Consider the following 142,867-nt stretch of genomic DNA (forward strand, 5'->3'; position numbering starts at 1 on the left):
GCCATGGCATAGTTGAGCGAAGGAGAACACCACAGGGTTTACTCGGGAGTCCAACACAAAGCCAATCCAAGAAAAAAACAAGCAATCAAAGATGTGGGTTACATTACAGTCTCATAAATGAACATGTTATCAAAATTATCTTGAAAAGAACCAGCAAGTAAATACATAATTCTAGTTTACAAAGTAACCTATGTATTGAACCAGACAATGGTTCACTTATATATCAAACCGTTCTTGAGAAACCTTCCAACAAACATCCAACAAAACATTCATAATATTAGTAAGTATAGATAACACCATATAAAAAATGTTAACTGTACCTTTTATATAAGATAATATTATAAAGCACTAGAAATGCACTAAGACCATTAGACTCAACCTTGTACGACCTTTGCACAAATAAAATTACCATCAAGATCAATCATATAGAGAAGGAGAAGATTTTTATTGCCGACATAAAGATTTAATGTAGAACATGAAAAAGGTGCAAGCGGTCACTTGATTTAGTTAAAATACCATCCGACCACTGCCTATTCACACAAACAACACTTTAAAACTTTATCGACAAAGAAGGGGACTCACAGAAAATGACTATTTATTGTCCCTATGAACTCCTTTCAAAAAAATCTCAGGGGATGTAACGCGAAAATATCTCAAATTGATGCATATTTCTGTGTAATTTTGTTGCACTGAGCGAGTGTGACATGTGGCCTTCATACCTCACAATTACAAGGATTAAAAAATATTTCACATTTTCCAAAAAAAACCATCAAAAGACATTTTTATCTCCTGACACCTTCAGTAAACTAAAAAACAATATATTTAATATATAAGGCAAAAAAAAACCAAAACAATTGTCGGAAAAACGTGAAATCAAAGTGAAAATGGAGATTACAGAACAAATTATTTTAACCTGTAACGAAAAAGAAACGAATCAAAACTAAAAATAACACACCTCTTCCTTCTTTTAACAATTCGATTAAGACCTTTTATAAATAGTTGTCAGATAATGCTAACGTGTGCTTAAACCAGTGTTGCCAATGCCATTGTGTGAAAAAGCAATGTTTGTATGAAAGTTGCTTGAAAGAAGTAAATTTTTTTTTTATATTTGTTAAATAAAGCTGTTTTAACATATTAAAAATTATTGAAATATTTGGAAATTTTCATTCTTTATTAAAAAAAGATAACAATTTAAGGCCTTTAAATTAAGAAAAACAATTTATAATTCCCGGTAAAAATCATTGATAAATATTAACCAGTTTAAAAGTGAAAATTACTGTGGATAATCGAAAATCCGTAGATTTTGCTACGGCCTTATGTTTTGTAATTGCATTGGCAACACTGGTTTTAACTAACAATTGATTGACAATGTTAAATAGGGATGTGCGTTAATTCAACGAACTAGTGGAAACAACTGTTGACCGTTTTTCATTAAACTAGTTGAATTCAACGCAAACTTAGAAATCACTGGTTGTCTTTATTTACTCTGTCAGTCTTCGGATCTTGGTTATCAAATGTATGATTATCTAGTTGAACAAAATTAACAAGTTAATAAAAGTAAATTAATCGGTTCATTTCATTGACGCCAAAACGCCAGAACGCCTAATTGTTTATATAATTTTCAGTATTTGTTGATTCAATGAACTAATAAAGAAAGAAAAAGTTATCTGAACCTGTGGGCTAACTCAAACTTTATGATGCCTCTCTATCAAAGACAAAAAAGTGTCATTAGATCGTTGTCGTACTTATTATATCATGTCATATTTTTTTTGGTAATTTTCATGTCAAGTCATTATGTGACAGAACCCAGCATATCAGCTTAGATAATCTTCTCGCACTATAAAATCAACCGTTGACCGCTTTTCATGCAAGCAATTGAATTTTGTTTTTTGTATCAAAATATACTAGTTAATCATCTACTAGTTATATTTCGTTGTCGCCAAAACCCTCAACGACCATCTCTAGCTGACAGCGTCACAAGTTGACCAAAAAAAAAAAAACGGAATGTTGCCATTTTTAAATTCTCTAAAAATATCAATTGGTAAGAATTAATAAAAGGTAATAAACTGCCCACTAGATGGCGATGCCATTAGACAAAAGTACCAAAAGTAGGACATATACATTTTTTTTCAATTAAAAAAAAAAACAAGGTACTACTATTGTTAAAATAAATTATTACAAAATGTTTTTTTTTTCTCTTTATTTACATAACATTTCTTAGCTTCACCCTTTAATATTAAATTATCCCCGTTACAACAACTGTGCAATCAACGATACATATGAAGTGTGAACATAATCGAATTATCGAACTTATATTCTCTTGTTCGCATTGGTAGATGCTATACTAACCAATAAGAAAGCGTGTACAGCAGGCGCTGGATAAAGTTACAGTATTGGCAGTGGTGAAACTTAGTAGAGCGGATCGTAAGGACCAATAGGAATAAAGAACTTGTATTTCCCGGTATTTTCTCAAGATTTTATTGGACAAAATAAAATCATGCTACTGCGGTTTAGACTATCAACGCATGAGTGAAATAATATAAATTCTCAAATTTTGCATCATGATAGAAATTATCGTACAATCTGCGTACGATAATAGCAGAGTTTTACCTACCATTAAAACTCATATTATGTCCGGAGCCTTATTCGAGGCCTTGTAAACAATATTGAGATGACATAGTCTGTCTTCCGGCCGCCATTTTAGTCGTTGTAGTCCTCTTTACCGCTGAAATATGTTTTACCGCCTTCCGCCAAGTTCACCAGGTGCCGAACCTTGGAGTTCGTTTCATTGGTGTCTCAATAATCTGTAAAAGAGTAACTACCAGGCAGAATTTACTCAAGGCCTCGAATAAGGCTCCGGACATAATATGAGTTTTAATGGTAGGTAAAACTCTGCTATTATGTCCTTCCGCCGTTATTCGAGGCCTTGTAAACAATATTGAGACATTGTTTGTTTTCGCCTGGTGAACAAGACGCCAATGTGATTTATTATTTTTTTTTTTTTTAATTTTTTTTTCTCCTTCTTTTTTATTTTTTTATTATTATCCTTCTTTTTTTTATTTTTTTTTATTTATTTAATCTATATATTAGGTCCTTACATATGAAATTGGCGTTTTGTATGGGAGGAACAAAAAGTCGAATATTTTTTAATTTAATATATTTAATTAATCAAAGTATGAACCATTATTTTCTATGCACTTTTGCCATCTCATAGGTAGTTCATTGATCCCTTTACTAAAAAAACCAGTCGGACGGGAATCAATAAAATCTTTGAAGGCTATTTGGACTGCCCCATCGGAGTTGAATTTTTTCCCTTGCAAGAATTTATCCAAATTTCGAAAAAAATGGTAATCTGTTGGAGCAAGGTCCGGGGAGTACGGAGGATGTCTTAGACTTTCCAATTGAAGCTCTTCTAATTTAGTAGCCGTCTGTTGCGCAGTGTGTGGTCTAGCGTTGTCGTGAAGCAGCAGTGGCGTGGAGCGATTGACCAGCCTAGGTTGTTTAGCCGCTAGCTTTTCCATCATGGTTTGCAATTGCTGACAATAGACATCAGCCGTAATAGTCTGGCCAGATTTGAGAAAACTGTAATGAACAATACCGGCACTAGTCCACCAAACGCTTACAAATAACTTTTTTGGGGTTAATTTTCGCTTGGGGCAGGATTTGGCTGGCTGGCCAGGATCCAACAATTGCGCTGAGCGCTTCCGATTATCGTAAAGAACCCATTTTTCATCACAGGTAATGATTCGGTTTAAAATACCTTCATTATTGTGCCGGTTTAGTAATGTAACGCAACAGTCGACGCGCGTTTGCCGGTTTGCTTCAGTCAATTCGTGAGGTACCCACCTTTCAAGCTTTTTAATCTTCCCAATTTGCTTCAAGTGAATTAAAACAGTTTTATCACTAACATCGCAGCCTGCAGCTAACTCGGACGTGGTTTGCAATGGATCCGCTTCCACAATAGCCTTCAACTCTTCATTATCATCTTGAGTCTCCGGCCGTCCACGGGGCTTGTTCTGCAGATCGAAATTTCCAGAACGAAAACGTTGGAACCAAAAACGAACTGTGTTTTCTTTTGCAACACGACCGCCATACACATCATTCACCCTTCGAGTCGTTTTCGCAGCATTAGTGCCACGGCGGAACTCGTACTCGTAAATAATGCGATATTTTAAGTTTTCCATTATGTAAAATGAGTGACGCAAACAGAAAAAAACAGAAGAAAAAAAACAAATGAATGACGGTCATCGAACCACAAATACATGAGTCTATAGCTGTACAAATTTGAATTTGGAATTCCTTACCAAAGAGGAGAAATTCGTGATTAAAGTGGCCAGTACGAAAAACGCCAATTTCATATGTAAGGACCTAATATATATATATATATACATTTCATCATTACATATACATGGCGATCGGCGACATTGTTGTACATTCCAGGGATGTGATGCGGAATCAGGTAAATGTCGAATCTGGCAACTATTTTGAAAATTTTGTAGGTTAAGCTCATCAGCTTCATTGAACGACACCCCCCTTCGTTCCTCAGATATGCTACGACGGATTTGTTGTCGCATTGCAGCAGTACTGATGAATGACTCAGATAAAGGGCAAATCGCTCTAGACACCTTAGAATGGTTAGCATCTCTTTCAAATTCGAATGAACTGGTTCTTCTTCGTTTGTCCAATCGCCTCGCACTTGTACACCATCCAGTTCGGCTCCCCAGCCTACGTCCGCTGCGTCGGTTGTCAGGAAATGGGTCAACAGCGGTGGATGAAGGCGGGCAGACTTGTCGCAGTTTTGATTCCACCACTTTAACTCCTCTATTGCGTGATTGGGGAGAGGAGCACTTCCCTCTAACATTCTTCGCAGCATGCCGTTGCAATGTGTGAGAAGACAACGATAGTTTAGTCTTCCGAGGGGTACCGCTAGTCTGGCAAAGTTCAGGGTCCCCAATAATTTCTGGAGGTCCTTTATTGATGCGTGTTGTTTCCTCAACAACTTTGTAATCATAGTTCTTATGCCTTCTACTTTCTTTGGTGGCAAGCGTTTTGTGTTTTTCCACGTATCCCATTCTAAACCTAAATATTCTATGGACTTCTGAGGACTTAGGATTGATTTTTCGGTATTCACTACCCAGCCCAGCTCCCGTAGGGTCTCAAGTACAACTAGAGTTTGTTTCTCGAGTTTCAACTTGTCCTGACTCGCGACTAAGAAATCGTCTAGGAATACAACTATCCGGATTCCGTGCTGTCGTAAGACTTCCGCAGTCCAGTTTGTTAGAGTCGCAAACGCTTTGGGTGCTGTCGACAGACCGAAAGGTAAAGAGGTCATTTGTAACAATTGTCCTCTGTAAGCTAGTCTTAGGAAACGGCGATGTGAGAGTGCCACAGGTACATGATAATAAGCTTGTGTCAAGTCTATTTTTATTAACCAGTCGTTCGGTTGTAAAAACTCTGGGATTCGATGAACTGAAATCAGTCTGAATTTGGATAGTTTTAGAAACTGATTCAGTCTTTTCAGGTTGAAAATAGGGCGCATAGTGCCGTCGTTTTTCGGGGTTAAAAATAGGGTAGACAGAAAACTGGGCGTTTCGGGGCAAAACTCTAAAATTCCTTCCATCAATAAGTTTCTTATAGTTCGATCCATTTCCCGAGAGGGGGTAGTTTGATAGGAAACTTTGTTGAGGCACGGCAACACAAGAGGCGGACGTGCTTGGAAAGGAATTTTGTATCCCTTTATTATTTTGAGTAGGGGGCTTGGAGCGCCTAATTTCGCCCAAGTTTCCACAAACGTCTGCAATCTGCCCCCTTGAAACGGTTGGGTTATGTCAAAATCTCCTATTGAATTTTGCCCCGCTTCGGGGAGCACTGGTTTGAGTAGCTGGCTTTCTCGTATTAGGGGTGGCTTGAACTGAGGTAAAACGCTGTTGTTTAAATTGGGGTCGAAAAAATCTTTGGGTTCCAGCATAGCCTGGGAACTGATAATTATAAGGAAAAGGTTGTGATGGAGCGTACGAGTGCATTTGAATATATGGCTCAACTCCCTGAGGAGGTTGAGAGCGTGGAGCAAACGGTGCCGTGGGGCGACCGGTCTGTTTATAGTTGCTGGGTCCAGGTTGCGCAGCCCGGGGACCAGATATAACTCTCTTCTCTTGCGCAGAGAAAGAGGGACGTGAAAATATTTTATTAATACCTCCATTGTTCTTTAAAAACTCTGTGAATTCATCTTTACTAAACGAAAAGTCGCTAGACGGAGGTATCTTTTTAAGACACGATTTTAAAAATTTATCTCTTACTAAATTTAAAATTGATTCACGCCTTTGTTCGATTACGTCAGCTCTTCGACCACAAAGTAATTGTAAACAGCCGAGAGAAATCTTTTGGAAATCACCCGAAAAAATGTCTTTAATTTTCATAAGTAAAGTCTCTTTATCGATACTCTCGCTATTGTTTACCCATTGTAACAATTGAGAAACACCTGTTTTTAGAGCATCACTTTGCATAATTATCGCATGAGTAATCGCACCGAATGACCTATCTGTTCCCGCTAATGAGTTTACTTTGTCAAATTGTTTAATCTCGTCATTTACTTCCAGTTTAATGAACCCTGGACGAGAGATGTAAGATTTCTGTATTTCGGAGTACCGCACATTATTCCAATTTTCCGATTTAAAATGTTGTAATGAATTTAAAAGTTCTAAATGGTCTATAGATGTTTTAGGAATCGAAGACTCTTTTACGTTAGTCGATAAATTAAATTCGAATTCGAGGGGCGACTCGGCAGGAGCCTCGGTAATGGATTGACTTTGAAACATGTCTTGACCGAGAGACGGGTCATCGATGTTCGTAACTACTGGCGGTTGTTGCTGTAGGTCGTACGAGTACCAGTTACGTGAAGGGAACGCCCCGCATGATAAATAATTTTGTATTTGACTTACTTGTTCGGCAAGGTGTTCTAATACCTTACTCTTTTTGTGTTTTCTTCCCTCTCTGCGCGGCGCTTTCCTCTTACGGCTCCTTCGCAGATCTTCGTCGATGCTTGTAGTTGAGGACGAAGACGCCTGGCCCACATTTTCTTCACTTTCAGACATAATTCCTTTCTTGAAAAGAACGACTATCAAAACGGGACTACAACTTCTAAGACTTATTTAAAACTTTAATTAGAAAATATACACGAACGCTAGCAGCGTTAGTAGTCTTCGCGGCACGAAAGTCAAGACGCCAATGAAACGAACTCCAAGGTTCGGCACCTGGTGAACTTGGCGGAAGGCGGTAAAACATATTTCAGCGGTAAAGAGGACTACAACGACTAAAATGGCGGCCGGAAGACAGACTATGTCATCTCAATATTGTTTACAAGGCCTCGAATAACGGCGGAAGGACATAATAATATGCTATCGTACATCGTATGTAGGCACAAAATTATCGTATGTGTACGATAATTATCGTACGGTTCCGAACGCTGCTGTTATCGAGGCGCCACAATCTTCATGGATATTGCAACATGTTGAACAAATCAAATCTAGTATTTTAGACTCATTCAATGTTAATTTCTTTTATGTATTTTTTACCCACGGCTATAAATACTTTCGGCATATTCATATAAAGGATTTATTACATCAAATTATTACAAATTCAAAAATTACGCCAAGATTACAATAAAATACTTAGACATCTCAACGACAATCAACAATGTCAATGCAGCAAACATGGCAACGATTATTTTTTTAAGTTTTTTTTAATAAAATTTTGCCGTAAAATTACGAGGTCTTCGATTTTTATAGGCACTCTATAAATTGAAGTTTGCATTTCAAAAATTCAATTTGCTTAAGTTGACGTAGGAATCGGAACAGACAAGTTTCGTGATTTTTGCGACTATATTATAGTAAGGATTAGCCATTACCACCATGACCATATGTAGATCCAATAAAAAAAATAGTTGCTGATGCATTTATTTTTTGATGCACCTTTAAATTTGTCAAATTTCTATAAATCACTTTCACAGTCTATATTGTACCCCGACCTTCTCTTACAGAGGGCGAAGCACGTTATTGACGATGACGTTATGAAGGCGCTTGTTGCAAATATTCGTGCTAGACCCAAAGATACGTCGCCAACTTGTAGAACTAACAAGGGGAATAGTATCGGAAAGGGAGCTTTCGGCAACTTATAATGAATTTGGTAGTGTAAGTCCCATCAACTTCACACTTGTATTTGTAAAAAAAGTAAAGACATGAATATATTAAAAAGAATTTTATTACAGAAATGAGTAACATACATAGTCTCATTAACAATACAAACATTTGGTTCACAGTTAACAAAATTATTAGTTTTTGTGAGATTGTTCATTATTCGAGTTAATTGGTCCGAACACATACGAAGCCCAACCACGGTGTACATATACTCGTAGTTGTCTCCGTAAAAGCATCTTGTCACTTCTTCGTAGGACGTCTCATAAGTTTGCTCTGGACCAAATATAATTTATTATAATCAAGCAAATTAGACATTGGGATACCATTAGACTGTTCAATATTGAATTGAATAACAAGAGATGATTTTTGAGTGTTATAGACATTAAACTAAACAAATTGTTTGTTTTGTTCTTGGTTCTTACAAAAGTATAATTGTAATATAATATTCACCTTGGCTAAGTTAAGTCCAATCTCGCTGAGCCGTATGTGTTGGTATGTGAGTGGTTCGTGCAACTTGGCGTCACCGCGTTTGTAAAAATCGCTATAGTCGAGTCTGAATGCCAACGTTTGTAGAGATATTTCTGCATGCAATGCTAACTTCAGAATCAAAGTCGTCACATGACCCCTGAAAATAAATATAATTATCTGCCAGTGTACTGCTATTGGATTGTAGTTTTTGTCTATTTCTTACAAAACAGGTATTTCCAATTTAAATAACCCCTTAGGATAATAGCGTGAAAAAATATGGCCTAAGGCAGTGTTTCCCAACCTTTTTGGATCCATGTCCCATTTTTCAGGATGAACAGGACTATTGCCTCTTATAAATTTTGTTTAGAAATAAACTTCTCTCGAGGCCTAAATTTACAATGTTAGAGAAATAATTAAATACTACTTTTGGCTGACTAGATGATCAATTTCATATAAATTTTTTAAACACGAAAACACATATAAATAGTTTAAATGCAACAGATTTTTGTCTCTAAAACGTTTTTATGTACTTTTTAGCACTGGCTATCATTGTAAGGCTTTTGTTAAGGCTACATAAGTTTTTAAATCTCCGAATTGCCCCCTTCTAAATCCAAATGTGAAACACTGGCCTAAGGCGTGTCGTAAGTGTAGGGATTTTTATTAAAAAGAAACAATTATTAAAAAAATATGCTGTGATTGTTGACATCCTGCGTTACAGAGAAGTGTGTGTTTATGCTTTATTACATTATATGTATATATTAAAGAATAAGAACGTTTTCTCCTTACAATAAATTTTTCGTTATAATATAATTTTATGTGAGTTTTTAAACCTGTAATTGTTTCTTTGAAAATTTTTTTAGCATTTCTTTTATCTTGATATTTTCAGTTTTACCTGTATGTTCGTGTCCAAACATTTAAATCGGCTTTTCTGTTTGCCAGGAACTGCAGAAATATTTTCCTTTTTTCTTTGCCTCGCACTTCATCCGCTGCAGTAAATGCATATTTTCCTAAAAAATTAATATTACGTTATTTACTTTTTGCTTTTGGGCCTAACGATACAGATTTTATTAATTCTCATTTACCTCTCGAGAGTTTCTCCGCCTTGAGTTGTTCGATGCGGTCGCGGCGGTCGAGTTCTGCGCGGATGCCGGCGTGCAGCGTCGTTTCGAAGCTGCGAAGCGCCAGCGTCTCGTTCAACACGTTGCCCAGGTATGACTGCAGCTCCTATTGTATTAATATAATAACTTATAACTTATCAAAGATGTAGTGATACAGCAATCCGGGTTTTATAGACGCATCTCCACTCTGCTACTCTAACTAACACTGACAGTATGTGAAAAGGGCCGGTGTGTGTTTGACGGTGTAGTACCTGTGTGGTGTGGTGTATCATGGCGTGTATGGAGTGCCTTTCGAGTGCGTTGTGGTGCAGATGTAGCAGCGAGTCGAGGTGGTGTCCGCTCGCAGCGGCGGCCAGCAGCTCCGCCCACGCGGGCTCCGCGCCCACGCAGCTCGCCTCCTGCAGCGCGCCACACAGCCGCAGCGCCTCCGCACGGAGGCACGACACCCGACGCATTAGACCCCACACCTCTGCGTTCATTATACAGTTAACGTGTATGTCAGATTGCAGGCTCCGTGTAGATGTGTGCGGTGGGTGCACTGACCGGGCATGTACTTGAGTCGCTTGTGCAGTATGATGTGGTCGCGCCAGGCGCGGTGCAGCGCGTACTCGATGCGCTTGACGCGCCACAGCTGCGCGAACAGCGCCCTGTATCGCGCCGCACACGTCGCCGGGAACAGCGTACCCAGCGGCCCGTCCACGCGGTACTGCAGCGCGAACACATCCCACCCGCTGTCCTCGCGACCGTCGCCTTACAGTGATAACATCCTAATTAGTGATGCAACGGATGTCTGTTTCCGTTTCCGCAAATGCGGAAGTTCCGCGTGCTTTTCAACATCCGTTTCTGCTTCTGTTTCCGCAACTTTATGACGGCTGAGAGATCGCGCAGTCCGTGCGCGGCCTTTCGGCACTTGTCGCATTTGTTTGTTTACGTACTTTTTCGTGAATTTAAGCGCGTAATATTTTCTGCTGCTGTTTGAAACAATCAGTTTCTCTTGCTGGAGTAAACTGTCTAGTTGTTGTCCATATAAAATTTGACAACTGGCAAAATGTGACTATTTCATACTTACGAGTTATTAAATGTACTTTTGAATAAGTGATAATCATGTAATATATCATCATCATTATTATCATTAGCTCACTCTACATCCCCACTGAGGGGCTCGGAGCCTACCCCAAATTAGGGGTGACTAGGCCATAGTCAACCACGCTGGCCCAGAGCGGGTTGACTTCACACATATCATTAAATTTTTTCTCAGATACATATGTGCAGGCAGCATCACTATGTTTTCCTTCACCGTAGGAACGTCGGAAAAATGTAAATATCTAAATCGAAATACACATTGGTACATAGCGGGATTCGAACCAAGTCAAGTGCCTAATAATTATATCTATTTCTAATCTAGATTTGGTGTTTTTGATACTTAACACATTCACTGTTTACAAAATAAAAAATAAGGTAACAGCTGGGAGCCAAAACTTTTTATGCTGAATTTTTATTTAGTATATCTGGGAGTGTTTGAACATATAGATAAATTAATAATGTTTTTTGTATTTGAGCGCTAGGGATCATCATTTTGAGCGCTAGGGATGGCAATGGTTTAGTTTACTAATATGTAGATATTTGTTCCACGATTGCATTCCTGTGTACTAATATGTTACAAGATTTTGACAAAGTCAAGTTTTTCATCAAATTCCAGAATATTGAGTAAAACATGTAAGGATACTAATCAAAACCAGCTTTTATCTTCTCGGTTCAAGATCTTGTAAAATTTCATACACACCCACACACATAAACATAAACGTATACACACGTACATACACATACAGGACATATATATATATATATATAATATATATATATATATATATATATATATATATATATATATATATATATATATATATATATATATATATATATATATTTAAAAAATATACATACATAACATTAAATTCAGCCTTAGCTTCATGTGATACAAGATATTTGTATGTCCGCCTCCGTACGAACGTGGTACTAATCACTACAACACTGTAAGAATGAAACTAATACTGTTTTTAGTTAGTTGACTATATTGCCAGAGTGGCCACACAAAGCAACATGGACTCGCTTCAAACGCCGGCGGCTTACTGGCTACTACAAAGTAAACGGGCCCCTCGCTCGGGTCCGAGGGGGAGGCGCCGCTACTAATAGCTCTGCCCACTCGGATCCGAGTGGTCAGCAGTGAATGTATTAATAAAGAAATATATTTGTCGTTTATCAACACCAGTGGTTTGGCGAACATTAATTTGTAAATAGTGTAATTTTGTTTCCTGAAAATAAATTAAAAAAAAACGTATTTTAACTTATTGCAGCACAGTAAAATACATATATTGAAGGCTGAAGGACACCGATATCCAATGCCTTAATAAATTAAAAACGAATACAAACTGTTCTTACCAAAAAAAAAATTTGTAAATATGTTTTTTTTTATTATTTACACTTCTGTTTCCGCTTCCGTTTCCGTTTCTGCTAAAATTTATTTTTGACATCTGTTTCCGTTTCTGGTTCCGGTAAGACACTTCCGTTGCATCACTAATCCTCATAGGTGGGCACAGTTAATCAAAAAGTTAACTTCGTTAATCGTTAATTCGTTAAATAAAAATTTAACTTCGTTAATCGTTAAAGCGTTTAATTTAAGAAAATTTAACGCAAGTTAAAGTTAACAGTTAAAGTTAATTTTGGTTTATATTACGAATATAGGGCGCAAGCGGGAAATGGCCATACGAATAATCTCCGAATCATATGGACTGATTTTGTCAAGACTTTCTATAGAACTTAGGCTATTTTTTTACTGCGCTTACGAAATCTCGGGCGAGCGCTAATCCTATCTATAGTTTAGTTATATAATATACTCAAATAAAATGTTGACGATTGGGGTGATGTACTACTGCCTGTACGATATTAATGACATAACATGCACTAGTTACACACACTTATATACTTCACTGACAATGATGGACACTTGACCTTTTCAGTCATTTTTTTATCGACCATCCAACTTCACGGAATTAGAGAACTAACTAAATTTAGACAACACAAGTTTTCTATTAAACAGTGAGACATACTCGTATTATGGTAATATTCAAAAGAATATCAATCTCAAATAAAATGCAGTAAGAAGAGACATAAACGTAAGTATGTTTAATACATCTCAAATATAAAATGTCACCTATTTACTTCGGCCGACACCGACTGCGAAATAACAATAATTATACAATAAATGTTACAAGAAAGAAGAGAACTTTCTTTAGAGTTTAGAGGGTTTTCATGACATTATTTTGTTACTTTTCAGTGCTTTTTGTTTGAGATTGTTTTTTATGTTATTGTAAAGGTCACTTGTGCCGACGACATTTCATATATTAATTTTAGTATAACACAATTTAACATTATTTCACTAACATAATTATTTTATCTTTTTCCTCATTCTTTCTCGTTTTATCGTATACTTTTTTTTTTGTAAACAAACAAATTATCTTCGCTATTGTCTTTGTGCAGCGCACGTGCATCGCCGACCATTAGAAGGGTTGGGGCCATAAATCCATCGAGTTCGTTATCGCATTCTGTGTGCGGGCTGTCCACTTAATCCTTTGTTCATATTTTTAAAATGCAAAATTATTTTTCGTTGACTATGAAGAAGCCCCAAAAAAAACAAACGACGGTAATAAACACCTTAATCCCTTTTGTTTTTGAGGAACGTTTATTGCGTGCACATTTCGTCTTTCGTGTTTTTAAATTTATTTTTCATTGTTTGTTTCTTATCTACGCAATGACAAAAAAATCCTATTTGTACGCTTTTTCAAATGAACCATAAACGATTTTTTTTTATATTTTTTGCTGTCTTTAAACTTCAATATTAAAATAAACATATTCGTCGCCAACAAAGTTTAGTTGTAATTTAGTTACGACGTTGAAGAGTTATGCACACTTGATTATTTTGATTGCAATTCAACACAGTGTTTATCTATATATATAAGTGCACAATTATTGTATTTAGAATAAAGTACTTTCGTACCTTATGTTGGTTTTATAACAAAATCATGTTCTAAAAAAAAGTGATGTTAAATAAATGAAAACCAGTTTTAATGTGAATAAAATGTAATATAGACTTTTCGAGATATTTGTGTAAATGTGAAATAATTAAAAAACTTTGAAGGTGTCTAGCGCCTAAACTTCGCAATATTTGATAGAGGTAAGTTTGGTTAAATCGTAACTATTTTCTAACAAGGATTCTGCGGTACTCTTTTGATCACGTCTTTCCCGGCCGCTTGGTGTATTGTATAACATGCATCACACTCGCTCGTTCTCGTTCTCTCTCGTTCTCGTTCACCATTCGACTCGCCGACGGTCCCCGAACATAGCCGAACTTACGAATGTAGCCTGATGCATAATTTAAATAAAATGACAACACGTCAATAAGTGTCTATTGTAACAATTAACGGACTAAATTAACGGAAGTGAAATTTAACGGAAGTTAACAAGAGCGTTAACACTTTTTGAATTTAACTTAAAAGTTAATCCGTTAAGGAAAATGTTAACTTCGTTAATTAACGATTAACGGATTAACGAGTTAATGCCCAGCTCTGCTAATCCTAATATTACATGCCTTACTCTCAAGATATAAAACATTAGAAATGAAGTTTCGTCATTTATCGAATGACATAAAAGCACAACGTACGCTATATTAGTGTATGTAGCGTAATAGTTTTGTTATACATACAATTAGGATACAAATGGACATGGAGACGCGAGAGGACGTGCGGCGGCTCGAACTGTGCATTAGTGGCGCGCACGGCGGCCTCCAGCGTGCACGTCAGGTTGTGTACATACAGTGAGCTCGCTGGCTTGTTTAACTCCTCCCTGACATAACAAAACGATTGTGATCCTTTACCATTACCGAGAAAACCTTCAACAAAACTACCAACATTTGCGACCCAAAAAAAGATACGAATACCTTGTGCAGATTTCTTTGATCATACTTTCAGTGAACAAGGTACAGTTCGCAAAGATAGATGCAAAAAAAAAAACTTACTGCAGTAGGGTCATGAGATGGTGCACGAAGTCGCCCTGCGCCAGCAGCAGGTAGCGGCGATGCGCGGCGAGGTGGTCCAGCAAGTGATGGTGCGAGATGAGCGCGCTGAGCAGACGCCGAGATGCCGCCGCGTGCGCCGCCGCCACGCCCGCGCGCAGCCCCTCCGCTTCCCACCACGCACCCTCCGTACCCATACCTACAAGTTATCTATAATATGTAACACTGCTAACAGAAAAACAAGTATAAATAAGTTAGAATAGAATGTGTAATGTATACCATTGTGCTGTTTGAGCAGCGCTTGCAGATGGTGGGCGTGGTCGCTGGGCCCCAGCTCGTCGGCGCACGCCTCGCGCATGAACACCACGCTCTTGCCCGTCGCCAGGATCTGCGCCGCCTGCTCGCGCGCCATGAACGACGGCACCATCCACTCTCTGAACTCAATAATAAACCACTTTTACTCCTTACAAAGTATCACAAACATTTCTAGTCAAGAAAATACAATCCAACCAAGTGCAATAATACGTTCACTTTTAATTACCTTACTCTATATTTATCATGCCACATTCCGTCTATCGGTACGCCATTCCTGCTCTCGATAAAGAATTCGTTAAAATTATCTTCGATTTCCCCTAAAATATCAAATTCAAGTATTTAGGTAAGAGTATAGTTTACGCGCAATAAGAAATAAAAATATATATTCGTATATACCGTGAAGTAGCCATCTTGTGAGCATGAGCAAAAGTGGATATGTCAGTGCAGTTAAAAGACGTCTTGCAAGAGTCGCAACGCGCTCGTCTCCATGACCCACAAACCGATGAATACACGATGCTAATTCACCACCTTTAAATATTTCACGGTCTAGAAGTTTATCCAGCTTGAGGGACCAAAACTAATGTATGTTTAAATTGGATGAATTAAAAAAAAAAACAATAATAAGTATCGGATCTTTTTAATACAATTTACCTTTCTTGTGATGAGCGGTATGAACCATGTTAGCTAACCAGGTGAGTCGATGCAAGGGCTCCTGTACCCACACGCACACGCGACGCAAAGTACCACCACCGCCTTCACCTTCACATACCTGTTTGCATAATAATATTACTGTGTGTACATCTTATTTTATTGTATACACACAATAATATTTAACAAATATTTTTCAGGCAATAACATATAATTAACCTGCGATTGTAACAACGCAATGCTACGATAGTATTCTGTAAGTTCATCTCGTATAGATGAAACTAATCCTTCGCCCATTAAACCTGAAAACAGACATTAGTAATCAACAAATATAACATAAAAAATGGAAACTCGAATTATAAATAAGTTAATTGTTATTATTACCCTGAGGCATTAATCCAGAAGAAGGATCAATGAATTCTTTAAGACGGTCATGGAGAAATCCTAACTGTGCAATGCGAGAATACAACATTTGTACTGGTCGAGACACCCCGACTGCACTGCGCGTTCGCACGCCCGTCGCAGCTAACAGAGCGTCACGGACACAGGCGCGCTCATTTGGTCGTGCTGTACAAAAATATTTATATTCTATATTTATAAAAAATATAAACTCGCAAAAGAACTTTTAAAATTGATTCAGTCGTTTTTCAGTTTATTTGTCATATACAAAAACAAGTAATTTTGTTTAATATTAGTTTAGATCAGGAAATTAATCAACCGGATGAAAAGAGTTACAGTTATAGCACTTATGAGATCCCTCAACAGATTTATTTATTTTCCAATACTAAAATGTTTTTCAAATAATTTTCTAGTATGGATTTATTCATTACCATTAGACTGCAATACAATTGCGGCATTACTGTAGTCTTCAGGAAGGCTTTGGTTTGATCCTTGTTTCAACACATTACTGCTCCAACTGACCGATCCAATTGTACTTTTACTATTACTTGATCCACTACAGATGTTCTAAAATATGAAATAAACAGGTTGTTGAAATTTCTTTTAACAAAAATATTGCAGTACTTAGAAAATCTGTGAAAACTGAACTACAAAAGATGAAAATTTACTAGTCCTCTAGAAATATTCAAATAAGTGCACAAAGCACAACTATAGCATATAGAATAATACTTACAGCTACAGCAAGATTAGGCACAGGAAACAGTTGTTGAGTAGATTCGTTTTGATGAGAAGTGTCTGAGAGAGACATTAGGAGTGACAAAATTGATACTCGCTGCTTCAAAATAAGCTAAAAAGTAATTCAAAACCATGAAAATGAGGACCATTTTTCTGAGGGTAATTAAAGAAAAAAATGTTATAATTTTGCTTACAGAGTTTTTGAGCTTTGCATAAGACTCGGTGAATTTATCTGCATCTTGTGCAGAGATGCTTGCAAGACGATTGTATATTTTCTGACACAACAACCTCTCATCTTGGACTGTTCTTCCTTTATCATTTGTTGAGGTCAAATAAGAGAGTGCTAATTCATAAGCAGCATCTATAACATATTTATTTTGAATATATTATTTTGAATAATAATTTACTCGTCATATTATATTGTAATTATTATGTTTATAGAAATGGTGGTTAAAAAGGTAGTCTATCAGTAACCAATTACGACTGAAATCAAATAACAGCTGTACTGTAAGCTAACGTGCTTACGAACTTAAATACGTTTTCAAAAATAATATATTGCAAACAATCTAGTAAAATTATACTAAGCCTCTTTTATATACGAAGTCTTTAAAATAATCGCTTATAATGTTCATAAATATGAATAAACTTGCACCAAAAATAAAGAAAATTTTAACTATTTTAGAAATATTTGAAAAAAGAATCAAACCTGGTGCGGGTGACAATTCTTCGCACAATTGTCTCAGAAGAATTGTTAAATTACTTGAAATTGAATCCATCGTTGATATTTATATAACTAAATCTATTCATTGCCTTAGAAGCATTCAAACATTAAATTTAGTACAATAAGACAAATACTACACCGACCAATTGTCTAATTTAAACCATTTAAAAAACGGTAATATTAATACCGTGAGTGAGAGAGATACAGTTATACCCAATTCCTGTGACGTGACAAAGACAGGGATAACTATCTTCTGTCCCTTTCTGCGTACCAGGCTTTGGAGTTTGTTTGGAACAAAGGTTGTCCCCTACAAACAACCTAGGTTGTCCCTAACAAAGTTTGACATTCGTGCTATTTTTCGAAAATTGTGAGTACTTAGTCGCTGTAATTGTGTAAAAATATTTTGATATTTCAGTTTTAGTTAGGTAAAGTTTATAAAACATGGTATACTGCTGTATTGTTGGATGTAAAAGCCGTAGTGAGCGAAAAGAGGAAAACATAACCTTTCACTCGTAAGTACTGAAACTACGCACCTATTCACATGTATTCATACAAAATAAGGAAGAAAATACAAACTAGTTGTTCTTTACAGTCTTTGTAATAACTAATATGTTAAAATACGTGTAAAATCAGCTAAAATAAAATCGTATTTTTCGAACATTATGCGCCCAAACGCAGATGTCATTTGTGTCAAATAATATACTGTAGATATGGGAAACAAGCGGCCATATTAAACTTCTTTTCAAATTGGTTGGTTATTACCCGTAAAAATAATACCACCATCTTGTTGTAAAAATTACCCTGAATTTAGGGGAAATAAATTATAGTATGTATAATGTATATAAATGAAACAATTCACATTTTTATACTATTTTCAACAGATTTCAAAAGGAGTTTTTAATACTAGTATTGCTGCTGTGTTTTTAAATATTTGATACTTTCTTATCCCGTTGATTTTAAAGAGTATGCTTTTTAATTTGTCCCATGTAAATTTTTATTTCTTAGAAATTACAATCAAAATAGTTAAATATTAAGTAGTTTTACATGTAGTGTTCACTGTAATGATTTACAGAGTAATTTAAAATTATATGATTATAATATTGGTATGTTTTTTGTAGCTTTTTATGAAGACTTAGGGCTTCGTGCATATCGAAGAAAAACAGGACATCGTTTGAATGCTCGTCTAATGGACCTAAGACTGAAGAGATGCCGCGCTTTGTTGAAGCGGTACGCGGGAAAAAAATATCGGGAAATTCTTTTTTTGGAGTCACTCAAGACATCCTTGATTAAGGCAGCCGCCGATATTGACATGGACCTCGTTCGTGCTGCGATAGACGACTGGCCGAGCAGATTGAAGGCCTGTATTCAAAATCACGGAGGTCATTTTGAATAAACTTTAGTGTCATAAGAATCTATGTTTTGTTAAGTTCATTTTGGTATATAAATGGTCACATAATGAATAAATTTGTTTCAATTATTTTATATTAAACATACTAAGTACATACATATTGACTAAGTATTACCAAAAAATCTGTTTACCTAATCTTAGTCACATAAACAAAAATTACGCATTGTTTGTTATATTTATTACATTTATTAATTACAATTTAATTGGGAATATATAAATTGGTATATATTAAATTATATCGTAATTATTCATTTTCGGGACAAAACAAATAACTGGTAACCCCAATCCTCTTACTTATATATAGGTATAGTCTATAGTACTCTCTATCTGTCCCTTACGGGTGAACGCGCATGTCATATTTATATAATTCTTAATCTGAGGAACGCTGATAGGCAACGAAGTACGGAGCTGAGACGTAAAGATAGTTATTCTGTCAATCTGTCATATGACTCGATTTAGTCAAACATCGGAATAATTTAGTTGTTTCAAAAGTCGATGTACATATTTAATAAGAAACTTCTTAAGATTATTAAAAATTATAAAGTACATTAAATTAATAGAATGTAAATGTGAAAATTTCATGAATTAAAACAAACAATTTATCAAATTCGATTCGACAAACCGATTAAACCAAATCGATTTGAATTGCATCGAGTTGTGTTAAAAAAATTTAATCCAAAAAGTAAGACAGTGTTGCCAATGCTATGGCAATTACCGTATTCAGGTGTTTTGTGCCTTTCAGACAAAATATGTAACATATTTATATACTGTATTTTTTTTTTTGTTGACGCGGGGAATGCATTTACGCACTTCGCCGTCCGTGCTGCGGGGGCAGCAGGGACGGTTTCGTGTGGGACTCGCCGGCCGCAGAAGGCGACCGGAATACCCACTAAACCCCGCGGTGTTCTCCTTCGCCTGACCGGGCCGTGGCATCTACGTTAGTTTATCCACGACCCGGCTAGGGGAGCCCCTTGGTAGGGGCTCGACACGTGTAGGGAGGGGCTGTTTTTAACACCCCCTCCCATCACCCTATGATGCCCTCCCTCGGAACACAGGAGAGAGGGCATCCGCCACATTCGGCGCAGCAGGCCCCCCGGCCTGCCGCGCGTGGCCACCTCAAATTGGTTGAAGGGCCGCGGCGTACCTCGTACGTCGGCGGCCCCTCGCTGGGGCCCTGCGGGGCATATTTATATACTGTAGAATAAGACTCAGATGTGTCTTGATCAACATATATCTACTTTAAAGTCAAGACACGACACTACTTAAGTATATAAAATGTTATTTGATAATTCATATTTTGCACAATATTGCAAAGAGATAATAGGCGATTCGATAAAAAAATACTTTTATTATTATTAAAAAGGTAATGCATGGTTTATGTATACCAGTACAGCAGAACACTTGCGCTTAAAATCATCGCTGGCATACAACTGGCTTAATGTAAACAGTAACTGGCGCGAGTTGGACCATACAGTTCATACCAAGCCAGCGCTACTGTACTACTGTACTGGCATACTGTGTGCAGGCACAATATTAAAAATTATTTTTAACATCTGATTTACATTTATTTGAAAAAATTAAGAAAAAATCATACTGTGACAATCTAGATTAGCTAAATTGACTATTGCAATAGTCTGTTTATCACAAAAATCCGGAATGCACACTATTCTTGTAACTTGGCCATCAGCTCCTAAAATAAAATATAGGTGTTTGTAAATATTTAAATTTCTGAAAACTTAAATGAAAAATAAATATGTTTTACCTTTATGTAAATCTGTTGCAAATTCTCTACAATTACCACTGAAATAGATTGCAGGACAGTTGTAAATAGTAAATGGATCAGTTTCTATGCAAGGTGTACAAGGGACAGTATCAGGACATGTAGGTGCAAGATGGCGCCACTGTAATGTCCTTCTCATCTATATATATAAAAGAAAGTTGTGTTAGTTACACCATTTATAACTCAAGAACGGCTGAATCGATTTGACTGAAAATTGGTGGGCAGGTAGCTTAGAACCAGGAAAAGGACATAGGATAAGTTTTACCCCGTTTTCTATTTTTTTTTATTCCGCGCGGACGGAGTCGCGGGTAAAAGCTAGTAATTTCTAATTAATTATCAAGTTTACTGTATTTCATTATATCTTTAATTGGTTCCCCAGATGAACCCAAACACAAGAAACCTGGAAGAAATTAATACAATTAATCATAATATTGAGTTGTTAATCATAAATTAAGAAAAAGTATTTACCCCCAATCTCACATTCATATGGATTAGATACTCGGTTAAATGATTTATACTCCACAGACTTTGGGAACAGACCTGAAATACAACATCTTATTAGTGTATTATAAGTAGTGATTATCAAAATAATTTTATGCATTGTTAACTTACAGTAGTGGAATGGCTTCCGAGGTAACATGATACCTGAAGGATCTTTGCATCCAGGCATTAAATCCACCGGAGCCACTGCACTTAATGCCGCAGAAAAAGCATCAACTGAATCAGCAGATGCAATAACATCTGATTCATTTAAAGTTGCCTCATTTGAATGATTTGCGAAAACGCCACCTACAAGTATATAAATATTAATTTACTACATCATTATCAATGGAAATCACCATCATAGAAAAGATCAGGTTTACCTGCAATAATAACTCTTACGATCTTAGAGATTTCTTCTTGATATACTGTTGTACCACAAAATCCAGATATCCATTCAGGGAATAGATTCAATGAAAATAAATGTTCAGCTGATTTGGATGCCATATTGAGACCAGACATTAGTACTACATATCTGTAACAACATGAATCCTATAAGTCCATTGCAATAATTATATTGCAGTTAAGAGGCAATCGCACACAACTTCGAGAGTGCAGAATTTTTTTAGCACATAAGTCCACATGTATAACCTACATTCCCTTTAACATTTAAAAAATTGGTTATATATGTGAAAAAGATACAAAATAAATCAATATTTTGTCATCCCCCTCATTCCTACCAAAAATACTGAGATAACAATATTATGTTTTGACAGTAAAAATTTAAATATGGTTAGTATAATTAAGAATGTCAACTCCAAATCAAATCTATGCCAACTTGGGAAGTGTTGTAGACTAAAATAGAATTACATTTATGAAGTGAGGTGCATGAGAATATTACCTATCAGTATTAAGCTTTGGTAAAGGTTTTTGTATATTGCATTCCGGCCAACAAATATCTTTGATTGTAAAAATCCCATCTTCATCTTCAGACCCTGAAAGTTATGGGCATTAAAAAGGTAGAGATATCATATTTCTTCATACATACTTAGCATACATTTTCCACACACTAACCAAGTATTGCAACAACTACACCAGTAACCACCTTATGTACATCAATACAATTACTAGATAATTTGATCCTTTGAAGTTCATCTTCTAAAACAAGACTATCTGAGTCATGAACAAAATGAGTTCTGAAAAAAAAATCACATGTAACATGCATGTCCTAATAAAAGTAATGAGAGTAGGCTGAGGAATAATCTCCAACTGATCTGAAAGTTCTTTCAGAATACTGGGTTTTAATTGTTGTAGTTTGAAAAGTGTACCAATAATAACACATTGGGTGCCTTTCTCACGTAATTCACACAATTTTAAAACTTTATATTTATTCGACCATTTCTTATTAATAATTGGCCCTAAAATATTTCTGAAAGTATTCAATCTTGCAGAATATATATGAGCATACTGTTTGGAAAAGTCGCGGGATACTTGATAAAACCGTCTTGAACAATCCGTGTATTTTATGTTTTGTCTTTCTAATTCGGATGGTGAAAATTGATCTCGTTTGTTAGAATCTGGTTTAGACTTGAACAACATGATGATAGTAACTATATCATAGAAACGAAATATAGATGTACAAACTATTATTTCACCGAATTGAGTTATTTCTATTTGATTTTATATTATTTAATAGCAGTTGCCGCTATATTTTGACATTGACTTTAAGTTATCAATTATCATATCCGCTCCGTTATGCAACGAAATTTGCAAACCATGTATATCTGTCAGGATAAAAGAACTTTTACTTTAAATTCTTGTAATAATTTATAAATGTCTTGTAATATTATTAAATAGGTACTAACTTCAGCACTAATATAATTAGATCCATTTTTTTAACTAGGATGATACATCATTAATGACAAATAATCTCAACTAATATTCCATTGCATAAAAAAAATGAAATTGGCGGGAACCGAAGTTTTTTAACATTCTGTTATTTCTGTTACTTTCTGTTTGGTTTTCGATTTCTTACCATGACGGGAGTACAAAAAGTTTGTTTAAATAATTTAAACATAAACATTAAGAATGCTTTTGTGATTGGCATAATTATAGCTAAAAAATGTCCAAGAACCTTTAGTCCCAAAGAGAAAAGTAGCGAATTACGAGGTGTGATGTCTTTCACTATAAGGGATTCCCAAATTGATACAATAAATGTCGATGTGTGGGGTTCAGATAACTTTGTAACGACTTTTTATAATAGATTCATCGTTGGAGATGTCGGTAATAACCTTAACAATTTCAAAATATTCCTTTTTTATTTATACAAAAGTGTTGAAACGAAAGTTTGTTGCAGTTGAAATTTATTCGCCAAAAATTTGCGTCAAAAGTGTGGCAGATGATTTATTTAAACCACAGGTAAAAATCCTCTTACAACCTTATCTTAAAAAGTTTAGATCACTCAATTTGTTATTTCAAACCGTATCAGAATTTGTCTAATTAATAAAATGAAAGTACGTCTTAGATCTTAATATAAGAGAGAAAAAACGAAATATTTTTATTACATATCATTTTATTCCTCGAGGTATCATCTCCATTTTACCTATCTATCAACGAAGGATCCTCCGTCGTGAGTACTTTCAGTGGCGATACAGGTGCGTATTTACCGCTTCTCCATATTCCGAGTAAATCATCAGCGGGCTGTGGTCTCGCTGAAGTAATGACATTTACTGGTAAGATATTTTGCTTTCTTTTTTGTTGTTTTCTTTTACTACTAGAGGATGTGGGTCGGTATGCCGAGGAAAACCACTTCTATCGTATCATAGTTATGACCAATGAACTTGTCAATCTAATCTATCTTTTATATAGATTGTATACTCCATATATATTTTTTTAATTTAATGTATCTTTAATTACAGAAGGAAATGGAAATATTTATGTAGACTTGTTAGTTGTTGTGAAATCTGTGCAACCTGTGAAGATGATAAAAACTAAACTCGGTATCATTGTTTGCATATTATTATTAAATCTTTTTTTTTTTAATTCTTTTGCTACATAAAAAACAATTTCGTAATAAACATAATTTATTGTATTGCATAAGGTGTGGAAATGCCGGTACGTGCTGTAGAAATAGTGGACAACACAACGCCCGCTTCTCTCTATTTGGAGATGTTTGATACCGATACTATTCAAAGGTGAATGTTGCGTCATGAAAAGGAATTTTGTGTAATTGTTTTATAAGCAAAGCACGTTTCCTGAGTGTTTGAATTGAAATTAAAATGTAATAATAATAGTTGTCTGTAAGAAGCGGCGTAAAGTACATGTTTAGTATGTGTTATTTATGTTTAAATGTTTCGTCTGTTTAATTATATTTGACGAAGTCTTCACATTTAACTTTCTATCCCTGCTATAAAGCACATAAAATTTTTGTTATAAGTACAACGGATGACCACTAAAACCGTCTTTTAAATGTTTTTAAAATGTACTAGGGCGGAGGAATGGCGTCCATTAGGAAGCGTGTTGTTTATCGCGGACGCGCGCGTGTCGTGGCGCGGTCGTGGCGCGCGGACGCAGGTGTGCGGGCGCAGCGTCGTCACGCATCAGCCGCACACTTCTAACGCTGAGGCGCTCAGACTCTATATACAAGACCGAGCTGGTACATGATACAGTATCTTCGTACAAGCCGATAAACTGGTTTTTATGAATGCTGGATTTCATACAGAGAATTGCGGTCGTACTGTCATGATATTGTTATATTTTTGGAGCTGCATGTAAGTACTTTCAGCGGGTGGTGAGGCGGCCGCGTGGTCGGAGTGGAGCGGGCAGCGCGCGTGCGCCGCAACCGTGGAGCAGGTGCGCGACCGCCTCGCTGACGGCGCGCCCTTCTGTGCCTCGCTTCATGCTCTACTCACACATCTCGACTTAGACGATCTGATTAACTCTACGTAATTTTATTTTTTATTCTCCGTATTGTCGTTACAAAAATATTTTCAAATAATTAACTGAACCGAACTGAGCCGATGGTTATACAAAGAATTTAGACGTCAACGGTATTTTTATTAGACGAACATACTCGTAGCAGGAGTATTACCCGTTATTCGAGCGTATGTAAATATAAGTCCGCTTCATTGTACCCAATTTCGAGTCAGTTTTGTATTATTTAAAATTTTCGTCAATCAATTTAGGGACAATAACTGTGAAGAGTTAAGAGTGCGCTTCGCCGATCACACCGGGGAACTGACCGCTCGTCTTCCAGCAAATATTTTACAGAACACGTTAGGTTACACGGTGAGTATTGGGAAATCAATTATACTTTAATAAGAATCTGGAAATTTATATAACAGCTTTAGTCTGTTGCTAAGATTATTATTTCAAGCAAAGTGTAAATAGCAGGTGAATAAACGGATACTTTGTAGTTTTATAACTTTAACACAAGGTTTAATCACTGATCTCTATACAAATGAAAATGATCGCCGCTTGAAAATAAATTCTTTAACTTTCTTCCGCCTTAAATGATACCGTTAATGTTATTGACAGATAATACATAGAACCTCTATGATCAGTGCCAAAATGGCGAAAATCAACAAGCACAAAATACCACGGCTTGTAGCCTGTCCATGTAATTATAGAGATCTGTGGATATAATAAAGTTGTAAGTTCCTTTAATAGACGCAACAGTTAAAAGCGATGTCGTCAGAAGAACGGGCAGCTGTCCGCTGGCGCCTGCTGCTGGAGCAGTGCTGCGCCAAGTTGGCCGCCACGCCGCATCGCCTCATCGTGCTCTCTCTGCGCAAAGCCAACCCTGCCGACCCTATACCACTTTACTAAGTTTAATGTTGCCATTCATTGATTCCTTAATAAACTCTAATGTAGGCTAATTAATGACGAAAACCTTTTCGTTATTGTCTAAACATAGACGTAAATAAAAAAATTACTTACTAAAGTTATTTTATTGCTCCTTTTCAAAGATTCATACATTCATAAAAGTGAACATATTTAGCTTTTGCAAAAACACATACATTTTTATTCTATTCGTACAAACCAATTTAATGATCAGAATAAAGAAGGAGTAAGAAATATAAAGGTAGTACCTACTAGTGATGTAACGAATATTCGCATTCGCATTCGCCAATATTCGCATATTTTTCGATATTCGCATTCGCATTCCTATTCGCAAAAAACGATGCGAATATTTAGCGAATGTATTTAACAAACAAAAAGGAAATTATTATATGGTTGCATATGAAATGATAACACAACTGATAAGATTTATATATTTTTATTTAACCATACTTGAATTAAAAAAAAATATTATGGAACAGTCTTGGTAAGCAACTAAATTAGAAACACTTTCTCTTTTGTTCTTGTTAGTCTAATTAAAATATTAACAAAATCACAACTTAACTCCACCACAGAAAAAATAATGAATGTCCATGCCTTACATATATTTTGAAAAAAATCTAATTCTAAATTCAAGTATCTTTTGTGAAAACAGAACTTCAGAGATCCAATCAAATCTAAGTATAATATTAATTTATAACCTTTTTGGCTTTAATTATATATTTTTCCATCCCACTATATATTTTCTAAGAATTAAATATGATAATGAAATATAAACTTAAAAAATCAAATAATGAATACTTGACTATTTGTAAATAAGCTTTTTACAAAAACAAAAAATATTTATTTCTATTTAAAATTGGGTTAAATTTGGGAAATGCAATAACACCAAACTAACCTCAAATCAAAACAATACTTTTCGAATGAACTTTCTGTGACTAACTTCGTTCATTCAACCTGTATCGGCTCGGCTATGTTCAATTTAAACATGGCCGACACGAAATGTCAAACATTTTGCGCGCGCTTTATTTGAAATTTAACATTCGCATTCGCATTCGCATTCGCGAATATTGAAGATGAATATTCGCATTCGCATTCGCATTCGCGAATGTGAAAAATCCAACATTCGTTACATCACTAGTACCTACAGTAGCAACGGTATTGATTAAATAACATCGAAAATTATGGAGAAACCAGAAAAAAATGAAATCACTTATGAATATACAAGGAAGAGAAAAGAGTTTGGAAAACAAACTTTATTCGAAGATTATGGCCCTTGTAACTAACATTATTAATTAATTAAAGAATTAATTAATAATAAAAGTACTTAATTAAAAGTTTAATTTTTAATGGCTTTAAAAGTCTTTTATAATATATTAATATAATATATTATTCAATATTTAGATACTTAATTAATGGATGAAATATATTAAAAGAAAATATAAAAATATAATGGGGAGTTCATGTAATGAAAATTGGAAAAAAGAGTTAAAGTCCCATAGAGAGTTCGCGTAATGAAAATTTTCAAAATTTTTCTGTTGAAAAATTATTGAGTGTTCACGTATTGAACTTTTATTTTTTTCCATTGATAAAAAGTACATGTTTGGACTTGGAATTGAAAGGGGAATATGAATTAATAATTAAAAATTTAGGGGATAAAAGTGGATTTTAATGCATGAATACTAGGGTGTTTCAATAAAAAAACTTTTTTTTTTTTTTTAATGGTGTCGAAAAGTTGAAAGTACACATAAAAACAAAAATTTTAGCGCCTAGTAAAGCCCTTAATATTAATATTAAGGTTTGCCTTTATTCATTCGTAATTTTTCTATTTAAATAAAATAAAATTTATTAGTATTCGGTGGAAAATTAAATAAATTTGTCATAAAATAAACCCAAAAATCATTTATTTGATATTTTTAACCTTTATATTTATATGTATTTGTGCTTTTTGTGAGTTACGTATTGAGTAAATAAGCAAAAAAAAAAAATTAACCGTCTCAAGCAAACAAAATTCAAGTGATTTTACAGAAAAAAATAAGATAAATATAGGGTATGATATTTTTTTGCAGTTTTATTGGAAAATATTTGAAATTTTTGATTAGTGTTATTTTTGATCGCAGATATCTTTGAAACGGTTGATCTGAGGAACTTTGACCATCAGACGTTTTTTGTAGAGCGTGAAATTTCCTATGGACCGTTGCTTTGAGATGTAGCGCAAACAAGCCAATCCAAAGTAATTAAAATTTTAAAATAAAAAAAAGGTTTTCCCGTGTTATTTAAATAGAAAAATTACGAATGAATAGAGGCAAACCTTAATATTAATATTAAGGGCTTTACTAGGCGCTAAAATTTTTGTTTTTATGTGTACTTTCAACTTTTCGACACCATTAACAAAAAAAAAAAAAAGTTTTTTTATTGAAACACCCTAATGAATACCCTCGTAGGTAAATGGCTCGTGTTATACATTTTGAGTGCATAGCTATACATGTGGGTGTGTGGTGTGACCAAAGTGGAAAAATGAGAAATTCCAAAAAGGTCAAAATTGAATGTAAATATGTTAATATATCAATAATAGATATAAATTGATATAACTTTGTATATTTTAAGAGGGGGTATACAGAGTTAATAAAGAAATATTTACATAATAATAATAATAAATTATTATTATTATAACACTAGATGCATCAATATTAAAATAATTATATGAGTGAAAGGTCTCAAAGAAAGTGCTCTGATAGAGACGTATACATAATTGCATGAATGATAATGATTTCACATAAGTTGAAGGTCTCGTATTTTTTTTTTCATATTTATATATATATATATCTGATACCAACTGAATATAGTGGTGATCTAATCATTCGCTATATATATCAGTATGGGAGGAGTATGTGCTAGCGCTTCGGTGTTGGAATATACTCAGAACCATATTTTAGAGCTTCGGCTTTAAGATAAGGGAATTTAATGTCTTAGAGGCTTGCTTCTATGATACATTGAATTACAAAACTTTCCGAAGTTGACTTAGACTAAATATATGGACTAAGAGGCTATGAAGCTTGGTGTCTGGGAGTGGATTATATCGATCTAGCAAATATGTGAATACATACTTGCAGCAGTAATGCGTTGTGTATAAGTGCTGAGATTGTATACAATTTTAGTGCTGTACATTGATGCTTATTGCGAGACGATATGACGACTTGTGATGGTTATGAGAGATGTTGTCTAAGACATATTGGAATTGATTTTCCATGAGTTGGTGATAGCACTCTAAACCGGAACTTGTTGTTTATTGCCTACCGATGGTACATCTCTGATGCGACTATCACCGGATTGATTATTTTCCATGGAGTGGATTACTGAGTACTTCATAGTAGTATGAATACATTATATTGGTCTGAGTTGATGGAGGTATTTGCTAAGATATTGTTGTTTTCTGCGATATCTGGTATGCGTCTTGAATGAAGTACATTGGAGATCTTATGATGACCTTGTGCAAATTCAATGATAGCGCCTAATATTGTAGTATGACGCTTATCTTAATTAGATTTGCCCAAGTCGGATCTCTTGCTTCGAGATTGCAGACTGTCTGACCTCCCATGTTTAACAGAATTAATATGGCCAGTAAATTGTCCACATTTTGAAATATTAATGACGAGTTGTCATTGAGTGATGCAAATTTGATCGATGTCTATGCTTTGCAATAAGACACAAAAATCTCACCTACTGAATAATTGAATATACTGATATATAAAATTGTGGCAAATAGCTTTCTTGATCATAGTTGGTGGAGCATATGCATTTGTCTCATGCGTGGTGGTAGCTGGAGGGAACAAGGTTCTCAAGGCTGCGAAAGCATTCGCTCAACGTTGGACCCCACCCCTTGAGGCGAGCAGTAGACTCACAATGCGCTCTGCAGGCTGAGACCTGTGCTGACTATGACCTGAGAGTCTTGCCTTATATTATTAACACCTGTCGGTGTACAACACGCATTGATATGCGATATCGATTGAATTTGTGCTTACGCACTGACAATGAGTTGATACTCACTTGCTGGTTCGCCAGTATTTATTGGAATCCAAAGGCCAACTATTGTCCCTACTTCGGGGGGAGTGCAATAGTGGGTCGGCACTCACCGCACACAGCGGGAGATGTTTTTGGAGCTGTGTGCCTCCCCACATTTTTTTTTTTAAGAAATGAGGGGAGCTACTAATACTTGTAATGGGAATTGTAAATATAGCTTGTAAGCCTTTTACAAGTATATTAAAGATAATTTTTATTTTCCTTTAATTTTAATTAATTATTAAGAGATACTAAACTCGGATTCGAGAATGGAAGTGAATAGTCATTACTCCAAATATAACCTAAAAGAATCAGTTACTATAAAACACAACGTAGAACAAAGTCCTAAATTAGACGATCACATATATAAAATATCCCTGGCACAAATAACAAACTCAACCTTTGGAAAGATATACAAATTTTGTGTCCTTAGTCTACTGCAAAATTTTGTATAAACTGAGAGTTTGCATATATTTTAAAAGGATAGTTACAATATGATGGTAATATTTTTACTTTATTTGATTGTAAGCAATATTTTCTCCAAGCAGTGAAATCAAACATCATTTTTACTGTAGAAAACACTTTTACTCTTTAAATGTACAAATGGTAATTAATCGGCTAAACTTACATTTAAATTATAATTTTATATATAAACATATTATTTTCAGATTTGTGATAGCGACTGTCGTATCCTTAATGTGAATGCTAAGTATGGTGGAGCTACACATGATGCATTTTTGGATTTGGGAAAATAGTGAAGGAAATAAATTCATGCAAGAGCTACATAGAAACAATGAACAAGTGTGGTTATTAGGTAAAAATAAAATATGTATTAACTATAAGTGATTAAGAATATAATGTTTAAAGTACATAAATATATATTAGTAAAATACTATTTTTTCAGGTGATTCTGGATATCCCCAAAGGCCTCGGTTGATGTTACCACCTGTTACCGATGCTGTTGAAGGGAGTCCCGAAGCAGTTTACACAACTGTTCATGGAAAAGCACGGGTGGTCATTGAAAATACATTTGGGTGACTTAAGAATAGATGGCGTTGCCTAAGTAAGGATCGCACCCTCCATTATAATCCTGAGAGGTGTGCTGCTATAATCATGGCATGTTGTGTTTTACACAACCTCGCAATTGACTTTTCGGTGCCAGATACAGAAGTTGAAGTTGTTGAGCAAAGTACAAATACATCTGAGGTAGCTCTACAAGAATGTGATGGAGATGATTTACTTCGGGGTAGAACTTTTAGAAATATTCTTATAGATAAAATTAGTAGACTCCGTAATGTTTAATTTTTTAATTTTATGTCTTCAGTTACATAGTATAACTTAATCCTAAATTTTTAAACTATTATTAGATGTAATTAATTAATTATAAATTTATGTAATACTAATAAATACTTTTTGTATTCAGTTCATCAAAGAGATCACCTTTCAAAACATTTATGAACATCCATTCCTATCATCATTTATTTCTGACATCCACAAATTTATTCAACACTTTTAAAATCTCTTTCATTACCTCCAACAATTGACCTTGCAACTGAAGCTCTACATCACGCTGTCGTATCCTTTCTCTCTCAAGCTCTAACACTAAACTAACTCGTTCATTCTCAGATTCTCTTGCTTTCGCCTCATTCTCACGTAACATTTTCACTAACAATGCAGTCTTGTCCATTTTTTATTTTTTTTTTGGTGGGTTGCTGACTCGTCCCAGGAACATTCCAGTCTAGTCTTCTGGAAATATTAATTATGTAAAATATATGTGTTAAGAAATTATAAACATGAGATATTTTTATACATAAATCTAGAGAATGTAATTTACCATTTGTAACATCAATTGGAGTGTATTGTAACTGCTCATTGTCCGTCGAGCTACAGATCTTTAAATCCGAAGATATCACATTTTTTTCCTTTTCTGTTTCATTTTTTTCCTCTGAAAAAAGACTACTTTTTTCTCTTTCTACCTGGGTGTCCTGTGAATTATAGGAATAATTTAAAAAGCATAAAAAGGTGTACATGTGTTAATCCTGAATATAAGCTATATACATTTCAAATTACACTCAAATTAATACAAACATACAAAACCACAAAAATTCACATTTATATTGTTAGTATGATTAATGGGTTAAGTAGTAGAAGAAGTATTGAATCCAAATCCAGCTTCATTTACTGCCATCCCTGTAGCTGCCTGAACTCCAATTATCTGCATTATTCGATTTTCTAAATCTGTTAATGATAATTGAAGTGCAGGCCCACCACCCGTAGCTTGAGCAGCCCTATTAATTTTGGCCCATTTACTTTTTACATTATTTTTGTAATCACTCCAAACCTTGATGAATAAATATACAAAGAAATAAGCACACAGTTGATTTATAGTAGGCATGCAGAAATATAAACAAAAATACTTAATTAACTAAAAGGCGTCCTAATATTAGAAAATATTAGCAATATACTTGCTTTCCGCCACTTATCATCCGTTCGAGGATCCCCGCTACCATCACTATTTAATTTTTCTGCCAATTCTTTCCATTTTTGCTGTATAAAATGTCGACCACGAGGACCACCACTTGGCTTTGATAAATCACCATTCCTAGCAAATAAAAAATATACATGTTTTTAAATTTTTTAGTTTAGAGAAATTAATTACTCGTATATTCGCACTTCATTTAAAAAAAGTATAAATACTACAAAAGCCACTTACTTTTCCATAAATTCCACCATCATAACATATTGTGCGTGACTCGTTCTCATTTTGTAATGATTATGAGACAAAGAATTATTTAAAAAGTTCTTGTAAAAGTAACAATTTCAAACAAAATGGTTAGTTATTAACTCAAGTGTTTTGAAGTGTTTCAAGTGTCAAGCGTCGGGGGCGTTCATAAACACGATGCCTAATTTTAATAAAATGCGTTTTAACGTTAACTAATAATCTACGTAGTAAAACAACAAAAAAAATATTTTTTTAACCAGAAATTTATATATCTGACATATTAAATTGAAATGTATGTTAAATATTATAAATATATCGTGAGTAGATTGATTATAACGGTTATAGTTATTTTGTACAAGGTTTCAGAACGCCACGGTGTCTCAACACTAATTACATTAGAATGACGTCACTAATGTTTTTATGTCGAGCTCTCGAATACATTACGAATGTGCTTCGTGCTGCGAACTTTGATTTGGTGCGGTATTCGTATCGTCTACTCGATACATTTACATTACCGTACGTCAAAATGTTCGTGCTTGGGGCACAGGTTCCTCTAGTCAGGTATGTTATGATTGTGAATAATATTTATGTATTTTTAATTATTGTATTTAAATGCTCACCTTAAATGTTTTGAAGGATTGAGTATGTTTAAAAATATTTCTAGCTGACTGCCAAAGAAGAGTTGTGTTTCTCAAGTTTATGTCTAACTTTTCGGCACATTTCTTCAGTTGTGGGAGTGACATAAGATATAATATGTAATTAGGTTTTATTTGTTTCATAGAATAAATAATTGATAATAAAAAAAAATAGCCAGATCTTCCACTTATTCAATGTACTGTGATTAGGAGAAGAGGTCAGAATCATAAAAAAATACATTATGTCATATAAATCAAGCCATCTTATAAAACTTTACTATACTATATATTTTAACACATTAACAAAATTTCAGGTTTCACCTACACCAGGACCTTCACATGAGCATATACAGAAGAAACAACAAGTGGAAATGGACCAAAATGCCTTTGTATGTATTTCACTTCTTTTAATAGTATTATTGTTGTTATTATTTTACTATATTTAATTACTTGCTAGAACAAAAACAGTTTTTCAATAACTGACTAAACATCTTAAAATTCAGATTGCCACAATGTTTTAATATTTAATATAATAATTATAATAATCTATATTTTGTTCATTTTTAAAAGTTGAGCGACTGACAAATGCTTATAACTTCAATATAATTTTTTTAAAGATTTGTATGTCTTAACTAAAATCTAGGAATCCCTGTATTCCTAAACTTTAAGTTTACTGAATTACCAGTGTGGCATAAAATAATGTTTTTAAATAAACTAATATAATGTATACAAATTGAAATATACCTTTACTGGGTTAATTAAATACTTTTGTAAATGGAGTTATAATAAATATGTTTTCCAGGTTACTTCACCATCAAATTTGCCTCACAATAATGAGCTGCATGGCATGATTGAAGCTTCTATGGATGAAGCTTCTGTGGAACATACTGCAATACTAAAGTCTATTGCAAGTTCAAAAAAGCAAGTAAGTAAATATTTGCTGTTTGCTTCTGTTGCTGTTATCTAAAACTTTGCAAGAATAACTTTGTACAAAAAATTTAATTTCAATAATTGCAACTTTGATTTTCCTATAACTTGTATCTTTTATAAAACTGACAATATACTAACCCTAAGACTGTCTAGTCATAAATTGTTTTAGTATAGTTATAGTCACAGGTGGGCACAGTTAATCGAAAAGTTAACTTCGTTAATCGTTAATTCGTTAATTAAAAAATTAACTTCGTTAATCGTTAAAGCGTTAAATTCTCGAAGATTTAACGCAAGTTAAAGTTAATCGTTAACAGTTAACCATACCAAAATTATACGTACTAATTTCACACTTATTGTGGCGATACTTGTTTAAAATAGTAATTTGACTATATATTATATAACACATTAGTATTAGAGACAAGTATGAATGCATTATAGTATATTTCATTACGAGTGCGGAAAGCCTGTCATTGCAAAGAGTTCCGACAAATAATGTCTACCCGAGCCGAGGCGCAGCCGAAGGTGAGGGTTGACAGTTGGAACAAGTTCTAATGACAGTTCCGCAAGTGCACTGAACAACTATTTTTAATACGGTTGCGAAAAAATTAAGCAATTTAATAGAATAATAAAAACACAATAAAGCCAACCGTAAAAGAATACAAACAGAGATTTTTTTTTTGTTTTCTTCACCCATTCTGGGTAGGCAAAGGGAACTATGCCCAAACGGCCAAGTCTTCAGTAGATTATTTTTATTGATATGAAATGAAAATGAAATTTAATGAGATGAAATAAAATGAAACCTAACCTAATTGAATAAAATCATTAAATCTGATATTGTAATAAATTAGGAGCTTCTTTTTAGCAATATTTGCATGAATCATTAAAACATCAATGAATTTTTTGTAAAAACTTCGTGGTTGGTTTTTAGCCGACTTCAAAAAGAAGGAGGTTATCAATTCGACTGTATTTTTTTTTTTTTTTTTTTTTATGTGTGTTACCGCGAAACTCGGCCCCTGGTGGTCCGATTTTGATAAAAATTATTTTAATCGAAAGGAAGTGCTTGCAGGTGGGTCCCATTTTTTTGTTTTTTTTTTAAATAACTAGAAGACTAGTAGATTTTGAATATACCTTCAAAATTTGTTGCGGAAATTAGGGACATTTTTGCTTTCAGCGCTTACGTAGGCTAAACTATAGGACCTACATAAAAATGATGTATGGCGAATTGTAGCTCTTTAAATGTGCTAAATAAAAGTCCGCGATAGCATATATCTATCTTTTATAGTTTTCTCACAATAACCATTTTTTTCTTTAGAAACATTAATTAAATTCATGCCCTATTTCCGACGCTATTATTCAAGTTCAGTATTAACCCTTATGTAAATAAATATGTTCATTATCAAGAGAATTTAATGTAGATTATATTTGCAATTGAAACTATATCATTCTGTCTAATAGTTTAGGAGATATCGTAAGAATAAAATTACGCGGAAACGAAAAATGCTACATCGCGTTACAATGAATAGCACAAATTTGCTTTCTGGGCTTACGTAGGTCAAACTATATGACCTACATTAAAATGATGTATCGAGTAATTATAGATCCTTAAATTTGCTAAATAAAAGTCTCAGGTGGCATATATCTATCATCTATGGATGTCTCACAAAAACCATGTTATTGTGAACAAACTTCGATTAAATTGCACACGAAAAACAGCGTCGTAAGCTTACGGCGCTATTATATTATATTCGATATGAATCCTTATCCAAATAAATATGTTTGATGGCTAGAGTATTAAATGCAGATTACATTAGCCTTTAAACTATGTAATTCTGATCAATAGTTTCGAAGATATTAAATTATTAAAAACTACGCGCATTCGAAAAATGCTACTGCGGCGCGCGGCTGGACAAAATTAAAGGCACGCTACGATGTATTAGTTCGTTAATTTTCAATTTGTATACCGATTTTGATAATTATTTCATTGTTTAAAGGATAAGTGGTTATCTGGTGTATTCTAAATTAGTTTTTGAATTGAAGTACACACATATTAAATAGGAAAGTCCTTTTCTTTATTTGTCTTATTTATGTCCTTATACGTATTAAGGAAATTTGTAATTAAACTTCAAATTCACTAAAAATTGAGAAATAAAACAAACATTTTAAGAAAAAAAAATAGCCGACTTCAAAACAAAAAAACTATCTCAAACAAAATGCGCTCAAAAGTAACTTAAAAAAAACAATTTCAAACAAAATGCACTCAAAAGTAACGTAAAAAAATAATTTCAAACAAAATGCACTCAAAAGTAACGTAAAAAATCAATTTCAAACAAAATTCACTCAAAAGTAACATAAAAAAACAATTTCAAACAAAATGCATTCAAAAGTACCATAAAAAACAATCTCAAACAAAATACACTAAAAAGAAACAAAATAATGTCATGAAAACTTCTTTCTTTCTTTCCTCTCTTTCAAAAACCCTCTAAACTCTAAAGAAAGTTCTCTTCTTTCTTGTAACATGTCTATATTGTATAATTATTGTTATTTTGGAGTCGGTTTCGGCCTAAGTAGGGACATAAACGTAAGTATGTCTAATACATCTTAAATATAAAATGTCACCTATTTACTTCGGCCGACACCGACTGCGAAATAACAATAATTATACAATATAGACATGTTACAAGAAAGAAGAGAACTTTCTTTAGAGTTTAGAGGGTTTTTGAAAGAGAGGAAAGAAAGAAAGAAGTTTTCATGACATTATTTTGTTTCTTTTTAGTGTATTTTGTTTGAGATTGTTTTTTATGGTACTTTTGAATGCATTTTGTTTGAAATTGTTTTTTTATGTTACTTTTGAGTGAATTTTGTTTGAAATTGATTTTTTACGTTACTTTTGAGTGCATTTTGTTTGAAATTATTTTTTTACGTTACTTTTGAGTGCATTTTGTTTGAAATTGTTTTTTTTAAGTTACTTTTGAGCGCATTTTGTTTGAGATAGTTTTTTTGTTTTTTTATTTTTAATAGACGTTATTTTGACAGTTGGGAAAGAGAACGCACGAGTTTGGAAAAGCTAAAGAAAAAGCACGAGTAAAAAAATGTTTTAATATAGTTGCTCAAAAAGGGATTGGAGGGTATTGCAGGGACGAAGAACGTTCGGAATGTGGGCTATTACATACTCTTGCTTTTATATACTCGTAATGAAATATACTATTTCGAGCCTTCTTTATATTTTGTCCTGTTGGTCAAGACTTTCCCGGACGTTCTGATGCATCACACTTGCACGCTAACTTCACATATATCAATTATCAACTCGTTCGTTCACCATTCGAGTCGCCGACAGTCGCTCAACATAGTTGAACTTACCAGCGTGGTGTGGCACGTAATTTAAACAAAATGACAGCACGTCTCCAAGTTTCTAATTTAACGATTAACGGACTTTTTTTAACGGAAGTTGAGTTTAACGGAAGTTAACAAAAGCGTTAACACTTTTTGAAGTTAACTTAAAAGTTAATCCGTTAAGCAAAATGTTAACTTCGTTAATTAACGATTAACGGATTAACGAGTTAATGCCCAGCTCTGGTTATAGTTGATGATTTAAGTAATTTTTAAGTTACAGAATCGCAGACCCAGCATTTTGAAACCTTTGGGTGTTGGGAAAGTTAAAGAACTTTCACCAAGGGAACAAAAACTTTATTATACTTGCAGAAGAAGCTTGCAAAAAATAGCAGTTTTGAAACAAAAATTAAAGCAAAAGAAGAAAATCAATCCTATAAATAAATTGGTGAACGATGAACATGTGAGAAAGCTATTTGATAGTAACCTCAGCGATAGTTTCGTACTTCTGCTGCAAAGCCAAATTCAAAATTGTCCCCGAAAGCCTAAAGGGAGACGATATAATTTAAAGCAACAAATTCTTGCTTTAAGATTATACAAAAAACGGCGATTGTTTTCTTTACCATGTCAAAGTACATTAAAGAAACTTTTAAATAGAGTTCCCTTAAAACCTGGCATAAACAGGCAAATGTTTGATGGATTAGCTAACATGGTTGAGACAAACACAGATGAAGAAAATATATGTAGTTTAATATTTGACGAGATGAGCATAAAAAAGCATTTAGCATATAATAAAAAGTTGGATATAGTGGAAGGTTATCAAGACCATGGTAATCAGGGAAGATCAGGCGATGTGGCCGGCAAAGCTCTCGTTTTCATGCTTTCAGGCATTAGAAAACGATGGAAGCCACCAATTGCCTATTACTTGTCAGGGAACTATACAACAGCTACCTATTTATTCAATAATGTATATGAATATAATATTGATATATCATTAAATTAAATTTACTACCTTTAATTCCTTCACTTACAATTATTCTTTAATCGTGTATTAAACTTCAAATATTATTTTAGGTTCTTGAAGAATGTTTTAAAATAGGCCTGAAAGTTGTAACCGCAGTATGTGACTTATCACGGGTAAATATCAGAGCTCTGGAAATTCTTGGCTCAACAAAGGAGAACCCGTGCATTAAAATGGCTGATCATGAAATCTGTACAATCCTCGATCCACCTCACCTTATAAAATGCTTAAGAAATCTTTTCATGAAACACAACATTAAATGTAAAACAGATGTACAATCAAGTGGCCAACAAGTATATGGTATGTATATTGTTTATCATTTTCATTTTGTATTTCACCCGTTTTTTTTTTTTTTTTTTTTTTGTGTTGATCTGCCATCAGTTACTACTTTTATCAGATGTGTTGAAAGTGTGAATTCATTACTTTACGAGTGTGACCTCCACTAAGTAAGTAATTGGTATACGGCAGAATATCTTTTCTCTTCAACGGGTTTTGATAATTTTTATTTATAAGTTGTGCCGCCAGTTCATTAGGATGTTGTTTCAGCCTGTCATGATATTCCTTTCATTTCACCCGCGAGTAAACGAAATTGCGTGTTTTGCTTTCCTGTAACATTTCATTGGTATTCACGATCACTAAAATGTTTAAAAATTAATTAATTTTTATAAAAACAATAGCCACTTTAAAACTTAAAAGCAAAAAATAAATATTTTTTACAACAGAATTCGGTGCCGAGTAAACCATAGGCACATAAGGCACCGACTTCTTTTGTGGAAAATATTAATGTTTCGCTTTTTAGTTTTGAAGTCGGTATTTTTTTTTTTCTAAAAATTATTTACTATGCTTATCATGACTGAGAAATATTATAGATTTAACAATTTAACTTTCAGGTACAGCTAAATGGAGCCATATTGAAACTTTTTATGAATTAGATAAAAATAATCCTAACTTTGTTTATGCTCCTGCTTTGACTGACATCCACATCAAATATGCTGCTCAAATATTTAGCCATTCAGTAGCAGCTGGTATATTGGCTAAAGTAGCATCAAGTAAGCAATAACCATATACATTAACCTAATAGTCTAAAAAACAGACAGACAGAGATAGATTTACTTACTTGCACATGACCAAACAGATAAAACTGTATGTAGGCCTTAACCAAAATATATCACGTGAAAACACATTTTGCTGAACCTTTCTTAATGTGTGTTTAAATTACATGTTGTGTTTTGTGGTGAATAGGTCGTAAATTCTGCATATTTATAATAAATAATGCTGGTATATATCTTATATATACTAGCACTTACCCGCGACTCCGTCCGCGCGGAATATAAAATAGAAAACGGGGTAAAAATTATCCTATGTCCTTTTCCTGGTTCTAAGCTACCTGCCCACCAATTTTCAGTCAAATCGATTCAGCCGTTCTTGAGTTATAAATGGTGTAACTAACACAACTTTCTTTTATATATATAGATAATGCTGGTATATATCTTATATATACTAGCACTTACCCGCGACTCCGTCCGCGCGGAATATAAAATAGAAAACGGGGTAAAAATTATCCTATGTCTTTTTCCTGGTTCTAAGCTACCTGCCCACCAATTTTCAGTCAAATCGATTCAGCCGTTCTTGAGTTATAAATGGTGTAACTAACACAACTTTCTTTTATATATATAGATATACATATATATATATATAAGATTGATGGATTAGGCTACATACTTAATAGGATAAGAAGTCTATGCCCAATGGGATGTTATGTAAAATGATATTAAGGATTTATACAGAAAAATAAATGATCAGCCTACAGATTGCCAGAATCCTATAATAATAATAATAATAATATAAATGTTAAGTTTATATATCTGAGTGTTTGCTACTCAATTACACCAAGAAAGCTAAACAGACTATAAAAATTTGCTATACAGATAGAGATACTTTTAATCTTGGAAAAATGTTATGTTCCATTCCTTGTTCCATATTAAAGAAAAATCTGCCAAAGACGTTTCTATCTGTGTTCTATATTTGTTATAAATGTGTTTTATGAAATAGAGAAATAAATTTATACAAACTATATTCACACAAGCGAGGCAGCGGTCACTGGTAGTAATAGTATTGGTCTATAATTGCATATAACTAATTAAGTTTTTTAATATTTTTCAGATGAACTTCCTGCTGAGTGTGTTGCTACAGCAAATTTATTAAATAAAATGGATATGCTGTTTGATTCTCTAAATGCAGACTCAAAGGATTTGAGGCGAGGAAAAAAGTTATCGACAAATATGAGCAATAATAGTCAACATTTAAATTATTTTAAAGAAATTAAAATTTTCATCGATAGCCTGTCATTTGTAGGATCGCGAACGAATCCACCGTCACAAGATGGATGGATACGCACAATTAATGCCATTGAAAAATTATGGCATTATTTAAAAGAAATCAAGACGCTCTAGAGAACTGCTTCGGCTGTATCAGATTTAGTTGTGGATCAAATTTGTCGCCGGAATCAAAACTGCTGTGATTACAAACCTCAAGCACAGCGGCCATCGTCGTAATTGTGAAGACGATTCGTTTGTACTTGCAAATAATCTAGAGGCATTTTTGATAGCCGGCGATAACCAAATAGAACAGACGTCAGATGACATAGAATGACAATTTGATCCACAACAAGATCAATTTGAAGATATTATTGGTGAAGCAGTTGTTTGTGGATTTATGGTCAAAAAACGAAATATAAATTGTTTTTATCATCAGACCATAAATCCATACACATTTTTACACAATTTAAAGATTATGCTGAAAGCTTAAATTACGCCAGTAAAAAAATTATTCAATGTGTGGAGATAAGTGCTTCAATAATTAATAATGAACTTGAATCAAATGGATACAAAAATTATATAGTTAAAAATTTAAAATTCATCCTTACATGCGCATGGTGGATTTCAGCTTTTTACTTAATTGTGACAGACATTATAATGAAAATTGTGATTTCATAATAAAATCAATAATTTTTATATCTTTAAAGCGATTCTTAATTAAAAAAAATCTGGAACTAAATTTAATTAAATAAATGATGTTAAATTACTCTGTTTCATTTCATTATTCCTTTAACTAATTTAAGTTAATAACTTTTACTAACACAATATATTGGAAATAATGATTATTTCATTTTAAAATTATTCTTTCTTTAAAAAAATCTTACATTTACCAAATTATCAAAATAATCATAATTTCCAATATAAATTTTTAACTATAAATAAATTAAAATACTAAACGTATATTCAAAATTCCCGCATTTTATTTTTTCATATGGGCGACCATTATGGCGCTAGTAGTATAAACCTCCGTGAAGTTGGCCCCTCACTTTAATTTTTTTACGCAAATCGTTTGAGAGGGTTTGAGAGAAAAGAAATATCGTTTGAGAGTTCCTACTTTCTCCGTAAAAACAATTTCAAATTCTAGTGTGAAGTTCGAGTGAATCGTTAGAGAGTCGTTTGAGAGACATTAAGAGAAAAGAAATATCGTTTGAGAGTTTTTACTCTTTCTGTAATAAATATTTTAATTCTGGGCATCGAAAGTTACAAATCGATTTTGCTTTTTTTCCGAACTAAATATGGCAATCATGCACTTGGACGTTTCAAATTTATTGTGTAGGTAGAGAATGGTAAGAGAGTGATTGAGAGAAAAGAGAAATCGTTTGAGAGTTAATACTTTTTCTGAAAAATATATTTCAATGTCGGAATCGAAAGTAACAAATCGATTTTCCTTTTTTCCGAATTAAATATGGCAATCATGCACTTAGACATTTCATATTTATTGTGTAGGTAGAGAATGCTTAGAGAGTGATTGAGAGAAAAGAGAAATCGTTTGAGAGTTAATACTTTTCCTGAAATAAATATTTCAATTTCTGAATCGAAAGTAACAAATCGATTTTCCTTTTTTTTCCGAAATAATTATGGCAATCATGCACTTAGACGTTTCAAATTTATTGTGTAGGTAGAGAATGATTAGAGAGTTATTGAGAGAAAAGAGAAATCGTTTGAGAGTTAATACTTTTCCTGAAATAAATATTTCAATTTCTGAATCGAAAGTAACAAATCGATTTTCCTTTTTTCCGAATTAAATATGGCAATCATGCACTTAGACGATTCAATTTTATTTTGTAGGTAGAGAATGCTTATAGAGTAATTAAAAAAACAGAAATCGTTTGAGAGTTAGTACTTTTTCTGAAAAAAATATTTCACTGTCGTAATCGAAAGCTACAAATCGATTTTCCTTTTTTTCGAATTAAATATGGGAATCATGAGGATAAACGATTCAAATTTATTGTGTAGGTAGAGAATGGCTATAGATTGATTTAAAGAAAAGAGAAATCGTTTGAGAGTTAATACTTTTTCTGAAATAAATATTTCAATTTTTGAGATTTGTAAGTTTTTGAAAATCGATTTGTTACTTACGATTCCGAAATTGAAATATTTATTTCAGGAAAAGTATCTACTCACAAACGATTTCTCTTTTCTCTCAATCACTCTCTAAGCATTCTCTACCTACACAATAAATTTGAAACGTCTTAGTGCATGATTGCCATATTTAATTCGAAATAAAAGGAAAATCGATTTGTAACTTTCGATTCCGACATTGAAATATTTATTTCAAAAAAAGTATTAACTCTCAAACGATTTCTGTTTTCTCTCAATCACTCTATTACCATTCTCTACCTACACCATAAATTTGAATCGTCTAAGTGCATGATTGCCATATTTAATTCGGAAAAAAGGAAAATCGATTTGTTACTTTCGATTCAGAAATTGAAATATTTATTTCAGGAAAATTATTAACTCTCAAACGATTTCTCTTTTCTCTCAATCACTCTCTAATCATTCCCTACCTACACAATAAATTTGAAACGTCTAAGTGCATGATTGCCATAATTATTTCGGAAAAAAAGGCAAATCGATTAGTAACTTTCGATTCCGACATTGAAATATATTTTTCAGAAAAAGTATTAACTCTCAAACGATTTCTCTTTTCTCTCACTCACTCTCTTACCATTATCTACCTACACAATAAATTTGATACGTCCAAGTGCATGATTGCCATATTTAATTCGGAAAAAAAGGAAAATCGATTTGTAACTTTCGATGCCCAGAATTAAAATATTTATTACAGAAAAAGTAAAAACTCTCAAACGATATTTCTTTTCTCTTAATGTATCTCAAACGACTCTCTAACGATTCGCATTGAAAAAAATAAAAAAAAGTAAAGTGAGGGGGCCAACTTCACACTAGAATTTGAAATTGTTTTTACGGAGAAAGTAGGAACTCTCAAACGATATTTATTTTCTCTCAAACCCTCTCAAACGATTCTCAAACGATTTGCGTAAAAAAAAAGTTAAAAAAATTAAAGTGAGGGGGCCAACTTCACGGAGGTTATATTAATCTGTTATTACACATTTTTTTAAAGGAATCTGTGAATCAACAAGTGAAGTCAAATGTCAAAAAAAAAATCAAATGTCAAATTGAGTGTCAAAATTTAAAAATTGAAAATACAAACTGAAAAGTGATACTTTTGAACAAATAAATCCAAAAAGTAAAGGTTAAAAAAATCTACTTTAAGCTTACAGTGTTACAGTTATTTATGACAAAGATTTTTTTTGTGATATATCATTACTTAGTTGCATCTACCACTTAGTCAATTTTGTAAAATGAGCTCGAAAAGACGAACTTCTCAGAGTGATAGGTCTGAAAGTAGCCAAAAGAGAACAAGAAATCTTGAAATAACTTACTTTCAGAAAATCTTAGAGGAAAGTGGGCTTACCTTAAAAGATCCACCCGAAAAAATTATAGCAAAACATGAAACAATTTTTATAAAACGCAACATTAAAAAGAATCTTCAAAAGCATATTGACTACCCCAGAAATGCTTCAGAATTTATTGGAGATTTGACTAAAAAATGTGAAAAACTTGATACTTTTAAACATTACTTATTTCCGAATGTTGTAAAAATTGTAGAAAATGGTTTAAGTGAACATTTGATTCGTGACAGTGTACTAAAAATATTACTTGGCGTGCCAATTCTGCAGCGGAAAATAATTGATTATGTATTTACAAGGGCTGTTGATTTGGTAATTGAATCAAATTGCTTGCCTTGGATACAAATGATTTTAAAATGTGTCTCATCTTTAGATTGCCTAGTTAATAGTGAAGTAATGGCTTCACATCTTATTGACTTACTAGAAATTTCTACAGAAAAAATGGTGCGCCTTGAGATCATAACAGCCATTCCTGATATTTTAGGTGACCAAGAACATAACAATGTAGCAATTGAGTTATGTAGAATATTAAGTCAGGATCATGATCTGATCCCCGCTGTTCTGGATTGTGTTTCAAATCTTTGTCTCTCAGATGAGCAGTATGAACTAATTCAAGAGAAAACTTTGGATATTCTGCTGGGTTTGTCTAAATGTACTTACTTTCCATGTTTTGTAAAAGTTCTTCTTATGAGTGGTAGAATGAATGAAAATGGCTACTTAAAAGCTGTACAAGGATTAAGAAATGCTATAAGTTGGCCAACAACTTTAGCATCTCCCCAAGAGATTGCATCAAGTCAAGTACTTACAGCAAATGCTATTAGAAATTCAATGGTTTCTTGTAAACTGATCTCTAATGCATGGTCAAAGGTCATCGCAAATTGTAAAATGAATACAGACCACAAACCATTTGATTTTATTATTGTGCTTATTTTATATTCAACATCTGAAGAAAGGCAAAAGCAATTGGAAAATCTATTAAAGAAACAAATAAAGTTAAATGTTTTGAAGGAGAATTTATTAGATGATGTATTTGAGAAATACAAACCAATTTTAAAAAGTCATTTGAAAGACTTGATTGCCTTGACAAGTAGTATTCTTCAAAAATCTAAAGCAGATCCTATACTACAGTCATTTGCTTCCCGCATATACATGTTGATGTTATCTAATTTGGATGAATATTGCCAAACTGTTGTTGCTGAACTTCTTCAATTAGGTTTGTACTGTAAACCAGTTCTTGTGAATGTACTTGAAATATTGAACAATGTTGCATCCAAAGATATATCACTGTTAAAGCCTCAGTGCCTTCAAATGCTAACATTGCTGGACAGAATGGATGATATGACATTAGGAGAAATAAGATCAGTGATGAATTTAATTTGTGCCCTTGCATACAAATGTGAAAACTCTCTTATTCGAGATGATATTCACATGATTATAAGAAAAAAACTAAGCAGCTCCAAACCATTAATAAAAACACAAGGAATCCTTGCTGGTATCCATGCAGTGAAATATTTAATGACAAGTAGTAGCAATGAGAATGATACATTAGAAGTACCAGGTAACATTAGTTATTCATCCTTCTCTCATTTATCAGAAGTTGATCTTCGAGAAGCAGCACAAATTATTGAACTAATAAGTCGCAGTACCCAACATTTTCCTGAAATGATAGCTTTGTACTATGATGAATTGTGTTGTATCATCAATTCTGTAGATCAAATTAACAAAAACTTTTTGGCATGGTTGACTGATGCTGTTACTAATGATTTAGAAAAAAACTTTATTGTTGATTCTATAAAATTAGAAAGAATAGGTGAAATAAAGTTATCAATGCAATATGGTTTGTTAGATGAAAGTGATGTTGACCAATTAATAGCTATTAATATTGCTGGGTTGGCACTTAACAATAAAGGAGATGTTAGTGCTGCCATTTTATCTCCACTGTTCAAACTTGTTCAAACATTGCGTTATACACAAGATGAAGGAAAGCTTTCTAGTATAGATGCATTGTTAGGGTGTCCGATTGTTATGCCAAAGGTTAATATTGATGAAGTTAGAGAAATGGAAACTAATACAATATCCTCCATTATAGACTGCTTACTTTACTGTGTAAATTGGTTTAGGGAACTACTCAATGCCTTTGCAACACAAACTGATTCAATTCTTAGAGAACATATGTTTAAGAGAATAGCCAATATTGAAGATTTAGAAGATTTGATTGTTAAGATTTTAACATTATCCAAGATATCTTATAAGCCACCAAAACATATTTTGTGTGCTAATGTTAGTTGCACCGGAAAAACACCTACAACTTTAGAGAATAAAAAACAAAAGTTGAATGACACAGCATTGCCTGAGACATTAAGATCACAATTTACTCGGGATAAACATGCTTCAGTAAAAAATCAACTTCAACTTATGCAAAGTTTACCTGTCAGGAAAATGAACTTGAATCTAATTAATTTACTAAATATTGATCTTCAAGAGGACAGAGAAATGGTAAAAATTTTACAATTCCTATTGAAATCTATTAAACAGTACTTAGAAGAAACATTGGTATCAAAAATTAAAAGACACACTTTTCTGTCAAAACAAGAAACAAGTGAAGTATATGATGCCAAAAAGGCAGAAGAGTGTGCAAACTCAATGAATAAAACTTTACCAAAATTAATGAACCATATTAGTGCCATTACAGATTACTTAAATAAAAATGTTCCCCAAATGAATGAAATTGATTATTGTATGAAAACTATTGAGCACCTTAGTTGTTTAGAGATTATTTATAACATTCTAACTATTTATTTCAAATGGATTGGATTTAAAAATCAACACAACACTTTACTCGAGACTTCTTTAAGAACAGTAGCCAGTGCAGAATGTAAAGATACTGTGTCACTAAAAGATTGTGTTTTAAAAATTGCCGAATATTTACAAAAACATGAGAAGTATTGCGTACAAATATCAATAGCTGCGGCATTATTGGAGTTTCTAATAGTTTTACAGGAGCATTATAATGATGTACAATTATCTAAAATCTTAAGAAATGTTGCCTCGAACTTTTTATCTATACATTGGAAAACACCTGATGGGTCAGTAGAAAAAGGACTTTTGTTCAACCAGAGTGTAGATAGGTTAGCTAGCACATACCTAATTAATAACGAAATTGTGACTCTTAAAGCAATAACAATAGAACTTTCAGCTGATATTCAACATCTTAAAAGTAAAAATGACACACTCAGCAAATTTAAATCCATTAATAAAGGAAATTTTCCCGTTCTGTACAGAAATTTAGGCAGTGCACTATGTGAAGTAACAAAGACTCATTTAAACCAGGGCTTGAGTAATTCTGAACACCTAAACCTTTGGAAAGACGTAACTACCATACTGAAATGTATGTCTGATATTTCTAAAAGTCTTGAAAATAGAAATAATTTATCTGCATTTTTAAAAAAATCTATACCTATTATCAAAATGTTTATATCTCAAGGTCTCCCCATAATAGAAGTGGAATTTAAAAGTAACACCCAAGAAATATTGGAAATATTAAAACTCCTCCAGCAATCAACAAGGTTTTTACAATCTTTGTGCTGTCACTCAAGGTTGAAAAAAGATACAGTATTAATGAGCAAAGTTCCATATATAAGGCAGTTGCTCGAAACTTTAATTTACAAAGTAAAAGCTGTACTAGTGGCTAATAAATGTTCAGAAGCATTCTGGTTGGGTAATTTAAAAAAAAAAAATATTCATGGTGAAGTAATTCAAACACAACAAAGTGTTGAGCGTGAAGACACAGTTGAAGATTGTGATGATCAGCTTCCAGAAGATGTAGACGTAGACGACAGTGATGACGAAATGTTAGACCCAGATTCTAAAAGTGTTAGCGACATAGTTTAACATGTTATTAAATAAAAATATATAAACAAAATGTTTTTCAATATGTAATCCCAACATTTTGCATTGCACTTCGTGGGTTCAGACCTAGCTTCGTACTATAATTTTTTGACAATCGTCGTATCGTGAAAATTAGTATAAGATTTTTAATATACTTGACGCCCGATAGGAGTGCTACACAAATTTTGTTGATAACGATATGATAGCGATTGTCACAAATATAGGCTAGGCCCACTGTTACGGATTTTCTGTTAAATTTTCAGGTAGATGATGGAATTGAAAAACTTAAAAAAGATAAAAGTCAATTTTTATTGAGAAGTACAATTAGTACAGCCTCTGAGGTGGGCCCATGGTAGATTTCATATGCAGTGACCTTACATTTTGCCAGTGCTTTTTCAACAGAGACACAAGGAAGTTGATTGACAAATGGACATTTTGTGCCAATTCATCTGGAGTCATATCTACATGACCCACTGCGACAGAAAGGCAGAGTACCTGTAAACATAACAAATTATATTTGAGCAACTTACAAACATTGAAAACTTCTTTTAAATCATTATTCTTCACTTCTAAATTTATTTTACACAATTTTAACATTACTTTTATGAATATATATGTAACATTGCTTCCTTAGCAATTTTTTTTATTAGTTTAAAATAAAATTTTTGGTTACCTTCTTCATCTGGAATTTGATGGTAGCCTTCACTTCATCAATTTTTTGAGTCATGGACTCTTGGTGAGAGAGAAGACCAGGGAACTTGCCAGCCTTGTTCAAACCGGGACCAAGCAGACGTGGTATCTGCTTAATGAGGGATTCCGATGCAAGGAAAGCATCATACCTGGAAAACACATTATAAGACTTTTTTTATAGTATTATTCGAGAACATTAGATTAGTAATGAATGCTTTAGAAGGAATTCATAAACTAAATATGTTGATAATAAAAAAGCAGGTGGCATTCTTAATTACCCGGGGTACATAATAGGTGTATGTTTTCCGAGCACATATATCTAGATGCATGTGTCAATTACATTTTCCTCCTGTAGCCTAAATGGTTGAACAAATTTTTATGAGTGATTCAACAAACAGGTATAGGTATTGATTTTTTGAGTGAGGTGTCATTTAATTATTCTTCACAAAATGTTATAAAGATAGTTAATCAGGTTTATTGACTTTTTACACTTATTATTTTATAATTGTAAACACAAATAAATAATTTCTAGCAATAGTATATACTTACTTCTTGGCCAATTTCTTGACAAGTTTTTTGTTCTTATTAAGCTTCTTAAGGGCCTCTGCATCCATGCATGGAACTTCCAACTGTTTAGCTTCATCACAGTGCTGTTGGTCTCCAAGAACACAAACTTGCATCTTTGGTCTCGGGATGTACTTGAGCCTAAAAATTGTACATAGTATATAAAACAATCTAGAATACTACTACTTCCGATATTCAGGTGATAACATAATCAGTGTGGTGTTTTGACATCATTGGTCAGGTAATACATGCAAAAACCATCATTTAGGATGTAGCTTTTGACAACTACAAAATATAATTAAACCTAAAATGTATGTTACAAAGATTTGTATAATTAAAATAAATTTTTATTATGTTCCGATATACATTATTTCAAAAATATATGTAGATAACATTATAGGTATAGGATTTTCTAAGCTACCAAAATCTCAATTCATAGCTCATACCTCAGCCACATTCCTGAATAGCATCACTGAACCTTTACTTATTTCGGCAAGCCAGTGGCATACCTACCCAATATTTAAGGACTCAGGGTAAAGTCCCGTCAGATAAGCTGACTCCCTGTCCAGATACATTTTAGTGGACAATTTTTAGCACGTGGATATTGTTGTCGAAGTATATGATAAAACAAATTTTGGATGGATCAAGTCCACGAAAATGCTCTTTCCAGGTAAACATACTTGACAGTGCCGGAGAAACGCTTGTCCTTCTGGGGGTCATAGTTCTTCAGACCGATTTGCAATTCCACTGTCTCCAGGAAGTTACGCTTCTTGTCTTTTGAAGACTGGAGAACGGCATTTACGCATTCGTAGAGTGTATCACGCGACACTTTCGACCTGAAATTATTTTGAGGTTAACAAGTGATCTAAAAATTATTTTTACAAATATATAAATTTTTAGCAATATTTAATGTTCATAAATAACATCAACAAAATTTTAAGTTAGAAGATTATTATGATTTATTAGAATTAGACTTACATTTTGAAAGGAGTAACCTTCCCTCACTTTAGCGTCACAACTCGAAAGAACGCGAAAGAAAAAGAATGTTGACAGTGATAGCCACTTGGTCAACGACATTGATATTTTTTTTTATTAATGTTTTCTGGCCTGGATACTAGTCCTTTTGGCTAATGACGTTGATGAACCGCTGCCCAAAGATATTTAATTAACCGAGAAGAGGACGCACAGAAATAATTTATTTACCCTTCCTATGCGTCCCCTACTCCAACTAATCCCCAGTCCCATCCTCTCTTTTATGCAAAAAGGGTGGGAAGGGGAAGAGGACTAAAATTAGGCCTCCGGCACCACACTCATCAGACGTACCGAACGAAGTGAATATCATGACTAGTCTAGTCATGATATGCCTATTCACTGCCATAAGTTTGTCGTTGTTTCTCGTTAAAAAGTAACATATTATGTCCTTTCTCAGGCTCTAGACTATCTTTGCACCAAACTTAATTTAAATTGGTTCAGAGACAGACAGAGTTGCTTTCTCATTTAATTTAATGTTAGGATGGATAGGGATTAGAATATAAAAACATGTTAAACTGAATTTCGTACATATGTAGAGATGGCGATTTGTCGTAAATTTTAAGGACGTGTTCATTTGCAACAATTTTTAATGAACTTGTTTAACGTATTATGTGTCGCAGGGCGTGAAACATCTTATTGATAGCGTTGTTAGAAAATTGACTAAAACCTTAAATTTATATAATCGATTTTTTAAAATAGACTTTTGTACAAAAAAAGTTCCCTAATAATCGAACAAAATATAAAACAATAGATTTTTTTCAAAATCGATTATTTTTAGGACCCCTACCTATTGCCAACTGTACAACAATAAAAACAGAATATACGCTCTGTGGTAGAAGGTAGAAAAGTTCATACTTCAGTGACCTCCGTGAAGTTGGCCCCTCACTTTAATTTTTTTAACTTTTTTTTACGCAAATCGTTTGAGAATCGTTTGAGAGGGTTTGAGAGAAAATAAATATCGTTTGAGAGTTCCTACTTTCTCCGTAAAAACAATTTCAAATTCTAGTGTGAAGTTGGCCCCCTCACTTTACTTTTTTTTATTTTTTTCAATGCGAATCGTTAGAGAGTCGTTTGAGAGACATTAAGAGAAAAGAAATATCGTTTGAGAGTTTTTACTTTTTCTGTAATAAATATTTTAATTCTGGGCATCGAAAGTTACAAATCGATTTTCCTTTTTTTCCGAATTAAATATGGCAATCATGCACTTAGACATTTCAAATTTATTGTGTAGGTAGAGAATGCTTAGAGAGTGATTGAGAGAAAAGAGAAATCGTTTGAGAGTTAATACTTTTTCTGAAATATATATTTCAATGTCGGAATCGGTCGGAAAATCGATTTGTAACTTTCGATTCCGATATTGAAATATTTATTTCAAAAAAAGCATTAACTCTCAAACGATTTCTGTTTTCTCTCAATCACTCTATTACCATTCTCTACCTACACCATAAATTTGAATCGTCTAAGTGCATGATTGCTATATTTAATTCGGAAAAAAGGAAAATCGATTTGTTACTTTCGATTCCGAAATTGAAATATTTATTTAAGAAAAAGTATTAACTCTCAAACGATTTATCTTTTCTCTCAATCACTCTCTAAGCATTCTCTACCTACACAATAAATTTGAAACGTCTTAGTGCATGATTACCATATTTAATTCGAATTAAAAGGAAAATCGATTTGTAACTTTCGATTCCGACATTGAAATATTTATTTCAAAAAAAGTATTACATCTCAAACGATTTCTGTTTTCTCTCAATCACTCTATTACCATTCTCTGTCTACACCATAAATTTAAATCATCTAAGTGCATGATTGCTATATTTAATTCGGAAAAAAGGAAAATCGATTTGTTACTTTCGATTCCGACATTGAAATATTTATTTCAGGAAAACTATTAACTCTCAAACGATTTCTCTTTTCTCTCAATCACTCTCTAAGCATTCTCTACCTACACAATAAATTTGAAACGTCTTAGTGCATGATTGCCATTTTTAATTCGAAATAAAAGGAAAATCGATTTGTTACTTTCGATTCAGAAATTGAAATATTTATTTCAGGAAAAAAATTAACTCTCAAACGATTTCTCTTTTCTCTCAATCACTCTCTAAGCATTCTCTACCTACACAATAAATTTGATACGTCTTAGTGCATGATTCCCATATTTAATTCGAAATAAAAGGAAAATCGATTTGTAACTTTCGATTCCGATATTGAAATATTTATTTCAAAAAAAGCATTAACTCTCAAACGATTTCTGTTTTCTCTCAATCACTCTATTACCATTCTCTACCTACACCATAAATTTGAATCGTCTAAGTGCATGATTGCTATATTTAATTCGGAAAAAAGGAAAATCGATTTGTTACTTTCGATTCCGAAATTGAAATATTTATTTAAGAAAAAGTATTAACTGTCAAACGATTTCTCTTTTCTCTCAATCACTCTCTTACCATTCTCTACCTACACAATAAATTTGAAACGTCCAAGTGCATGATTGCCATATTTAATTCGGAAAATTAAGAAAATCGATTTGTAACTTTCGATGCCCAGAATTAAAATATTTATTACAGAAAAAGTAAAAACTCTCAAACGATATTTCTTTTCTCTTAATGTCTCTCAAACGACTCTCTAACGATTCGCATTGAAAAAAATAAAAAAAAGTAAAGTGAGGGGGCCAACTTAACACTAGAATTTGAAATTGTTTTTACGGAGAAAGTAGGAACTCTCAAACGATATTTCTTTTCTCTCAAACCCTCTCAAACGATTTGCGTAAAAAAAAGTTAAAAAAATGAAAGTGAGGGGGCCAACTTCACGGAGGTCAAGTGTAGTAACTCTTTGACTAAGACAAATGCGGGAAACGTCAAACCTAAATTCTCTTGATTATTTTCGTTTTGTCAACTTAGTGTTAATTAAATAATATGAAACGATAATGGCAGAACCAGGAATTATTAGAAAATTAGATGAGAATGTTGTGAATCGTATAGCTGCTGGTGAGATTGTTCAAAGACCCGCCAATGCTCTGAAAGAATTAATTGAAAACAGGCGAGTTTAATCTATTCACCCATTAGACAACTTTCTGTTTTGTTATTTATTCATACAAAGTTTACATTGTGTTCTTTTTTACCCTCATTAAGTCTTAAAATTGTTTACGATATAAAGATAGAACTCACAAGTTTATTTGGTTTCGAGCATTAATACCTAATCCAGAACACAAAAGTGAGGCAAGTTAAAAGTCCTATTATGGCCTTTTACATGGAAAATTTTTCTTATGTTGCCGTTTCCATTAGGCAATTAATACATAAAATAAGTTATAATTTTCGTTATCTTATTTTGTTTATTAAGTTTATGAATATATAATATAAAAACAAAAAACATTACAGTAGACCCACAGCTGTCTGGCCTCTCTCCCCTTGTAATCCGACATGACCATTTTCATGCTTCATAAATTAATTGATTCATAATTATGATTTTTATTCATAGTTTTTGATTATTTAATACATATGTACATACATTATATTGATTAATTTTTTTCTTTATTTTCAGTTTAGATGCAAATGCTACAAACATAATAATAACCGTTAAAGCGGGAGGCTTAAAATATTTACGGGTAAATTCAGATGATATTGATTTCATTACAACATTATTTTGAATTTCTATTTTGACACATTAAATCATTCTAAATTTCTATTTCTTTCTTTCAGATCCAAGACAATGGTACTGGCATTAGGCATGATAATTTAGACATTGTTTGTGAGAGGTTCACAACATCCAAACTTCAACAATATGAGGACCTTCAGGAGATCAGTACATATGGCTTCCGAGGCGAAGCCCTGGCTAGTATCGGCTATATCTCACACCTCACTATACTCACGAAGACAGCGGCTGATAAATGTGCTTATAAGTATGATGTAATTTGAGATATAAATAAGTGTGCAATTTCAATATTAAAAAAAACATACTATCACTAAAACTAAAACAGAGATAACAATGAACTTTAATACAATGTTATATGTTATTTCAAGGTTACAAAAGTACATAAATAACTAAAAGGAAAGGTCTTTAACCTGCCATTTCTATTTCCGACTCGCAATTAAATCACCTAATCAAACCGGACCAATGAAGCCGCCGAGTCAATGGACTGAAATATCTTTGATCCATTTTTCAATGTAAACAACATATCTTATGATATCATGGCAACTTTCAATCCTCTTGCACATTGGTCCTTCGAGCTGGAGATAAACTTGAACTATACAATTTTTTGCAGGGCTTCATATGAAATTGGTAAACTGAAAGGTCCAATAAAGGCATGCGCTGGTAACAACGGTACACAAATAACTGTCGAAGACCTCTTCTATAATGTATTAGCTCGTAAGAAGTCTCTCCGAAGTGCAAGAGAAGAATATTCACATATAATGGAGGTTGTAGGCGGATATGCCATACATAACAGTCATGTTGGCTTCACATTGAAGAAATTCGGAGAGAATACAGACATCAAAACGTCTATTAAGTCAACAGTGGTGGAAAATATTAGGATTGTTAGTAATATAGTTTTTTTTTAAATAAAACTAGCTTTTTCCCGCGTCTCCGTCCGCGCGGAATAAAAATAAGAAAACGGGGTAAAAATTATCCTATGTCCTTTTCCTGGTTCTAAGCTACCTGCCCACCAATTTTCAGCTAAATCGATTCAGCCGTTCTTGAGTTATAAATAGTGTAACTAACACAACTTTCTTTTTATATATAAAGATATATAAGTTTTTTTTTTAATTGTATATTTAAAGATTCATGGAAATAATATCGCCAGGGAGTTGTTAGAAATTGAATTAAAGGATGAAACATTGAAAATGTCGCTGCATGGATTTGTTACTAATGTCAATTACTCGCATAAAAGAGGAACCATGCTGTTGTTTATTAATCATCGTTTAGTGGATTCACAGAGTAAGTTTTTATTTCATCATAAGCTCACTATACGTCCAAACTGAGGGGCTCGGAGCCTACCCTAAGTTAGGGGTGACTAGGTCATAGTCAACCTTACTAGCCCAGTGAGGGTTGACTTAACACATATTATTGAATTTCTTCTCAGATATGTGCAGCATCACGATGTTTTCCTTCACCGTAAGAATGTCGGATAAATGTACATATGTAAATCGAAAAACACATTTGTACATGACGGGATAAGAACCCAGGACCTGCAAATTGCAAGTCAAGTACTTAACCCCTGAGCCACCGACACTCTTAGTTTTTATTTGTATTTTAAATTTTGACTACCTGAAAAAATACAATAGAAAAATTCATTAATAAAATAAAAGTATTTTTTTTGCTTAATTTTAAATGTTTTTAATAATAAATGTTTGTATTTAAGTTTTTTTTTTCTTCAGGTATACGAAAAGCGGTGGATTCCGTTTATTCAACATATTTGCCGAAGAATGCACATTCTTATGTCTACCTCAGTATTGAACTAGGTAATATTAATATAGATAAACAAAAATAAGATTAACTGCATCTCTTACAGTGGGTTTCTGAGACCAAAATACCCGTTTAAAAATATTCTTAACTCTGTTTTGTTAAAGATTATGTCAGAGATGACGAGATTTTCACCTCAGAAACCAACGATAAGTTAGTGTAGAAAAAATATGAGTAAAATATCTCCTCTCAAAGTTTGTCTATATAGACAGGGGCGGAGAGTAGAGAAAATTTTTAATACAAATAAAATTCATCTTTTTACAATTAAAACAAGGTTTAATTTTACTTTTTATGTCTTTTTTACTCTTGATCTTGTTAAGATTAATTTTATTTGTAAAAAAAAAATCTGCCCTGCTTTTCTGTTCGATTTTGTCTAAACGGCCTACTTAAAAAAAAAACCTCAAACTATTCTTACTCTATTTCACTTAGAGGTATAAAAATAGTTTTTTTAGTTTTTTTCTTAGTTAAAACTGTTTTTTCTCAAATTAGATCCAAGAAATGTAGATGTGAATGTACATCCAACAAAACATGAAGTTCAATTTTTGTATGAAGAGCAGATAATTGACAAAATTAAATGTTGCATTGAAGCAAAACTGCTCAGTTGTAATTCATCCAAGGTTATGTATACTCAGGTAAATATTTTTTTTCATTATTTTATTACAATTATTATTTTTTTACCAAACAAAGTCCTATATTTTAAGTATAATAGAATAATTTCAGTGCCGGCAATATTGAGAAAAAGTAATATCACAGATATAAAATAAAAACATTTTATTTTACATTCAAAGTATTCTGTGGATTGTTGTCATAGCAACGAGTTTTTTTTACGATACAATTTAAAATTATTTTATAACAAAAAATTAATAATTAAAAAATAAAAAATGATAGCCCACTCTTTACGCCAGCGCCAACTATTTAAGCTTTCAGCTTTTTTTCCCATTCTTTGAAGTTATCCTATTTAACTAACTAAATCGGCTTATGACTGCGTCTCAAACCTCTAGAAAACCCTAATTCTACTAATAGAATAAGCCGTGAGCATTTAATGTTCCATTTTCACTGGCGCGACAGCGATTACTATGATGCAGGGCAGGGCTTAGTGAAAAAAGGGTCTAAGGGGTATAATAGGTAGGCAAGTGATAATATTACAGTTTTACACAGGCACGTCTACCAGGCACAACAATGGTCGATGAAATTATTAAAAAAACAACCGATGGAGTAAAAATGTACGCCAAAGATTTGGTCAGAGTCAGTTCAGATACACAGAAAATTGATAAATTTTTCCAAATCGCTTCCAAACGTAATGAAAACGAAACAAATAATGCAAAAGAGACAGAGAAAATTGTTTCTGAAGAAATAAAAGATAAACCAATCGTACAAATTAATGATGAAGCTTCAGATATTCTAGAAAATTCTCTAATAGAGGAACCAAAAGAAATAAAAGGCAAAGAAAAGTGGAATTTGCATACCGCAGTGGAACAAGCAAATATAACTTATATAGATCCAAAGGAATCATTTAAAACCAGGATATTTAAATATGAGAGGGTAGAAACGAAACTGACAAGTGTTAAACAACTACGTATGGACGTAGAAAATAATTGTAATATGAATTTGAGAGAAATATTAGCGAATCTAATATTCATCGCTTGCATTGATTGTCATCAATCTTTAATACAACATTCTACTAAATTATATTTATGTAATACGACGAAATTAACGTGAGTACTATAGATTATTTTTATAATTCTTAAAAAATAAACTATACTTAACTATATGGTTTGTAAGCATATTAGTATTTTTGAATAGTTATATTTTACATTTTCGATACTCAAGCGGCAACTGAACCCTACTGCCCACCACATTTTGGCAAGGCATGATTCTTATATTAAATATACCGTAATTACTCTTAGTGTTCAATCTTAGGGTTTTTACCTAAGTACGGCTGTAAGTAAGGTTGCCAGTTCGCCAAACCTACTAGCCGGACAGACCAGTCAGTTTGACCGGACATTTGGGTAGAAAGACACCCTGTATTATTTAGGATTATGTCTTAGTATTAATAAATACACTCTCGTTTGGGAAATGTAAAAAGCCTAACAGAAGCCGGAAAACCATTTATTTTGGCCGGACACGCAATCAAAAGCCTACCTACGTCCGGCTTTATCCGGACGCCTGGCAACGCTAGCTGTAAGACGGCAACTAGATACAAGTGGAGTGTTTTAAAAATGCATCAGTTTAGGCAAATTTCGTTACACGAAAAAGATAGACATATATCTATTAAATTGGTGTGAAAGAGTATATACTGACCTTTAGAAATATGTTGCAGGGAGGAACTTTTCTATGAAACGTTGTTGTACGACTTTCAAAACTTGGGTTTGATGAAGTTGTCGAACCCGTTGCCTCTCGAAGAACTGATGATGTTAGGTCTAAAGACGCAGGAAACAGAATGGAACTCACAATATGGTAAAAACAATCTAAATATATAAAATTCTCGTGTCACAATGTTCGTTCCCGTACTCCTCCGAAACGGCTCGACCGATTCTCATGAAATTTTGTGAGCATATTCAGTAGGTCTGAGAATCGGACAACATCTATTTTTCATACCCCCCCCCCCCCATTTTTTAAATGCGCGCGGACGGAGTCGCGGGCGACAGCTAGTAATCACTATAAAAACTATTAATGGAATATCTTAAATATATATATAAAAGAAAGTCGTGTTAGTTACACTATTTATAACTCAAGATCAGTCGAACTGATTTAGCTGAAAATTGATGGGGAGGTAGCTTAGGACTAGGAGACGGACATAGGAACTTTTTTTATCTTGTGTACATTTTTTTTTATTCCGCGCGAACGGAGTCGCGGGTAAAAGCTAGTTTTATATATCTGTCTCTTTCTGTACGCATACGCTTTATGTTCCTTCTCTTTCATGTAACGAAATGTGACATATTCTTGTTTTTTATCTGTCACTTTTTACTTTGCCAATAATAACAGCTATTTGATTCGTTTATAAATCCAGTAATTTGTTCTCTATCAATATATAGTCGAAATAAAAACTACCCTATCTTTTATGTTGGAGCAAATTAGATACAGTCAAGATCGTTTTCCTTCTCGAGAGGATCAAAACTAAGTATACCTGTGATTTTTTTAAAATTTATTGGTATATATCATCTATAAATGGATAGGCTTTAAGACGTAGTATTTTGTGCTTTTTTGATTTTCGCCATTTTATTGCTGATGGCAGCGGTTTTTTAGCGGTGGTGTGGATTAATAATATAGAATTAAATGTCACGTAACATCAATAGGCGCGTTTAAATCGGAACGAAGCAAAACCTGTCATTTTCAAACAATGTCCTATTCATTCAGTGGTATATATATAAAGTTTTTTTTTTTCAGGTGAAATGTGCGAAGTGGCAAAGCAAATGACATTACTTCTGCTCAGTAAGAAGGAAATGTTGTTTGAATACTTCTCATTGGAAATGAATGCAGATGGTGAACTTTTGGCGTTGCCTTTGTTGCTTGGTATATTATTATCTTAATATATATAAATCTCGTGTCACAATGTTTGTCCTCAATGGACTCCTAAACCACTTAACCGATTATAATAAAATTCGCACACCATGTGCAGCTCGATCCAACTTGAGAGATAGGATAGTTTAAATCTCAAATTATAGTCGCAATTTTAATTTATTGCTAATTATTTGTCTGTTATTATTTGACAGTCACAATTATCTGTTAACTCCAAATGATTCTAACAGATGTCGATACCTTTCGACTGGGTTGAGTAAGTAATCAATAGATGGCGCTGCTATGGTAAATCTACGAACGTGTCATATAAGCTTATTAACTGCGCGCGGACGGAGTCGCGGGCGACAGCTAGTTGTATATATATATACTAGTTTTTGACCCCTGCGACTCCTACCGAATTAAAAAAAACTAATAAGTAGTTTTTCCAGACTATGTTCTATGTCTGTGCCAAATTATTTATGATCTGTTCAACCGTTCCGGAGATACCTTCAAACAAACATCCATTCATCTAAACTTTAAGATTTTTTTTTGTATAAAATATTGGAGGTTTAAAAATGAGATATTATTCAGCAATGGACGATTGTTTTATTTATTTTTTTTATTTTTTAGATGGTCACACTCCATTCATGGGAGCTTTACCAACATATCTAGTTCGTTTAATTACCGAAGTGAATTGGGATTCAGAGAAGGAATGCTTCGATACTTTCTGTCGTCAGACCGCCATCTTTTATTCTCAACCGAACCCTGATTCTATACAAGAAACACGAAAATCAGAAGAATGGAAACAAGAACATGTTATATTTCCAGCGATACGAAGAAATTTTCTACCTCCAAATAGATTTGTGACTAACGGTGTGATATTACAAATAGCAAACTTAAGCGATTTATATAAAGTGTTTGAACGGTGTTGAGTATAAATGATATTTTTAATGTGTGTTTTATTTTTTTACAACTTAAGGTCCTTCAAGAAGCAAGCATATATGTCTCTTAAAGGTTGGCAATGCATCTGCAGTTCCTCTAGTGTTGTGGATGTCCATGGGCTTCGATGATCATCTTGGTGTTACCGCCACTCATTTGCCCCATTCTCTTATAAAAAAACACGAAAGTTTGAAGTTACATATATATATATACAGTCAAAACCGTTTATGGCGACATCGTTTAGAACAACATACCGGTTAAATTGACCAAAATCAAAGGTACTGGCTGAATGTTATATACATATCTTTCCTATTAATACCTGTCACCGGTTGTTACAACTATCGGTTTTTACGACTCAATATGAGTAGTCCCTTCGATGTCGTTATAACAGATTTTGACTGTATATATAAAAGAAAGTCATGTTAGTTACACCATTTATAACTCAAGAACGGCTGAATCGAATTGACTGAAAATTGGTGGGCAGGTAGCTTAGGACCAGGAAACGGACATAGGATCATTTTTATCCCGTTTTCTATTTTTTTATTCCGCGCGGACGGAGTCGCGGGTAAAAGCTAGTTACAAATACAATTTGTATTTTTGCCCTAATATAAAATGTATATTGTCATTACCTGGTTACATTAAATGAACACTTATTTGTGTTCTCAGACTTGATACCTAATATTTTGGATTCTTCTGTGGTACTCTTGAATCTACTAACCATTTGATTACACATTTTTGGTAATCACTGTTCACAGGTTCTATTCTAGAAGTTGATATTATAGTCAAAATTTTTTTCTGCAATTTTCTCTTTCAACTGTAAACAATAAACTATAAAAATTGTAGTATTTAATTGTCTTTTAACATTGTCTTAATCTTCAACAGGAAGAGTAACGTAGCAGAAATCTCAGTTCAGTGATTTGAAAATTTTGGAAGGGATTTGCTAATCAGCAAAAAAAAAACACAAAACTTAAAAAAAATCATCATTATTATAATAAGACCAGCATAATAATTAAAAAATAAAAATCAATTATACGTCCACAACGAAGTTTGGGTGGACGACTAATAATGGATCGTCTTCTATCTCTTGTTCTGATGATTTCTGAGTCGCTATTAGACCAGTGGTTGTCAAAGGTATAATAACTTGATCCTGAAATAAAAAGAAAAACTTATAATATACAAATCTTATTTTAAAAAAAGAAGAACACTACCCTCCTTCCAAAAACAACAATAACAACAAAAATAACAATAAAATGAACACCAACAATAAAAAGACGAATAAAAATACACTAAAAATCTGTACCTATAATGTACGGTCCCTATCATCGTTTGAAAGATATCTTGAATTAACCTATGCACTCAAACATATCAAATTCGACATAATAGGTCTATCTGAAGTCAGACGCAATGGTAGCAATATCGAAGAGTACGAGGACTATATCCTTTGCTATGTAGGACAAACTAAAGGCCTATATGGTGTGGGATTTCTCGTTAGAAAAGAGCACAAAAACAAAATAATTAAATTTACGGGAATCTCAGAAAGAGTAGCACTCTTACAACTAGAATTTGAAAACGATCTAATCTCATTAATACAAGCATATGCACCAACAGAAAAATCGGACGAGGACGAAATCTGCCAATTTTATGACGACTTAAATCAGGCCCACTCTTTGACAGATAATATTGTTCTGGTTTTAGGAGACTTCAATGCAAAAATAGGCCACAATAAAAATGATAACAACCAAATCATAGGTCGCTTCAGCTACGGCGAAAGGAATGGAAGAGGAGAAAGACTAATAGAATACGCCTCGGAGTACAAATTATCAATAATGAACACCTTCTTCAAAAAAAAGAACAACAGAAAATGGACATGGATATCCCCGGACAAAAAAACCGCAAATGAAATAGATTTCATAATGACAAACACTCCAAAAATTGTTACGAATATCGAGGTTATATACAATTTAAGATTTCCTTCTGATCACATGCTGGTAAGAGCGACCCTTACCCTAAAACCAGTAAAAACGTCCAGAAAAAACTACAAAAACACGATTAGTAGACCCAAAAATAACGAAGAAAAGAACAACTATTTAAAAAATCTAATAAACAATTTAGAAACTACAGATATACTAAACAAAATTACCGACATGCAGACCTACTACAAACAGCTGGAAAACGTTATACTTAATAGCCTTAAAACTGAACAGAAGACGGAAGTTAAAACACATAAAATATTTAGCAAAGAAACAGAACTTTTAATCAAAAGACGCACAGAATTACTAAGAATAAAAAACAAGAACAAAGAAATGAAAAACGAGCTCAGCAGATTATTCAAAATTACAAACAAAGAAATAAAGAAAAACTATAACAACTACAGACAAAACATTATAGCTAAAAACTTAGAAACATTTACGAGTACAAAAAGAGCATTCAAGGAACTAACTTCACATAAAACATGGATAAATGGACCAGATGGAAGTAGCAATGAAGCTTTAAAAATTGGAGCGCCAATATTACTACACCATCTAACCAAATTATTTAACATGATCCTGGACACAGAGACAGTCCCAAAGGAATGGTGCTCGTCAGATATTATCCTTCTCTTCAAAAAAGGCAACCCGCAGGACACTTGTAGGCAGGCGCGGCTGCGGCGCGCTGCTTGTAGGCAGGCGCGGCTGCGGCGCGCTGCTTGTAGGCAGGCGCGGCTGCGGCGCGCTGCTTGTAGGCAGGCGCGGCTGCGGCGCGCTGCTTGTAGGCAGGCGCGGCTGCGGCGCGCTGCTTGTAGGCAGGCGCGGCTGCGGCGCGCTGCTTGTAGGCAGGCGCGGCTGCGGCGCGCTGCTTGTAGGCAGGCGCGGCTGCGGCGCGCTGCTTGTAGGCAGGCGCGGCTGCGGCGCGCTGCTTGTAGGCAGGCGCGGCTGCGGCGCGCTGCTTGTAGGCAGGCGCGGCTGCGGCGCGCTGCTTGTAGGCAGGCGCGGCTGCGGCGCGCTGCTTGTAGGCAGGCGCGGCTGCGGCGCGCTGCTTGTAGGCAGGCGCGGCTGCGGCGCGCTGCTTGTAGGCAGGCGCGGCTGCGGCGCGCTGCTTGTAGGCAGGCGCGGCTGCGGCGCGCTGCTTGTAGGCAGGCGCGGCTGCGGCGCGCTGCTTGTAGGCAGGCGCGGCTGCGGCGCGCTGCTTGTAGGCAGGCGCGGCTGCGGCGCGCTGCTTGTAGGCAGGCGCGGCTGCGGCGCGCTGCTTGTAGGCAGGCGCGGCTGCGGCGCGCTGCTTGTAGGCAGGCGCGGCTGCGGCGCGCTGCTTGTAGGCAGGCGCGGCTGCGGCGCGCTGCTTGTAGGCAGGCAAAACAGCTACATAGTAGGACATAAGACCCGACCAAATCTGCATCTATATCAATAATGGTGTCCTCGGTTATTTGATCAAAACTCTTTATGGTTTCAAAACATTCGACACATGACCATGCGAGCCATGACATCAGTGACAGCCCGCAGTATGCCAGATACTGAACGTCCCGCAGTCCGTTCAATACCTTACTTCACAAGACCATGTAGGGCAAGCGTCCCGCAGTCCGTCCTCTACATGATATTAATGGCAACACGCAGTTTGTCAGTCCTGAAGATAAAAGTTAAATCGATATCGATATGTATATGAATAAAAAACTTAAGTCTTCACAAGAAGTACATTTTATTTCTATGAATTTTCGTTATATATTGTCACGTCGTTGCCATGGTTACTATAGCAAAAAGTGTCGTGACAACTTTTCGTAAGAATTTTTTCCGTCTAGCCCCCTTTCACAACGCGCGATAAGGAACTTCGTTCCAAAAATTGTATATTTTCTTAACAAACAGGAGCTGATAGTTATACTTACATGATACATGAGCCTTTCAATAACTTTTTCAACCAGAACTTTCCTTTCAACCAACTCGTCTTCATTTTCTATCTGTCCTTGTGTCACCAGTTGCTCTAAATACCAGTTTACTACTGCACTCTTACGCATACCTGCGCTCTCCTCACCTGAAAGAATAATCAGTATACTACCCGGGTACTATAGAACGCCGCACCCTGGTGGCGACAATAGGCGAGGACCTCACTCCCTGGCGTCATACGCGCCATGTTAGGAAGTGAGAGGTCCTGGGACGCCGTTGCCTCCTTCTGCGAAGAGGTGATTTCGCAGAAGGAGGCACAGGAGCGGGAGCGCGAGAACGACCCTCTGGCGCCCCCGCTCCGACGCCGTAGAGTGGGCAGAAGGAGGCGGCAATTCGCCGCCGCCCTTCCCCCCACAAACATGTGAGAGGGCGATAACGCAGGCGGGGTCACGGAAGTAAGCTAAAGCGTTCCCGTGGCGCCCGCCATAATGCGTTAGAGGGCAGTCAGGTTTTAGTGGGTATTCCGGTCGCCTTCTGCGGCCGGCGAGTCCCACACTCCCTACGCCATTGCACAGCCCGGCGTAGGGGTGCGTAAATGCATTTCCTGACGTTAAAAAAAAAAAAAAAAAAAAAGGTACTATAACATGACACCTCAATGACATCAATGTGACAACAGTGCCGAATTGAAATACTTCGACCACACAGAACACACGTGAAGAGAAAGTAATTCAGCGTTTCGTCTGATGAGTGTGGTGCCGGATACCTAATTTAGTCCATGTTCCCTTCCCACCCTTTTCTTATAAGGAAAGGATTGAATATTAGAAAGAGGAATTTAAAAATTTTTAAAAATAAACTCAAAAACTACTGGACCGATTTAAAAATAACTTTTTTCATTAGGAAGCTACATTATCACTGAGTAACAAGCTAAATTTATTACTACTAATATTTTTTTAATTCCGTGCGGACGAAGTCGTGGGCAAAAGCATTAAAAAAATATAACTTACCTCTAGATTCTGCTTCGCTTTCTTCTTTCCTCATAAACACAACAAGCATGACACTTAGAGATTTGTATTCTTCAAATGATAAAGTTAGTTTCTTCTTTCCAGATGACTCTCCGTTTACTGGAAAGAAATTTAAAAAAAAAAAACTAATTTTATTGTACCATTCAGTGAAAAAATAATAGTAGATTATAATGACAGCATGAGAGTTTGATAATATTTTCTCAGTAACATTTTGTAGCATTAAAAAATAACTAATAAGAAATTTATCATCAGCTCACTATACATCCCCACTGAGGGGCTCGGAGCCTACCCTAAGTTAGGGGTGACTAGGACATAGTCAACCACAGCCAAGTGCGGGTTGACTTCACACATATCAATCAAACATTGTTTAAAAAATTGCACTATAATTCTCTTTTTTTGTTATTTAGTTTAGTTACCCTACCACCTAAGTGCATATGTTGTGAGAGCAAAGGGGCCTGCTGAAAACCAGCTCAGGGAAGGCCGATGTCGTCCCTGTATCAGCTGAGCTGGCTACCTTTTGCCACGTTTTTAATCTTTTTGTTTAATTTTAGTTCATAAGTTTCTTTTGTGTGGCAATAAACGCTTATTCTATTCTATTCTATTCTATTCTATCATTGAATTTCTTCTCAGATATGTGCAGCATCACGATGTTTTCCTTCACCGTAAGAATGTCGGATTAATGTACATATGTAAATCGAAAAACACATTGGTACATGGCGGGATAAGAACCTAGGACCTGTAGATTGCAAGTCAAGTGCTTAACCCCTGAGCCACCGACATCCTCTAATGAAAATTAAGCCACAAATAATTTAATATGTTGAAAATTAATAAAATAAACAAAAATATTATATTTCATCAGTTCCAGCTCTTGCCACTGTAAAAAAACAGGATACTCACCAGTGGTGGCTGTAGATGGGTCTTGGTCAACCTCCATCATGGGTTCCCACTGAGGATCATCTTCATCTAAATGTATATCAGGTTGCTCAACTCGGATTATAGATTTGTTTAGTAACCTGTAAGTTTTCTTTACGTTTAATTTGCATAAGAATTTATAATTTTACATATAAAAAGATATATTTAAGAACAAACTTGCTCGCTTTACCTTTGTCTTGGAACTTTTTTTTTCTGGGGGGAAATCTTCAAAAGATACCCTGCTTTCTGGAGAAAAGGCAGGGTTATGTGAGATTTACTAACTAAAGCGACATTTTTAAATTTACAAATTTCAAAGATTTTTTTTTTTATTCACACAACATGTATAGAACAGACTATACCTGTAAGCTTCGTGTACATGATGTTCAGTGACAGCACCGCTGCAGTGCAACTTGGCGACGGCTTCTGAGAGCCTCACGAGTGACTCCAGCTGACGTACTGTGATACGCCACGCCCCCGCCCCCGCCCCCGCCCCGCCCGCGTCTCGCCCCCGCAGCACTGTGTAGTATTCCACTAGTAGCTTCCCTGCTTCCTATAATAAAAAAATCTTGTGAGCCATCATGGGACGCCTGGCAGATGTGAAACATCGTGTGTGTACAAGTAATATGCATAAAATATTAAATATTATAATTAAATAAATAATAATGATAATAACAATAATGTATACCTCAGATAGCGTGGCGACCCGTCGCCACACCGTACACTATACTACACATAGTATATATATATATATATATATATGTATACCTTAATATAGCGTGGCGACCCATCGCCACGGCAAGCGTCGCCACGCCAACAATTCGGTTTACAAGTGATCCTATAGATGTTTCACATCAAAAATTATTGGTCCACAAAATTTTATTACGACTCTGCCTCCTGCAGGTTAATCTAAGTCAGGTACTTATTTATAAAGTATGCTTGTATGTGTGTGCACTTGTGTATATGTATGTTTGTGCTTGGGTATGTGTGTATGTTTTTTATACTAATATACTTAGAGGGTCGGTGGCTCAGAGGTTTAAGCACTTGACTTACAATCTGCAGGTCCTGGGTTCGAACCCTGCCATGTGGTTTTCGAGTTGCGATTGTTGAAGGAAAACATCGTGATGTTGCACATATCTGAGAAAAAATTGAATGATATGTGTGAAGTCAACCCGCACTTGGCTGTGGTTGACTATGTCCTAGTCACCCCTAACTTAGGGTAGGCTCCGAACCCCTCGGAGGAGACATATAGTGAGCTGATAATGAATATAAATATACTCAAGAGTTACTACTTACTTACTAAAAATATACATAAGAGTTGATTTTCACTGCCGTCACAATTCAAAAAACATATAAAACAAAAACTGAGATAACTATGTTTTCACAATTTAATTCACAACTATTTTTAACCACATTGTCTGTGGAGAATTAAAAAAACTTAGTAAGTAGCCTAAGTTCCACATCTGTGCCAAATTAAAAAAAAACAACACTCACTTCAGTGATAAACGGCTTGAATGATCTCGCAAAAGCAATATATCTCAACAGATCTTCTCTAGAGTACGACTATTTTCCTTGCAATGGCATAATCAACCATTTCACTGCTCTCATCTATTAGTATAAAGAATAGATCAAACCGGGACATGATAGGTGCACTGAGAGCTACATTTTGCTGCAGAGACTTCGCACGGTCATATCTACCACCTACAGGATTGGCCGCAGCTAATATTGAAGTTCTAGCATTTAAAGTTGCTCTTACTCCTGCCTGAAATAATTAATATTAGTTATAAATAGAAATTATTAAAAGTAGCCTATAATATGCTCAAAATTAATCCGGACGTTACTCAGATTACCCGGAATAAAAACGGTTTAAGGACAGACAGACATAAATTGTTAATATTGGTTTTTCGTTATGGGTAAATGAAATATCACCGTACACGAAATATTTTTTTTTTTCAATATTACAATATTGGTACTAATATTATAAAATGATTAACATGAGTTAGAGGTTATATTTTTTGGGTACCTAAAATTGTCGCATTTACCCTAATTTTTTTTTTATTCATTCACATTCTTTACCTTTCATTTATTAGTAAGATTTTAAGAGGTTAAGTAAAGTAAACATTAATATCACAGTATCACTAATATTTTCTAAAGCTAGTAATACTTTGGGTACAAAAAGACCACACAAATTTCAAAGTTAACACCAACTGCTTCCGCTAATATCACCATTACCAAGGAAACAATTTTTTTTTATTTGTCAAACATTTGGACTAACCTTAGCAATGGATATGGTCTGCTGTTCCATGGCCTCGTGTATGGCAACCTGGTCTCCGGGGTCCATCTTGTCAAACTCATCAATACAGCACACACCATTATCGGCTAACATCAGTGCGCCCGCTTCTATCACAAAGTCGAATGACTCCTCGTCCTGGAATACCAACTTATATGTTCATTTTTGCCCGACTTACAGAAGGGTAATGATAGTGGGTAAATACAGTCATAAACGGGATTCCAAAGGACGGGCATATTTTTATCGCTTATACCTCTATAATCAGAGATCGGAGAGAATCCTCATTCTCTCTGACTAAAGATTCTTACTTATGGAGATCAGCTGGGACCGGATAATGACTCTCGCTTATAGAGGTTTCTCGCTTATCCAGGTTGGACTGTATTAGGAATATACGAGGGATATTAGTTGTTTTGAAAAATGGATACAATTTCTAATAGAATGTAGAGAGTTGTGGCAGAGTATTTTTAATTCATTCAGTTCACTTAGGTTGGGTTAAGAAATATTAACCACAAAAATGGAAAATACAAACAAACAAGCAATATAAGTTTTATATTTTGTTTACAATATTTACCATGAGTCTCTGTTTTTTCAAAAATATGTTTTAAACGGATATTTTGGTCACAGAAACCCACGCTAAGACTTTTATTTGGAACCAAATATAAAGACATAACTCACCCTAACAACAGCCGCAGTGAGACCGGCTGCAGATGATGCTTTGCCACTAGTATAGACAGCACGGGGTGTCATCTCACTGACTTGTTTCAATAACTGTGACTTAGCAGTGCTCGGATCTCCCACTATACATACATTGATGTCACCACGATGTGTGGTACCTGATAATATTTACGTGTTAATGTTTACACTGACGAAATATGTATTAAAAAAAACCTCTGTAATGTCTAAATAATGTCTTAATGTCGAAAAATTGATAAAATATGTTTTTTTCTAATTTTTTTTTTATATCAAAAGATGGCATACGAGCAAACGGCCACCTGAATTCGCCGAAATAGCGAGGTGACCGTTGTCCATAGACATCCGCAAATGCAGATGCGTTGTCTACCTTTAATCAACGGAGAAGGGGACACACAGAAAGAGGATATTTCACCTTCTTATGCGTCCTCTCTTCCGCTAAATCCACTTCCCATTTTTTCCTAATAGGAAAAGGGTGGGAAGGACAAGAGGACTATTTAGGACATTTCAAGTTACCGCAGTCAAGTAGTAAATTGATCATAAACATTGTCGAGACATTTCTTAATATCAGAAATCTTTTTTATTACATCAAATCATGTACATATCCCTACATAAACATATCCAAAGGAAAATAAATAATTATTAATTAATAAAAATTAATCAATTTTAACATTAATTACAAAAAAATGAAACAGCCAAATTAAATTTAATTCTGTATAGTTAACTAAATAGTGTTAAAGTAATTAGTTTTAAAATTGAATATTGACCTACCTTCAATAGTAGTTTTAGCGACTCCTCCAAATAACATAAGTAATATTCCTCGTTTCACTTCATTGTTCCCGTGTATGCTTGGAAATAAGCTTGTTATTAGATTATTATACAGATTCCTGTCTTTTGTCATCTCATACACCTAGATAGAAAAACATATAAAAAAAAATTAAACACTTGTGAGTTTCCACTGTGGAAACAATCGGGTAAGACTGCAGTGGAAACTTATGTTTACACATTAAAAAAAATTAAAAGATTTCAACAGTAAAGTAAATTTAGACTAACAAAAGGTGTTTCAAGAAACCAATTTTTTTTCTCACAATACCTTATCATATTACATCTTGTTCAGACTGACGCCTGCTCAATATTGCGTCGGGGCACAGTGGCGCGAAAATTGCCGTCGCCCGCATCAGGCGCTTGGGCATTTTTTAATACAAATCGGTCGCGGGTGTGCCACTTGTGCCGAGATCACCGTAACGTTCACATGTATTTTTCAATTATACTATTTTAAAGTATCCGGTTGTTTAACTTAAGGCACCATTCTATTTACTAAAGATAGAACATGGTGGCCCATGAGGGGAACAAAGAAGAATCCGTGAAATAATAACAATTAATACGTAAATACGACGAGACACCGGTTAGCGCGGCGACCTAACGATCTTCAACATCACATCAAATCATTCCTGTGGATGGAGCCTTGCAGTGGATATTTCTAAAACCACGGGCTGTATTGGAAAACAGAAAAACAAAGAAGATTCGAGCAGTGAATCAGCTAAAGTTTCACATCGAACAGTTACGAGTTCGTCCGCTAAGATAAGTGTCCTTCCTTAACTAATTCCTAAAAAACCTAATAACTAACAAAATAATATTCAAAATCGTTCGTCATTTGTGTAAATTAAGTGTTTTAGACAAGTTTTACAGCGTTTAATGCACGTAAATTTGTTATTTAGTGCAAAATTGCATCATTTTTTGTTACCTACCCTTATGTAAAAAAAAAGTGAACAATTCAATTAACTTTAGTTATTTATCGCAATATTATCTAAATGAATACATGAATCATTCAATTTTATGTTCACTATCCCGTAAAATTGTTCAATGGAAGTATATTAAACAATAAAAGGTCACTCAATTGGTATAAAGTTAAATTATTTTACGAAGTAACGTTAGCTTCGTATTTTATGTTTTCTCGTTTCGTATTGTTTATACATACAATATTTAGCGTATTTGCCGAATATTCCAGGCTAATATTCATCATCGCCGTGCGCCGTTCGCAAGTACATACATACTTATCCCGTTGGAATACCTTGGCCGGCCGCGGCTCCTGTACCGGCCGGGAGCGAATTGTTGAGCGTGCGCAGCCGGCTTCCCTGAGCGGCAAGTACCACCAGAACGAGGAACGTGAGCCATTTCAATTTAATAACGTAGGAATTGCATTGCTATTTAAATAAAGAGATTCAATATTTAGTTAACTGACTTCAAAAAAGAATAGTTTAAATTATATTGTTTTGTTGTTTTTTGTTCGTAAGTGTTATATTTAATGACAGAAGAAATGAATAAACAAAGTTTACGTGATTTAATCACTAGGAGAACGTCCGCCAAGGGACAAATTACAAAATTTAAAAATTATTTAAATAGCATTGCTTGTTTAATAGAACTAAACAACGTTCAATTAACGGAGTTAGATTTAAAACTCACTAAATTTGAAGCGTTGTCTATGAAGGTTGATGATTTGCAAAGTGAAATAGAGGTTTTAAATTATGAAAATATTTCGACTGAAATTGAGGAACGCGATAAAATTGAGCAAGATATAATTATGAATATAGCAAAGGCCAAAACTTTAGTCGAAAAATTTTCCAAAAAATTAGAATGCGAAAAAAGGCGCAGTTCGGGTCATAACGCGTCATGTTGCATAGATGATCCTAATCACCCCCACGAATTAGGGTTGAAACTCCCTCAAATTCAAATAGCCAAATTTGATGGCGCATATTTCCGTTGGTTGGAGTTTCGGGATACTTTTGAAAATCTTATACATAAGAATGATCGCATATCAGACATTCATAAATTCCATTACCTCGTTTCTTATTTGCAAGGTGACGCGGCCAGGATCATTTCAAATTTAGAGGTGTCAACCAACAATTATGCTGAAGCGTGGAAGATGATTTGCAATAGATACGACAACAAAAGAATATTGATTAATCATCATTTAACATCATTATTTAATATTAAACAGCTTCCACGGGAATCAGAGCGATCTCTACGATTTTTGGTTGACCACGTGACCAAAAATTTGCGCGCGTTAACAAGCCTAGGACAGCCCACTGACAAATGGGATGTACTAATAATATTTATGTTATCATCTAAGTTAGATAGCAATACGTTGTTAAAATGGGAGGAATATCGCAACAATTTGGAAGGCGACGTACCTACGCTCGAACAATTTTATAAATTTATGATAGACCGTGCTGATGTGCTCGAGTCATTGAATCGTAATAATCGGTCTGACGTTAGTAGCGTGTCAAAGATGACCAGTGCCCCTGTGCGTTCTATAGCTAATAATAATTATATTCAGAGGCAAGGTCAAAATCAAAATAATGTCGTAAAATCGTTTGCGAGCACCAGCAAAAATTGTAGCAAGAAACCAAATACTACATTTATGTGTATTATTTGCAATGAGCGTCATAGGATATATGATTGTCCAACGTTTAAAGCGAAGGGGGTTGACGAGCGAATGATGGACGTGACGAAGTATAAATTGTGTGTTAATTGTTTGAGACAAGGTCACCCCGAAAGCGAGTGTCGCATGGGTCCATGCCGTGAACGCGGCTGCACCGAGCGGCACAATAGTCTGCTCCATCGCCCATCATCCTCCTCAAGCCACCTCGCTCTCATTGATGAACAAGATGAAAATGAAATTATCGTTAACTATTCTAATCACAATACAAATCAGGTGTTATTATCTACTGCTATCATTGAAGTATCGAATCCAGTTGATCATCAAAAGGTCAAAGTTCGTGCTCTTTTAGATTGCGGAAGCCAATCGTCATTTATATCTGAGTCCCTAAAGACCAGACTGTCATTAAAGTCTCGCCACATTGACACACTAAAGGTCATTGGTGTAGGCAATACTTCTTCAATGAATGTAATTGAAAGTTGTAATATTCAATTAAAGGCAACAAATAGTAATTTCAGTGCAATGTTATCGTGTTTTGTGTTAAATGAGCTCACCGGTCGTTTACCAAAGACGCCGGTTGACATCAAGTCAATTAAATTACCAGAAAATATTCAGTTGGCTGACCCCATGTTTTATCAGCCAGCTCCCATAGATGTACTAATAGGTGCTGATCTCTTCTGGGACATTCTAGGCAACGAACAACGTTCTCTAGGACCAAACAATCCTAAATTAAGGAGTTCACAGTTAGGTTGGATAATCTCTGGCCCTATGAATTCAGTAGTATCTAGCAATAGGATACACTGTAATCACGCCATTGTCTCTTCATCCGTTTTTGTCAGTGGGTCTGGACTTCGCGGGACCGTTCACGATCGTAAATCGTAAGGGCCGTGGAAGTCGTTTAATAAAATGTTACATGTGTTTGTTCGTATGTCTGCGTTATAAATGCATCCACCTCGAAGCTGTGAGTGAATTAACAAAGGATGCATTCATAATGACACTTCGGCGTTTCGTAGCGCGCAGAGGCAGGCCAACGGAAATATTTTGTGATAACGGAACTAACTTAGTAGCAGCCGCAAGGGAGTTAGGATCATTTATCAAGCAAAATCAAAACTCTCTATTTGATTTTGCAAGTCAAAATTCTATCCAGTTTAAGTTTATTCCGGCTTACTCGCCTCATTTTGGTGGTATTTGGGAAGCCGGCGTTAAGTCGGCTAAATTCCACTTAAAACGCGTCGTTGGCAATAGCCACCTTACTTTTGAGGAACTTAATACTTTGTTTACACAAGTGGAGGCGATTTTGAACAGCCGTCCCTTGTGTCCCCTATCATCCTCTCCTAATGACCTCCTTTCCCTTTCCCCAGGACACTTCTTGATCGGGAGACCGTTAACTGCTCCACCGTCGCAACATCTGGGTGACTCCAAGGAAAGTACACTCCAACGCTATGAACGCTTAGAAAAAATGCAGCCACACTTCTGGCAAAGATGGCAGCGTGAATATCTGTCTGAGATGCAGCAGAGAACAAAATGGAAAGGCAGTACATCAAAACTGGACATAGGAGATATGGTACTCTTGGCAGATGACAATGCTCCTCCACTATCTTGGAAGCTCGGGAGAGTACTACGCCTCATCACGGGATCCGATGGAACAGCGAGAGTGGCAGACATCACCACTAATAAAGGCTGTGTGCGCCGCTCTCTAGTAAGGCTGTGCGAGCTGCCGACAGCCGAGGAACTTCAAGGTTGAAAGTGATCTTTCAACGGCCGGGAGGATGTTCAGACTGACGCCTGCTCAATATTGCGTCGGGGCACAGTGGCGCGAAAATTGCCGTCGCCCGCATCAGGCGCTTGGGCATTTTTTAATACAAATCGGTCGCGGGTGTGCCACTTGTGCCGAGATCACCGTAACGTTCACATGTATTTTTCAATTATACTATTTTAAAGTATCCGGTTGTTTAACTTAAGGCACCATTCTATTTACTAAAGATAGAACACATCTATATATATATATATATATATATATATATATATATATATATATATATATATATGGCCATAGGGTGGAGTATGGCCACCATCACCGCGGTAAGGGCCCGGCCGCTGCGCTGTTTTAAGTGCATGCAGCTGGGCCACACCCGGGCCCTATGCCCGTCGGAAGCGGAGGATGGTCGCCTCTGCTTCCGATGTGGCCAAGAGGGCCACAAGAGGGCCGCGTGCGAGGCGCCTGTCAATTGCGCCGTGTGTAAAAGGACAGGCTGCCCGCACGCCCACGTCATGGGGGGGGCTAAATGCACCCCCCCCACCATGAGGGGGAAGGCCCGCTCCACCGGCCCTCCCCCTGCGCCAAGAGCGCAGCCGCCGTCCGGGACCCAACAACAGCCCGAAGAGGAACGTATGCAGGTGTCATAAATGCCCAGACACCTGCATACGGAGTTCCTGCAGACCAACGCCAACCACTCCGCCCGCGCACAGGACCTGCTCATGCAGGCCCTGGCGGAGTGGAGAATTGCCGTTGCGGTCGTGGCCGAGCCCTACCTCATCCCTTCCCAGCCTCATTGGGTCGGGGACACGGAGGGCTCGGTCGGAATGGTGGCGCCGCCAACGGGCCCGCAAATCCTCTCTCTCAGGGAGAGGGGCGCGGGTTACGTGGCGGCAAACTGGGGAGAAGTAGTGCTCATCGGAGTCTACTTCTCCCCGAACAGGAGCCTCTCGCAATTTGAGAGGTTCCTGGATGGCCTGGAGCTGGTGGTGCGGAGGGCATTGCCAGCCCAGGTCATCGTGATGGGGGACCTCAATGCTAAGTGCGCGGCTTGGGGATCCCCCATCACCGACGTCAAGGGGGCGCATCTTCGGGATTGGGCCCTCACTATTGGCCTGGTCCCGGAGAACCGGGGCAGCGCCTTCACATGTGTGCGCGCCCGGGGTGGCTCAGTCGTCGACGTGACGTTCGCCACCCCCAGTATCGGCGCGCGCATCTCGTGTTGGCGCGTCCTGGAGGATGTGGAGACCCTGTCAGATCACCTGTACATCAGGTTCAGGGTCTCCACAGCGCCCCCTGGGCGTCAAACCCGCACGGCGGGCGGCAGAGGCGTCTTCCCTAGGTGGCAGCTGTCACGTCTCGACGAAGACCTGGCAGAGGAGGCCGCTATTGTTTCAGCGTGGGCCTCCGACCCCCCTCATTCTCTGGGGGTCGGAGAAAGGGCTGCCAGGTTCCGTCGGGACTTGACGGCTGTTTGTGACGCGGCAATGCCTGGGGCTCGACGCCTCGCGCCCCGAGAAGGGGTGTACTGGTGGTCGCGGGACCTCGCGGCCCTGCGTGCCACCAGCAACGCCGCTCGCCGTGCTCTATCCCGGTGCCGAAGACGTCGGCACCGGGAGCCGGGCGAGCTGGAGCGCCTCCAGGCCGAAACGCGTTCGGCCAAAAAGGCGCTCCAAGCCGCCATAGGGGCCGCCAAGGATGCTGCATATTCGGAATTCTTGGCGGCCCTAGACGCGGACCCGTGGGGGCGCCCGTACCGGATGGTACGGGCCAAATTCAAAACGGCGCCCCCCACGGAGGCCATGGAGCCGGCCGTCCTCAGCGCGGTGGTAGAGGGGCTATTTCCAGACAGCCCCCCATTCGAGCCACCGCGCATGTCGCAGCAGAGGGATGACGACGAGGACGACGCCGCCGTCCCTAATCCTCCTCCGATAACCGGGTCCGATGTCGGGCCCCGCCGTTGACCCTACGGGCCGCGGAGGGGCTGGGTATGCCAGTACCCCTCCGCGGCCCCACCATACACATCCGGCCACGAGGGCTGCAGGGGGCAGGATAAACCAGTACCCACCCGCACCCCCCGCGGCCCCACCTCCAGGCATGCTCCGAAGCGGACCCCACAGTCCGCCTCTGGCAGCCTCCTCCGGGTGGGTCGGCCCTGCACGCTAGACCAGCCCAGTCCGGCCCAAGACAGCCGGTCCTGCACGCTAGGCCGACCCTGGTTCCTCTTAGCTTCACCGTGGGAGGCAGCCACGGTTACTAGAGCCCCACCGCCACGACAAGGCGGGAACCGTTGGTGGGGAACCTAACCTAACCTTTTTTTTTTTTTTTTTTTTTAAAGAGGGGAATGCTTTATGCATACGACATGCCCCGGGGGGGACACGAAGTTATGCGAGATTCTCTCCCCTAGTGGGAGCATACCCGCTAAACCACCTCTGTTCCTCCTGCGCATTGGTGACGGGGCTACGGGCACGCTTTCGCACTCCTCCGCGGCCCCGTCTGCGCTAGCCGCCGAAGCGGCTCCACCACTGGGGTGGGTGAACCCACCATCCATCCTTTAGGGGAGGCGCGCCGGAACGATACGCGCCATCCTCCTTGCCCTTCGAAGCGGGTGGCAGGTCCCCCCGAACCTGCCACCACGGGGCTATGGAAGCCGGAGAGACGAGGTTTTACCCCTGCCTCCCCAGCCACCATCGGCGGGTCCGATGTCGGGCCCCGCCGTTGACCCTACGGGCCGCGGAGGGGCTGGGTATGCCAGTACCCCTCCGCAGCCCCACCATACACATCCGGCCACGAGGGCTGCAGGGGGCAGGATAAACCAGTACCCACCCGCACCCCCCGCGGCCCCACCTCCAGGCATGCTCCGAAGCGGACCCCACAGTCCGCCTCTGGCAGCCTCCTCCGGGTGGGTCGGCCCTGCACGCTAGACCAGCCCAGTCCGGCCCAAGACAGCCGGTCCTGCACGCTATAATTCATAATTCATAATAATTCATAATTCATTTATTTGCCATAAATAGGGTACAGTTATTAAGGTGTTACAGAATCTTTGAGTGCGGCCTATTTGTTAATATCATATTAACATGCAAAAATTTATAATAATATTAGGTACAGAAAAAATAGTGAATACATAATTATAGGATTTCATAATCATTTAAAGTAATCAATGTCGCTTAATTTATTATTAGTAAAGGTCAAAATTTATTTATTGAATAAAATTGTTTACTAGTCAAATATATAGAAACAAAAAAGAAAACACAGATATAAATTCCATATGAAAACAATTTCCAAAAATGATCAGAGAAATGCATAAAATTTAGTCAAGGACTGTATTAGACATTGCTAGTATTTGTATTTAAGAATTCGTCAATTGAATAAAATAAATTTTCCATTAGCCAAGTTCTCAGGGTGGCGCTGAACTTATTTTCAGATACATTTTTTATGGAGTCTGGCAGCTTGTTATAAATTGTTCTACACATTGCATAGCAATTTTTTTGAAAACGAGCGCTTTTAGGCACTACCTCAAGTAGGAGTTTATCAGGGTATCTAAGAGTTCTGTCTCTAAAGTCTTTTGCCTGTTTAAATAAATTGATATTGAATTTCACAAATTTGCAAACCTCAAATATGTAAAGGCAAGGTAGTGGCAGTATATGTAAAGTCTTAAAATGTGGGCGACATGACTCATGCGGCGCTATACCTATAATAGAGCGTATACATCTTTTCTGTGCAACAAATGCTTTATCTTTGTCAGTACTATTGCCCCATAAGAGTAAGCCATATCTTAGTACCGAATCAACATAGGCGAAGTATGCAGTGATAGCAGTTTTTTTATTTGCAACTTTTCTTAATTTATACAAGGCATAAGAAAATCTATTTACTTTATCGCATACTTTTTTAATTTGTTCTTTCCAAGAAAATTGAGAATCCACTATTAAGCCTAAGAAAGTAGTACTTGAAATATCGTTTATAATTTTGTCATCAAAATGAATAGAAATTCTTTCATTGGGTAAGTTATTGAAGTTTATAATGTGAGTCTTGTCTAAGTTTATTTTAAGATTGTTTTCGTTTAGCCATTTTGTTACCATTGTTAATGTTCAGAGCTGGGCATTAACTCGTTAATCCGTTAATCGTTAATTAACGAAGTTAACATTTTGCTTAACGGATTAACTTTTAAGTTAACTTCAAAAAGTGTTAACGCTTTTGTTAACTTCCGTTAAACTCAACTTCCGTTAATAAAAGTCCGTTAATCGTTAAATTAGAAACTTTGAGACGTGCTGTCATTTTGTTTAAATTACGTGCCACGCCACGCTCGTAAGTTCAGCTATGTTGGGCGACTGTCGGCGACTCGAATGGTGAACGAACGAGTTGATAATTGGTATAATATGTGAAGTTCGCGTGCAAGTGTATGCATCAGAGCGTCCGGGAAAGACGTGACCAACAGGACAAAATCAAAAGAAGGTTCGAAGTAGTATATTTAATTACGAGTATATAAAAGCATGAGTATCTAATAGCCCACATTCCGAACGCTCTTCGTCCCTGCAATACGCCACTTTTTGAACAACTGTATTAAAATACTTTTTTTACTCGTGCTTTTTCTTTAGCTTTTCTAAACTTGTCTTTCCCAACTGTCAAAATAATGTCTGTTAAAAAGAATAACCAACCACGAAGTTTTTACAAAAAAAAAAAATCATTGAAGTTTTTATGATTCATGCAAATATTTCTAAAAAGAAGCTTCTAATTTGTTACAATATCAGATTTATTGATTTGATTCAATGAGTTAGGTTAGTTTTCATTTTATTTCATCTCATTAAATTTCATTTTCATTTCATATCAATAAAAATAATCTACTGAAGACTTGGTTGTTTGGGCATAGTTTCCTTTGCCTACCCAGAATGGGTGAAGAAAACAAAAAAAATCTCTGTTTGTATTCTTTTACGGTTGGCGCCATTTTCCAAACATTTTAGTTAGTTGAGTTTATTGTGTTTTTATTATTCTATTAAATTGCTTCATTTTTTTTTGCAACTGTATCAAACATAGTTGTTTAGTACACGTACGAAACTGTCATTATAACTTGTTCCAACTGTCAACCCTCACCTTCGGCTGCGCCTCGGCTCGGGAAGACATTTGTTGGAACTCTTTGCAATGTCAGGCTTTCCGCACTCGTAATGAAATATACTATAATATTTGTCTCTAATACTAATGTGTACATTCTATAAATGTATAGTCAAATTACTATTTTAAACAAGTGTCGCCACATAAGTGTGAAATTAGTATGTATAATTTTGGTATGGTTAACTGTTAACGATTAACTTTAACTTACGTTAAATTTTCGAGAATTTAACGCTTTAACGATTAACGAAGTTAATTTTTTAATTAACGAATTAACGATTAACGAAGTTAACTTTTCGATTAACTGTGCCCACCTGTGTTAATGTTGTAGTTATATCTAATAGATGATTATTTCTTGTACTTTTTTTGTCAGTAGTGACTATTACAGATACATCATCAGCAAACATTATGGTTCTGAATTTCACTTTGTCTGGTAGATCATTAATGTATATTAGAAACAGTAGTGGGCCCAGGACACTACCCTGCGGAACGCCAGATGTATTTATTATATTCTCGGAATAGTAGGTTTGTGTCTCAAATTGTGAGTTAAGTTGGTTTATTTCTACACTTTGATTCCTATTTGAAAGATATGAGTTTACCCAGTTTAATGCTGGGCCTCGGATTCCGTAGGCCTCTAGTTTACTTAAAAGAAGTTTATGTGAGACGAAATCGAAAGCCTTGGACATATCAAGAAATATTACTGAAGTGTAAAGGTTCTCATTGACATTGTGTAGTATATCTTTGACTAGGTGAAATGATGCGTGCGTGGTCGATTTCTTTTTTTGGAAACCAAATTGGCATGATTTTAAGATATGATATTTTTTGAAAAATGACATGAATTTTTCATGGATGACCTTTTCAAATATTTTAGATATAATTGGAATTAAGGTAATGGGCCTGTAGTTACCTATATCTAATTTATTCCCTTTTTTATGGAGAGGCTTAATGATTGATTGTTTTAATTTTTCGGGAAATGTTCCGGTTTCTAAAGATAAGTTTATTAAGTAAGTCAATATAGGGCTTAAAATTTCTTTACACTCATTTATAACTTTAGTTGTTATTGAATCATAACCTTCTGTGTTTGTCTTTTTCAAATTTTTGATAATATTTTCTATATATTTTTCATTTACTGGTGTCAGGAAGATAGAATTATAGTTAGTATTTTGTATGTCAGGTGTATTTTTAGTTGTTTGGTTTATATTATTAGTTAAATTTATGAAGTACTTATTGATTATATTCGCTATGTCCAAGGGGTCTGTTATTTCTCTTTGATCAGATACTATTTTATTTATTAGGTTATTTCTGTTTATTCCCCCTGTTTCATTTTTTATCACTGTCCAAGTGGCTTTAGTAATATTTTTACTACCACTCACAAATTTTGCATTCATGTTTTTCTTTGCTAGGGCAATACATTTTTTAAGGCGTTTATTATAGTTTCTATATTTACATCGATTTGTGTTTGATTTATTTGTGTAGTATTTATAACGTAGTGTTCTATTTGTTAAGCAACTCTTTTTCAGGCCTTTTGTTATCCATTTAAACTTGTTGTGTACACCATTAGTAATTTTGATTCTAATAACTGGAAAGCATAGTTTGTAAAGCAAGCAAAAGTCATCATAGAATTTGTTAAATACTGTGTTAAGATCCGATTGTAAAAAATATTTTTTTGTTGTACAGAAGGTGGAAAGATATTTTTTGAATATACCTAAGTTTTTTTTACTGTAGTCTCTTTTAAAAATGTAATAAAAATCATTTGATTTAGATTTTTTTTCCTGGATGTTGAATTTAAGTACTTGTGCTGTGTCATGGTCTGAAAGCCAGAGTTGTAATACAGATCCAACAGCATCTGCAATGCTACTTATGATTAGATCTAAACAATTGTTTCCCCTTGTTGGTTGTCTTATATGTGCGTGGAGGTTATATTTCTTTATAATATCTTCAAGTTGTATTGTTACTTGATTAGATTCTAAAATATTAATATTCATGTCACCAGCAATAATAATTTTACATTTTTGATATTTTATTAAACATTTATGTATAAATAAGTCTAATTTATTTAAGAAAATGTCAATATTTAATTTTGATTTGGAGGGAATCCTGTATATGCAAGCAATTATTACTCTATAATCAGTCAGATTTATTGTGCAGCATTCAAAATGATGTAATGTAGCCAGATCATCTAAATAGGATAGTTTTGTATATTTTAAACCTTTTTTTACCAGGATACAAGTTCCCCCTCTTTTTATTGACCTAGAATAATTTGTGGCCAGTTCATAATTTTCAAGATTAATATTTTTTTCCTGACCAGATTTAACGAAGGTTTCAGTGAGGCAGAGGATGTCTGGGTCGATACTATCTTTTATCTCATCTAGGGTTATTTCTAGTATTTCTTTCTTAGATAATATGCCGTGTATATTTTGATGTAGGAGCGTGACTGGTTTACCCATATTAGGAACGAAAAAGATCTTTTTTGGGAACGATAGTAGGCGAGGTAACAGTGGATGTCTGTTTATCCATTACGATTAGATCTGTTTGTGTGGCTTGTAATTGATTTGCTGTTAATACTTTTTTTAGTTGCTGCAGTATATTTATTAGTCCCATTCTGTTTAATTTTCCGGTCCTAGGCGCGAACATGTCTAGTGTCAGTGTTTCATTGGAGTCAAGTACATAAGCGTAATTATATGTTTTAGCGTCTAGATATAATAGCGTATTGAAAAATTCTACTCGGCAATTAAAAATCTCTGTACCGCATGTGTATGTTGGTAATAATATTAGGATATTTGTGTTTTTTATACTTTTAAGCACGTCGCGAGTGTAATAGACTAGATCTAGATAGTTTATAGATGTTTCAAAATCAGAGTCACCTATAACAACTACACAATAATCACTAAGAGTGAGCTTTTCAGTTCTCTTGGAAAAATCATGAAGAAGTTGTTTCAGTCCTACATTTGGTGTAACAAAATGACAATAATCGTATTTGAGATCAAAGTCGAGTCTTTTTAAATTTTCAATCATAGAATTATGGTTATTTGTACTCAATATATGTAGTTTCGGTTTTTCAATCTTAGGCTTAGGTTTGGGTTTGGGAGGTTCTTCTTGACGCCGGAAAACCGTACGTTGACTTTTTGCAGGACCATTGCTACAAGACTTTTCTCTTCGTTCTTCAATCCGTCGTGTATGGCTAATTGGGGTTGTTTGTAGGCATTGACTTCTGTTTATTGATGTCTCGTTATTGTTTCCGGGTTTTATTTTATTTAAATTTTTCCGTTTAGGTGTTTTACATATGGATGTAAGAGTCGATATTTTCTTGTTTAGTTTCTCAATTTCCTTTTTTAGGGTAAAGTTTTCAGATAATAGTTTGTCAACTTCTTTCTCTGATTTGAGTAAATTTGTCTGTAAATTTTTATTAACTTCTAGTAACTCAATGTAATTTTGCTCTGTATTTTTTAGGTCTGGACAACTCTTATTTAGATTTAGAATTTCTGTTTCAGATACAGTAGATTCCTCATATTCCGTACACAATGATTCAAATGAGTTATGGGTCGAAACATTAACTACAACTTTTTTACGTTTTGTAATGTTATTTTCTTCTGATCCTAGCGTAATTGGCAGGACCGGACGCGTTGATAATGGTGTGCTGTGGATATTTAATGGTGTAAGGTTGCACTGGCATAGGTAGCATTTCCATTTGACTTTCGTTTCAGTAGTCATAAGATAGAATCTTTTTTCAGAGACGCTTGTACATTTAAGATGAAAAGTTTTCGTACATTCACTGCATATCAGCAGTTGTCTGTTGGTGATTAAATCATTACACTTGCAACAGATTTTATCCATTTCCTTAGTTTATTATTACCCTTTTTTTTTTGTTTGAGATATACAACAAGTCGAGAAAAACGTAGCGGAAAGCGTTGTCAAATATCAGCAAGTAACGATTGTTAATCTATGTTAAATTTCCGAACGTACTTAATTTGTTAATCTGTGCTTGTCAATGTCATAGTTAAATAGAATCAGCTGTTCTATGAGTGGTCAAAAATTACACATTCATATACATTTTTCAAATTTGTTTGACCAATAGTTTCAAAAGTTTTTATGTGTGTGATATATTTTCAAAATAACAGTGATCTTGCAAATTGCTTTCAATGTATTAATATAATTATTAGTAATGTTACCTTCAAGTTCTGTAGCAGATTCATGATTTAGAGGTTATGCCAGTCTTTTTCTTCAGTAATTTTGCTTGGTTAGAGTGTTTTTTCTATTTTTTATTATAATATTTCGTAATAGCAGACAATAACAAAACTATCTCTTGCACACACACATTGACACTTGCTAGGCCGACCCTGGTTCCTCTTAGCTTCACCGTGGGAGGCAGCCACGGTTACTAGAGCCCCACCGCCACGACAAGGCGGGAACCGTTGGTGGGGAACCTAACCTAACCTTTTTTTTTTTTTTTTTTTTTTTTTTTTTTTATACGAGGGGAAATGCAGTTACGCACCCCTGCGCCGGGCCTGTATGTGCAGTGGCGCAGGGAGTGTGGGACTCGCCTAAAGTCGTTCGGCCATACCCACTAAAACCCCTCGGGCCCTCCATTCCGCCTTGTGGCTGGGTCACGGGAACACTTACGCAATCTTCCGCGACCCAACCGGCGTTGTCCACTCGGACTCTCCTCTTGTGGGGACAAAGATGTAAGGAGTCCCCACAACACACGTCTTAAAGGCGCACCCAATGCTAGGGAGCGCCTTACACCCGAAAGTTTGGCGGGCGATAAGGCAATAGGCCGTCCATCGCCCGGAGCTCTTCTGTTACGGAGGCAGACGGCGGGTGTGCGCCTGCCGCCTGCGCCCGTCGCGACGTCGACGAAGAGGGTGCGCGGCTGCGTCCTCCTCCCGCCGACGTTCCGCCGCCTCCTTCAGCGCCATCACCTCTTCGCAGAAGGAGGCGACAGCGTTCCAGGAACTCTCGCTACCCACCATCGCGTTGACGACAGCAGGCAGCGAGAGGTCCGTCCCGATTACTGCCACGAGTGCGGCGCGCTGGGCCGACCAGTGCACACACGACTCCAGGGTGTGCTGGGCCGAGTCCTCAGCGTGGCCGCACTCATGGCACCTCGCACTGGGCTCTCGCCGCGCAATCCGGCACAGATACGCCCCGAAACAACCATGTCCCGAGAGTACCTGCACCAGACGGAACGAGAGAGCCCCGTGCTTCCGACCCGTCCAGAGCTCGAGGACGGGCCGGATCGCCTCAATGGTGCGTTGGCCGGCGGTCGCCGTAAGCAGCCGCTCCCGCCATTCGGTGACGAGCTGCGCCTCCGCCGCCCGCCGCCACGCACTCTCCTGATCCGGGGGAGGGATCTCCCCCCGGGATCGGGCTTCCACCCTCCGCCAGTAGGCGCCGGAGAGCACCTCCGCGTCTAGGTCCCATGGCGGCGTCCCCGCCAGCACACAGGCCGCGTCGCACGACACGGTGCGGTAGCCACGGGTCACTCTGACCGCCATGACCCTCTGCGGTTTTCGCAGCAGGGCTCGAGTCCGGGCGGTCAGAGTATCCGCCCAGATGGGTGCGCCGTAAAGCGCCATCGACCGCACCACGCCTGTGTACAGGCGGCGACACCGCGAGCCCGGTCCGCCCAAGTTTGGCAGGAGCCGGCTAAGGGCCCCAGTCGCCCCCATGAGCTTCGGGACGAGACGCCGGAAGTGCTCTTCGAATTTCCATCGGCTATCGAGGACGAGTCCGAGGTATTTCATAGTGCCCCCGACGCCGATGGAAATTCCGCCCACCATGACCGCGGACTGGGTTGGAGGTGCTCGTCGAGGCCCGTGAAAATACATGGCCTCAGACTTGTGCAATGCAACCTCCAAACCCAGGCGACGAATCCTAGCCACCGTTATGGCCAAGCCAGCCGTGGCCCTGCATCGGGCCTCCCTGTGGGTGCTGCCCCGCGCCGTCACCAAGGTGTCGTCGGCATAACAGACGACTTCGACGCCGCTCGGGAGGGGCAGGCGCAGCACCCAGTCGTACCCGATGTTCCACAGGAGCGGCCCGAGAACCGACCCCTGCGGAACACCGCACGACGTAGCCTTCTGAGACCAGCCGACGCTGGTTGGGTACGCGACCGATCGCTCGGAGAGGTAGGCCGCGACGATCCTCCTGAGGTACGGCGGGAAACCGTGGTATCCCAGCGCCTCCCTGATGGTTTCCCAGGGCAGGGTGTTGAAGGCGTTGGAAATGTCTAAAGACACCGCCAACAGCACCTCACCCCGGGACTCGGCGTCCTCCGCAAGGGTCCTCACCCGCGCAATGGCGTCAAGGGTGGACCTGCCAGTGCGGAAGCCGAATTGGTTGGCGCTGAGATTCGGCCCCACCCTCTCCAGATGCTGGACGAGACGAGCGGCAACGACACGCTCAAAGAGCTTGCTGATCTCGTCCAGCAGAACGATCGGCCGGTACGCCGACGGCTCGTGGGCCGGACGTCCATCCTTTTTGAGCAGGACCAGTTTCCCCTTCTTCCACTCACTCGGGAACTGGCCCCGCTCCAAGCAGGCCTGGAAAAGTGCCCGAATCCACGGTTCGAGCGGCTCCAGCGCTAGAACCCAGGCGCAACCGGGCACACCGTCGGGGCCGGGGGCAGTGTTTTTAGCGCGCATGCGCAACACCGCCGCCCTCAGCTCTTCCTCCGTTACCGGCGGTGCACCTGAATCCGCTCCTCCCTCTACAGTGGGGTCAGCCATTTCCGGCGCCACGAAACCGGCAGCTGCCGGCGGGAACAGGCCAGCGACCACCGTGTTGACTTCATGAGGCTGAAGACTCTGGGTGATGGGGGGACCCCTAGACCGGAGCTTTCGCCGCACGGCCTTGTAGGGCCTCCCGAATGGATCGATATCCAGAGTCTTCAGCATCTCGTCATTCGCCTTGTCCTTCGCAGCGCCGATCGCCACCCGCAGGGCTTGGATCTCACTTCTGTAGAGGGAGTAGAGCCGCTCTTCTTCCGTCGGGTCCCGACGCCTCCGCCGACGGTAGCGGGTGTACCGGCGTCTCGCCGCCACGCAAGAACCGCGCAGCAGCGTGAGCTCGGCGGTCCACCAGTACACCGGCTTCTTGGAGGGGACGGAACGGACCCTAGGCATGGCCCCGTCGCAGATACGCGACATAGCCGCACCCAACCGCGCCGCCTCCTGACCGACCTCGACCACAGACTCTCGGGGCGCAGAGAACCACGCCTCCACGAGAGCGACCTCGACCAGGAAATCCCGGTCCATCTGCGACAGCGACCAGCGTGGGCCCTCCCCGCTCGGGGACCGGCCTGGGACTGGGCTCGGGTTGGACGGGGACGCGGAGATGTCGAACCTCACGTACCGGTGGTCCGATAGCGTCTCCACATCCTCGGCCACCCGCCAGCCACGAACACGGCGTGCCAGGACGGCATCGGCGAAGGTGACGTCAACAATGGAGCCGCCCTGACGCCGCACGCACGTGTTGACCGACCCCTGGTTAAGGACCACGAGTCCGGTCTCCACCGCCCAATCTTCTAACTCCCGGCCTCGCGGATCTGTCGCCGGGCACCCCCAAGCCGAGGATTTGGCGTTGAGGTCCCCCGCGACGAGCACCCGGGCGGAGCGACTTCCGCCTACCAGGACGCCGACCTCAGAAAGAAAAGACTCGAAGTCGGCGAGACTCCGATTCGGCGAGAAGTACACTCCGACCACCATGATGTCGCCGACGAGGGCCGAAACGTATCCCCGGCCTCGGACCACGTCCGCGAAGGCCGGAGAGCCTGCGATGGACCGGGATGTTATGGCCACCAGCCCGTCTGCGTCTCCCACCCAATCGTCCCCAGCTGGGACCCGGTATGGCTCGGCCACCACCGCCACGTGGATGTTCCACTCCGCCATGCTCTGGAACAGAAGGTCCTGAGCTCTGGCGGAGTGATTGATGTTGGCTTGGAGGAGGTTTAGGGCCATTATTCCACGACCATAGCAACCTCCTCGGCCTGCGGCGCTGCCGCCTGTAGGGGTGAGGCAGTGGGCTGTCCGACCGTCGGGTTCTGACCGTCCCCACCTCCCTTCTTACTTCTCTTCCCCTTGGGTGGGGAGACGCAGGCTTTATTGCCGACTCGGTGCTCCGCCGGCATGCCGGCCGCAGCGCAGACCACGCAGTGAGGCGCAGCGGTGCATCCGCGGGCCTTGTGCCCTGGTTGGCCGCACCGGAAACAGAGTCCGGAGCGGTCCACCCCCTGGCACTGGCCGGATAGGTGCCCGGGAGCCAGGCACCTGAAACATCTCATTGGCCGGGCATCCAGCACCCTAGCCTGGGCGGACACCCAGCCCACCAGAAGACGACCAGCGGTCACGATCTTTTTCGCAGCCGCGACGGGACACTGGACAACCACTGATCCCAGTCCGTCGCGGCCGGTGGACATCACGCCGGCCCGCAGTTGCTCGGCGGGGCACTCTCCCGCTGCAGCTATCGCGGCGACCACCTCGGCACTGGTGGTAGAGTCGTCCAGGCCTGACACCCGTAGGGCCACCGACTTAGTAGGCCTGGAGACGCGGACGACTTCACTATCCAGGACCTCCCGCAGCCTTTGGGCCAGGGAGTCCGCCTTCTCGCCACTGGAGGCGCCTGGGAACTCAAAAATGCGACCCCCGTTGGCAGCCTTCCGAAGGCGAACGCCCTGGGCTCCAAGCTCGGCCGGGTTAATTCTCTCCTTTGCCGAGGCAATGACACTAGCGTAGGTGGCTCCCCGCTCTGACGCGCCCGGCTGCAGCGTGATGACCACCGCAGACGACCGGGGCGCGTGGAGTTTGGCGGCACCAGCCTTCTCCTTTTGACGCCTTTTGGGCCCCACCTTTATCCACTCACCAACCGCGGGCTGCGACTGCTGCTGCCCGGGTGGTGAGCTCTTTTTCTTGTTTTTCCTCCTCTTTCTCCTTCTCTTACTCTTCCCCTTTTCCGCAGTAGCGGGTGAGGGGGCGCTCGTGCCCTGTGTCTCGGGCCGGCTCTGGGCGGGGCCCGGCGGGCGCTGCGATGGCGCAGCGGGAGCCTTCCGTTGGGTGCCGCTGGTGCCTGGCTGGGCTGGCACTTTCTGCGCCGCCTGCCTGGCCGCTCCCTGGTCTTTTTCTTTGGCGGGCACCGTCGGCTGCCCCGCCAGCTTGGCAGCGTACGAGCTCCCGTCCCTCTTCTTATCGGCCGCGAGAGGCGGCCGCAGGTTCCTCTCCGGGAGGAGTCTGTCCTCAAGCGAGGCCAGGCGGGCGTTCATCATGCCTCCGACCTGGACCATTACTGCGCGACAGATCTCCTCCACGGAGGACGTCTCGTTAGGTGTTTGTGGGGGCCGTGATGCGGGGACGGCCTTCACTGTCGTATCCGGGTGGGAGGAGACTGCGGAACCCCGTTTCCGCAGATCCTCCTTTATGGCTGCTAACTCTTTATGGAGTGCATCCATCTCGGCCCGCAGGCGAGCGTTGTCCGCCTGGAGCTGGCTTGTCTCCTCCGATAGTGTGCGGGCCCCGAGGACTTCCACGGCTTCCTTGATTGATACCGCAGCGTCCTTCAGGGCTCGCACAAAGTTTCCCTTCAAATTGGAGGACTTGGACGCCACCCTCTCAATAATGGCCAAGTCCTCCTGCACCTGCTCTTGGAGCTGAGCGGCACACCTCTCACCCGTCCTCTCGTCAGATCGGGGAAACAACGCAGACCGCGTCTCGCGCCGGAAGCGAGCGAGCTCAGCTTCTTTTTCCAAGTCTTCTTCCTTTTGTTTGGCGCGAGCCTTGGCCGCGGCCCTCTTCTCTTGTTGGCGCCACCTTGCCATCCCTGGGGACGCCGTCCGTTCATCATCCGTGGACCCCTCACTGAGGCGGGGTCGTTTCGCGCCGAGCATTGCAGCCATGGCGTCCGAAATCGGTCCCCTTTCGGCAGCGACGGTGAGGCTGCAGTCCGAATCGGACGCTGCTCCACCATCGCACTCCATCCTGTCACTTCTTGTCTTTCCCTCCGATGTATCGCTGAGTGCCGCGATCGGCAAGCGTTCCAGCCGCACTCTCGCCTCTTTCATTTTGACGCCGTCCAGCGACGGGCGCCTCGTCACCTCCGAATCCAGATCACGTGCAATCGTTTCCATTATTCTAGCCTGAGTCGTCGTATTGGAAAAGCAGTCCTTGCCCCCCCCAGAATACGCGGGGCAGCCCGCGGCCGAGGCCACGGGGAGGGATTCTCCCCCGGCAGTGCCGGAGGTACCCTCCTGGGGTAGTATGTTTTGTAGGCTTGCCATCTCATACTTTGTCCAGTGTTATCGGACACCGGAAACCGCCTTTGTTAGCAAGGTGAGGTCCCCCTTCCATCAACGCACGACCTATAAGGCCGCCATCCACCGACCAAAGTCCTCTGCAGTTTAGAGTGCTGCCGCACAACGTCGTTTTGCCCAATAGGGAGGCCGGGTTGACCAACCCTATCGCGCCGAGGGCCTTGAAGACCCACCATCCTCCGACCCCTCAGGGTCCACTGGTGTTCCTCGCGGGCCTGTCCGGTATGGGAGGCCCTGTCCGGCATAGCCGCGCGGGAAAAACACCCCTCCACTCCGCACGACGGCACCTCGGTGCACGCCGCGCCTAGCACCGCCCAATGGGCGTGTACTCCTCCTCCGGGTAATTTTTTAGAGAGGTTTTCTTCCTCGCGACCCCACACTCAGTGCGTAGGGCCCCCGGTCCGCTCAGTGCGGATTACGGTTTGCTTGGCGTCCACCGATCATAAAGACCAGTGGACGGCCAAGTGTGGTGTTGCCACCGGGTAATTTTTTAGAGAGGTTTTCTTCCTCGCGGCCCCACGCTCAGTGCGCAGGGCCCCCGGTCCGCTCAGTGCGGATTACGGTTTGCTTGGCGTCCACCGATCATAAAGACCAGTGGACGGCCAAGTGTGGTGTTGCCACCGGGTAATTTTTTAGAGAGGTTTTCTTCCTCGCAGCCCCGCGCTCAGTGCGCAGGGCCCCCGGTCCGCTCAGTGCAGATTACGGGTTATCCGACGGTGGCCGAAGCCCTCGCCCACCGGTCAAAGACCGGCGGACCCGCCATCGGGATAGCGCATCACTGCGCTCCACCCGTCTAGTGTTTGGTTCGCGGGGCGAAAAAAAAGCCCTACCCCAGCAATATGCCGGGGCGTTCCCCTATCCACCACCCGGGGACGCGCCACGTCGGAGTTCACCTCTCCGCCCACTCGGACAACCGAGCAGGTCCGTGGAGGTCCGTGGAACCTAACCTAACCTTTTTTTTTTTTTTTTTTTTATACGAGGGGAAATGCAGTTACGCACCCCTGCGCCGGGCCTGTATGTGCAGTGGCGCAGGGAGTGTGGGACTCGCCTAAAGTCGTTCGGCCATACCCACTAAAACCCCTCGGGCCCTCCATTCCGCCTTGTGGCTGGGTCACGGGAACACTTACGCAATCTTCCGCGACCCAACCGGCGTTGTCCACTCGGACTCTCCTCTTGTGGGGACAAAGATGTAAGGAGTCCCCACAACACACGTCTTAAAGGCGCACCCAATGCTAGGGAGCGCCTTACACCCGAAAGTTTGGCGGGCGATAAGGCAATAGGCCGTCCATCGCCCGGAGCTCTTCTGTTACGGAGGCAGACGGCGGGTGTGCGCCTGCCGCCTGCGCCCGTCGCGACGTCGACGAAGAGGGTGCGCGGCTGCGTCCTCCTCCCGCCGACGTTCCGCCGCCTCCTTCAGCGCCATCACCTCTTCGCAGAAGGAGGCGACAGCGTTCCAGGAACTCTCGCTACCCACCATCGCGTTGACGACAGCAGGCAGCGAGAGGTCCGTCCCGATTACTGCCACGAGTGCGGCGCGCTGGGCCGACCAGTGCACACACGACTCCAGGGTGTGCTGGGCCGAGTCCTCAGCGTGGCCGCACTCATGGCACCTCGCACTGGGCTCTCGCCGCGCAATCCGGCACAGATACGCCCCGAAACAACCATGTCCCGAGAGTACCTGCACCAGACGGAACGAGAGAGCCCCGTGCTTCCGACCCGTCCAGAGCTCGAGGACGGGCCGGATCGCCTCAATGGTGCGTTGGCCGGCGGTCGCCGTAAGCAGCCGCTCCCGCCATTCGGTGACGAGCTGCGCCTCCGCCGCCCGCCGCCACGCACTCTCCTGATCCGGGGGAGGGATCTCCCCCCGGGATCGGGCTTCCACCCTCCGCCAGTAGGCGCCGGAGAGCACCTCCGCGTCTAGGTCCCATGGCGGCGTCCCCGCCAGCACACAGGCCGCGTCGCACGACACGGTGCGGTAGCCACGGGTCACTCTGACCGCCATGACCCTCTGCGGTTTTCGCAGCAGGGCTCGAGTCCGGGCGGTCAGAGTATCCGCCCAGATGGGTGCGCCGTAAAGCGCCATCGACCGCACCACGCCTGTGTACAGGCGGCGACACCGCGAGCCCGGTCCGCCCAAGTTTGGCAGGAGCCGGCTAAGGGCCCCAGTCGCCCCCATGAGCTTCGGGACGAGACGCCGGAAGTGCTCTTCGAATTTCCATCGGCTATCGAGGACGAGTCCGAGGTATTTCATAGTGCCCCCGACGCCGATGGAAATTCCGCCCACCATGACCGCGGACTGGGTTGGAGGTGCTCGTCGAGGCCCGTGAAAATACATGGCCTCAGACTTGTGCAATGCAACCTCCAAACCCAGGCGACGAATCCTAGCCACCGTTATGGCCAAGCCAGCCGTGGCCCTGCATCGGGCCTCCCTGTGGGTGCTGCCCCGCGCCGTCACCAAGGTGTCGTCGGCATAACAGACGACTTCGACGCCGCTCGGGAGGGGCAGGCGCAGCACCCAGTCGTACCCGATGTTCCACAGGAGCGGCCCGAGAACCGACCCCTGCGGAACACCGCACGACGTAGCCTTCTGAGACCAGCCGACGCTGGTTGGGTACGCGACCGATCGCTCGGAGAGGTAGGCCGCGACGATCCTCCTGAGGTACGGCGGGAAACCGTGGTATCCCAGCGCCTCCCTGATGGTTTCCCAGGGCAGGGTGTTGAAGGCGTTGGAAATGTCTAAAGACACCGCCAACAGCACCTCACCCCGGGACTCGGCGTCCTCCGCAAGGGTCCTCACCCGCGCAATGGCGTCAAGGGTGGACCTGCCAGTGCGGAAGCCGAATTGGTTGGCGCTGAGATTCGGCCCCACCCTCTCCAGATGCTGGACGAGACGAGCGGCAACGACACGCTCAAAGAGCTTGCTGATCTCGTCCAGCAGAACGATCGGCCGGTACGCCGACGGCTCGTGGGCCGGACGTCCATCCTTTTTGAGCAGGACCAGTTTCCCCTTCTTCCACTCACTCGGGAACTGGCCCCGCTCCAAGCAGGCCTGGAAAAGTGCCCGAATCCACGGTTCGAGCGGCTCCAGCGCTAGAACCCAGGCGCAACCGGGCACACCGTCGGGGCCGGGGGCAGTGTTTTTAGCGCGCATGCGCAACACCGCCGCCCTCAGCTCTTCCTCCGTTACCGGCGGTGCACCTGAATCCGCTCCTCCCTCTACAGTGGGGTCAGCCATTTCCGGCGCCACGAAACCGGCAGCTGCCGGCGGGAACAGGCCAGCGACCACCGTGTTGACTTCATGAGGCTGAAGACTCTGGGTGATGGGGGGACCCCTAGACCGGAGCTTTCGCCGCACGGCCTTGTAGGGCCTCCCGAATGGATCGATATCCAGAGTCTTCAGCATCTCGTCATTCGCCTTGTAACCTAACCTAACCTAACCTAACCTTTTTTTTTTTTTTTTTTTTTTTAAAGAGGGGAATGCTTTATGCATACGACATGCCCCGGGGGGGACACGAAGTTATGCGAGATTCTCTCCCCTAGTGGGAGCATACCCGCTAAACCACCTCTGTTCCTCCTGCGCATTGGTGACGGGGCTACGGGCACGCTTTCGCACTCCTCCGCGGCCCCGTCTGCGCTAGCCGCCGAAGCGGCTCCACCACTGGGGTGGGTGAACCCACCATCCATCCTTTAGGGGAGGCGCGCCGGAACGATACGCGCCATCCTCCTTGCCCTTCGAAGCGGGTGACAGGTCCCCCCGAACCTGCCACCACGGGGCTATGGAAGCCGGAGAAACGAGGTTTTACCCCCGCCTCCCCAGCCACCATCGGCGGGTCCGATGTCGGGCCCCGCCGTTGACCCTACGGGCCGCGGAGGGGCTGGGTATGCCAGTACCCCTCCGCGGCCCCACCATACACATCCGGCCACGAGGGCTGCAGGGGGCAGGATAAACCAGTACCCACCCGCACCCCCCGCGGCCCCACCTCCAGGCATGCTCCGAAGCGGACCCCACAGTCCGCCTCTGGCAGCCTCCTCCGGGTGGGTCGGCCCTGCACGCTAGACCAGCCCAGTCCGGCCCAAGACAGCCGGTCCTGCACGCTAGGCCGACCCTGGTTCCTCTTAGCTTCACCGTGGGAGGCAGCCACGGTTACTAGAGCCCCACCGCCACGACAAGGCGGGAACCGTTGGTGGGGAACCTAACCTAACCTAACCTAACCTTTTTTTTTTTTTGTTTTTTTTTTTTTTTTTTTTTTTTTTTTTTTTATAGTCAGGAAATGCGTTTACGCACGCCTACGCCGGGCTGTGCAATGGCGTAGGGAGTGTGGGACTCGCCGGCCACAGAAGGTGACCAGAATACCCACTAAAACCTGACTGCCCTCTAACGCATTATGGCGGGCGCCACGGGAACGCTTTAGCTTTCTTCCGTGACCCCGCCTGCGTTATCGCCCTGAAGGGGGCCTCCCTCTCACGCATGGTTTGTGGGGAGAAGTACGGCGGCGAAACCCCGCCTCCTTCTCCCCACTCTCCTGCGTCTGAGCGGGGGCGCGAGGGGGTTATCCTCGCGCTCTCGCTCCCTTTCCTCCTTCTGCGAAATTACTATTTCGCAGAAGGAGGAAACCGCCTCCCATGACCCCTCACTGCCCAGCATGGCGCGAATTACGCCTGGGAGTGAGAGGTCATCACCAATCGCCGCTACCAGAGTGCGGCGCTCTTCGGACCACGCTGTACATACCTGAAGGGTGTGTTGCGCGGTGTCCTCATCAGCGCCGCACTCGTGGCACGACATCCTCTCCTCCCTTCGTATCCGGTGAAGGTACCGCCCGAAGCAGCCGTGACCTGTCAAAATCTGGGAAATTCTGTATGTTATTGCGCCGTGGCGCCTCCCGCACCAGTCCGAGAGCCGTGGGCGTATGGCCTCTATGGTGCGGGCGCCGTATTCGGCGTCCGCTAGGCCAGCAGCCCACAGCTCTATGGTCGCTCGCTTTCTCTCCGCCCGGGACCGGGCAAGCTCCTCTGGAGCCGGGGCTTCGCCCCGAGCTCTCTGCTCGGCCCGCTCCCGGTACGCTTCGGCCAGCACACCCGCTTCTATCTCCCACGGGGGAGTGCCGGCCAAAGCGCAGGCCGCTGCATGGCCAACCGTGCGGTAGGCCATGCATGCGCGCACCGCAACGATGCGCTGCGGCCTGCGGAGGAGGGCCCTGTTTGACGCGTCAAGGGCTTCTGCCCATATCGGCGCGCCGTACAGGGCCATACTGCGAACGACCATGGCGTACAGTCGTCTGACCTGTACGCCCGGACCTCTCAGGTTCGGGAGGAGCCTGGCGAGGGCGGAAGCCGCGCCGACGAGTCGGGGGGTTAGCGTCCGGAAGTGATCTCCGAAACGCCAACCCCCATCGAGGATAAGGCCAAGATATTTGATCCGGGCCTTAACCTCGACCTCGTCCCCGTTGATCCGGAGGGTCGCTCCTGCGGGCACTCTCCACCTCGGCCCTTTGAAGCAAAGGGCTTCGGTTTTGTGGAGTGCCACGCGGAGTCCGAGCGCCTCGATCCTCCGGACCAACAGGGTGGCCCCGGCTTCCGCCCTCCTCTTGACTTTCCTCCAGGTGGTGTCCCGGACGGCTATCATCGTATCATCCGCGTAGCAGATGACAGCCATCCGGGGCAGCACCTCCCCGCGGATGGCCCAGTCAAAGCCGATGTTCCACAGCAGGGGTCCTAGGACGGACCCCTGAGGAACACCGGAGGCCATCCGCCGCTCCTCTCTTCCCTCCCTCCCCATGTAGGACACTACCCGCTCTCGCAGGTAGTGTCCCACAATCCTCCGGAGATAGAGGGGCAGTTCGTGAAACCGAAGTGCCTCCTCTATTACTCCGAAGGGGAGGGAGCCGAAGAACCTTTTTTTTTTTTTTTTTTTTTTTTTTTTTTAAACGTTGGGAAATGTGTTAAGCATACCGCCCGCCCTTCGGGGGGGCGGGCGGTTATGTGAGGCTCCCCCGGCGCCAATAGGGGCGCCGGGTATACTCACCAAAACCCAACGGTGTTCCACCTTCTCCGCTTGTGATGGGGCCGTGGGAACGCGATAGCACACCACCACGGCCCCGTCTGCGGATTGCCCGCCACGTGGAGATGCGGCGGGCCCTGCTTCCGCGACGACGCCTTCAGCAGAAGGCGCCGTCGACCTTCGCCGAGGACTCCCCGGAACACGTGGGGAGTCCTACAGCACGGGACCCTTGCGAGGCAGGCGGCGAACCCCGATTCGCCGCCCGCGGGTCCCTCACGGCGGCGCCCTGTCTAGCGCCACAAGGTGCGCCCGACGGCGCCGCCCCGGTCTCCTGCGGCGGATCGGGAGCGAGTCGACGGCGTCTTCCCGCGCCCGCTCCGCCGCTTCTTTCAGCGTCATAACCTCGACGCTGAAAGAGGAGACCGCCTTCCATACCTCCTCCCTGTCTGCCATAGCAGCTGCCATGACAGGCAGGGAGAGGTCCGTCCCAAGGACCGAGGACACGGCGACGCGTTGCTCCGCCCATGCTGGGCATGCCTCGCGCGTGTGTTGCGCCGTGTCCACCTCTCCGGTGCCGCAGTGGTGGCAGTCCGCGGTGGGCTCCCTTTTCACCACCCCACACAGATATGCCCCGAAGCATCCGTGCCCGGTGAGCATCTGAGTGAGGTGGTAGTTGGGGGCCCTGTGGCGGCACTCTACCCACTCCCGCAGGACGGGTCGGATCGCCGCCACCAACTGCCGGCTCGGTCCCGGGGACTCCAGCTCCTCCGCCCACCTCCGGAAGAGGTCGTCGCGAGCCTCCTCCCTCCACTGCTTGACCTCCGACGGATGCGGGCGGAGGTCACTCTCCTTCACTCGCCGATAGACCGCCGCGAGGACCTCGGCCTCGAGCGCCCACGGCGGGCTACCGGCGATCAGGCACGTCGCCTCGTATGACGCCGTACGGTACGCCCGAGCCACTCTCAGCGCCATCACCCGCTGCGGACGTCGCAGCAGGATGCGGTTACGGGCGCTGAGGGATTCCGACCATATGGGCGCCCCGTACAGCGCCATCGACCTCACCACCCCCATATAGAGGCGGCGGCATGTCCCTCCAGGGCCGCCCAGGTTTGGAAGGACCCTTCCGAGAGCACCAGCGGCGGCTACCAGTTTCGGAGCCAAGCGCCGGAAGTGCTCCCGGAAGGCCCATCGACCATCGAGGATGAGTCCTAGGTACTTCATGGTACCTGCGATGGTGATGGGTGTCCCGGCCACCGTTATTTGGGAGCCTCGAGGCGGCCCACGTCGATGCCCATGGAATGCCAGGGCCTCAGACTTGTTGAGCGCCACCTCGAGCCCCAGCCTCCGAATTCGGTGGACCACCTGGGCGACCCCCGCTGTGGCGAGAACCATCGCCTCGCGGTGTGTGCTGCCACGAGCAGTCACGAGGGTGTCGTCGGCGTAGCATATCAGGCCGACCCCCCGCAACATGTCACCGCGCAGCACCCAGTCGTAACCGATGTTCCACAGGAACGGTCCTAAGACCGATCCCTGTGGAACACCGCACGACATGGCCCGTCGGGCCCAGCCGTCTCTCGTGGGGTACACCACAGCCCTTCCGATAAAATAGTCCCGGATCAGCCTTTGCAGGTGGCCCGGAACACGGAAGTGCTGCAGTGCTTCCATCACCGCCGTCCAGGGCAGCGTGTTGAAGGCGTTTGAAATATCCAACGACACAGCCACCAACACGCCGCCCTGTGCGACTACTTCCTCGGCTAGGCCCTTGAGTCGGGACACCGCGTCGATGGTCGACCGGCCACAGCGGAATCCGAACTGCGCGTCGCTCAGATTTATGTGCTCGGCGAGACGAGCAACGAGCACGCGCTCGAAGAGTTTACTCGGCTCGCCGAGCAACACAATCGGCCGATACGCCGATGCCTGGTCGGGCGGGCGGTCATCCTTCTTTAGAAGGACGAGCCTACCTTCCTTCCACGAGCTGGGGAACCGGCCCTTCTCCAGGCATTTGGTGAAAAGGGCCATAATCCGCCCCCCGAGCTCGGGAAGCGCCAGGTATAGTACCCGACCAGGCACACCGTCCATCCCGGGGGCGGTCTTCTTGAGGCGGAGCTTTACGGCGGCGTCCATCACCTCCTGCTCGGACACCGGCTCCACCTCATCGTTGACCGCCTCTCCTTCCTCCTCCGCCGGCAAGGCAGACCCTACCCGGTGCGGAAAGAGAGCCCCGACCACATCCTCCGCCAACTGTGGCTCCATGGTAGTTGTTATGGGTGGAGCCCAGGGTCGAAGCTTCTTCCGCACTGCTCGGTACGGTCTGCCCCACGGGTCCTCCTCCAGCGTTTGGAGCCACTCCTCCCACGCTCCCTGCTTGGCCTTCGCAATGGCGACCTGGAGAGCGAGGCAGTCGGCTCTGTACGCCTGGTACAGCTCCTCCTCCATACTCTGATCCCGGACTCGACGCCTTCGGCAGCGAGTGTACCGGCGGCGCGACGCCACACACGCCCGTCGTAACTCGCGCAGCTCTGGGCGCCACCAGTACACTCGCCGGCGCGGACGAAACGGTTGGGCCCTCGGCATAGACGAGTCGCAGACGTTGGCCAGCAACTCGCCCAGTCGGTCCGCTTCCGCGTCCACGTTCTCGGCGGAATCGACGGGATCAGAGTCGGCTGTCCAGCTTGCGACTATGGCCGCCTCCTTTGCCATCTCTCGATCCAGGCGCCCTAGCACCCAGCGCGGGCCATCCCCGGCCGTGGTGCGTGGCGAGTTTGTCGTGGCCGAGGCGGAAGTGGAGAGGTCGAATCGAATATAACGATGATCCGACAACGTCTCCACACCCACCTCGACCTTCCATCCACAGATTTTGGGCACCAAGGCCGGGGATGCGAAGGAGAGGTCCACGATGGACCCCCCCTGTTGGCGCACGCAGGTCAGCTCCCTTCCTCTATTGAGGAGCATCAGCCCCGACGCGGCCGCCCAGTCCTCCAGCTCTTCCCCCCTCGGGTTCGTCGCGGGAGATCCCCAAGCCGTTGATTTGGCGTTGAAGTCCCCCGCGACGATCACGGGGAGGTGGGAGACCCGCGCCGTAAGCGCCTGCACCTCTGCGAGGGCGCGTTCGAAGTCGGCGAGGGGCCAGCTGGGTGGGAAGTATACCCCCACTATGGCCACTCCCCCGACGACCACGAGCACGCTTCCCGTGCCTCTCGCTACCTTCCGGAGAGGGGGGGAGCCGCCGCGAGCCGGAGCGGAGATGGCCACCAGGTTGCCGACATCACCCGCCCAGTCGTCCCGAGAGGGGATGACGTACGGGTCGGCAACCACCACTACATTTATCAACCACTGCGCCATGGTTTGGGCCAGCAGGTCCTGTGCTCGGGCGCAGTGGTTGATGTTACATTGTAGGAGTCGGATGGTGTCCATTTACGAACTGGTGTCCATCCGCTCCACTCCGGCCTTCTTGGCCTTGCGCCGAGGCCATCGCTTAGGCGCACCTCTCTCTTTGCGCGCCGACTTCTTTCCGGCGGTGACGCAGCCGTCGCCGCCGATCGAGTGGCCCGCCGGTTTTCCCGCCGCCTCACAGACGGGGCAGTTCGGGTCTGCCGAACAGTCTCGCGCCCGGTGATCCGGCTTTCCGCAGCGGAAACACAACTTGCTGCGGTCCACCTCACACTGGCACTTGGCACCCATGTGCCCCGTCTCGAGGCAGCGGAAGCACCGCGTCGGCCGCGGGGCGAGCAGCACCACCCTGGCTGAGGTCCAGCCGACCCTCACGCGACCAGCGTCGGTCACCTTTTTGGCGGCCGCCACCGGCACGCTCAGCCAGAGGGAGCCATCCCCCCTCGGGCCGAAGGCGAGCTTGCCCGACCTTATAGAGTCGGCCGCGCAGCCTCCCTCTCTGGCCACTGACTCCACGACCTCGGCCGCGGTGACAGAGTCGTCGAGGCCAGTGATGCGCACTTCTGCGCATTTCACCGGCCGGCCGATCCTGACCTTCTCCGGGCCGAGCACCTCCCTGAGTTTAGCGGCCAGAGAGTCGGCCTTTTCCGGGGCTGCATCGCCCCCCACCTCCAACATTCGGGCGCCCGTGGCCGCCCTGCGGAACTTGACGTCGGCGATGCCGAGTTCCGCGAGGTTAATGCGGCTCTTCGCCTCGGCCAAGACCGTGGCATACGTAGCGCCACTCTCTTCTGCTCCCGGAGCGAGAGTGAGGGTGACCGCCGCGGTCTTTGGGGCCCGTAGTTTGACCTTCGGTCTTTCGGGGGGGCGAGTCTTGTCCGGCCCCTTGGACGCCTTCTTGGCCGCTTTCTTAGCCCCGCGGGACACTACCGTAGTCCACGGGGCTTCGGCGGGCGTAGGGGCAGACTTGTCCCTTGCCTGTGCGGCCTCTTTAGCGGCCAGGCTCGGCTGCTTCTTCTTCTTCTTCTTCTTTTTGTTTTTGGGCGGAGCCTCGCCTGGGGCCGCCGCCGAAGTTGTCGCCCGATCCTGGGCCCCGGTGCCCGATGTTGTGGGCAGGGGCTCTTTGGTCGCCCCCTTTTTCGCCTTATGGAGCGAAGCGGGGGCGGCGACATCTTCCTCTCTCCTGTCCGCCGCCAGCGGGGGCCGGCGCCGCGGTTCGGGGAGGAGACGATCCTCTAGTCCTGCCAGCCTGGCGTTTAGTATGGTGCCAAACTTTTCCACGTTGGCACGCGATACTTCATCCAGCAGCTGCCGGATATCTGCTTCGCCAGGCTGGGCAGGTCGGCGCTTGTCGATGTCTTTGAGTTCGCGCCTTAGCTCCTCCATGTCTCTTTGGAGGCGCGCGTTTGCTGCTTCCAGCCGCGACACCTCCTCCGACATCGTCCGCTCTCTTAGCTGAGAGACGGCGGCCTTGATGTTTGCCGCCGCCTCCTTCAGCGCTTTCACCAGTGTCCCCTTTATGTTGGTGGACTTGGTTGCCACGTCCAGTATCGTTTTGAGTGATGCCTCAACGCATTTGTTGAGGGCAACACTCGTCTGGTCCTCCTCGGTTTCCACCAGCGAGAGGTGAGCCGGGCCAGATGTTATGGAGGCCCTTGCCTCTCTCGCTGTGCGCAGCGCTGCGGCCACCTCGTCCTCGGCTGACTTCGTATTGAGGGGCCGGCCCCGTCCTCGTTTTGATTTATGGGCCGCCCCCTTAGCGGGAGCAGCACCATTTGTCTCCTCCGGGTCAGAAGGGCCCCTTCCTCTTTTGAGGTAGGCCCTTCTGTTGGACTCTCCGGACACGACCGACATGTAGCTGGCGGCCGAAGAGTCCGAGTCAAAATCGGTATTGGACGCCGTAGCGCCCCTGTCCAATCCAAACGAGTCGCAGCGCGTCAGCATGACCCTCAGCGTGCGCCCGGTATCTACGAGAGATTCAAGCCACTGACCACTCCCACTCTGCGTCTGTGTGCTCGAGTCTCCGCTAATTTCCTCACTTAAATCTATGTTGTTTCCGCTTGCTTCAATATCCATTTCCGTTTCCAAGGTCGTTGTGAATCCATAGCACTCTTTGCCCCCCCCAGAATACGAGGGGCAGCCCGCGGCCGAGGCCGCGGGGAGGGATTCTCCTCCGGCAATGCCGGAGGTACCCTCCTGGGGTATGTCTGTTTTTAAGGTTGCCATTTCATACCGTTTTCCAGTGTTGTCGGACACCGGAAACCGCCTTTAATACGGGGTGTGGTCCCCATGACGCGCGGCCTACAAGGCCGCCATCCTCCGACCCCTCGGGGTCCACTGGTGTTCCCCGCGGGCCTGTCCGGTATGGGAGGCCCTGTCCGGCATAGCCCCACGGGAAAACACCCCTCCACTCCGCGCGGCGGCACCTCGGTGCACGTCGCGCCCAGCACCGCCCAGTGGGCGTGCTTGGACCCCGTCCAGGGCCTGCGCTAAACGCAGGACCCGGCAAGAGCCCCATAGTGTCCGCGGGCCTTCCCGGTATGGGTAGCCCTGTCCGGTTTAGCCCCGCAGACCCTATCTCCCTCCCGGCCAGTTGTTAGCCTCCCCACATAAGGTGGGGAGTTTCCAGGGTGCACCACGAGGAGGTCACCGGCCACCGCACCCCGAGCCGAAGAACCTTTTTTTTTTTTTTTTTTTTTAACGTTGGGAAATGTGTTAAGCATACCGCCCGCCCTTCGGGGGGGCGGGCGGTTATGTGAGGCTCCCCCGGCGCCAATAGGGGCGCCGGGTATACTCACCAAAACCCAACGGTGTTCCACCTTCTCCGCTTGTGATGGGGCCGTGGGAACGCAATAGCACACCACCACGGCCCCGTCTGCGGATTGCCCGCCACGTGGAGATGCGGCGGGCCCTGCTTCCGCGACGACGCCTTCAGCAGAAGGCGCCGTCGACCTTCGCCGAGGACTCCCCGGAACACGTGGGGAGTCCTACAGCACGGGACCCTTGCGAGGCAGGCGGCGAACCCCGATTCGCCGCCCGCGGGTCCCTCACGGCGGCGCCCTGTCTAGCGCCACAAGGTGCGCCCGACGGCGCCGCCCCGGTCTCCTGCGGCGGATCGGGAGCGAGTCGACGGCGTCTTCCCGCGCCCGCTCCGCCGCTTCTTTCAGCGTCATAACCTCGACGCTGAAAGAGGAGACCGCCTTCCATACCTCCTCCCTGTCTGCCATAGCAGCTGCCATGACAGGCAGGGAGAGGTCCGTCCCAAGGACCGAGGACACGGCGACGCGCTGCTCCGCCCATGCTGGGCATGCCTCGCGCGTGTGTTGCGCCGTGTCCACCTCTCCGGTGCCGCAGTGGTGGCAGTCCGCGGTGGGCTCCCTTTTCACCACCCCACACAGATATGCCCCGAAGCATCCGTGCCCGGTGAGCATCTGAGTGAGGTGGTAGTTGGGGGCCCTGTGGCGGCACTCTACCCACTCCCGCAGGACGGGTCGGATCGCCGCCACCAACTGCCGGCTCGGTCCCGGGGACTCCAGCTCCTCCGCCCACCTCCGGAAGAGGTCGTCGCGAGCCTCCTCCCTCCATTGCTTGACCTCCGACGGATGCGGGCGGAGGTCACTCTCCTTCAATCGCCGATAGACCGCCGCGAGGACCTCGGCCTCGAGCGCCCACGGCGGGCTACCGGCGATCAGGCACGACGCCTCGTATGACGCCGTACGGTACGCCCGAGCCACTCTCAGCGCCATCACCCGCTGCGGACGTCGCAGCAGGATGCGGAGCCGAAGAACCTAACCTAACCTAACCTTTTTTTTTTTTTTTAAAGAGGGGAATGCTTTATGCATACGACATGCCCCGGGGGGGACACGAAGTTATGCGAGATTCTCTCCCCTAGTGGGAGCATACCCGCTAAACCACCTCTGTTCCTCCTGCGCATTGGTGACGGGGCTACGGGCACGCTTTCGCACTCCTCCGCGGCCCCGTCTGCGCTAGCCGCCGAAGCAGCTCCACCACTGGGGTGGGTGAACCCACCATCCATCCTTTAGGGGAGGCGCGCCGGAACGATACGCGCCATCCTCCTTGCCCTTCGAAGCGGGTGACAGGTCCCCCCGAACCTGCCACCACGGGGCTATGGAAGCCGGAGAGACGAGGTTTTACCCCCGCCTCCCCAGCCACCATCGGCGGGTCCGATGTCGGGCCCCGCCGTTGACCCTACGGGCCGCGGAGGGGCTGGGTATGCCAGTACCCCTCCGCGGCCCCACCATACACATCCGGCCACGAGGGCTGCAGGGGGCAGGATAAACCAGTACCCACCCGCACCCCCCGCGGCCCCACCTCCTGGCATGCTCCGAAGCGGACCCCACAGTCCGCCTCTGGCAGCCTCCTCCGGGTGGGTCGGCCCTGCACGCTAGACCAGCCCAGTCCGGCCCAAGACAGCCGGTCCTGCACGCTAGGCCGACCCTGGTTCCTCTTAGCTTCACCGTGGGAGGCAGCCACGGTTACTAGAGCCCCACCGCCACGACAAGGCGGGAACCGTTGGTGGGGAACCTAACCTAACCTTTTTTTTTTTTTTTTTAAAGAGGGGAATGCTTTATGCATACGACATGCCCCGGGGGGGACACGAAGTTATGCGAGATTCTCTCCCCTAGTGGGAGCATACCCGCTAAACCACCTCTGTTCCTCCTGCGCATTGGTGACGGGGCTACGGGCACGCTTTCGCACTTCTCCGCGGCCCCGTCTGCGCTAGCCGCCGAAGCGGCTCCACCACTGGGGTGGGTGAACCCACCATCCATCCTTTAGGGGAGGCGCGCCGGAACGATACGCGCCATCCTCCTTGCCCTTCGAGGCGGGTGACAGGTCCCCCCGAACCTGCCACCACGGGGCTATGGAAGCCGGAGAGACGAGGTTTTACCCCCGCCTCCCCAGCCACCATCGGCGGGTCCGATGTCGGGCCCCGCCGTTGACCCTACGGGCCGCGGAGGGGCTGGGTATGCCAGTACCCCTCCGCGGCCCCACCATACACATCCGGCCACGAGGGCTGCAGGGGGCAGGATAAACCAGTACCCACCCGCACCCCCCGCGGCCCCACCTTCTGGCATGCTCCGAAGCGGACCCCACAGTCCGCCTCTGGCAGCCTCCTCCGGGTGGGTCGGCCCTGCACGCTAGACCAGCCCAGTCCGGCCCAAGACAGCCGGTCCTGCACGCTAGGCCGACCCTGGTTCCTCTTAGCTTCACCGTGGGAGGCAGCCACGGTTACTAGAGCCCCACCGCCACGACAAGGCGGGAACCGTTGGTGGGGAACCTAACCTAACCTAACCTAACCTAACCCAGTCGCGTGCCCCTCCCGGAAGAGATCGTACGCTGGAGGAAGGAAGGACGTGACGATCTCTTCCGGCGATGGGAGGAGAGGTTGGCGGACACCTCGGTGAGCAGGCGGCTCGTCGAGGCTGTCCGCCCTGTCCTGCGCCAGTGGGTGGAGGCGAAGCACCGGGAGCCGACTTACTTCCTGACGCAGCTTCTCACAGGGCACGGCTGTTTTGGCCGTTACCTGTGTGAAGTTGTGGGAATTGAGTCGGATCCCGGTTGCCGACATTGCGCGACCGGCGCCGTGGACACGGCCGAGCATACGCTCGCCGTGTGCACGGCCTGGGACGCTCAACGCGCCACACTCACTGGCGCAATAGGACGCGATCTGTCGCTGCCGGCCGTCGTTAGATCGATGGCCGGCAGCGAGCAGAGCTGGGCCGCCGTCGCCTCGTTTGCACGCGAGGTGATGGCGGCCAAGAGAGAAGCCCTGCGGGAACGGGAACGCGCCAGCGAAACGCTGCCGCCCCGCAGGGCCCCAGCGAGGGGCCGCCGGCGTACGAGGTACGCCGCGGCCCTTCAACCAACTTGAGGTGGCCACGCGCGGCAGGCCGGGGGGCCTGCTGCGCCGAATGTGGCGGATGCCCTCTCTCCTGTGTTCCGAGGGAGGGCATCATAGGGTGATGGGAGGGGGTGTTAAAAACAGCCCCTCCCTACACGTGTCGAGCCCCTACCAAGGGGCTCCCCTAGCCGGGTCGTGGATAAACTAACGTAGATGCCACGGCCCGGTCAGGCGAAGGAGAACACCGCGGGGTTTAGTGGGTATTCCGGTCGCCTTCTGCGGCCGGCGAGTCCCACACGAAACCGTCCCTGCTGCCCCCGCAGCACGGACGGCGAAGTGCGTAAATGCATTCCCCGCGTCAACAAAAAAAAAAAAAAAAAAAAAAAAAAAAAAAAAAAAAAAAAAAAAAAAAAAAACCAGTCGCGTGCCAACCGCCAAAGCGAACGGATCGCTCCGCGCGGCTCTAGAGCAATAAAATCCTGAGTTGTGGAAAAAAAAAAAAAAAAAAAAAAAAAAAAAAAAAAAAAAAAAAAAAAAAAGTTTGAAAACAATAAAGTGTGATATATCACTGGATCCGTCTCGGTGCAGTGAATATAACAGTGCAAAAACGGTGATAATCCAGCATTCCAGCGAAAAGTTATAAGGTAAAAACCAAAAACTGTCACGGTTGAAAATTTCGCAAGAGAATTTCTCGAGATCAAGATCGACGACATATAAGTTTTTATATACCATTTTAAAGAGCAAGAAGAGCCCTTTCTTGACATACATAAATTAGATTTTTCCCATAAATAATAAAAATTTTATAAACATTCTTAACTTCAAACTAGTACAGTTTAAAAAAAAAAAAAAAAAAAAAAAAAAACTAGTTAGTGGAAAGTGAAGTGAAATATACGTACAATTTCATCTCAGTGTAGTGCATCCATATACAATAGTGAAAACATAGTTTACAATAGATAAATACGAAAAAACACCAAAAAACAAAATTTTCATACAACGACCAAGCAGCGACATCTAGCGGCGAGAAGTAGAAGCCACCCATTCCAAGGACACGACATAAAGAAGGTTGCACACGGCAGGAAGAAGACTTTAATTCTTAGTTTTAATTTTTAGTATTTAAATTAGTACATTAATTTCATTTTTATAACATTTCATTCAAACTTATTAGAATATTAATACATTAATAATCAGAATTAGAAAAACTGTATAATCAAATTATTAAGTAGAATTTTAGAATTTAAATAACCAAAAATAAAGATTGATATTAATATTTTCAAGTAAATATAAAATTAGAATAAAAGTTAGAAAATTAACAATTAAGACACTTTAAATATTCAAATTTAGATGAAAATAGATTTTAAAAATTTCTATAAATATTATATTGAATTCAGTTGTGTGTAACCCACTTTAGTTCTCGAAAATTCTACTCGTTCTATAACAACACCTAGCGGCGAGAAGCTGAAACTGATTTCCGTAACCGGAAACTTATAGAAACATAAGGACTATAATACACTATAGTGGTAAAATATTTAATATTATATTCTGTAATAAATACAATTAATCTTTTATTAATATCAAATTCTTTAGAATAAATTAATGATTAAACTAGGATTAAAAATTAAGTACTAATAACCACATAAAACGTAATTGTAAAAACTGTAAATTTAAAATATTAGTAATTTAAAATTAAAACATTGGTACTAAAAATTAGAATATCAAATATATGTAAATATTAATACTAACAACATTAGAATAAGATTAATGCTCTACATTTGCAAATACTATTGTTAATTACGTAAAACAAATTATAATAAAAATAGTAATTCATAAACTTAAGTTCAAAAAAAAAAAAAAAAAAAAAAAAAAAAAAAAAAAAAAAAAAAAAAAAAAAAATACCACTATAGTGTGTCGCATACCGAAGTTTTAAAAGTTCCATCTTATCAGCCTTATCAAATTGGAATTTTGTTAAACTAAATCACGACATCTAGTGTTGAAAGTCAAAACTAGACTAGACCACAGAGAGACACATCTTAGAAGAGCTTCAATTGGAAAGTCTAAGACATCCTCCGTACTCCCCGGACCTTGCTCCAACAGATTACCATTTTTTTTCGAAATTTGGATAACTTCTTGCAAGGGAAAAAATTCAACTCCGATGGGGCAGTCCAAACCGCCTTCAAAGATTTTATTGATTCCCGTCCGACTGTTTTTTTTAGTAAAGGGATCAATGAACTACCTATGAGATGGCAAAAGTGCATAGAAAATAATGGTTCATACTTTGATTAATTAAATATATTATATTAAAAAAAAAAAAAAAAAAAAAAAAAAAAAAAAAATATTCGACTTTTTGTTCCTCCCATACAAAACGCCAATTTCATATGTAAGGACCTAATATATACTTTTTTTTTTTTTTTTTAATATACCAAGTTTCATCGTGATCCCTACAATACAACCGTTCTGGGGATACCTTCTAACATCCATCCATCCAAACATTGGTATGTATTTCTAATATTTGTAAGAAGTAAGATAAATGTTGCTGTAGTTGTTGTTGCTCATCATCATCATCATCGTCATCGTCAATGAAATAAAACAAGAAAAGAAAATAGTACCTATCTTATTTATTTATTTAAATATACGGAAATATGTAACTAGCCTTTGTTGCTAATTTGTGTTTCACAATCTGATGGAGGTCATTATGAAATATTTACAATATTTTCACAAAAATAGTTTTGAGCAATACTGAGGTCTTAAATAATATATTATAACAAGATAATATTGTTGCAACTGTCAACAAATATGTTATTTAATGACAGTGAAACATTGATTGATTTAAATATAATTTTTTGTTGTCACATTGGGTGTCGTCACTCGTCAGTAGCGACGCGCCATCTTTCACTAACATTTCTATGAATACCATGGATGTCGAATGTTTACATATGAATGTGTACACAGTTACAGTTTTGTAAAGAAATGTTTAATGATCTCATAAACGTCTTTGTGGTTTGGAGTTTGGGCATGTTATACAAATATGTTATATCATCAGCTGAAAAAAAAAAAAAAAAAAAAACTTTTTTGAGACTTTGGCTTCGACTTTCAGGGTTCACATATAATGATGTCCTATGCGAATTATTGTACTTTCAGTTGACCTCTATGGAGGCCACACTCGAAAACCAATCACTATAACATATATCACTGTGGATTAATACAAAATATATATATATTATATACATAATACAATAATAAAACTACTCATCTTGGAGTTAAGTTTGACAACTGATTGACCAGTGGTTAATAAATTATATAATATGTAAATGTGAATGTCTTGTCTTACATCACAGTTAGTTTTAATATGTGACATTTTATACATATTTTTTTTTTATGCACGAAAAAAAAAAAAAAAAAAAAAAAAATGCTAGAGCGCCTATTGCATTTTCATGGTTGCAACGAGCGAGGTGGTGTCGTGCAACACCTGAGCGCCTCGCTACGTTCGCTCCAGCGCTCCCGCCGACAGTACAGCGCTGGCCAGCAGGGCATACAGCAGGACAGAAACGGGAGGGCCTTGCGCGACGGCTGCGTTGCGGCTTAACGTCGCCGCCATCTTGTCACCTAAAACGTATTTATTGTAACATGTTAACTGTGCTCTGATCCCCTATTGTGATCATTGCATAAGTACTAATAAAAGGTATATTGATGGTAGTGCCGCGAGACGGAAACATACTGCCTTCGGAGACGTAGACGTAGATATGGGCGGGGTCGGCGCCGGGCGCGCGGCAGGAGTAGTTCCCGGCGTGCGAGGGGCGCGCGGCGTGCACTCGCAGCGCCGACTGTGTGCGGGCGCCCGGAGCCGTACTCACGGTCACGCCTTGCGCCTCATCGTAGTTGATCATACGCGCGTTGTGGTACCAGAACACGTACTGCGGCGGCGCCGGACTCTGCAATATTTAGTCACACCTTGACATATTGAAATATTATTAACTAGCGACCGCCTCGGCTTCGCCCGGGTGGCAAAGTATATACATCTGATCTGTCATATCAATAGTACTCTAGTAAAGGGCGTCTCGTCCCTTCCCGTAAAAGTTTTACGGGACGGGACGGTAAAACCCTTGTAAACACGAAGGCATCCGGTTCGTGAGCTGGTTTTTCGGTTACGCTTATTGTTTGTGTTCGCTATATGTTCTAAACTAAACGTCACATTTTTTTTTTTTTATCTTAAGGTGGCAAACGACCTAGCGGCCATTAAATGCGTCTAAATAGCGAAGCGACCGCTGCCCACAGACATCCGCAATTGCAGATGGCTTTAATCGACAGAGGAGGAGACGCACAGAAAGAGGATATGTCCCCTTCCTATGCGCTTAAAAAGTAAACCACGTAAACCTACGTTTTCAATTATGCAGACGAGGTTGATGGCGGATCCGGCGTCCACGTGATACTCTTCAGCGCCCAGGATGAATGCCTCGGGCACGAGCACGCGCAGCTCCACCCGCCGCGACAGCGTGCCTCCGCCGCCGCTCGCCACCTTCTCGACACAGACTCCAACTTAACTACTAACTAAATGAGATTGACATAACAATAACATCGCATCAAAGCTTTTGAAACGGAAGCACAGTTCGGGCGCGGCAGCATACCTGGCGCCGCGATCACTCTTAGCTGTACACATTCAAATTAAACAAGTAAAACTTTTTTTTTTTTCTGTAAATACTTATTTATATTACTTGTTGCTTGCTACCTGACATTCGTAAGTCCCGTTGTCGCGTTTCTGAACGTATTTGATTTGCAAAATCCAATCGTCGGACCCCTCACCGTGCAGCACCTGCGACAATACATTACATTGGTACTAATAACTTACACATATAGTTCCCGACTTAATACAAACACACGGTCAAATTCAGTTGTCATTTGCCTGCCGTGCTATATAATAATAATTACGCACTCGCGCAGGACAACTCTCTTGGTGTAGCAAAATGACATACCTTCATTAATTACGTTATTGATGCTTTTATGTAGTTTTATAATAGCGATGTCAGAATTAGCGGACCTGGAATCGCTCGTCATTGGTGTAGAGGAGTAGGCCGGAGCTGAGGATGTGCCAGTCGCGACGCCGCACCCACGACACCTGTGCCCGGCGTCGCGCGCCCGCATTCCAACAAACGACAAAATCTCAACAAACATCTTTTACACGCCATCACATCTACGCAAAGGTGGGCATTAACTCGTCAATCGTTAATTAACGAAGTTAACATTTTGCCTAACGGATTAACTTTTAAGTTAACTTCAAAAAAGTGTTAATGCTTTACTAACTTCCGTTAATTTAGTCCGTTAATCGTTACATTAGAAACGCCACGCTCGTCAATTCAGTTATGTTCAGCGGCTGTCAGCGAGTTGGATGGTGAACGAACGAGTTGATAATATATGTGAAGTTCGCGAGCAAGTGTGATGCATCAGAGCGTCTGAAAAAGACGTGAACAGGAAAAATTAAAAGAAGGTTCGAAAACACTACTGAATTCATACTTTTACACTTTGCCTAATACTTGAGATTGCAATCAAAATAAGCAAGTGTGAAAAGATCGAATTAATGTGTTAGGGAATGTATAGTGAAATTAATAAATGTGAAATTGTAAATTCAATTTACAAAAATGTGTGCAATTCATGCATATTATCAAAAGTCATCAAATGATCTTCTTTCCACTTGTTTTACTTATTTCTCTCGACCTCAAAAGCAGTATAATTTTGGTATGGTTAACTTTTAACGATTAACTTAAACTTGCGTTAAATTTTCGAGAAAGTAACGTTTTAACGATTAACGAAGTTAAATTTTTAATTAACGAATTAACGATTAATGAAGTTAACTTTTCGATTAACTGTATCCACCTCTGCATCTACGTGATATAAAAACAAATAGAGACGGATATCAAATTGTTGCCAAAAATTTAAAAATTTGTTTGAACTAAACTAACATGTATTTTTAACATGATTGTTGAAATAGATTTAGCTTCAATTAGGATAATTTGAAGAAAAAAATCTTCGAAACCAATAATTACAATCAGTATAATTTTTTTTTAAGTACTGATTGAGATAAATTCACATTATTGTTAAGTGACATCGACGCCCCAAACGAATAATCCCGTATTGCACTCTTACCGGGTTTTGCTCTTCCGTCGAATTCGGCATCTAAAGGTCCTATTAGACGTTGTGATTTTTTTTTAATATTTTTCTTAATGTTAATTACGGAGATAAAAAGTCATTATTGAAACAGATTTTTTATTTCCGGTATTATCATTTTTCCTTCATAGCACAGAATACGCCCGGAATATATGAATGAAAATTAAATACAATGAAGCTATAAAAATTAGCTTTGTTTTGGTATCTAAAAGATTCTTGTACAATAATTATTGATGAAGTTATTAAAGAAATACGGTTTTTTGCTTCTCCTGAAAAATTTGATTTTTCCTATTACGGGGTCATTCGGTGGGGGCGTCGACATCATCAACAACACTTCGGTGAAAACCATTCCTGAATCGGTTGAGTCTTTTCGGAGATTAGTGCACATAAACACACAGATAAAAAAGGCAACATTTTAACAATCTTTGATTCTATAAAATTGAGAAAAGCCCATGGAAACATTTTCCTTCTTGTGTTTTTTCATATACAGTCATGTACCAATTATATTTTAAATACGTGTAAAAGTTAATACTTAAGTTAATACGTAAGTACACATAATATATTTTTTTTTTTGCACTTATTAAACGTTTCGTGAAGCTTACTGTAATGTTTAAATGCAGACAGAAGTCAACATACGAGGGGAGGTCCAAAAGTTCGCGGAATGAAAGGGTTGTCAATGAAATATAACAATAAATTTATTTTTCCTTTTCAATATAATCACCCTTAAGTCTAATACATTTATTCGATCTATGAATTAATTTTTCTAAACCATCGAAAAAATATTTTTTGTCTTTGGCCTCAAAATGGGCCGAAATTGCCTCCTTCACTTCATTATCGTCGGAAAATTTCCTTCCCCTTAGCTCTTTTTTTAAATTTGGAAATAAATAAAAATCGCTAGGAGCCAGGTCTGGACTGTAGGGTGGGTGAACAAGTGGTTCGAACCCATGTGTGTGCAGAGCAGCCATGGCAACTCGGCTCTTGTGAACCGGCGCGTTGTCTTGCAAAAGCAACACACCCTTGGCCAATTTTCCTCGACGTTTTTCTTTAATTGACTCCTTTAACTTTTCTAATATGAGTGCGTAGTATTCTCCGGTTATAGTGGTACCTTTTTCTTTATAATCAATGAGTAATATTCCCTTACAATCCCAAAAAACAGTGGCCATCAACTTTCCCGCCGATTCTGACACCTTGAATTTTTTGGGAGGTGGTGTACCCTTTTTGTGCCATTGCATGGACTCCTGTTTGGACTCAGGTTCAAAGTGATGAACCCATGTTTCATCTCCAGTAACAATCCGCTCCAAAATCTGCACGGGCTCGTCTCCACACAACTCCAAAAAGTGCTTAGACGCGTCGACGCGCTGCTGTTTTTGAAGCGGCGTGAGCATTCTCGGCACCCATCTTGCACTGACTTTTGTCATGCCCAGGTGGTCGTGCAGGATACGCAAAATAGTTGTATCTGATACTCCAACAAATGCAGATAATTGTTTCTTCTTCAAACGTGTGTCTTCGAGTACAAGTTTTTCGACTTTTTCGACGATGTCTGATGTGGTGGCGTCAGCTGGCCGCCCAGAGCGAGAGTCGTCTTCAATTGAATCTCGACCATGTTTAAAAAGACCATGCCACTTATAAACCATTGTTTTACCAGGGCACTGATCTCCATAAACGGCTTCCATTTCATTTAAAATGGTTTGAACGTTTTTTCCTTGCTTGGTAAGGAATTTTATCACAGCGCGATGTTCAATTTTCTCCATAGTTGCAGTTTGCTTCCGGATTGACTTGTTCAGCAGGCGAGTACTCGTAAACGAATGGCACTATAGGGTTGAAATGTTATATATATACTAATTATGAGTGCCCAATTAGTATGACACTAAGCGAGCTACCCTATCCCCACTCCATCCCCTCCATTCCGCGAACTCTTGGACCTCCCCTCGTATCTTCATTCCTCTCATTTACACTGGGATTTTAGTAGTTTAATTGCGTGTTCATGTCTAACTCGGAGGCGCAGGTGAGGCGCGGGTGAGGCGCGGGTGAGGCGCAGTTGAGGCGAGGGTGAGGCGCAGGTGAGGCGCGGGTGAGGCGCGGGTGAGGCGCAGTTGAGGCGAGGGTGAGGCGCGGGTGAGGCGCAGGTGAGGCGCAGGTGAGGCGCGGGTGAGGCGCGGGTGAGGCGCGATCGCGATCGCGAAATTCCAAACATATGACGTTGTATGAAAGTGTTTACATCTAACTAGAGGAGGTCGTACATTATTCGCGATGTCAAGTAACTTTAACCGTTTTGAACCAAACGATCGCGTCGGAACCCACGCCCGCGAGTTGGATATGAGCAAGCACTCAGAGATTAGCGCCCACAAACTCATATACGAACAGTCAAAATTCTAATATTTGATTTAAATCTTACTGTTAACACAGTAAGAGTTTTAATATTAGGTCCTTACATATGAAATTGGCGTTTTTCGTACTAGCCACTTTAATCACGAATTTCTCCTCTTTGGTAAGGAATTTCAAACTCAAATTTGTACAGCTATAGACTCATGTATTTGTGGTTCGATGACCGTCATTCATTTGTTTTTTTTCTTCTGTTTTTTTCTGTTTGCGTCACTCATTTTACAAAATGGAAAACTTAAAATATCGCATTATTTACGAGTACGAGTTCCGCCGTGGCACTAGTGCTGCGGAAACGACTCGAAGGGTGAATGATGTGTATGGCGGTCGTGTTGCAAAAGAAAACACAGTTCGTTTTTGGTTCCAACGTTTTCGTTCTGGAAATTTCGATCTGCAGAACAAGCCCCGTGGACGGCCTGAGACTCAAGTTGGTAATGAAGAGTTGAAGGCTATTGTGGAAGCGGATCCATCGCAAACCACGTCCGAGTTAGCTGCAGGCTGCGATGTTAGTGATAAAACTGTTTTAATTCACTTGAAGCAAATTGGGAAGATTAAAAAGCTTGAAAGGTGGGTACCTCACGAATTGACTGAAGCAAACCGGCAAACGCGCGTCGACTGTTGCGTTACATTACTAAACCGGCACAATAATGAAGGTATTTTAAACCGAATCATTACCTGTGATGAAAAATGGGTTCTTTACGATAATCGGAAGCGGTCAGCGCAATGGTTGGATCCTGGCCAGCTAGCCAAATCCTGCCCCAAGCGAAAATTAACCCCAAAAAAGTTACTTGTAAGCGTTTGGTGGACTAGTGCCGGTATTGTTCATTACAGTTTTCTCAAATCTGGCCAGACTATTACGGCTGATGTCTATTGTCCGCAATTGCAAACCATGATGGAAAAGCTAGCGGCTAAACAACCTAGGCTGGTCAATCGCTCCACGCCACTGCTGCTTCACGACAACGCTAGACCACACACTGCGCAACAGACGGCTACTAAATTAAAAGAGCTTCAATTGGAAAGTCTAAGACATTCTCCGTACTCCCCGGATCTTGCTCCAACAGATTACCATTTTTTTCGAAATTTGGATAACTTCTTGCAAGGGAAGAAATTCAACTCCGATGGGGCAGTCCAAATCGCCTTCAAAGATTTTATTGATTCCCGTCCGACTGGTTTTTTTAGTAAAGGGATCAATGAACTACCTATGAGATGGCAAAAGTGCATAGAAAATAATGGTTCATACTTTGATTAATTAAATATATTATATTAAAAAATATTCGACTTTTGTTCCTCCCATACAAAACGCCAATTTCATATGTAAGGACCTAATATATTTTCCATCTACTGACAGACGAAATCAAAATTCAACTAAGAAAATGTTGCCTCTTAAGGGCCTCGCGGTAGATAACTTGGCCACTTCAAATTTAGCTCCTGCTCCGCCACTTATCTCTCTTAAAATGACTTTGTAAAAGGGGACGCACGCCGCGTTCGCCGAGGTTCCGCACGGGGCAGTGCAGGAAGGCAACGCCGCCGACCGGTGCGAGCACCTCCTCCCGCGTGGTGTTGATGGAAGGCTCGCGACGTAGCGCAGCCAGAGAAGCCTGCCATAGTTCGCGCCACGCCGGTACGTCTGCTGCCGCCAGCTCGGCGGCGTCCAGCTCGGCATCGTCTACCTCGGCGGCGCCGTCGCCCCCAAGGCCGGCTCCATGCCCGGGCTCACCGACGGCTAAAAGCGCCGCGAGCGCAGCCATCAGTGCCGCAGCCCGCGCGCCGCACATCTTCGTCTACCGTCGAATGCGCTCCCTGCATTTTTATCACCAGTTTTCAAATGTTGCTTAATTTTGGAAATAATCTTAAAATGCCTATACCAAGGTTACCGCCTCGGCCGATAACGAATCCATTGCTGCGAAGATAAATAATCTCAACGATCGTATTCGAGACCGAAACACAGATACTGGATTTTTAATACAAGCTCATAATTGTTCGTTGTGCGCCTACGATACGTCACAGTGATACCTGTCCATAAAGTACGACATTATCTTCATACAAAATTAATTCGATGCTTAACAAACTGGAGTTGTCAAAGTAACTTAAAACGGACAAGGCATACTGACTAATTCTCTCTCTATTATTAGTTCACCTCCTGTCCTCACCACCGCTATAGGTGGGCCAATTTAATAGGCCACATTTGAAACCTTCTTTATCAGCAATTTTAGCTTCATAGTGAGGTGAGCTGCTTCAAAACATCGATTAAAGTGAATTGAAATATTTGTTAATCGAATTCATTTGTTATGAAATATCCAAATTTTTCGTTAGATTTTTGTAACATCTTAACTCTTTAAAAAAGAAAAAGAGTTTGCTAACGCAACTTTGTAGTGGTGTTCGATTGAAAAGATTACAATATGTTAACGACATTTGAAAAAAGGTAAGCAATTGTGTAGTTGTGCAAAATATATATAAATATATATATATATATATATATATATATATTTATTTATATATATGTATATATTATATATATATATATATATATATATATATATATATATATATATATATATATATATATATATATATATATATATATATTATGCCCGCTGTTACAAGGTTACGTTGTTGGATTTTCATGAAGTGTTAAATGTGATCTATTAAAATGGCCCACCTATAACAACATCTATTCCCACTGAAATATGCACCTAGGGGTTATAGTAAATTTACATTCTGTATAATGTCAATGACATTGATGTCATCTGTACTATCACAAATAAGTGTTGTTATTTTTTAATCGAAAAATCTTTTAAACAGACAAACGAGCTGTATGAATTAAAAAATAAATATTTAGTAGCCTATGTGTTCTTAAAGACATCAACATCCGTTAAGCCGTTCTGCAGATACCCTCTATAACAAACATCAATCCATCTATCCATCCATACATTAAAACATTCGCACTCATAATATTAGTAAGATAAAATAAAAGTAATTCTAAAGTTAGTGGGATAACTCACGGCACTGCGTGTATATGGACTTAATCTTCATTAAAAGAACAAGTATAGGTTCAGAAATATGTCTAACATATTTACATCAGCAAGGTGTAGCTGACGACTCCATATGACTTGTGACGGTCGATGACGACGATACTGACGAGACCGACGGCGCCGACGGCGTCATAGCACAGCACGTGCACTCACATGGCAACAAACGAACCACAAACCGCTATTAGAAGTCAATCAGACCACCCATTCAACCAGATACTACACAAAACGAGCACAACGCCGGCTGCTGAGTGCCAGACGGTGCCGCGCAGTGCCGCCGAGCATGCGCGGTAGCACGGGCTGCGAGGCTACGGGGCAGTGCGCGCCGCCGCCGCCGCGTCCTCGCCTTCCCTTTGCTCTTTATGGCGGCTCAAACATAATATCGACCTCTGAATGACTATTAATTAACGGTAAAGGGACCTTGCCTAACGCAAATTCATTTCAATCGAAGTACAGACATAATGTGGTTTTTTGACTGGAATAAAAAAATGAATAAATCTTTATTAATGATATGGATATCCATATCAATGAATTAAAATAACATTATTTGATATGATTTTGATTAATAAAACATTTGAGGTTCTTTCAACTTTGGTAATGAAAGGCGTGCCGCGTGCCGCGTGCCGTGCCGTGCCGTGCTGTGCCGTGCCGTGCTGTGCTGTGCTGCTCAGCTAGAGAGTCTTAATCAACCTGTCATTGTCATTTGTTGTTGCGGTGAAGGAAAACACTGTAATGCGGTTGTTTCCCGTTGGGCTTTTGGACTCAAGCCGCTCAATGGAATAAAAATCCCATTGGGCTGATTGATCGGCAGGCCCATCGGCCCAACGGGAAACACCCCGTGATGCAATATACACATAAGAGGAGATTTTTAAAGAATTGTCTGAAGTCAATCAACCCACACTAGACCAGTGTGGTTAACTATAGCTTATTCAACCTAACTCAGCGTAGGGTCGGACCGCTCGGCGTTAACGAGTATAAGCTGCAACGAGTATAACAACAAACTCTCTGTGGTAAGTGTCAAATTCAAGCGTGCAAGATGAAACTTCTTTATGAGACTGGCTGGAGGAGGAGGAGGAGGCGCAGGAGGCGCGGACGGAAAGACGGCGCGAGGCGAACGCGAGTAATACGTCGCCTCGTAGATACCGATCTCATTGTTCCGATTCAGATGTGAATGCCTCCGCGTCTCTTTGTCAAAGACGGGATGGAACAAAAACCCTTTGTGCATTTCAAACAAAAATTATAATTGGAATTGTTCTTTCTTAGATTTTCTTGTGTCGCATCGACCTTGTTTTTAAGTTTGACAACATATTCTCGGAATTATTTTTAATTTCGTTTCTCTCAAACACATCTCTCACACTCAGACTGACGGCGTCTCGTTTGCCGAATATTCCTGGAACACCAACCTCGATTATTTTATTATTTTCGCTATAAACTTTATACCAACCATTGGTTTTTATATTTATCAAATGTTGTGTGTGCGCCTATCGGTATGGTCATAATGGGGCTAGCAAGCTACTGCACGTGTCCCGCGCACCCACGTCCACAGTGGCAAGAGGCCCTGAGTGGTGGCCGGCCACGCCTGGTGCAACAAATTGGAGGCCACTCTGCGCCGGCGCAGTACTGTGTGCCAAAGCGATGCGCGAGCGCAATCTAAATGCCACGGAATAAAACGACGAACAAAATAGCGATGTTTCTGCTAAACATAGACATCTGCAATTAGTTAAAAGATAGCAGATGCGTTGCCTACCTTCAATGGACAGCTGTGAAGATGTAAAGAACGAGAATCTGTCCTTTCCTCTAACATCAAATCTTTTGGTATATTTTCTATAACTATAAAAAAGTCAGATGGGATTCTGTGTGGCCATGGTATTTCATTCAAACCGGACCATACGTGCTGTATCTATCTAATTACTGATTCGGGCTAAAACAACATTAAACTGTCTCCTTCAAGGAAGAACTGCCAGAGGCTCTGCTAGTCACCTTCCCTTTTCTAGTCTTTTCTAAGAAAGAACGAATAATAGTGGAAATGAATTTGGTGTAAGAGAGGAGGAATAGGAAAAAGAAAATTCCTTCTTGCGGTTTACCTCTGATTGAAGACATGCAACTTTTTATCACTTATGTAACTTAATTGAAAAGTATTAATGAACTGCGATGCGACTAATAGACAACAATATGTTTAAATACAAGTGTGACTGAAGTGGATTCTGACATTCAATAAGAAAGTCACGTTAAACAGCTGAATTTTGATTTAATAAAAACTAGTTCATAAAATAAGTATAATGTACGATAATAACATATATTAAGCATAAATTTGAAAAACGAAAACATGAAAAAGAAGAAAAGTAATAAAAATTGGTGATTGGTATCTATGAGAGTCAGAGCTCAGAATTTTTTACGAAAGGAATAAAATCTTCGAGTATTTTGTCGCCAAAGCGGCAGGAGGGCGGGCCCTTGTGCGGCGCCAGACGGTGCTTGCGCAGCACCAGAAACAACAGCAGACTGTACTCGGCGGTGGCGCTGCGAACTGTCTGCATCATTGTCTCTAGCTGCTCTTGGCGCGCGTCCCAGCTGCAGATGTTCTCTATGCATTCTTGCAGGTACTTGTTCAACTGAAATTATGATCAACATATCTGAGGCCTTTACTGTGAAATGCTTCGACTTCGGTTTCGCTCAGTCGCATACGGACCGCTTCAGGTTTTTTTGTAACGAACGCATCGACCGGTCAGTTTTTGCCGTTTACCATACACGGACGGCAATTTGCACTCACCGCTAAATACAGCCGGACATCTGCTCTCCGTAACTGCTGGGGAAGCAATCGGTACCGTCCGCGTATGGTAGCCCTTCTTATAATACAGTCGACAAATAAGTTAACGCACAAAGTAAAGGTGTCTTACTGTCTTCACCTTGCCTCATTAGATCTAGTATAAAATATAGAACGTAAGAGCGACTCCCACAATCTCTCTTTTTAAAATTTCGAGGATCAGAATATTATTGATCGTTGAAATACTGAGCAAAGAATAAATTATAGTTGTACACACAGTGTCATTAAATGATTATTATATGTATTTACGCACGCTTATGCTCTTAGGACTTTGTGGCGGCGCGACACAAGCAGCCCAGGAAGCAGAATAATAGCAAGTACAGCGTGTTCGTCGTAATCCTACGAACGAACGCACAGCGCCTGCTTTGAGTAGTCGGGGTGCAGGCGATTCTGCTATATTGCTGCCACTTATGCCACACACTATTGCATACTTTAAAATCTGAATGACAAAATACCTTGAGGACGCGTCTTTCTAGCAATCTCCTTTGTATCCAATCACAAATAAAAATTGCGAACACCAACAGGACAAATGTAATAGCAACAATTATATCGAATTTCGGGTAGTCATCTAAATGAGCCCATGATACTGAATATGCGGAGGTCGGTGCCGGTGCAGGTTCAGGAAGTCCTGATTGTAGATCGGGTATGTAGTATTGGACAGGGACGAGCAATAACGCCACCAAAACCGTCGCTGCCACACCATTAGTGTATCCACTTATCGGCATTAATGGCCACTACCACTACCATCCACAACCGTTACACTTGGTTCACTGTTTCATCAGTTTTAATTTCAAGAGCATCGTATGTTTATGACAGATTATGAAAATGTCGTTATTACTTGAAATTAAAGCCGAGAATAACGTTGGAAAAATATTTTTCCAAATTCGTTCGAGTTTTTAAAAACTGTTGTCAAATAAAATTGACGTAAAGTTTCTATTTCTTGTGATCTTTCCCAATCAATTTTTAATTGACTATAATAATCACTATGTCTGATTTTATACACCTAAAAAGCAGTTCAGTTGTTTATCCGAAACAGCTCAAATTAATATATATTTTAGAGACTGACGAAGTTATCTGACCCAGTAGACATAAGTGAAACCAAAGAGTACAATAAAATATATACAGAAACTAAAAATTAAAAATGAAACTATATTATGATGGCTCACTAGCGATCCACCTGTCAATGTGAAAAAAGTGTCACAAGTTCCTTGTCTTACTGTATAGACCGACAAAGTTATCTGACCCGGTCAGCATAAATCAAGTTACGATAGCTCAATTGTGCCCCCCTGGCAATGCCAAAAAAGTGTCACAAGATTCTTATCGTAATGTAGCTTGTAATAATATATTTTTAGGTCATTTTCTAAGGCTAAGTATGTTGTCACAGTACTAATCGCGATAGAAACGGCTTTCTTACCGGCTCTGATATAGACCGACAAGAATGATCCGGTGAGCATCAGCCAAATTGAATTATGAAAGCTCCTTGCCATTCAAAAAATTGTCATAAGATCCTTTCCGTACTGTAGATGTTAAAGCTGATTTACACATGTCTAATGTAATGACACTTTTTTCACATTGACAGGAGGGCGCTAGTGAGCCATCATGATTTTGTTTGTCTTATACCCACCGGGTCAAATATCCTTGTCGATCTCTACTTTCATACACATCACATAGAATATCCAAACTCGGAAACTTTCTATAAACTGTCAAATCTGTCAAAGTTAGGGTTCGATTCGATTACCATTCGTCAAACTTCATACAAGAACTTCGTACCATCGAAGTATGTAAAATATATCGTAAAGTTATCATGTAAAGCTTAGATAGCAACGTTTAAGTAAATTCAAATTTTATAAACACAAATAATTTCATTACCAAAGCATTAGGTAAGCAGTGTAGGATTTAGAATTTAATAAAACTTCGTGATATTTTTTCTCCTTATAATTTCATTACCTCTAGTTCGCCTTGTGCCTCTTACGGCTTCCTGTTCTTTCAGGGTCGATGTTGTTATGACGCAGTAAATGACGTTGCAATAACTTTGCTCCTTTTGTGTCCAGTACAAAGTTGTTGCCATGAAGAAAGTATTGTTATTTAAGAGCGCTTCGGAGGACTACGTAAAGGCTTTCTCAGAACATAACTATCAGACCGTATTCATTGAACCTCTCCAGTTTGTATATGTGAACTTGCAAGAGCTAAGTGAGAAACTGCAAAGCCTCTACTACCAGGCCTGGCCTCATATTGACCAGCCCCAGAGCCATTGAATCGGTTTCCAAGTGCTGGGCTCCTTCTAAATTCGTGACATGGAACACGAAACGCATTTACACAGTTGGTGAATCAAGTGCACGCAAAGTTAAACTCCTGCTAGGTCTAGAAGCATTGGGAACGAGAACAGGAAATGCAGAAAACTTGGCCAAACTAATTTTGCAGGAGAATTCAAGCCCATCCAACTTCCTCTTTCCTTGTGGAAATTTAAGTTCAGAACTATTACCTAGTAAGTTACAGTCGGGAGGGATCACACTTGATTCTCTAACTGTTTATGAGACCAAGGAAAATGAAAACTTGAGATCAGATCTGATGAGAGTGAACGAGGATGCCGAGGTGTGCTGTATGGTTTTCTTCAGTCCCTCAGGTTGTGAATATGTGCAGAGACAGCTGCAGACTTTCAGCAACAAGCTGGCACACCTGCCACATTTTGCCATTGGCAACTCAACCGCACACAAGATTGAGAATCTCGGTTTAGAAATAGCTGGCGTGGCGGCAAAGCCCAAAGCAGAAAATGTTTTAGAATCAGTGGAACATTACTTCAGAACTTTATAAAATAATGTGTAACACATTGCGGTGTAGGAATTAATTGTAAATAAACTTATTATTTGGAAATGTTAGTTATAACTGAGGGGCATTTGTGAATAAGTTACATGTATATGAATAAATTTTTATTGTGATATGTATGTGTGGGATTGTAGGGCAAATGTTGTTATTGTTCTGGCTGCAGTGATGATAGACGACAGCCAAGCGTGGCCTCACATCCGTGCCGGCTGATCTGCCGTCTCATGTGGATCCACTCTATCGTATCCATCAGTCATTAAAAGAGACCATTAAAAATCACAGCACAAAAATCATTGCACATGTGCATATTTTTGCAGATAAATTGACCTTTGTATGATTTCAAACAACCAAAATGTCCAAACTGTATTTACAACACATGATGCAATGCAAGAAAAAATTGTAATAAAAAATGTATGTAGTTTTTATGTACATGTCAATCACAAATAACTTTTTTTATAAATTTAATTATATGTCATCTCATAAAACTAACTTGCTTTTCTGAATAAACAAAAACATGCTTGTATTCATAATATAGTGAACATAGATTTGGTACACAAAAGTGTGATGTGTTGGCCTCCAGAGACCTTTTGTGTTGAATTTGTCTAGCTTGAATGGAAACTTTTACATATTTATTTCTTAGTTCATGGTAAAGTTTTATCATATTATAATTACTCATGACATTATTTTAACTTATAATTTCATACAAAATATTACAATATTAAGTTTAAAAAAAATCTTTTGTTTTATGTTTTTCAGATTATTATATTAAAAAAATAACAATATTTAACATTTTAACAAATGTTTGTTTATTTTACTTTCAAATCGATCAAGTACAGGAAGGGAGCTCAGGTTTCACAGCCCATGAGGTAAGGTCTTTGATTCGTACTATGGTGAAGGGCAAATCTGCAGGGCATGATGGCCTCAGCATAGAACACTTACAACACGCGGGCGATCACTTACCGAGAATCCTGGCTATGTTTTTTACACTCTGCATTCGTCATACATACTTGCCGAATGACTTGACCAAAACCGTGGTCGTCCCAATCATTAAAAATAAAACTGGGGACCACTCTGATACCTCGAACTATAGGCCTATATCTTTGGCCACAGTCATTGCTAAGGTACTGGACGGGCTACTCGACAGGCATATGGCGGAGCACATTAGAATACACGATGCGCAGTTTGCTTTTAGACCTGGCCTATCGACTGAAAGTGCAATTCTGTCACTTAAGCACACCGTCCAGTACTACACGGCCCGTAAGACACCTGTAGTGGCTTGTTATTTGGACCTTTCTAAGGCATTTGACACTGTTTCTTATGACAAGCTGTGGTATAAAATGGAACAAGAAACAACCGTTCCGCGGGATATAATAGGGCTTTTAAAGTACTGGTATAGTTGTCAGGTTAATACGGTCAGGTGGGCAGGAGAGCACTCTGATGAATATGGTCTGGAATGTGGAGTTAGACAGGGCGGCATAACGTCACCTCGGCTATTTAATCTTTATGTAAATCAGTTGATTTTAAAACTCAATGATGCCGGCGTTGGCTGTCACGTCGACGGAGTCTGTTTTAATACAATTAGTTATGCGGATGACATGGTCCTATTGTGCCCTACGATTGGAGGGCTCAGAAAATTGATTTCTATTTGCGAGAGGTATGCTGAGAAGAATGATCTAAGATATAATGCCAAGAAGAGTGAGGTAATGGTTTTTACAGTTGGTTCGAAATGCCTCGGCAATATACCGCCGGTGTTTCTGGATGGTTCTCCTCTTAAGTTGGTTGATAAATTTAAATACCTCGGGCACTGGGTTACTTTCAATCTGAATGATGACTTAGATATCGAACGGGAGCGCAGGGCCCTGTCTGTTCGATGCAACATGTTGGCGCGCAGGTTTGCACGATGTACGCGAGAAGTAAAGACAACGCTATTTCGAGCTTTCTGCCAGTCCTTCTACACATGCAGCCTGTGGGCCTCCTTCACGCAGAGAGCATATAGTGCGCTGCGTGTCCAGTATAATAACGGTCTCAGAGCAATGTTGGGGTTACCACGGTTTTGTAGTGCTTCAGCTATGTTTGCTGAAGCCAAAGTCAATGATTTTTATGCGATAATGCGGTATAGAAGCGCTTCTCTAATAAGTCGCATTCAAGCGAGCAATAACTCTCTCCTGATTGTTTTGGCATCGAGATGGGACAGTGCAGTTGTGCGGAATTTCAACTACCTGCACTGCAACTCCCATCTCTGATAAATAATTGTAGATAATATAACTGTTACCATAATTTTATTTTATTTTATTTACTAACATTAGGAAATAAGACTACTAACAATGATATGAGATTTTCTTGAACTAAATAAATATTATTATTATTTTTCTTCATACTAATTCTGTCTCCGCCTGGCTGGTTTTTATATGATAGATAAAGTAAATAAATAATGGTTAAATAAAAACTAATAAATATACTACGTATTTACGATAAATACATATATATAAAACCTAAATTACACACTATACATACATACATAAATAATCCTAGCCAGGCGGGAATCCCTCGGCAGGGGAGACCAGACGGCCAAGGGTCAGGGAGAAATGGAAAGAAACCGGCGGACAATTCGGGCGGTATCGAGAAGCACCGCTTTCTGCATTTGAGCTCGGAGCACACCGTCCCGGAGCCCCAGCCTCCTCAAGTATCCAGAGAGGCTGACTGGAATTAAACCATTTGCAGAAACCACTATCGGTATAATTTCAGTCGACAAGCTACCCCACATGTCAGAAACCTCGTGTGCCAAGTCTAGATATTTTCTATTTTATTATTATTATTATTATTTTATTATTATTATTATTATTATTATTATAAAACATTACCTCTTGGTACTCCCCCATTGGTGTGAGGTATCGCAGTATCAACATTTGTTTGGTCGCGTCCGTCGGCGGATGAATTTGTATGTTACCTAAAAACATAACAATCAAATAGATTTAACGCATTAAGTGAGCGAGATGGACATATTAGGTCCTTACATATGAAATTGGCGTTTTGTATGGGAGGAACAAAAAGTCGAATATTTTTTAATATAATATATTTAATTAATCAAAGTATGAACCATTATTTTCTATGCACTTTTGCCATCTCATAGGTAGTTCATTGATCCCTTTACTAAAAAAACCAGTCGGACGGGAATCAATAAAATCTTTGAAGGCGATTTGGACTGCCCCATCGGAGTTGAATTTTTTCCCTTGCAAGAAGTTATCCAAATTTCGAAAAAAATGGTAAACTGTTGGAGCAAGGTCCGGGGAGTACGGAGGATGTCTTAGACTTTCCAATTGAAGCTCTTCTAATTTAGTAGCCGTCTGTTGCGCAGTGTGTGGTCTAGCGTTGTCGTGAAGCAGCAGTGGCGTGGAGCGATTGACCAGCCTAGGTTGTTTAGCCGCTAGCTTTTCCATCATGGTTTGCAATTGCTGACAATAGACATCAGCCGTAATAGTCTGGCCAGATTTGAGAAAACTGTAATGAACAATACCGGCACTAGTCCACCAAACGCTTACAATTAACTTTTTTGGGGTTAATTTTCGCTTGGGGCAGGATTTGGCTGGCTGGCCAGGATCCAACCATTGCGCTGAGCGCTTCCGATTATCGTAAAGAACCCATTTTTCATCACAGGTAATGATTCGGTTTAAAATACCTTCATTATTGTGCCGGTTTAGTAATGTAACGCAACAGTCGACGCGCGTTTGCCGGTTTGCTTCAGTCAATTCGTGAGGTACCCACCTTTCAAGCTTTTTAATCTTCCCAATTTGCTTCAAGTGAATTAAAACAATTTTATCACTAACATCGCAGCCTGCAGCTAACTCGGACGTGGTTTGCGATGGATCCGCTTCCACAATAGCCTTCAACTCTTCATTATCAACTTGAGTCTCAGGCCGTCCACGGGGCTTGTTCTGCAGATCGAAATTTCCAGAACGAAAACGTTGGAACCAAAAACGAACTGTGTTTTCTTTTGCAACACGACCGCCATACACATCATTCACCCTTCGAGTCGTTTCCGCAGCACTAGTGCCACGGCGGAACTCGTACTCGTAAATAATGCGATATTTTAAGTTTTACATTTTGTAAAATGAGTGACGCAAACAGAAAAAAACAGAAGAAAAAAAACAAATGAATGACGGTCATCGAACCACAAATACATGAGTCTATAGCTGTACAAATTTGAATTTGGAATTCCTTACCAAAGAGGAGAAATTCGTGATTAAAGTGGCCAGTACGAAAAACGCCAATTTCATATGTAAGGACCTAATATATATGACAGAGTGAGAGGAAGAGAGACCAACATAGTTTAATCATAACATTATTCCAGCATGCATCAACATCATCAACAAAAAAAAATTGTATCAAAAGGTTATAATCGAGCAAATGGCCACCTAAACTCGCCGAAATAGCGAAGCGACCGCTGCCCATAGAAATCTGCAACTGCAGATGCGTTGTCTACCTTTAATCAACGGAGAAGCTCAGAAGGAGAACATTTCCTCTTTCTGTGCGTCCCCTCTTCCATCAAACGAAGTGGGTTTGTACAATCATTTACATAGGAGCCAATCATCAGTTTTATACTTACAAATATAATTTTTAATAGGTGTTTCAGGATCTTTGCTGGCTTGTGGAGGTGTCTCATCAATCAGCATTTCACTCCCTCCTCCGTCATCTTTCTCTCGATCTGAAAAAAATAAATAAAAAAAATTACACTATATTCGTATGACACTAAAAGGAAGAATAGGCTTAAAATGACACCTCTCCAACCTCTGTTCAGTCATTTATCACACAAAAGAACTTACATACAAACAATCATACATTAAAACAAACATCGTGCCTTAGTTAACAACACCGCATAAGTCATTTATATCAATTTTACATGAGACGAAAAAAACTGTATATTTAAAAAAAATCGGTGTTTTTTTAGTAATTTCTTAATAAATACGCTATTTAACGTTTAAGAAATATTTCCTTAATTTTTGTCTACATTACTACATTTATTTATCTTTCAATTATCATATGAGCAATGTTTAGACGCGGAATGAGCTCCATCTAATGGCATTAAAATGTGAAAACCGTCAATTTTCTACTTAAGCGGTGTTGTAAGCTAAGTGACGATATACGAAATATGATTTGTTCCTCGATATTACATACAGAAGCTCCAATTTTTCATATATATAGTTTTTTTTTAATTATATTACAAGGTGGCAAATGAGCAAGCGGCCACATGAATTCGCCTAAATGGCGAAGCGACCGCTGCCCAAAGACATTCGCAATTGCAGATACTTTGCCTACCCTCAATCGACGAAGGAGGAGACGCACAAAAAGAGAATATTTAACCTTCCTATGCATCTCCTCCTCCATCAAATCCACATCCACTTCCCATCCTTTCCTTATAAGAATGGGAAGGGAAAGAGGACTAAAATTAGTCCTCCATCACCACAATCATCAGACTGTACTTGGAATTGCTTCCTCTTGACGCCTGTCTTCTGTGTGGTCGTGGTATTTCACTGAGCGAGGTCCATTCGTGCAACTGTTGTTGTCGGCTTCTACCACTGTTGTTAATACATTTAGGTTTAGGTTTAAAGATCTTTATTTCTCATAAAAAACACAATGTTTCGCTTACAATGAGAAAAATAAAAAAAAGAAGTAGATATAACATACAGGCTTGCGGGTTAATACGTAATATAGATACAGAATACAGGATTAATATAAAACAAAATAAACCTTAACACAACTATAGAAGAGAATCTAAATTGACAGGGATTTAGTGTTTATTAAACCTTTTTTATCGACGATTGGTCCATTGCTTTTGATATCATTATTCCTCTTCTTGTCGAACCTGGCGAAGTGACGTGTCTGGTTCGGCGGTGTCACCGCATTTTGATTCGTCTGCTGTAAAACATAGAATACATATTACATTGTCAGGTATAGCGTTGACTGTTACATTGAGTGAGCGAGATGGATATATGCAGCATGACGTGACAGAGAGAGATAATATATTTCCCAAAATTTTTACTCAGAGACCCCTTTCATAATTATATACAATCGAACCTAGATAAGTGAGAATCCTCTATAAGCGAGAAACTCAGGCAAGAGAGAAAGTTTTATAAGCGAGAAAAATATCGCGGTTCCTTGGATTCTCACTTATCCAGGTTCGACTGTATAGTAATTAAATTGATCCTACAAACATGTCTTGAAGCATTGAATTCGTCTATACATTCATACAACTTGTAAAGCTTAAAGTTTATTTACCGCCTCCGGGACTCTGTAAATCCCATGGAATCTCAGACCACATTGAAAATCACTGGTCGAAACTAAAATACTTTTCTTGTACTAAATGTACATTAGGCGTATTCCTTTTTAACCAACTAGCTGTGACTTCGTCTGCGTGAAATATTGTCTTTGGGTAGCATTTTTAATGATTTAAGCTAATTATTTTACTTGACATTATAAAACACTAGCTGACGCCCGCGACTCCGTCCGCGCGCAGTTAAAAAAAACTTAATAGGGGTATGAAAAATAGATTTTGGCCGATTCTCAGACCTACTCAATATGCTCACAAAATTTCATGAGAATCGTTTAGTTTATTTTCGTTTTTTCGTTAGTTTAGTTTCGGAGGAGTACGGGAACGAACATTGAGACACGAGAATTTTATATATAAGATAAGGAAGTAAGGATATTAATTATTAATGGTAAATAATTATGAGTAATTCCTTACCTTATCCTCTTGCGTCTTATTTCTTAATTCGTGTAGCCTCCTTAGCATTAGTGGTACTAGCATTGCATTTAAATCCCTGTAACATAAACAATAAACTTCTAGATACAGTCGAACCTGGATGAGCGAGAGTTCAAGAGACCGCGATATTTTTCTCGCTTATAGAGGTTTCTCTCTAACCCGAATTTCTCGCTTATGGAGGTCGTCCGTCGAGACTGGGCAATGCCTCTCACTTATCAAGGTTAGACAGTATTTAAAAAAAAATAAAACTTCTAAAAGCTTAAAAAAATACTGAGTTTAGTACAGTATTTGAAAAAATTTTATCAAACAACTGAAAGTAATTCTATTATTTTAACAGAGAATCGACATTTTTTTATAGATTTTTTTTTATTTATTACCTAAAATTAGTAGCAATTTCCTGCACTTCCATAGCGGCTGCGACAAGGCCGGTAGCATAACACTGCAGCGGCTCCGGAGACTTGGTCGCCCAACTCACTAGCCGCTGTATTAACGCTTCATTGTCCTAAAACAAGCATTATTAATAAAAAACCTTCTTAATTTCACTAATTTATTAATAAATGACTAAATTTGAGACTTGTCTTTTTAACTAAGTTGTTAGACCATCGGTAGATTGAATGGAAATATTTAATTTACAATGGTAGATCCCGCAACAACAATATTTGTTAGGTGCACGAATTGGCAATGCCAATGCAAAGCCTTTAAAGCCGTTAAATTATTATATCACTAGCTTATACCCGCGACTGCGTCCAATCAGAATTAGAAAAAAAAATATTAAGTTGCCTATGTGTTCTTCCAGACTATGTTCTACATCTGTGGCAAAATTCATCAAGATTCAACCGTTCCGGAGATACATTCAAACATACATCTATCTCTACTTTCGAATTTATATTATTAGTAATAAGTATGATAACAACTAACCTGAAATACAACACTCATTTCTAATCCCGGCATCAGATCAAGTGTAAGTCGACATGCGGCTACATTCAGTTTGTACACGTCCCGGCCCGTGATGTTCTGCCTCGAGTAATACGTGTCTCGGACATAATCATTTACTAGCTATGGAAAAGAAAAAAAAATAATTTAATAAATTTACAAAGCAAAAAACTTAATTCAGTATCGATTTTAATTCAAATTTAGTTGATTATTATATATTCAAACAACCATAAGAGGTATAATTCAGCACAAATGTATTTTACTATGGGTTTCTTAGACAATATGTTTTGAATGGAGATATTGGTCTCTAAAACCCATAGTTAGAAATTTAGTAAGTAAAGTGTTGTTATTGCAGCTAGTTCTGACATTAAATATGAATATAAAATTAGACCAAACATGAAATAAGACAGCTATAGTCCGAGAAGGATCGTTGCACTTATTTGACATTGGCTTGGAGGGATGTTGTGTTTAAGTAGTCAATCAAAGATATTTGACTCTGTGAGAGGCTCTGCTTATGCAGTTGGTTGTGTCAGACTGCACAAAACCTACTTAGAAAATGGTGTAGAATAATGACATGACACCTACAGTACAAAAAGGATCTTGTAACATTTTTTGACATTGACTGGGGGGCGAGAGTGAGTTGTCATAATTTAGTTTAATTACTGCTCACTGGATCACACAGGTTTGTCGGACTTTAAATACTATAAACTATAAGTTTTGACCTAACACTGTGATCTCCAAATGAGATATTACAATGGGTAGGAAATAAACATCCATGACTATAGCAAGAAAAAGATAAGTTTTAGAATGTCAACAAAAAGAAGTCTTTAACAAAACATCTCTACAATCTTGTCGGTTTCCACTGCAGCAACACATGCAAAACTACATTCAGTCAAAATTACTCCATAATATATTAGACTATTTTATTTTCTAATACTGGTAGTTTTTGAGATTATCATGAAAAATAACCTAGCAATTATCATATAAAATATTGACATGTGGATTATTACCTTTGTCATAAAATTATCTTTCTTAAACATAACTTTAAGCGCCTGGCCCAGCGCGCACTCCGGATCTGTACGGGACGGTGGACGCTCATCAAATGGGTCAGGATCTTTCTTCATAAAATTCTCTGTTTCCGCTTCTATAATCTCTGCTATCCTGTTATAACAAGTACAATTTTCGGGACTCCGTTCGCATGTAACAAAATAAAACTTAATAAGTAGCCTATGTGCTATTGCAAACAGTATTCTATTGTTTTTTTTTTTTTTTTCTTTTCACTGTTTGTGTGCACCCTACCAATTTGGTTTACTTAGCTTAATTTCTACCCAAACATTGTCTGGCAGAGATCGCTGCTTAGCGATAAGACCACCTTTTGTGAAAATCCTGATGTACTTTCTTTTTTGTAACTCCATGATAGTACACAATAAAGTATATTTGTATTTGTATGTGTTCTTCCAGTACTATTTGTATATGTGAGCCAAATTTCACCATTCCGGAGACTCCATACATCTAAACATTTGCATTTATAATTATAATAGTACATAAGTTATTTATTTCAAATTTAGACTATTACAAATAAATTTCATCATTACCAAATTATATTTGGACTCAAGCTCTCTCTATTTCAAGGCACATATTACTAAAATTATAAATGTGAATGTTTGGATAGATGGATGTTTGTAAGCATGTAATTCTAGAACGGTTTAACTGATTTGGATCAAATTTCACACAGATAGATTACTGTTTGCAATAGCACATAGAATATTTACTTACTAAGATTTTTTTAAGCAAAAGCTACTAATAAGAAGTTATATGACAATCATTGTTTTTAAGTTGAGATACCAACAGCAAATGCTACATACATTGACATGTATTCTGTCAATTGAATAACTTTATAACTCATTATTACTATTCATGTGTCTTTGTCTTATATCATCATCATCATTATCAGCCTGAGTTTGTCGATTACCACAATATATAAATGATAAATTAACTTTGTTTGTTTAATCATTTACCGTTGATTTCTGAGGCAAAAATCTCTCTATAAAACATATTGTCATACGTCGTTATCTTTGACAGTACAAAGATAACAACATTTTTAAACGGGGATTTTGGTCTCAGAAACCCACAGCTAGTCTTGTTAAATTGTGAAATGTTGTGAAACTAAAAAATTCAAGATTTAAGCAGTTTGGACAAGTTTCAAATTCTTTTATACATTATTTTAGAAAGTCATTTAGCTTGATATTCCTTGTAGCATTTTTGAATTTATGTAAAATTTTAATTTCAAGCCCTTTGTTTTATTTTAGTAATTTTCCATAGTTTACACGCAGTATTATTACACCGGCTACAATTCGATAGCATGCTACGAAAGTTTACAATGTGCTACTTTTGACATTTAAGTATAAACATCTCACCTGGTGAGTGTTGGTATGGGGTCATAGTTAGGAGTTGCATGTTGCTCTTCCCACTGTCTGAGCAGTTCAGTAACTTCTTGTGCTGGTGCTGAATCCATTATAAAAACATTCACTATAATATTTTTTACAACATTGAAATATAACCTCACTAGATCAAAACAACTGTCATATTTTACAAATCGGCGCACAGTGACTCTTTAGATGGTATACTGACGGATATTAATTTTATGTAACTTATTATATACATTTGTATCATATGTATTTTTTTATCTACAATATATCTAAATTTTAATAAAAAAAACGTATCAACTGAATGCCGCGCACTCCATCACAAATTGTCAGAAATTTTATAATTAGGGATGTTAATGATGCCCCACAAGAAGCAATACCATGTCATTTGGTTTTCGATTCACCGATACCCAATGCTTTAATAAATAAAAAAAATGGTTTTCGATGATGATGGTGATTAAAAATTAGAAAATATCATCATTAAATCAAGAAAATTATCCATGATTAGGAAATTATATTCAAAATATACAAATATACGCTTTAAGATTTTCTCAGTTTCTGACAAAATTGGTGTCCAATAATAAAAGTTTTCTTACTTTATTTTTAACATATGGGTGTTATGTTATAGTGAACCATTTTCTCACGATTACATACACTGATACATCGAATTAAAACGATGTTAATAATTTTCAGTTATCATAAAATGTCAATTCTTAAAATCGATTCTTGACGTGGGAAAGTTAAATCTACCACATCATATTTATTTGGCAACACTAAAATCTGTCAGCCACATTTTGTTCACCTTTCAACTTTCAAATGATTCAAAACAATTCAAAAAATTATAAATTTTTGTAAAATTTTGCGGTAAAAACCATTCGAAAAATTTAAATTATTGTTTCTTGGTATTAAGAGTAAAAATGTCTTCAATGAATTGCTCTGACCTATCAAGAACCAGTAGTTACGAGAGAAAACTTCGCTATCGAGAATTACTGGAAGATTTATCAACAATAGGTAGAAACTTTCAATCTTATTGAATTTTATGTGTTTAAAAATGATCCTGTACAGTTTTTACATTATCGTTATATCTGAAAACTGTAATATATGGTGTCAATCAAACGGCGGTTTGCTGGGGACTGATTTATTATACGAAACCAGTAGGGTAGGTTAATATAACCTACCCACATTTACAATAATACAATAATTTCAAGACTAATTTGTTATTAAATCTTAAGTATATATCAAACTAGCTATAACCCGCGACTCCGTCCGCGTTGAATAAAAAAAAAAATAGAAAACGGGGTAAAAATTATCCTATGTCCGTTTCCTGGTTCTAAGCTACCTGCCCACTAATTTTCAGTCAAATCGATTCAGCCGTTCTTGAGTTATAAATAGTGTAACTAACACGACTTTCTTTTATATATATAGATTATTGAACTTTTCAGAAGATGATGCAGACAATGTACGTCAAATGGAGAGAACAGCAGAGGTGGTCAGTGAGGCGCATAACCTTTTGGCTACCGGAGGCATTGAAGACCGCGCCAAGCATCCTGGTATTATTTATAAATTAATTGATTTCTAAATAGTTAAAAAAAATTACTGGAACAATAAGAGAATCAAATATAATATACAGTCACATTTTTAATTAGAACAAAAAATGATTTTTGTCAGATTTTATTGCATTAAATTGAAAAAGTATCTTATCAGATACTTTTTCAATTTAAAAAACCCACTAAAGTTTCAGTTGATTTTAGGGATTTAGAAGAACTTATCTTTTCTACTGAAAAAATGGTGAGAGCTGCCCATAAATTTTACATAAAGCAATAATTATTAAACTAGATTTTTAAACCATGCTGAAGAGCTGTATAACAAGACGCATGAGACCTCTTTTCACCTAGTAGCCATGTAACTGCTATTGAGCAGTGAAGTATGGTATACTAGATTTTGCGCCCTGACTTCTAAAAATCTAATTAAAAATACTTATTAAATAGTCTATGTGATCTTCCAGACTATGTTCTATATCTCTGTCATATTTCATCAAGATCTACTAGGCCATTTTGGAGATTCCTTTTAAAAAAAAAACAACCATCAATCTACACACCCATCCATCCATCTAAACAACAATTTACAGAATCTGATTTTTAAAATATGAGCTACAGAGTTTATATCCTAATATGCCTATGTAGGGAAATAAAATTTTGTTTTGGTTAAAAAGTCAAAATAATTTGAGATACATAGTATTTGAACGGCTGAGGGAAATTATTTTTTTTTTCAACTTACTGAGGTTTTTAACTTAACAATGTTCAAGTAATAGAGGTACCATTCTATGTATAATTTCCAGGTGAGAACTATTTAGATTCGCGTGTGCTGTGCGCGAGCAGTGACCACGCACTGGGCTGCTCCGAGGCAGTTAGTGGGAACATGAACACATATGACAAACACCAGTTGGCACAACATATTGTAAGTTTGAATACTTTTATACAGAGTAGTGTGTTCAGCGCCATCTATTGGTACATAATAAAGTTAGGTTCTGTATTGTAGGTAATAAGTAGACAAGCTATGTTAAAGTTTGTTTTCAAATTACATTGATATATAATTTTCATGCATTTCAAATAAATTGATACAAAGTTAACAACAAAATAAAATTAAACAAACCTCTCATTATCAGTTAACTATATGTCCCCACTTAGGGGCTCGGAGTCTACCCTAAGTTAGGTGTGACTAGGCCATAGTCAACCACGCTGGCCCAGAGCGGATTGACTTCACAAATATCTTTGAATTTTTTGCGAGACATGTGCAGGTTGCATCATTCGTCGTAAGAACATCGGATGAATGAACATATGTAAATAGAATTGAAAAACACTTTGGTACATAGCGGGATCTGAACCTAGGACCTGTCAATTGCAAGACAAGTGCTTAAACCCTGAGCCACAGATGCTTCAATTTCTAGAAACAGATAATTTGTGATAAAGATAGATTTAAGACCCAAGATTGCGATAAAAGTTTTTAATTTTTTTTTTTACTTTTGTCATTTTTCTATACTAAAATTATAAAGAGAAATGATTTGATTGTTGCATTGAATAGGCTCCGAAATTAAGGAACTATTGAAGTATTCTTGTTGGGAAACTACACTATTCCCGGATGACTAGATTACTAGTTTTTTTATTTATTTTTTTATTCGTACGAAGTCGCGGGCACATGCTGTTGCTTTATAAAGGCAAAACTTTTTCACTTTTGCCAGTATCTTCGGAACCTTGCCTAAAGGGACTCCTTTATATAGTTATATTTTTTAAGGTTTTTAGTTTTAGGTTCCTATTTCCAATGTTTTTTATTCTATTAATATAATTTTCAGCGAGAGAATCCGGAGTTCTGGGAGTTTACATTCCCACGGGAAGTACCAGTGGTAGCTTCGTTATTTGGTACCTTCGCCCCCACTCCGGCGGAGCAGCGACCGCGAGCACCGCGCAGACGTGTTGAACGCCAACAAGCAGCTGCGGTCAAGGCACCTGAGACTGTTGACAAGTTTGTATACTGTTAGATATAGTACATTTCAAATACCAATGTCTGAACAATGACCGAATGTCTGATCTATCATAAATTGTTAGAAAATTTTGACCTTTTGGTTTAGAGTGTTGGTGACTCGGGGGTTAAGGCACTTGACTTGTAATCTGCAGATCCTGTTCCAAGGCGTTTTATCTCTCATTCTTATCATGAAGGAAAATGATACAACCTGCACATATCTGAGAAGAAATTCAATGATATGTGTGAAGTTAACCTGCACTTGACTATGGTTGACTATGATCTAGTTACCCCTAACTTAGTGTAGGCTCCGAGCCCCTCAGTGGGGACGTATAGTGAGCTGATGATGATCATTTAGTATTCATCCAACGCCGAAATTAAGTAAACAGAGTCAATTCCTTTACATGATGGCCATTATGCTATTTTTACTCAGTTATTTTGTGAGATAAAGTGAAGTGATGGCTCGTCCAACTGATGCATCATGACCACATAAGAGACAAACGTAAAGAGGAAGTATTTTTGCGTGTGGAGATCAAATTCTAGTCCTCTTCAACTTCCAGTCTTTTAGCCTTATTAAGGAAGAATGGGAAGGAGTTAGATTTGGCGAAAGAGAGAACGCATAGAGGAAAATATCTTTCTGTGTATCCCTTCCACTGTCAATCTAAAGTAGGTGACATATTTCCAACCTTTTAATTCTGTGTTTAGCATATTAAGTGGCTTTGTTTGTCAAATGCTATAAAAAAAATTGGTTCTTATTTCGTACACAATATGTATTTACATAGCTTTTAACGAAAAACCAATTTTTAAAATTTCTGTCCGTCTGTCTGTACGCAATTCCGCATGTGTTCCGGGTAATCTCCGAAACGGTTTGTCCGATTTTTACGGGACTTTGACGGGAAGGTAGCTGATGCATACGGGCATGTTATAGGCTACTTCTTTTCTGTGCTGACGAAATCGCGGGCGGCCGCTTGTATATTATAAATTTTCATTTAGATTGGATCGTACAGAGGAGGGTAGTGAAATGGTGGGTCGGGCGCAGCGCTTTGTCAGCAAGGCGTGCCGCGCCGCGCCGCTGTGTTACTGGCGCGCTGTACTGGACCCGCACAGCTTCGCCCGCACCATAGAGAATATATACTATGTCTCTTTCCTTGCCAGAGACGGCATTATTAGCATTGATATCGGTAAGTTGATATTTTTTTATATAATTTGAAAATTTTTTACATATTCGTACTCTTTGGTAGTTAAAGAGTTTGAATCAAATTACTGGCCACTGGCAAAGTTGTTTCTTTATTTAAAGTTAGATGAAAAATTTCAGAATCGCGCGGGATAATTGGTTTTTTTTTTTCAAGTTAAATGAGAGGATTTGGAATGTAGTAATACAGGTTTTAGGACAGTGGAGACTGTAATGTTCTTCTCTAATGAGTATATAACATATAGATGTTGTTTCATACAAGTTTGACATCTAATTGATAGTCCATTTTACAAATGTCATATTGTATTCGAAATAACAATCCTGTGGAAATTTACCTCGACAAAAAGCCCTGCGGAGTTTTTTTTTCTTCATCTTATGTGTTACGGAATAGGTATATGTCTAAACTAATCTTACTAATATTATAAACTAGCTTTTACCCGCGACTCCGTCCGCGCGGAATAAAAAAAAAAGAAAAGAAAACGGGGTAAAAATTATCCTATGTCCGTTTCCTGGTTCTAAGCTACCTGCCCACCAATTTTCAGCTAAATCAGTTCGACCGATCTTGAGTTATAAATAGTGTAACTAACACGACTTTCTTTTATATATATAATAGATGAGGAGTCAGGTCTGCCATTCATAAAGACTGTGTCTTCGGGAGAGCGCGAGCGCGACGCAGACGCAGCCAATCAGTTCATAGTCTCTATTGACATGCATACATGGAAGGTAAACTATATCAATTGTGTTCCCACTGTTGTGACACTTGTTGTGATACATATTGTGCCTGTTTTCTCAAATAAAATGTTTCTAATGTCCATTCATAATTTTAGAGAATTATTAGTCAAGATCATCTCGAGCGTATTGCGCGCTAAAGTTCCCAAAACCAAGTGTCAGATAGCTGTAGTGAGGCGACGTAAGCGTTGATATTTGACATGTCTAGTGCTGCGCCGATACACCGGCACAGTGTTGATTTTTGTCTCTAACAATAATTACATTTTTAAAAAGATTTGTCAAATATTTATGTTTGAAAAAGAATGAAATGAGGTAATTTACAGTCGAACCTAGATAAAGAAGAATCTTCTATAAGCGAGAAGAGTAAGAATCATCTCAAGAAGCGAGAAAAATCACGCTTCCTTGAATTATCCTTTATCCAGGTTTGACTGTACTGCTATAGTCATGATTAATTGAACACTAAAGGAGTCCTTAGTATAGATTTATGTATTAATTTAGATTATTTTAGACACATAGTAATATAAGCATGTTTTTTTTAGGAGCTGGTGGACGCGTTCAGAATCGAAAGACCTATGATGGTATTAAAGGGTCGTTGACTACAATATTATGTATTTTATATAAGTATATATAAGTTTTTTTTTAATTTAATATTAAAATTATGATTCATTGTCATTCGAAGAAGTTTAGACGGAGGAGGGGATTATAGGAAGAGTAAATATCCTTTTTCTGTGCCTTCTCTATTGATTAAAAGTAGACAATTCATCTGAAATTACAGATGTTTATGGGCAGCAGTCGCTTCGCTATTTTGGCGAATTTAGATGACCATCCGTTTGCCACCTTATATGTTTTAAAAAAAAGTCGCAATTACAAAAGTAAGTCGATTATACACAGTCCGTGTATATCGGCTTTATATATATATTAGCTGTCGCCCGCGACTTCTTCCGCGCGCAGTTAAAAAAAAATGAAAAATTGATGTTGTCCGATTCTCAGACCTACTGAATATGTTCACAAAATTTCATGAGAATCAGTCAAGACGTTTCGGAGGAGTACGGGAACGAAAACTGTGACACCAGAATTTTATATATTAGATAAATAATAAATAAAAAAATATATAAATTACTCCAAACATTTATTAACATCACTCATATATTCATGTCCGTAAATATTAAAAATTAACAACAATTTAATATACAAATATATATCTTAAATTAAATAAGGTACATAGGTTTATTACGAGAAATAAATATTAATATAGAATTTTAATTTAATTATATTATTCGCCATTTTTATTTGCAGAAATAATTATTATTAAAAAAAAATAATGAGGCTTTATTATCGCTGTTTAGTTCTGACATAAAATATATAAAACATACAGATATAAGACTTTACAATACGACAAGTATGTTGTGACACATTTTTGATATTTTGATTCGTTAACTTTGTCAGTTTTTTTTTACATTTGTTTCCACAGTGGAAATGCACGATTAGATAAACATGTTTTTACTTCTATTTTTTTATTATTAATTTATTTTATTTATCTATCTAAATATAATAGTATGATATTTAATAATTTCAAGCAAATTTTCTCTAAATTAGACATTTTATATAACAAAAGTAAATGAATTTGAAAATATTTTGGATTTTATGAATAAAAAAAATGCACACAAGATAAAAAAGTACCTATGTCCGTCTCCTAGTTCTAAGCTACCTCCCCATCAATTTTCAGCTAAATCAGTTCGGCCGATCTTGAGTTATAAATAGTGTAACTAACACGACTTTCTTTTATATATATAGAAGATAGCTTAAAAAGCGACTGAAGACTTTTTTTAACATAAAAATACTGATAATTATCTTCCTTACTATATTTGAATTAACAGAAGTATACATTTTTGCAATCAAATGCATTTTATATTTAACTATAATTTTAAATTGATTTGTTCATAATTATTTTATTATTTTTTTTAGATAAAATATAAACAAAGATAATTTAAATTAATTATATAAAGTAAGAGAGCTATTAACAAAAAAATATTTACAAGAACGTAGCTCAAAACACGTCAGCACTCGCTGACGACTGAATATTAAATGACACAATGTGGGTAGTTTTAATTTTATTATTATATGAGCGTCGGTGGCTCAGGGGTTAAGCATCTTACTTGTAACAGTCCCCAGGTTCGATCCCCGCCTTGTACCAATCATGTGTATTTCGAATTTCATACATTTTATGCGATTCGGTGAAAGTGATTGACTAATAATTGATTTCTGAGACCAAAATCTCTTTATAAAATATAGTGTTATCTCTGTTTTGTCAAAGTTAATGACAGAGATGACGATATCCTTACTTATTTATAATATAAATGCGAAATATAACTATGTCTGTCTTCCTTAAACGCAAAACTACTGAACCGATTTAAATGAAATTTGGTACACAGATAGTCTACAGACTGAGAAAGGACATAGGCGACATACTTTTTAACGCTAATAAAGGGTTGTAAGGGGTTGAAATTGGGGGGTGGAAATATATTTGGAAGTATCGTAATTTTTACACTTGGAAGGTTGAAACTTATTTTTAGCGTACTTCAAAAAGAAGGAGGTTATCAATCCATTTTTTTTTTTAGGCATTTAATTTGATATAAATATGACATGACATATGTGATAGTATTTCACGCGGACGAAGTCGCGGGCACAGCTAATGTTTTATACAGAGATTTTGGTATCAGAAACCAACGATAAGTCTAGTCATCGCTAACTTAGGTTAGACTTGAGCTACTATTCATTTTCTACTATTAGTTTGGACGATTTAATATGTCACATTTGACACTTCATTAAAATCCAACAACGTAACATTGAAAAGGCGGGCATAAAATATTTCCTTTTTTTTAAATTTCGATTTCATTTTTATTGTAATAATGTCAATTGAACGTTGTTACAACGTTATGTCATTGAACACTTTTTTTTAAACTTCGCTGCAGTGACATTTATATTACGTATCCCTTTCATACTTCTTTGATAAGAAAGAGACAACATACTGCAGAAATCCAGTTACAATCAATGTTCGGTCTGCTTCTCAGCTTTTAATCTTGCTATCTCCTCCCCCAATGTGTCAATGTTCTCCTGGAATCATATAAAATATTACTAATATTATATATACTGAAATTTGTATGGATGGATTATTTCATTTTCAATTATTAAATTGAAAAATTCTTTCTTTATAACGATATTTAATGATATTGTTACGAACGTACAAAGTCACGTGAAACCCTCTACTCAACACTAGATGGCGTTAGAGGTACTGTTGTGAAATTATAAAACTGGAAGTATGTCGAAAACCGGCGGCGCGCGAGCGTGAGAAATGAGTCATCTTTCCGGAAGCGTCCAAACAGGTCGATGACGTTCGCGCCTTTTGGAAACGTTCCAGAAAGGAACTTTCTGGAATGGTCTCGGACTCGACTCGGCCTATATAAATAGCCGCAGTGAGGCGAGCGAGTCAGTTCAGTTTGAGCTACCTTCGAGGCGACTTTGAAGCGACAACCAGCGATACAAGGGAAACCTGCTACTTGGCTACGACCTAGGACATCGTTAGTGCTTAGTGTTTGGACCTAGTATTTTGTGTTGGACCTAGTGTTAGTAAATAAAGTCTTCAAAAGAGTCAGCAGGTTTTTCTCTCCAAATCCTTCGAACCCTAGCACGTAACAATATTATAAGGATCACATAAATCAATAAATAAAAAAATATGACGTCACATTTGACACCTGATTTAAAGGCAGCTAACTTCAGAGAGCGATCATTTGCTCGTTGGCTTTCGAAGTGACATGTCGTGTCACAGGAGGGACCTGGACCAAGAGGCGCTGCTGCTCGCCGCGTACCGGGCCGCTCGTGCGGCGCTGACCTCGGCCATAAAGGCCGCCAAGGAGGAAGCCTGGAAGGAGTGGCTCGAGAGCCTAAACCGTGATCCGTGGGGGCGCCCATATAAGATCGTGAGCCAAAAGCTCCGACCATGGGCCCCCCCGCTAACCAGGTCTCTCGACCCGCTCCTCACAGAGCAGGTGGTCAGCTCCCTCTTCCCGGCAAGGGAGGAGTGGGTGCCGCCGAGGATGGCGGCGCCGGATCCTGAGGGACCGGCCGTATCGGGCGAGGAAATCCCGCCCGTATCTGAGGCCGAGCTCGGAGCCGCGATTCTGAAGCTAAGGCTGAAGAACCGCGCTCCAGGCCCAGACGGCGTCCCTGGGCGCGCCCTCGCCCAAGTCGTGCCGGTCCTTCAGGAGGAGACGCTGTCCCTGTTGTCGGAGTGCTTGGCGTCCGGAAGAGTCCCGCGGCGGTGGAAGACGGGTAAGCTCGTGCTTCTCCGGAAGCCCGGGCGCCCGGCCGACTCGCCGTTGGCCTACCGCCCCATCGTGTTGCTCGACGAGGCGTGCAAGCTGTTCGAGCGAGTGCTCGCTGCGCGTCTCGTCGCGCACATGGAGGCGGTTGGGCCCAATTTGAGCGGCGGCCAGTTCGGCTTCCGTCGCGGGCGGTCCACCATTGACGCCATCACCCGACTCAGGGACAGGGTCGAGGAGGTTGTCGGCCACGGGGGAGTGTTGTTGGCGGTGTCGCTGGACATCGCGAACGCCTTCAACACGATCCCCTGGCCGACAATCGCGGAGGCGCTGAGGTACCACCGCGTCCCGGGGTACCTCAGGCGAGTCCTTGCGGACTACTTCGTCGACCGGGCCATATTTTATCCGGCCCGAGACCAGGTAGTCCGCAGGGA

At 40.2% G+C, this 142,867-nt stretch overlaps 13 protein-coding genes, 1 long non-coding RNA gene and 2 pseudogenes across 14 annotated transcripts; 8 read left to right on the forward strand and 8 right to left on the reverse strand.

The window, feature by feature from the left end:
* Positions 1-8,340: 8,340 nt before the first annotated feature.
* On the reverse strand, positions 8,341-17,824 carry LOC106711762 (gamma-tubulin complex component 3 homolog). Its single transcript, XM_045685846.1, has 18 exons — positions 17,650-17,824; positions 17,138-17,304; positions 16,942-17,055; positions 16,640-16,775; positions 16,194-16,376; positions 16,029-16,111; positions 15,813-15,930; positions 15,558-15,689; positions 15,388-15,478; positions 15,126-15,280; positions 14,850-15,045; positions 14,538-14,677; positions 10,322-10,528; positions 10,030-10,247; positions 9,743-9,884; positions 9,553-9,667; positions 8,643-8,817; positions 8,341-8,465 (listed from the first exon to the last, which is right to left on the reverse strand). Exons 1-18 carry the CDS (start codon positions 17,717-17,719, stop codon positions 8,433-8,435), a joined length of 2,475 nt encoding a protein of 824 aa, XP_045541802.1. The 5' UTR covers positions 17,720-17,824; the 3' UTR covers positions 8,341-8,432.
* Positions 17,825-20,393: 2,569 nt separating this feature from the next.
* LOC123723276 lies at positions 20,394-23,066 on the reverse strand (annotated as a pseudogene).
* A 213-nt stretch (positions 23,067-23,279) lies between these two features.
* On the forward strand, positions 23,280-26,890 carry LOC123723271 (meiosis-specific with OB domain-containing protein-like). Its single transcript, XM_045685849.1, has 9 exons — positions 23,280-23,615; positions 23,689-23,750; positions 23,917-24,064; positions 24,251-24,331; positions 24,433-24,526; positions 24,821-24,987; positions 25,117-25,276; positions 25,517-25,619; positions 26,001-26,890. Exons 1-9 carry the CDS (start codon positions 23,369-23,371, stop codon positions 26,157-26,159), a joined length of 1,221 nt encoding a protein of 406 aa, XP_045541805.1. The 5' UTR covers positions 23,280-23,368; the 3' UTR covers positions 26,160-26,890.
* Positions 26,891-29,785: 2,895 nt separating this feature from the next.
* LOC123723138 lies at positions 29,786-31,546 on the forward strand (annotated as a pseudogene).
* Positions 31,547-33,644: 2,098 nt separating this feature from the next.
* Positions 33,645-38,163, forward strand: LOC123723277. The gene is made up of 3 exons (XR_006756704.1): positions 33,645-33,976; positions 34,390-34,512; positions 38,122-38,163. It is a non-coding gene; the product is annotated as an uncharacterized LOC123723277 (long non-coding RNA).
* A 10,692-nt stretch (positions 38,164-48,855) lies between these two features.
* On the reverse strand, positions 48,856-50,870 carry LOC123723275 (60S ribosomal protein L10a). Its single transcript, XM_045685853.1, has 5 exons — positions 50,798-50,870; positions 50,500-50,655; positions 49,805-49,960; positions 49,239-49,404; positions 48,856-49,060 (listed from the first exon to the last, which is right to left on the reverse strand). Coding segments are annotated over exons 1-5 (651 nt in total). The 5' UTR covers positions 50,800-50,870; the 3' UTR covers positions 48,856-48,889.
* A 2,837-nt stretch (positions 50,871-53,707) lies between these two features.
* On the forward strand, positions 53,708-60,741 carry LOC106717557 (DNA mismatch repair protein Mlh1-like). Its single transcript, XM_045685854.1, has 11 exons — positions 53,708-53,893; positions 54,395-54,458; positions 54,553-54,752; positions 55,116-55,386; positions 55,630-55,786; positions 56,227-56,310; positions 56,801-56,943; positions 57,470-58,026; positions 58,632-58,768; positions 59,699-59,824; positions 60,440-60,741. Exons 1-11 carry the CDS (start codon positions 53,781-53,783, stop codon positions 60,739-60,741), a joined length of 2,154 nt encoding a protein of 717 aa, XP_045541810.1. The 5' UTR covers positions 53,708-53,780.
* Positions 60,742-61,775: 1,034 nt separating this feature from the next.
* LOC106712604 (DNA replication licensing factor Mcm6) lies at positions 61,776-70,703 on the reverse strand. Its single transcript, XM_045685692.1, is given in 12 exon segments — positions 61,776-61,895; positions 64,602-64,747; positions 65,604-65,709; positions 66,385-66,402; positions 66,508-66,634; positions 66,893-67,083; positions 68,025-68,091; positions 68,093-68,292; positions 68,806-68,958; positions 69,496-69,653; positions 70,282-70,420; positions 70,617-70,703. Coding segments are annotated over 12 exon segments (1,512 nt in total).
* A 3,229-nt stretch (positions 70,704-73,932) lies between these two features.
* On the forward strand, positions 73,933-74,933 carry LOC123723273. The gene has a single exon (XM_045685851.1). It carries the CDS (start codon positions 73,941-73,943, stop codon positions 74,691-74,693), a length of 753 nt encoding a protein of 250 aa, XP_045541807.1. The 5' UTR covers positions 73,933-73,940; the 3' UTR covers positions 74,694-74,933.
* A 12,832-nt stretch (positions 74,934-87,765) lies between these two features.
* LOC123723139 lies at positions 87,766-90,075 on the reverse strand. Its single transcript, XM_045685693.1, has one exon. The coding sequence runs from the start codon at positions 90,073-90,075 to the stop codon at positions 87,766-87,768; it is 2,310 nt and encodes a 769-aa protein (XP_045541649.1).
* A 9,445-nt stretch (positions 90,076-99,520) lies between these two features.
* LOC123723140 lies at positions 99,521-101,722 on the reverse strand. Its single transcript, XM_045685694.1, has one exon. It carries the CDS (start codon positions 101,720-101,722, stop codon positions 99,521-99,523), a length of 2,202 nt encoding a protein of 733 aa, XP_045541650.1.
* A 2,715-nt stretch (positions 101,723-104,437) lies between these two features.
* On the forward strand, positions 104,438-105,389 carry LOC123723141. The gene is made up of 2 exons (XM_045685697.1): positions 104,438-104,481; positions 104,825-105,389. The coding sequence occupies exons 1-2, from the start codon at positions 104,438-104,440 to the stop codon at positions 105,387-105,389; spliced, it is 609 nt and encodes a 202-aa protein (XP_045541653.1).
* Positions 105,390-108,765: 3,376 nt separating this feature from the next.
* On the reverse strand, positions 108,766-117,154 carry LOC123723272 (zwei Ig domain protein zig-8-like). The gene is made up of 7 exons (XM_045685850.1): positions 116,969-117,154; positions 115,370-115,691; positions 110,389-110,466; positions 110,080-110,163; positions 109,732-109,869; positions 109,072-109,285; positions 108,766-108,959 (listed from the first exon to the last, which is right to left on the reverse strand). Exons 2-7 carry the CDS (start codon positions 115,664-115,666, stop codon positions 108,835-108,837), a joined length of 936 nt encoding a protein of 311 aa, XP_045541806.1. The 5' UTR covers positions 115,667-115,691; positions 116,969-117,154; the 3' UTR covers positions 108,766-108,834.
* A 4,333-nt stretch (positions 117,155-121,487) lies between these two features.
* On the forward strand, positions 121,488-123,228 carry LOC123723274 (uroporphyrinogen-III synthase-like). Its single transcript, XM_045685852.1, is given in 3 exon segments — positions 121,488-121,621; positions 121,732-121,960; positions 121,962-123,228. Coding segments are annotated over 2 exon segments (744 nt in total). The 5' UTR covers positions 121,488-121,621; positions 121,732-121,807; the 3' UTR covers positions 122,553-123,228.
* A 2,012-nt stretch (positions 123,229-125,240) lies between these two features.
* Positions 125,241-133,017, reverse strand: LOC106713228 (protein mahjong-like). The gene is made up of 9 exons (XM_045685698.1): positions 132,669-133,017; positions 131,262-131,412; positions 130,237-130,374; positions 129,696-129,820; positions 129,301-129,376; positions 128,363-128,474; positions 127,165-127,263; positions 125,423-125,508; positions 125,241-125,261 (listed from the first exon to the last, which is right to left on the reverse strand). Exons 1-9 carry the CDS (start codon positions 132,764-132,766, stop codon positions 125,241-125,243), a joined length of 906 nt encoding a protein of 301 aa, XP_045541654.1. The 5' UTR covers positions 132,767-133,017.
* A 1,128-nt stretch (positions 133,018-134,145) lies between these two features.
* LOC123723142 (EP300-interacting inhibitor of differentiation 3-like) lies at positions 134,146-138,710 on the forward strand. Its single transcript, XM_045685699.1, has 7 exons — positions 134,146-134,227; positions 135,016-135,134; positions 136,027-136,196; positions 137,187-137,374; positions 137,999-138,108; positions 138,438-138,536; positions 138,654-138,710. The coding sequence occupies exons 1-7, from the start codon at positions 134,146-134,148 to the stop codon at positions 138,708-138,710; spliced, it is 825 nt and encodes a 274-aa protein (XP_045541655.1).
* Positions 138,711-142,867: the final 4,157 nt, after the last annotated feature.

The sequence above is a fragment of the Papilio machaon genome, chromosome W, assembly GCF_912999745.1.
Source record: "Papilio machaon chromosome W, ilPapMach1.1, whole genome shotgun sequence".
NCBI lineage: Eukaryota > Metazoa > Arthropoda > Insecta > Lepidoptera > Papilionidae > Papilio > Papilio machaon.

Excerpts from the sequence above, each read along its gene's own strand:
- LOC106711762 (XM_045685846.1), bottom strand. The coding sequence starts at position 17,719 with ATGGATTCAATTTCAAGTAATTTAACAATTCTTCTGAGACAATTGTGC. Across the intron at positions 16,776-16,941 it reads TGCCTAATCTTGCTGTAGCT|AACATCTGTAGTGGATCAAG; the intron begins GTAAGTATTATT and ends TTCATATTTTAG. Across the intron at positions 15,281-15,387 it reads CATGATAAATATAGAGTAAG|AGAGTGGATGGTGCCGTCGT; the intron begins GTAATTAAAAGT and ends TATTGAGTTCAG.
- LOC123723271 (XM_045685849.1), top strand. The coding sequence starts at position 23,369 with ATGACGGGAGTACAAAAAGTTTGTTTAAATAATTTAAACATAAACATT. Across the intron at positions 24,332-24,432 it reads GATGATAAAAACTAAACTCG|GTGTGGAAATGCCGGTACGT; the intron begins GTATCATTGTTT and ends GTATTGCATAAG. Across the intron at positions 24,988-25,116 it reads CTATATACAAGACCGAGCTG|CGGGTGGTGAGGCGGCCGCG; the intron begins GTACATGATACA and ends AAGTACTTTCAG.
- LOC123723275 (XM_045685853.1), bottom strand. Across the intron at positions 49,961-50,499 it reads CGTTTCTCCGGCACTGTCAA|GCTCAAGTACATCCCGAGAC; the intron begins GTATGTTTACCT and ends TACAATTTTTAG. Across the intron at positions 49,061-49,238 it reads TCAAATTCCAGATGAAGAAG|GTACTCTGCCTTTCTGTCGC; the intron begins GTAACCAAAAAT and ends TTATGTTTACAG.
- LOC106717557 (XM_045685854.1), top strand. The coding sequence starts at position 53,781 with ATGGCAGAACCAGGAATTATTAGAAAATTAGATGAGAATGTTGTGAAT. Across the intron at positions 56,311-56,800 it reads CTACCTCAGTATTGAACTAG|ATCCAAGAAATGTAGATGTG; the intron begins GTAATATTAATA and ends TTCTCAAATTAG. Across the intron at positions 58,027-58,631 it reads TGTAATACGACGAAATTAAC|GGAGGAACTTTTCTATGAAA; the intron begins GTGAGTACTATA and ends AATATGTTGCAG.
- LOC123723273 (XM_045685851.1), top strand. The coding sequence starts at position 73,941 with ATGACACTTCGGCGTTTCGTAGCGCGCAGAGGCAGGCCAACGGAAATA.
- LOC123723139 (XM_045685693.1), bottom strand. The coding sequence starts at position 90,075 with ATGGCAAGCCTACAAAACATACTACCCCAGGAGGGTACCTCCGGCACT.
- LOC123723140 (XM_045685694.1), bottom strand. The coding sequence starts at position 101,722 with ATGGCAACCTTAAAAACAGACATACCCCAGGAGGGTACCTCCGGCATT.
- LOC123723141 (XM_045685697.1), top strand. The coding sequence starts at position 104,438 with ATGTCGGGCCCCGCCGTTGACCCTACGGGCCGCGGAGGGGCTGG. Across the intron at positions 104,482-104,824 it reads ACGGGCCGCGGAGGGGCTGG|TCGCGTGCCCCTCCCGGAAG; the intron begins GTATGCCAGTAC and ends AACCTAACCCAG.
- LOC123723272 (XM_045685850.1), bottom strand. The coding sequence starts at position 115,666 with ATGTGCGGCGCGCGGGCTGCGGCACTGATGGCTGCGCTCGCGGCGCTT. Across the intron at positions 109,870-110,079 it reads ACGGGACTTACGAATGTCAG|GTGGCGAGCGGCGGCGGAGG; the intron begins GTAGCAAGCAAC and ends TGTGTCGAGAAG. Across the intron at positions 109,286-109,731 it reads TCGTCTGCATAATTGAAAAC|AGTCCGGCGCCGCCGCAGTA; the intron begins GTAGGTTTACGT and ends TAAATATTGCAG.
- LOC106713228 (XM_045685698.1), bottom strand. The coding sequence starts at position 132,766 with ATGGATTCAGCACCAGCACAAGAAGTTACTGAACTGCTCAGACAGTGG. Across the intron at positions 129,821-130,236 it reads AAATGAGTGTTGTATTTCAG|GACAATGAAGCGTTAATACA; the intron begins GTTAGTTGTTAT and ends TGCTTGTTTTAG. Across the intron at positions 129,377-129,695 it reads GAAATTGCTACTAATTTTAG|GGATTTAAATGCAATGCTAG; the intron begins GTAATAAATAAA and ends TTTATGTTACAG.
- LOC123723142 (XM_045685699.1), top strand. The coding sequence starts at position 134,146 with ATGGAGAGAACAGCAGAGGTGGTCAGTGAGGCGCATAACCTTTTGGCT. Across the intron at positions 136,197-137,186 it reads GCACCTGAGACTGTTGACAA|ATTGGATCGTACAGAGGAGG; the intron begins GTTTGTATACTG and ends ATTTTCATTTAG. Across the intron at positions 138,109-138,437 it reads TTGACATGCATACATGGAAG|TCGAACCTAGATAAAGAAGA; the intron begins GTAAACTATATC and ends GGTAATTTACAG.